The sequence below is a fragment of the Tetrao urogallus genome, assembly GCF_951394365.1.
Source record: "Tetrao urogallus genome assembly, chromosome: 1".
NCBI classification, from domain to species: Eukaryota; Metazoa; Chordata; class Aves; order Galliformes; family Phasianidae; genus Tetrao; species Tetrao urogallus.
Genome location: NC_136813.1, coordinates 30,358,389 through 30,502,567, shown reverse-complemented (window position 1 = coordinate 30,502,567; position 144,179 = coordinate 30,358,389). Strand labels below are relative to the sequence as shown.

The window sequence follows — 144,179 nt, the reverse complement described above, 5'->3', positions numbered from 1 at the left end:
CAACTTCCTCTATTTTAAAACCAGCCCGAGGCAGCTGCAGCCGAATTCGGCCGTTTTGGCAGCAAGCAGAGCAGCGGGGCGAGGTGTGAGGTGAGCCCTCGGCAGCCCGGCCCTGCCATTTTAGGGTTGGCACAGCAAAGGTGCTCAGTGGGAGCAGCGCCTGGCTCCAGCTGTGCCGGGCCGTGCGGAGTTCTGAAAGCTACTCGCACAATAGATGAAATATACTGTGCGCTGTGCAGGCGGCTGAGCTGCCACCCAGGCAGTACGAGCAGCAGCAGCGTGCCGCAGATACTGACACGTCTCAAAATCGACATCGTGCCCGAAGCGCAGCCGAACTGCGAGCGCTTTTTAAAGCGCGCTGCTGTCAACAAGCGGCCGCAGAGCTTCGCCCCAAGCGACGCGCACTGCGCTCACAGCTCTCGTGTGCCGAGCGGCGCTTTAACTCGCGGCTCAGTTCTCCCCGCAACATCTCGGCATAGGTCCTGCCTCACCCCACACCCTCGGAGGAGCTGCTCGGTCCCTCCGCCCGCCCTCCCGCCGCCCCAGGACAGCACGTACCGCCCCGCACGCCGCTCCCGGGCCGCCTCGCAGCGGGGCCTGCGGCGCCGCGCCCCCGGCCGCCCCGCAGCTTCATGCAGTTAAAATGGCTCCTGACGAGGGGGAAGTGGTGCCCGGGCTCCGGCCGGTGACTCACCGCGGGGCCGGGCGGCGCGGCGGAGCTCAGCTCGGCACGCCCCGGGCGGCGGCTGCGCTCGGGCCGGCTCGGGCTGCAGGTGGTGCTGGCACGGCCCCGCTGCGAGCCTCGGCTGCCACCTGAGCCTTTTTATTCTCCTCTTTCCCTTCTGGGGGGCTTTTTATTTATTTTATTCTTTTTTTCCCCTGCTGTTGGTACGGTGCAGGTGCAGCCTTCGCACCCCGCTTCCTCCAAACCACTGCGAAAGGCCCTTCTCTTCCATCCCCAGCAGCAGAGGACCCGCCTGGTGTACTCTTCCCTTCCCTGGCTCCCTTCAGTGCCCGGCCCGGCCCTCGGTAGAGGGTGAGGGCCCGGCTGTGTCAGTGCCCAGCCACGTTTATGGCTAATAAATACACTTCTGCAGAACATCTGCTATTTCCTACCTGCTGTATTGCTCACGCTAAACTGGTTAACTCCAAAAAAAGAAAGCCGGAGGGCCCAAGTTGCCAAGGGAAACTTAACCCCTTAGTCAGGGAAAGGAGTGGCATGCATGTCACACAAGGCTTCCGAGAATCCCCCACTAAACTCCCAATATGCTCCTCACATTCTGAATTGAAACACGGAGCCAATTACGCACCCAACCAACGCATCCGTGCTCCCAGCCACCCAACCCACAGAGGAACCCCATCCACACGACTTGGACTGATGGACAACATTAAAAGGCCTGGCAGAAATTCAGTCCCAAAAGCACCACACGTGGAGGATGGGCACAGACTTCCTTCCATTGTGTCTTGGTGGGAAGGATGCATGCATGCCATTTTCTACCGAAGCTCATTTCCAGAAGGACAGAGTCCAACGTTCTGCTCTGGAAACCATGCTGGCCATAGTGATGGCATGGAACAAGGACCTAAATCCTGCACACAGGAGTGTAACCAAAGAGCAAGAGGCAAGGTTGGGAGGCAGAACGCAGTACATCTTTATCAGATGTACTTTATCATGCTATTTTGTAGCCTACTGTAGAGGAAGGCCTGAGAAAAATAACAGCAAGAGAGCAGCATCAGTTTTTCATTATTTGCTGAGCAGTTCTCAGTTAAGTCACTACTTAGATAGCTTCACTACAGCTCTTTATCAAAATATATCCCCGTTTGTATTTCTCAGTTGAGAGAAGAGACCATGTGGAAGAAACGCCTCATTATTTTAACGCTGTGTATTTTCCACCTCTTATGACAGATGTACTTTTGCACCTCTCCAGCAACTTCATTCTAATACAATCTTACATCTGAAAACATTTGTTTCTTGCATTGCAAAACCCTTTGGAGCACTTTGGGGAGAAATCTAACCCTGTAGCACAGCAGTTTCAAGGAAACTGTAACATGGACACAGGGAAAGCACCATTTTAATTATTAAAGACAGACTAATAGTTACACTTTACAGGAAAAAACAACGCAACAGTCTTAGCCAAGCAATCAGCCAAATTGAAAAATCATTCCATAGCAAAATATGGCCACAAGCTATGCAAACATTTTGCCATTTCTAGGCTGAATCTGGAAGGACTGTATTTTCTTAAGCATACATAAAATGCAAAAATATTTTGTGAGAGATAACGCAAGTGAGCATTCAACCTCGGAACTGGTCAGTTTTTTTTCTAAGCAGAATCCTGGCTTAGAGAAGCGACTTTGCCCATTGCTGGGATGAGTATCTCTATGAAATTCAGATCACCATTTGCCCAGAAGACATAGCTAGACACTGACCAACAGCATGGCTGAAGCCAATTCAAACAGCCTTCACTCTCCACTCTGTCCAGGCTGCATATTCCTCGCACCAAGCGACTCCCCCCGCTGTTTCCCAGTGCAAATATTTGTGCAGCCACACAGCGAAGCGGGCAGTGGAAGCGACCAGCAGAAAAAGTTAACGCTGCACAAATAAATAAATAACGTGCAATCAAATTTTCAAGCTTTCGTTGGCCCTGGCTCCCACAGCCATGCACACTGAAGGGAAGCAGCATGGCTGAGCGGGCCTGGACATCTTTTGCCAGCTGGGCCTCCAGGGAAGCTTCTACTCTCCTCATATCCCAGGTGGGTGATTGCTCCCCTCCTCATCCAGCTTTGAAAGCTACAGGTCTGCACGAGGGAGACGGTGCTGTAAAACCTCTTGGGCCGGGGCAGGCCCAAGACAGTGCTCTGGAGGTCCGCTGACCCACCTGAAATGAAAGACATCTTAGTCTCATAAGGAGGAGCCTAATGAGAGGTTTGTTCCTGTTCCCAGCCTTCATTTTCAGACGGAGACCGGGTGAGGTGAAAATATTACTTAGATGAAAAAAGGGACTGAGACTTGAGATTTAACGATTTCTGTTTTGCTGCTGTTTCATATACAGCAGTGACACACGATCCTGCCTTGAGATGCTGCAACTCTGCACCAGCAACTGAGGGGACAGACCTCTTCCCCATCCTCAGCACTGGCCCAGGGCTTCTTGAGGCTGAAGGGAAAACTCCTGCTCAATGCCGGATAAAAACAGGATTTAACAAACTTCCATTTGTTCAGTTTTGTAGGACCTGAGTATCTCAAGTGCCCCTGGAGGAAGGAAGCACCAATAATCCCATTTACACACCTGGCACGAAAACCTGAGCCATATGCCCGAGATCAACTATGTGTGTGTGTTTGAACCAGCCTTCACCCAAATGTGAAGCTCACACCCTATCTCCTGCACTCTCCTTTCTCCTTGTATACAGCACCAAGAATCTGTACTGTTAATCCTGCAATGTTTTAACACTACAGCATCTCTGTCCTTAGCTGGAACTTGTAGATAGGCACTTCACTCTGTGGTAGGTGCCACACACAACATAGAAACCCCCAATGCTTTCACTGCCAAATGCATAATGACCTAAATATTTACACATGGAGAAACTGCATTGCTTGTGATGTAATTTGCTCCAATCCACAGAAGAAGCCTCTGCTACAGGACCTCAGATACACAGTTCTCATCACTGCCTACAAACCTCTTGCATTTTTCAAAGATTTCATTAAAATAAAATAATCTCGAAGGAGAAATTCAGAACTCAGAGTTTTGGATACTCAGTGTGCTGCACACACAGCCATCAGTTCTTAATTTGCAATTTGAAGGTATGGTTCCAGTGCACGTTGAATACAGGACACAATAAATTTGAAGGAAAATACTTATTCACTGTAGTGGTCTTCTAAACTTTGGCTGCGCTGTACGAAAGGAAAAGTGAGAGTAAACAAAACACACATGAACAGGCCATTACTTCTCTCAAAGGCTGGGAGGGAAGGCGTTGTGGTCATCCTAAGTTTGATCAGAATCCTTCAGATAATAAATGTTGTCATCTTTCAAAATACACAAGAGAGCCTTTTGCAACTCTGGTCAGGAAACTCCAAATCTCCAGAAATTACGCCTAAGTGGCAGAAGGGGTGAGAGAAGCACTTGGACTGCAACAGATTCACAACCAAGCACCAGAGAGCTTTAACCTCACCCATTTTGCTCTTCCAAGTTTGCCTCCAGTGTCTCCCAATGAACACAGACTTGGCAAAGTACCTCTGCCAGCAGCTCAGCAGCACCCCACACAGCTAGAAACCCCTGACCTTGCACAGCCTTGCACAAAGTCTTCTTGGATTACCTCTAAGGTATTCCAAGGTCACATCCCAGAGATGACAAGCCTTTAGGAAAATCTTCTTGTATAGTCATTTTTCTTTGCTCTCTTAAGTCCCTTCCTTCCTCCTTTTGTTATGGGCTTGCCTCTGCTGAGAAGCATTACTTATCAGTATTTCTGAGAATGGCTCAAAATGTGGTTGTGCCCTCCTTTCAACTGATAAACACTTAGGAGGGAAAGAATTGCAAAAATCCAAGCAGTAAATACAGCTCTGACAGAAGATAATGTCTGATTCAATCTCAATCAGAAGTTACATGCTACAGCCTCTCTGCACCAGCCCCCAGCCACACTTTTCTCTCCCCATCCTCTCCCTGCTCTGGTTCTGCTCCAATCGGTACCCATTAAACCTTCCACCAACCCAATTTAACCCATTAATGTGGCAGGAAGCTGACGGGTGGGTGGGGAGCAGCAGCAGCTCTCTGTGGTTGGCAAGCTGAAACAGCTCAGAAAAGGCTATGATGAGCAGAGCCAGCAAAAGACAGAGGACCTCCCTTCTGTGGGTGGTAGTGAAGCACCCAAAAGGTTATTTTTCACCTTAAGAATCACACTGAAAAAAAAAAAAAAATAAAATAAAGTGGAGGCATTTTATCCAGAGGACGATGCAGGCAGAGAGAAAGAACTGTGGCACTTAACCTATAGCTCTCTGACCCGATCCAACTCTCTCCCATCACTCCTCTTCATGCTGTCTGTACACTTGTTTTGCAAAGTGCAGATAGACACTTACCATCACACATACACAGGTGTCAGTTACACTTCAAAATCCACGGAGAAGTAATCACACAAGCAAATCAGAACGTCAGAACAAAGCAAATCAGAATGTCAGAACAAATTTACAGCCCCCACTACTTCTCTCAGCAGAATTCAGATCCGTCAAAAATGTTGAAACAGAAAAAATTAAACCACAATCTGAAATGTTTTTAAATTGCAAGTGACATTACTTGGCTTTCTTCAATGGCAGACAGGAGAAATCACTGTGCCTCATCTACTGTTCTCACTAATCCCAGTCAGACAAATAAGAGTGCTACATTTTTAAATACAGCTCACTTCTAGTTCGTTACTTCCCAGTCCTTCATCCTGGGATGCTAAAAAATATCCCTTTTATCTTTAAACACCATCTCTAGTCCCTGTCTCATTGTGAGCCATACAGTAAATAAGCCATCTAACGGAAAGACTGAGAAATAAAGAAATAAGCGGACAGGGAAATTATTTTATGAAAAGAAATGGGTAATTCTGAGTCTTTTTTTTTTAATTATTATTTTTATTCAGAAGAGCTTACTCCTTGAAAAAAAACAGAGGAACCACAGTTTCAGTCTCAAGTAGAAACAAGGTGGAAGGCACTGCATTTCCACACAACACTCAAATGTAATTACAGATTGTGACAGTAATGCCATTTTGTACACAGAACACCTCTCTACAACTCCTCATTACTTAATATTTGCAATAAGCAAAGCCAAAATGACCTCATTTTTGCATGGTAACAATCACTGACAATCCCAAGAGGACCACAGGAGCACAGAAGTACTGTGCTTTTATGCTGAATTCTCAGGAGGTATGTGTAACAGCCCTGGAAAACCTTTAAAAATTTCCTTTATTATTATACAAAGCCACACAATCCTGACTGCAGTAAGATCATACTAAATCTGTGGTTTTCCAAAGGAAACTATCACTTGTGTATACAGCCAGTTTGAAAGACAAGTATGAGGTCATCTACCTATGGGTTCGTACTCAGCTTGCTTGTAAGCAAATGTAAGTTCTCTGCTATTGTGCAAGACACAGAGGTGAGGGGATACCAAACTGAAATGAAACTGATACCATTCAAAACCATGCAAGTGAAAGAAAATGTTCAAGTTGCCAAGAATACGAATCAATCTTTCCAAAAGAAGTCAATACTGATTCCTGAATGGATCAGTAGGCATCCCACAAGGTGAGCTTCCCATCCCTCATGATTATACTCCCCCTGAGCTCTTGCTTTAACACGACAGTTACATTTGCTCAGGAGTCTTTGCAACGATAATCTGTATGAATACAAACATGATCTACAACTGTCAGAGATGCAACTATGCCAGCTAAAGTAAGCTTAGCCTATGTTCTTTTCTTTTTCAGACAAAACTAAAACTAAAAGAAAAAAAGAACAACAACAAAAAAAAAAGAAAACCAACCAAACCTCACAAGCAAATAACCATTTCTAATCATCATCTTTTGTTTCTTGCTGATTTCAATGTTGGAATCTTCTCACTCTTAACATGAGACAAAAAAAAGATAATAATAATCAGACAAGTGAAGGAAGGTGAACATACACCAAACTGCATTACAAATGCACACAGAAAGAACACAAAAACAAGGACTGGATGAGTTTGGTATCATCAAACAGCAGCCTCTTAACTGGAACACTCTGTAGTCCACTGAGGAATCCCCATTAAAAAGCCATAACTCTATTTTTCCTTTTTTCATACTGTGAGTCACTTATTACATTTTCGGATGTTGCAACACAGTCATGAATAATAAACACATACTAGGAAAAAAAAAAGCAACCCAGTGTTGAACACTGGATTTTTTTCATGTCTATATTTATCAGCATAAAAATCAAATCAAGAATGAGGTCTAGAGTCGAAAAAAGTTTCTATGCAAGGAATGTTGTTATTCACAGACAAAGTATTTGGTGCAGCCCAAGACAAGCATACAGGCACAGAGGTTAGAGCATGACAATGTTAGTACTACTGTTATTGTTTGGCCTTTATACAGACAGAGAGGACAGGGGGAGGGTTCGTAATGTTCCCCATCCAACTCACTCATAAGGGAGAGCGGCCAGGCACCGCCCTTAGCCAGGCAGTTCTGAACCCAACGCTGTGCTTTTGCAGCTGCCTTTTTCATTATTTTTTTTGAAGGCAAGGGAGTTAGGCTGTGGAGACTGCATAGCCTCAGAAAGTCAGCCGTGCTACAGGAAATTATTGTTGATATCTCAAATAAGTACCATGGAACTATTTATCCACATTTGTGTTTCAGACAGTAACAAATAGCATCCAGCATATGCACACACAGGAGTGGTTGGTACATTTTCCACAGCTCTAGTCTAATGAAGAACTGTTAGCATCTCTTCCAACTGCTGTTGTCCTTTGTTCTGCAACTGTAGGCAAGGCATCGTTGCTGACACCCTGCGCAGAAGCAAGCTTCATTTATAGAATTAAAAGGGAACCTTATAGCAGACTTCCAGTACCTGAAGGTGGCCTACAGGAAAGCTAGGGGAAGACATTTTGTAAGGATATGTAGCAACAGGACGACTGGAAATGATTTTAAACCGGTAGAGAGTAGATTTAGGCTACAGAGTGGGAAGAAGTTCTTTATTGTGATGGTGGTGATGCACTGGAACAGGTTGCCCAGAGAGGCTGTGGATGCCCCCTCCCTGGAAGCATTCAAGGCCAGACTGGATGGGGCTGTGAACAACCTGGTCTGGTGGGAGGTGTCCCTGCCTATAGCAGGGGGTTGGAACTTGATGATCTCAAAGGTCCCTTCCAACCCAAACCATCCTATGTTTCTATGATTTAAGGCAAATATACATAAGCACTACCTTTTAGAAAAGGTCAAGCTTCACAAATACGTTCAGATAGCTACGAGGATAATACAGAATATTGTGGCAACACTGAGGATGTGAACACAAAGGAAAAGTGTGTTTATTACTACTCTTCCAGCTGCTGTAATTAGTGGAAAAAGACTGCTATCTTGAAGAGGCTGGAGAAAAAAGCATGAGCTGTGCAAAAAAGTAAGCTCACTGAAATAAATACATTTTCCATTGCAAACCATTCACATAGAGAACTGGCTATTAAAGAGCATTCAGTTAGAAACATGAGCTGATTACTTACTTGTTCAGGAAATAATCAATACTTTCAGTATGAGGCTTACCTATCCAAATAGATGCTACATTAGTCAATCGACGAATACATAAATCATGGAGAAGAGAGAAGAGGTAAATACATAAATATATATATAGAGAGAGAGAGAGAGAGATTACAGGAAAGCAAAAGGAAAGATGCCAGGGAGCTTGGTGCTCCAGATAAGGGGAACTGACAGCTGGAAGGCCAACACTGTGATCTCCCAGCTACATTTTGAGCTGCTCGCACAAACAGAAGCCTTGCATCGATGCTGATCTTTGTCCCGGTGAGCAGTCCTAAAGGAAATCACAGGTCACACCAAACCTTCACCTCTGTTATTGTTATCTGCCCATAAAAATGAAGTACGGGGTGCAGACATCTCCTGGAAGATAGTGTTGCATACATGCATACGGGCTCCATTTCAGAGAAAATTGCTGCTACCACAAAAACTTTTCCAAAAGCCTCACAGGAATCCTCTGTCTTCAGTCTGTGGTTTCAGCCACGAAAGCAACATCAAAAACCAGAGCCCAAGAGAATGAGAGGATCTTACACCAGGCATGATTTCATGTATGTGATTTGTCTCCCGCTTTCCACTAACAGAGGTCATTTACTTAATGGTGGGAGCTCAGAAGTTTCCTTGAGTAACCCAGCATCTCCCCAAGACTTATAAAACACTAAGTATTCCCAGACCTCCACCCAGAGCACTGTACAATCACTACTATACATTAGTGGTTATTACTTTAGCTCAGCACTATGAATTTAGCTTCTCAGTACATAACGTTTAACCTTAGAATCCATTCATTTACTGAGGATTCATCAACTTTAAAGCAGTAAAACCATCCCACCAGGCATACTGGAATGACAGGCGAGACCTATATTAGCTGGCAGAGCACTCAGATTCTCAGATGTCAAGAGTTTTACCCACTCCTTTGCAGCCAACTTTATTTCTTAAACTCTCACCTTTGATGTTCCCTCTTGTTAGCAAGACACATTAGAAATGTTTTCCAGCTTTGCCTATCAGACAAAAACACACTACTTGTGGCTGTGTCACAGAAATCTATATTTCTACCTCTAGTGAAGAGTAGCATCAGACTAAACAAATAGCTTTTCTTAAGGCAGCTGTCAATGAACTCATTGAGGAAAGATAAAGGGAAAAGAAAATGACTTTTGGTTGTTGTTTTTTTAGTTAATTGCACGTCCTCAGGCCTGCTGAGCATCTGCTGCTTTGCACAAGTTTTCTCTCCGCTAGTCTCTATTCTGTGAGAAAACCAACTGCCCCAAACAAGCATCCTTTAATTCCTTTATTACTAATCTTGAATTGCTTGCAGCAGAGTGATGCTATCCTAGCAGATCCCAAATAACCTGAGTTTGATCCCAGGGTTTGACTCTGCTTTCTGAAAATATGATTTCCATCCATCCCATTCAAGCAAGAGTCATTACCCAGTGAGTGTTTTTAAAGCTACATGTGTATGTCATATGTGCACATTTTGGCAGAAGTCACATCTGGAGGAACAGGAGTTATGAAACAATTTATATAACACATTGGAAAACTCACTTGTACCATTTAATGTCAGCTAGCAGCCCAGGCTGCAAACAGGAAATAAGCACCAGCCTCTGCACATCCAACAGCAATGCCACCAGCACCATCAAGAGACACGTGAGTGTATGCAGCCAGGGTGAGCAGGGAATAACGTGTGTTAATGCATTGCTTTCTCCTTGTTAGTTCCACCTAACTAAAGAAAATTATAACCAGGCTCTCAGTGTTTCACATATCAGCCTTCCACCTTGTCCAACATCATACGACACTGGCTTATTAACCAGACAAGCCTTAAATAAGGCAATGACATTTACTAATCCGAGGCCATTCCCCTTACCCTTATATTCAAAACAGCACGGTGTGAAAATGCTGCCGTCAGTTGTCACCATGGGTTTTCGGGTGCCCGAAAGTATTTTCCCAAAATTATTGCACAAGTTGTACCTGTATACGTAGTGTATATGTACATACAGTATATGGCTGTGTATATATATATATTTGTAATGTACACCAAATTTAACATACACGCTACCAAACCTGAAAATGAGGGGGCTATAATAAGAGCCCACTCTATGATTTGACCTTCCAGCTCTTAGTCACACACTACTGACAAAAGCAATAGACTACAAACTTCCACTTGCAAGGGACAAAACACAACACGTACAAAAGTTAATGCTTTCTCACAGAAAGAAATAGGTTGACCTCTCAAGCAAACGACTCCCTGAAAACACGCTGTGACAATTCTCTGGTTTTGGTTTTAGAATGCCCAAAAACCTCTTTCAAGGCTTTTGGCAGCACATTTGCAAATACTCACCTAGGATGCGGTACATAACGATGCAATCACATCCTCTCTGAAAAACTATGATAACGATAAAGGTAAATCTGATCACAAGGAAATGAAAAACGTTTAACATCAATAGATGTCTGCTGGATCAATCTCACAAATGGGCATTTGCCAAGAAAAGAATACTAGATTTCTGGCTCTCGCTATCTTGACTACAGTACTTTTATGGTGAGAAGCCAGCTCATCCATTCACTTATTCAAGCACTACACTTGTAACAGTAGGGAAGTACCTGTTACCCTGTAACATTAACATTTGAAAACTAAATTTGATAAAGCCTTAGTCCAATTTTTATAAACCCTAAAGACTAAATCTGTTCACACATTTAATTTCCATGACTACAAAACCGTCTCCTAAAGGTTTTGGACGGATGCTTAAGGCCTCCAGAGAAAGCAAGTTGCATGTAGGTAAGCAGGTGCTGGGGACCCCTATTTTTTGAAGGAAACATGGAAGTAAAAAACAATACTAATAATAAAAATGGCACAAATCTGTGAGTTTAAAACTGGAGGAAGGCCTATGGGTGAGTAGGCTGGTGAACACATCTGATCTCCACTACTTACACTAACACACCACTAATTTCCTCCCTCAACCCGTCACCAGCTTTTCAGTAGATTTACCAGAACCCACCTCAGCTTTGCCACCTAAGCTGCACAGCTCACTGGAGGAGAAGAGCAAGCAAAAGAACTGGCTGAAGGCCGATTTGCAACGAGGGTATTTTTCTGACACACTGTGTCTGTTTGAAGAAGTCAGGGCTGGAAGTATCCAGGCTCTGCACCTGCTTCTGGAACACGGAGCCACAGAGCAAAACAGGAGAGAAGGCACAGGCTCATTATCCAGGTTGAGAAGATGCTGGAGCTCTGCCTCTCACTGCCATTTCACTCAGTGCAAATCATAAGGAACAATCTTCCTTAGTCTTGAAGGAGAAAGATAATCTACAGATGCTTGAATGCATTCAGCTGTCTGTATTCAGTTACTCAGTTTGCGCATGTTTAATGTTTAAATTAGTTGATTCCCCCTAAAAAATTGGGAGTTTTAAACCTCGCTGGGCTATGTTCTTTTTAGGAAAGAAACAGAAACCCTGCTCCTTATATCACACATTATTATCACACTACGTCACATCAGTGCTCCTGCACTGGTATATAAATGCTGAGCACTGTCTCCATCCATTTTGTGACTACTTTTGTGTCCTTTTACAGACAGTAACCACTTCCTCTGCCATATATTTTAAGAACGGCAAATCCTATGCCACAGGGCAGCATGACCTTTTCTCACCTCTTTGATAATTCAGACTGGTGGCAGTGGGCTCTGTCAGTTTCCTGCAAAACTGATGTATCTGTTGCCATTCTCTCCATCAACATTGAGAGACCGGGTCACTTCCCATCGAGTTTCCCCATTTACGCAGCATCTTTTAACAAAAATTGAAAAATAAAACAAAAAGAAAGCAAGAAAGATGCCAGGATGCTATTCAACCCTGTTTTAACAACCTCAGAAGGCCTGCAGCAAGCTGTGTGAATCCTACCACTTTCCCACCAGCAGTTCCAATTCTCAAGGCAGTAAACCAACCTCACGTCCATCTATGAAGATCCCAAGCATGCCCCACAAGCACCTGATACAAGCTTAATGCATGAGCTCCTTAAAATGATAGAGTGGCAGCTGCTCTTCAGGCAGCAACAGATGTCAAAAGAGAAGCTGCAGCAGCAGCTACCATGTGAACAACCTTCTACCAGGACTCAGTACATTCAGTTTTCCTATTTGAATGCATTAGGCATAAACAAGTTACACAACAAGGTCAAGCAGATTGAAACACCTCATTAAATTTCATCAATGCCAGTATGACCAGGTATATGAGACACCAACTGCTTAACATCACTATTATATTAATGGAGAAAAGAGACAGGGATGTCACGCTGCCCAGAGTACGCAGTGAATCTGAAGCAGTGAAACAAGAAGAACGAAAAGTGCTGAAGATGTGCATAAATAAGAAAAGGAAATTATTTCAAGGGAGCAGGCAGAATTATGTCTTCACTGCCACAGCTGTGCCAGACGACAGGCTGAGAAGGAAGTCTTCACATATGTGACACAGAATAATATGTTCAATAGAAACACCCAACCCTTCACTATCCTGATTATGGTCACGTTGAGGGCTGGCAAAGGGAAAAAACCTTGCAAAGAACTCAGTTCTACTACTACTACACTCATTTTTTAATTTGGTTACCAAGGTGTACCAACAGTTTGCTCTATTAGGTACCAACTAGCCAGTTAGGCAGCTCGTCTATTTAAATGCTTTACGTTCAGTTTTGATATGTCCTTCAGACAGACATCAGTCACTTAACTATTCAGCCTCTGACTAAAATACTGTTTTATTTTACAACTAGCAAGGGAATAAAACTCACTAAACATTACAGGACACAATAAGACATCAAGAGACAGCGAGCCAGCGAGCTACAGTCCATGACTGCAATTGAGAACAGACACCATGTGATGAGATTCCATTATTATTGCCATAATGATACAATTTATAACAAACTGCCGGCCCACTGCAGTGGGATTCAAAATTTACTTTTGATTCTTTGCTTTTCTTTTTTATTTCATAAAGAAATCTATCAAGTGACTGAAGTAGAACTCCTAAACACTGGACTCTTCCCACCTGGTTGTTACTTAGTGAGTGAGACTCTGTGCCAACTGGAGGCCAATAGAGCATCATCATTACCTTCAGTGAACGTTAACAATAAGCACAAGGGCCAAAGCACAGATGAATTTATTTGAATTCTTTTCACAAAAACGCATCTCGATACAGCAGCCAAGGATGGTGTTTTTAGAAATCACATCTGAGATCACTACCTTAGTACTTAAGTATTTCCAAGTAAGTGGAAATACTTGCATGCATGTCTTTCAGTAGAGATACTGATTTACAAGAACTTAGGCTTCTCAAGTTTCAGTTCTTGTCAATAGGAAACTGTCCAGTAATGACATTCTGTACAGAAAGTTCTATTTGTTACATACAGCATTCAGAGAACACTTAAAAGCGTGAATGAAAAAGCCCAAATTAAGACCACTGTGTGAAACACTGAATATCAGAACCCGGCGTGCTTTTATGTACCGTTCACCCCATAGCAGACACAACAATATTTCTAAGGAAAGAAATACTTTCATACTTAAAGTACATTTATTCTGCTTCAGATAGATGCCAGAGGGAAAAAAAAAAAAGAAAAAAAAGTGTCTGTTCATTAAAAAGAATGACGGGATCGTAAAACATCATCTCATAACTATCTAGGCTCAAGTGCAATTCCTAGGCCAAATTCAGCTTTCAGTTTTATCACAGAATGATTTTTTTATTATTATTTTTTTGTTGTGAAAGCCATCAGAAAAGAAACTCAGTGGCTAACACTTCACTTGACTCGAGCCGTTTGTCGTGCATTTCAGGTTACAAACTGAATTCACTGCCATAACTGCTGTTGTTTTAGCAACTGCTGCTCCTAAGCACTGCCAAGCCATACACACACGTGCATCCACATCCTCATCTCCATTGTGCCCATCTGCTTGCAGCTGCAGATCTAGCAGCAGGAGAGGCTTGGCCAAGGGCAGCGAGGTGCTTCAGGGGAGGGTGGCCATTAAGGTAGTTGTAAAAAGTGCCTGTTCCATGGCAGAGGGATTTTCCCCACCCCTAAATATAGCTATCAGTACTGACTCCTGAGCAAATAAAAGAGGCACACCGACCTGTGAATACAAAGGATTCTCTGTGCTGACAGAAAGCGGTGAGAGAGGAAGGAGGTACCCCTATCTCCAGCTGCAGCCAGATGTTAATGCTGGGGAGGAAAGTGACAGTGAAGAACGCAGGTGAACAAAGCACAGGCTGCACACACCAAAGAACCTCTCCACAAAACCAGCAGAAGCACATCTTGGAGAAGGAAATACTACCTCATTCTGAACACTCCAGCGTTCACTGTTTAATTGCCCTCATCACTAATTGTTTCATAGTATGACATACCTAACCTCAGCTCCCAGACATCGGATGTCTCAGTAGGGTCAAGCAAACATCGTGTATTTTCCTTTCACATACATAAGACACATGCAGGCATCATTTCACCTCCCAGTTTCCTTTGATCTGATGAACCACGTTATGAAGCTTCTTTTCTAAACCCTGGATCACTTTTTGTCACCACGCTCTTACTAATATTTCACATCCTTCCTCATGTGAACAGCAACACCGGACACAGACTCAGCATTCCAGCCACCTTACTAATGCCATGTATGTTCCTAATTCTGTGCACTATTTGTATTGCTTTATAGCCAAAGATCACACTTTGCTCACAGCATTACAACGAAAACTCCTGTTGAGATGATTCTCCAAACAAACCCTTAAACACTCCTCCAAATTGCCAGTTTGAAGACAGCCTTCTATTCCTGCTGGTGTAACTGCATTCCTAGTCCCTTTGTATCCAGCTACATGAAGAATGGATTCAGCTGGATGAGAACCATTTAAAAATGTGATCACAGAATCATAGAAACATAGGTTGGCCTGTGTAGAAAAGGACCACAATGATCACCTGGTTTCAACCCCCTGCTATGTGCAGGGTCACCAACCACCAGACCAGGCTGCCCATAGCCATATCCAGCCTGGCCTTGAATGCATCCCAGGATGGGGCATCCACAACCTCCTTGGGCAACCTGTTCCAGTGCATCACCACCCTCTGTGTGAAAAACCTCCCCCTAATATCTAACCTGAACCTCCCCTGTCTCAGTTTAAAACCATTCCCCCTTGTGATTTGAAGTATATGGCACTAGCAACTTGTTCCATACATGCACACACAAAAACCTGCACATAATAATTAGTAATGATGAGATATCATTGCAAAACAGTGAATATAATGATATTAAACAGCATTTCACCAAGATCCAGCCCCTGGGGGAGCCCACAAGGAACAGCTGCACTCAGAAAGAAAGACACGCCTAAGTCCCTCTCTAAGGAAGATTTATGAAGAAGCTTTGCCAATGTTTGTAGTATTTAATCCACAGTGACTCCATGGCACAATTGTTTTAAACTCACACTTCACTGCAGAGTTAATAGATATATCAGGGACACAATATAGGGTAAGTCCGCTACAATACAACGCTGATGAATAGCTCAGGAATTTGGGAGATGTGGGTTTTTTTTTTTTTTTACAATTCAGAAGTCTGGGATGCAATTTGCTCTGGTTCTGCTGTAAATTGGTCTCTAACAATGTTAAGATTCAGAACGAGTAAGCCACAACTTATTTATTTCAGAGGCTCCATTTTAAAGCTTGCAATTTTTCATCCAGGAAAACAATAATTAATAATGTTATTCAGTAAAAGCATTGATAAAATTAACTGTAAAAATTCTAGGCTTGTTCCCGATTAAAAAACACTTCAGGACCAGTTGGGTGCCAATTAGCCAGCTGGGGAAGCTACTGATATTGTATTTCAGCAGTGTGTTTCAATGTACATAAACACACACCAGTATCGATGAGGTTTGATGCTGAACACTCCCAGTGTGAGATGCTGTGTTCAGCCACTTGTAGCTTGGCCAGACTTTATTTGGGTTGAAATTTTCCGAGCTGAACGTCTGCCTCGGGCTAAATTTTATTCCATGTGCGTAGAGATTGCTTCTGAGGGAGGGGTGAAGAAAGAGGTAGACTGAGACTAGAATATCTCAGCCAAAATAGCTCAGCTGTTTTCAGACAAGACCAGGGAAAATTCTATCTTTCAGTGCTAACAGAAAACACTGGCAAACTTGTTGGAAGGTTATAATGGCCTTTCAGCTTTGGACAACAGATGTGAAATCTGACACAAGAGTTGGAGCTGTTAGGGTTAGGGTAGCACTTGCACCTTTTGCTGTTCCAATGAAAAATCCACCTCGATTTGGTCCAACTAATTAAGATTAATTGCATATGGCACATGTTCAGTGGATATTCACTAGGCCACATTCTTCACAACTTCTCACGTCGATCACACTGCATAGGTCATCCCCACTACAAGAGACAACTTCTCTCCTGTTTCCTGTCCAGAACAGGACTGCAGCTTGGAAAATCTTCTCTAAAGCAGATAACGGGCTCCAGGTTTTTTGTGTAGCAGCCAGCTGAGGCCAATGTGGCACCAAGCACTTGGGACAGAGCTGGCATCCTGCTTCTCGTGCCCGCTCACTGCCCCATCCCACGGGTCTTCACAGCAACACACGGCTGCAGAGCACCATGTGGGCAGACCAAGGAAGAAGTTTCATTCAGGAAAGATGCTTCGTGTGAGAAAAAGGGAGATGGGAAGTACAGAAGCAAAGGGAAAGAGAATGAAAGCAGATGCAAGCAGACAGGGAGAGAATGAAACAGCACCAAGATGAGGAATGGCACAGAAGGACACAGCCAGACCAGAGAAATCCAAGATCTCTATGGCAGACTTCAGAACACAGACCAGGGTTTCTGAGCCATTCCCTCCCTGCCCGTAAACAACTGTGGGCCAAACTGAGAGAGTACAACAGACCATCTCCTACCAGCCTATTTGCAGCCAAGATCTGTCTGGATAGCTGTTGCCCAGTGGAGACCTCAGACAACCATCCCATGTGTTGCATCAGCTGAGAAGGGACAGCAACACACACACACATTGCCTCAGGATGCCTGTCTGCTTATCTTATCTTTTCCTAACTGAAAGAAAACCTAGGAAATGACACTCAAAAAAGCAGCGTGAAAAAACGTGACTAACACGGCAGAATTTAGGATTTATTAGTACTAAGTGGCCTATGGTAATTAAAGCCATCTCCTAATGCTCATATGCATGGAGGTCAGTCTCCAATTGTGACTGACCTGGTCATATTTTTTTCTCTGTTACAATTAGCACACACATTTTCTTTCTGCCCTTGCTCTTTAGAGCACTACTGTTCTATCCAACCAGAGGATGATTTACTTTCCTCTCAGGTTGTTGCTTTGTTTGTTTGTTTGTTTTTTCTCCACTGTTCTCATCACTGTGTTAAACCATAAGGTAAAGGACACTTATGCATGATCTCTTGAAGATGGGAAACTAAGATGTGAAAAAATTAAAGTAAAAAGCTGTGAGTGATTCTGATGAACAAGACTTTTATTTCTAACACGCTTAGGCCTGCAAAGGATCTTCTGCATGTCAAGAACAAACAGCTATTGACTTCTGTTCCAGATGAGCGAGTTCAGCCCAACTGCAAGTCCGACTCCAGACTCAGGTTAAGCACCAGAAAAACAACTGTGTGTGAAAACACGAAAACATGGAAATCCTACGGGAAGACAGGGGCTGCAGAATTCAGTTCTCCAACTATCTTAGGCATGAAAACGCCCCTCCCTCTTTGCAAGGCCTGGTTCATATCACATCTCCTCACTTCTGCCCAGCTGTGAGGCCCTACCCATTGCCTCCATTACCCCTGGTTCCACTGAACAGGGCAGGAGGAGCAGGGCTGGTACCTCGTGGCTGATGGTCACCTCCTGGCACACAGACTCAACGCAGCCTCGCACCTCGTGGTTCCAACACCTCAGCTGGCAAACGTTCAATGGGAGAGTGGTGGTGATGTATAGAGCACAGAGCATACACAGATCAGCTGCATCCACTGGGTGGCAGGCACGTTTCACACAATCGAGGTATATACATGCAGAGGTATACAAACGAAAACATCTTCAATACCACAGTTTGCGCTCCAGCTCAGAAGCGGCAACCAAATAAATAGACAATCAAAAAAACAAAACAAAACAAAACAAAACAAAAAAGACCCAAAGCACAGTAATAACATATAGACAGCAGCCACAGAGGGCAAGCCTTTAAATCTTCCTCTCATTTAAGGAACTTAGCAAGAAAAAAAGCAATAAAGGCTGGGGACTAACAGCTGTAAATCAGTGTGCGTGAGAAGTGAAGCTGTGAAGTCCAGCGAACACACAAAGCCATGGACGTTCGCTCAGAACCATTTCAAAGTTTGCCTCAGAGACGTTTCTGGAGAAGAGGACGTTGACCAAGCTTCAACCCAGCGCATATTTGTATAACCGAGCTGTAAACTACATGAAAACTACACTCAGAATGGAAATGCTGACAAACGCATAACTCCCGCAGGGCGCTATGACAGCCCGACCGCAGGCCCTCCCCTTGGGGAACCAGCCAGGCTGCTTCCCCCTCCTTGTCACACAGCTCAGCAGCCTGGGCCGGGGGCTCAGTACCTCCGGGTTATCTCTTCTTGTCACCAATGCAGGCGCTTTTTCTCCTATTCCCACATGGAGAATCACCTCCCCCCCCCCCCCCCCCGCTCTCGCAGCAACCAGGCACAGGGCCTCTTCAGTCCGTGACTCACCCCACAGGCTTCTCCCCACCCTCGGTGTGATGTTAGCAAAGGGGCTGCCAGCTGCAGCCCGTGAATTAAGACATGTATATATGTATATATTTATTTTTTTTTTCCCCAGCTTGTAGTAGCGTTGGGAAACAAGTTACGCGGTCAGAACACAACACCAGCACGACTTTTATTGAAGTCCAACAACCGAGAGGGAACTCGGCGCCCAACAAGTAGGCAGCGAGACGACACGAGCGGGACTCGAACCCCGCTCCCTCTCTCCGGAGCGTCGTTGAGCGACCGCTGCCCGTCACGGAGCGGCCCCGGCCGCCTCCCTTTCCCTCACGGACACGCACGCGCCGCGGCCTCCAACCGTCCCGCGCGCGCCTCCGCCCCGGCGGCAGCACGGAGCCGGCGCTGCCCGACACCGGCGGGGCGGCGGCGGGAAGGGAGGGCGAAACGCAGCCCGCCCGCTCTCCGTGCGCGCGTCCTCGCCCGCCCTCACCCCTCAACTCCGCGGAAAGTTGGCAGGAGCAGCCAGCGGGCTCCCCGCCGCTTCCCCAGCCCCGTTCTCCCTTCGCACCTCCCGCCTCCAGTGAATTGCCGGCGGCGGCGCGGTTCGAACCCGCGTCCCCGGCGGCTCCCGTCTCCCCTCGTGCTCGGAGCGCGGCGGCACTTACCGGCGGCGGCTCCCTCGGCGCGCGGCTCCCCGCTGAGCGCTCGCCGCTCCCGGGGCGGGGAAGGAGGACCGGGCGGAGGGAGGAGGTGGGAACGGGGCGGGGGAGGAGAACGCGGACTGAGCCCCGCCGGCCGCCGTCGCCGCGCTCTCCCCACGCCCCGCTCGCGTCTCGCCCCGCCCCGCTCCAGCGGCGGCGAGCGGAGGACGGCGGTGGTTTGAGGCGGCGGATATGTGAGTGCTGGGGGTAGCGGGCCGGCGGCTGGGCAGGGGGCTCTGAAGGCAGGGCCGGGGCGGAAGGGAGCACGGGCGGGTGGCGGCGGGCCGGTCCCGAGCCTTATCTCGGCCAGACAGGCCGGGCAGGTCGGCGTCTTGCTGCTGGCGGGGGGGTACGGCCTCCCCCGGTGCCTCTGCTTCTGCGAGGGGCGCACCGAGAAAGCCTCTGTGTCTTCGCTTTGCTGCTGTCGCCGTTGTTTTTCGAGTCTTTGAAAGAACTGTGTGGGAAACCTGCGTTGGGCCCATCCCTGCGGGCGCTCGAGGCTGGATGGGACGCGGGCAGACCGAGCTGGAACTGCGCGGGCTTTAAGGTCCCTTCCAACCCAAACCGTTCTGTGATTAATGCCCGCCTGCTTCTGGGAGCAAAATGGCTTTCGTCTTAATCGAGTCAAGTCCAAGCAAGAATATCATATGGATTACATTTGCTCCCCTCTGCTATTTGTCACATTAGCCTGGCTTTCCTGCTTAAAAACTGTCCGAAGCAGAGTTTCAACTCATGGAGTTGAAATCTTTTGGTGGGTAGGCTGTGTGAGCCTGTCTTGCAGACTCATTGCAGTGCTCTTAATTTTAGTTGTTGCTAAAATTATACCTCAGCTGCTTCTTGACCCAGTTTATGTTGATTTTTTTTCCTCTTATCATATTCTCCCTGACGCAGCCCTTGTCTGTGTTCATCCACAGCAGCAGACTTCTGCTCTCAGCAGATATCTCTGACCTCACGTATTTACCTTCTGAAGGTTCGCTTAGGTTGTTTGCTTTAGGCTTTCTGTACATTCAGGATGGATACGAGGAAACATTTCTTCTCAGAAAAAGTGGTGAGGCACTGGCACAGGCTGCACAGAGAGGTGGTGGAGTCACCACCTGTGACTGCAGGTCACTGCAGGTGTTCAAGAACCGTGTGGATGTGGCACTGAGGGACGTGGTCAGTAGGCACGGTGGGATGGGCTGATGGTTGGACTATATTAATCTTGATGGGCTTTTCCAATTTAATGATTCTGTGACAAGGAAGAAACACACACCCGTGCCATTCAGTTTCCATCTCAGGTGCCAATTTTGGAATGGCAGTGATGGCCCTTTGGATGGTGCTGATCTCCTTCCATTGGATAGGAGAACTTATGAGGAAAGGTTGAGGGAACTGGGCTTGTTTAGTTTGGAGAAGAGAAGACTTTGGGGAGACCTCATTGCAACCTTCCAGTACTTGAAGGCAGCATATAAACAGGAGGGGAACAGGTTGCCCAAGGAGGCTGTGGATGCCCCATCCCTGGAGGCATTCAAGGCCAGGCTGGATGTGGCTCTGGGCAGCCTGCTCTGGTGGTTGGCGACCCTGCACATAGCAGGGGGTTGAAACTAGATGATCACTGTGGTCCTTTTCAACCCAGGCCATTCTATGACCATCTATGTCTATCCCCAGCTTAGGTACCTCATTACCTCACTTTTCAGACAACTGCTGTTAGACAAGGTGATTTCCATGGATGCTCTGAGCATGCAGAGGTCTCGCTGCTCTGATATTCCTGTGCATCCTTGTATACTGTTACAGCTCTTCATGGTGTTGCCTTTCAAGTAAGCATAGGAAACAACCTGGCAAAGCAGATACATGCAAATGAGCTTCAGCACCAGTACAGAGTTGAGTCGAGCAGCTCATACAGATTCTGCTTAGGTTGCCTTGCAGGCACATGACCTGTGTGTTTAGTGGGGGTGATTACAGTAGTAAAATGAGGTTAGGTTGTAAATTGGAATTTACTGAGGGGTTGCCAGAAGGCAGTTGACTTGAAGGCCGGAAGGGCTGTAGCCTTCACAGAACCAGCCTGTGTCATGCAGATTAAATTCCCACCCATTACCATGTATATGAGTGTATTCTGTGGCATAGCAGAAGGCCACCAAGAAAAATGCGTCAGGGATGGCATTTTCTGAAATCCTTATTTTTAAACAGCTTTTTAAAAGCGTGTGTTTTTGATAAAAGTTAAGGAGATGTATCAAAGAAGAGCTTTAGGGAGTAGGATTAGTGCCCCAGGAATGAATGGAATTGCTGTGAGAGTTCTTGAGAGTACAGGTTGTGAGGGCTACTGCACTGGGCCTTAATTCACATTATAAGAAGGCACTTTACTGTTTTGGTGTGGTTCTGTGATCATTTTAATGTTGCATTTTTAGAGCTAGCCAATATACAGAAAGATTGGCTGGGGTATTTGAATTAGACCTAGCTCTTCTGGGATGGCTTCCCGTGTGGAATGCCTGCTGTGAAATATGTAGTCATTTTTTCTTTGTCTTCTACTTTGTTCCATTACACAACTATTACTTTGCCTTAGAAGTATTCCCCAATATTTAGAAGTGTTCCTCAGCAGAATGTATTGGTATTTCTGAATACCGTGTTCTGTCGAATGATTGCTTACAGCTGCAATAGCCAGTTTGAATTTATTTCTTTGCATAGTCAAGAGCTGGGATCTGCATCTTGCTCCCTTCACACTCCTGTATTTAAGATGATGCGTTTATAGGGTGTTCTGTGCTCAGCCTGTACAAAGCTAGAATATATTATCAGCGTGCAAAATCTTCAGTATTTGTAGACATGAAAACCAAAGATGACTGCTGAGTGAGTGTGTGTGTGGTGTTTTTCCTCCCAAAGGCTTAGAATTTGGGCAGATACAGCCCTGATAAGAACTCCTTGCACCCCGCCAGATTTCAAGCCTGGTTTTCTACAGCAAAGCCATTTATAGCAAATACTGCCAGATTTTGTTTGTATTGCCAAATTTTCTCGTGTTCAGAACCACCTGAAATATTTCTTATGTCTCCCCACTCTCTTGCTTGTTGTAGGAACCAAAACCTCCAGCACAGCCTCAAAACAAAGTTTGGCAAAATTTCTGAACTGAACCTAGCTTATTTGTTAAGGTTTCTTAAAGTTTCCTAAAGAAAACCAATTGCTGTTTTTGTGAAAACATTGCTGGGAGAAGAACCATGTATTGATGTGGAGCTTCGACTTGAGAGCTCAGGGCTTTGCACTCCAACACTGCTGGAGTTCCTCCTCAGGTTGCTGCCTGTACTTTGTCAGCAGAGCCTGTTCCCATGGGTTCTCCCAAACACAGCACCTGGTACCTGGGGTCCCAGCAGCACCTGTCAAACCTCTCTGGGAAGTGAGATTCCCAGTTATACTTGCTCGTGTCCTGTGATCAACATAACCTAAGTGTTTGCATTCCCCTTTGTCTGCTAACGTCTCAGCCCTGAAAACATGACTTTTCATGCATTCAACTGAATGCATTCTCAACAGTCCTTTCACTTGAGTGAAATGAAGAGAGGTGGCTGCAATTGTGACTGTGAGTCCGGTACCTCTCCGGCTCTCAGCAGGCTGTACCTGTTCTAAAGCTGAAGACTAGAATCAACCTTAGAAACATAGAATATCCCAAGGTGGAAGGAACCCGTGAGACGTGGATCATTGGTTCAACTCCTGGCTCCACACAGGACCACCCAAAAATCAGACCCCATGTCTGAGAGCACTGTCCAAAAACTGCTTGAACTCTGGCAACTTGGAGCCGTGCCCACAGCCCTGGGCAGGCTGCTCCATGCCCACTGCCAGGTGCAGACCCTGTCCCAAACCCCCACCCACCCTTCCCCTGACGCAGCTCCATGCCGTTCCATGGCGCTGTCACACAGAGCAGAGCTCAGCGCTGCCCTTCCACTCCCTGTGAGGAGCTGCAGCCGCCATCAGGCCTCCCCTCAGCTCCTCTGCTCTGGGCTGTGCAAACCCAGAGATTCCAGCTGCTTCTTATGCATCACCCCCTCCTGACCCTTCCCCATCTTTGGACATTCTCAAATAGTTTTATGTCCTTTGATGCTGTGGTTCACGCAGTACCGGAGGTGAGGCCACGCAGCACAGAGCTCAAGTATAGAAGACTTTTGTACCACTTTAACTGCATCTATTCACATGTCTGCATTTGATTAAAGAAAAGTAATCACATACTTAAACATTCTCATCATGCTTTATTAACTTTCAGGCTTGTGACCAGAGCCTGTGAAGCGCTGCAGGTTCCCACTGAAATGCAGTTGCAGCTCTTGACTCCCCACTCTGGTTTCCTCAGTGCAGCGCTGTTGGTGCCTCGCAGGCTCCATTACTGAATAACACCAGCTCTTTTTTTGAGTGGTACAAACTGAAGTTGCAAATGTCAGCATTGTAAAACTCATAGCGCTCCTAAATTGTAGAACCAAAACTGTAAGTTACACAGTTAACTCTGTTAGCAGGATTTTAGGTTCCCAGGATATCAGGTCTACTGCACAGTCTTGTATTTACCATTAGTGAGCTAGCTCCAATCTTTAGCAAAAACAGCCAGAGATGGAAGACAAAAACCTGGCATTGCCAAGGCCTCCATTTTCGTGCTTAAGCCCCAGGTGTGCCCTCAGATTTTCCAGTGTGATTACTGTATGTGCAGCTGCAGTGTTTTGTGACAGGTGTGATGACTAACGGTGCTCAGGAAAGAAAGCAGTGGAAAAATGAGCTATGAAAATGCATCTTGGCAAACTCTCACATCTTGACTTTCAGTGAGTGCAGCTGCACAGTCTTAGTATTACTCACACTGGGTTCTTCTGAAGACAAAACACGAGTCCCATTAGTTTAAAGATGGAAATCCACAGATGTTCTTGCACCTCTGAAGTGTGTACTGAGGCTTTCTGCTAGAATTGGATGTAAGCCTTAGAAAGGTTGATGTGGCTTTTAGCTGGAAATTCATCTTAGATGATGTCAAAGTGTTTGGGGGCAGTTCAGGAGCTACAGGTCAAATGAGGAAAAGGGACACGAGGTATATTTCTGAGCTCTGAGCTCTTCCCCACCCAGCTGGATATCAACCAGTGTTAGACTTCCCAGGCTTCGGCCTCAGTGTGTTTTGGAACATGAATCTCAAAAGCCTTCTAATTAAATGTGCAACTGAGTAATCTCCCAGGTTTAAGGTTTACCATGCAGGGATGAGCAGATTTCTGTTTATACTGGAGGAAGCCCAGCTGCTTTCAAGCTTTTCAGAAAATTGCTTGAAAAGCTGCATCTTGCAAACGCACCATTGCTTAAAGGCTGATAAGTATTTGTAGAGTGCATCCATCATGCTTATAATTTTAAATAATGAAGAAGCAGCCTTTATCTAATCATTGGTGTTGTTTGTTTTGCTGTTAAATACTTTTACATAGTGGATCTGAAGAGTTTTCTGCATGTTTTCTCACACTTGGGCAACTTCTTATCCAAATTACACCTTCAGAAATACTCACACTGTTGTACTGAAACACCCAAAGCACTGTGCTGTTTTGTCTGGGACAGCACAGTTCAGGATCTGTTCTTGGATTCCTCCACATCGTCCAGCATTTATTTTACTGAGCTCACTGCTGGCTGTATCCAAAACAGACGTTAATCCAAACCCAGAGACAATGCCTAAGTTGAGCTTCTGAGGTTACACTCATGATGACCCGTGCCTTTGGTTATTGTTTCAGATTGCATGTCATTTATTTCTTTTTCTCCTCCTCCCCAGGGCCGATTACTGGAAGTCTCAGCCAAAAAAGTTCTGCGATTATTGCAAGTGCTGGATAGCAGACAACAGACCCGTATGATCACCTGCTGTGCTATAACACTGATTCTGAAATACCAGGGATTTCTACTACAGGCTATTAAAATCACTTTTTTTAACTGATTTATTGATGCATGAAAAGGGTTGTCTAAAACTGCCTTTCTGATACTTACTTGTGATCATCAAATCATGATTCGTGAGAGGCAGATACATGAACACGAGATGGTGTGCTGTGCTATTTGACTTGGCAGTGCAGGACAAGAACTGGCATATCTGACCCTTCTTTTTCTTCAGGTTTTGTAACTTAACATCCAGTCTGACTTGAAGCTTTGTCCATGCCCATTCTTTAGTATGCAAGTAAGAGGCAAAGCCAGGCGTACGTGCTGTTTTATATGTCAGGCCTGGTACATGCAGTGCTCAGAGCACTTCAAGGAAGTTTCTCTCATTTCACACAGCCCACAGAAATGTTACTGGGTTACAGAAAGGTGTTGCTGACTTGCAGACACCTTCTGCAGGCTATGAGACCCATTGGTTTCTCACTTCAAAAATGAGTTTTGCACTCCTGATTCAATGCCAAAGGTACTTCTGGTGCTGAACTTCATCTGGTTTACAGTTACACACCTATAATTCAGAAGCACAGATCTGAGCTGATTGGTTTAGGTTTCCATCATACTTTCAGCCAAGAGTCATGCATGATTGGGGGTCAGGTTGGGTAACCTACAAACCTGTCTTTAAATGAGATTAATCATCATCTGGATGTGCATCCTCTGCACATCTGTTTGTGCAGAGAGCTCCTGAGGTTACTAGGTCAGATTTAGGCACCTGACTTTTCTACACCTCAGTGTTCAAACCACGTGAGAGCCTCAGCTGTCACACCTGCAGAGCTTCTCAACTCCTTCCAGTTTCTGATGGCTTTTTTTCCTGGCAGCTTTGTGGCTTGCAGACTCTCTTGTTGTCCTTAATTACTCAGCTCTCCCTTCTTAGCTTTTCTGTCAGCTCTCAAATTTTTGGACCAGGAGGCCATGGGAAATTTGTTCAATTGGGAATATTGTCATTAAGGACCAGAGCTAATATTTGTAACACTAAATAAGCCACATAGTTTTGGAAGGTTTGCAGGAAAGCCAGCAAAGTGAGTAGAAAAAACCACGGGATGCTACTCAGAAGGACAGCACAGGGAGGGAATCCAGATTGTCTCTAATACCTGTGCTGAATAGTATTACTTTAAGTTATAAATCTCATAAATATTGGATATGGAAGTTTATAATTGGATCATAAATATCATTTTGGACCTTCACTGGCTTCTCAAAACTTCTGTGTTAAATGTCTCAAAATGTTCCTGAACTGATTATGAGCAAATGCTTTCTAGCTATAGACTTTGCTGTAAATGTTTTCAAAGCACGTTGCATTTAAACATGTCTGACAAAGTTTAGTCTATCTGCAATGTAAGCAACTTTTATAAATGTATTTACTAATTTTTCCTGTTTTCCTTGGGTTTTTTTTCTTGCTTTCTTAAGAGCATAGACTTTCATGAGAGAGGAAAGAATCATAAGGAAAATGTGGCCAAAAGAATTAGCGAGGTAATTCAAACACCTTCTTTTCACAGATACATGTATTTCATCACTTTCATTACCAGCTGTGTTGAAATTTGTTCTTATTGTGTTTTCTTTTAGATTAGGAAGAAAAGCATGGAAAAAGCAAAAGAAGAAGAAAACATGTCAAAGGAATTTGCAGCAATGGAGGAGGCTGCAATGAAAGCATATCAAGAGGATTTGAAAAGGCTTGGAATTAAGCCAGGTAGCTCATATAGTTGCCAAAGGATTAAAGGCAGAATTGAAAGAATATTGAATAGAAACGCTTTTTTTCTTAAATTAGGATTTAGCAATATGAGAGTAGGCCTCCAGAACTGTGTTTGCTTATTAAAAAAAAGAAAAAGCCTGCATATTGCCAGTAGCAGAAGTTGCTGTACAGAATGTTTTTAGCTAAGGTGTCCTTGAGTGCGTGGAACAATCTGATTTGGGGTAGAACACTTAGAGCAACAGCAAAGAATGTAGATACTGTAGTTGGTACTCTGAGTGAGAGGTGCAGCTTCCCTTAGTTGATTTCATGTTTCACTTGTGCCAGTTGGAGGCAGGTTTGTATCAAATAGGAAAGCTTGGACTCCCAGTGGTACCAGGTAAGGATTAGAATCACTTTCTCATCTTGCAGTTCAGTGAGTACCTTTGTTCAGCCCATGTGAGAACGTAATCACTTTTCAAAAGTTGCACTGTAAAGCTTCTGTAGAGGCTGTCTGTTTTGAACTCCTGCAGTTTATTTTGCTTCAGTCAGAGCTCTTTGGTCCTTCTGGCCCTTCTCTTCTGTTGCTACTCGTCTTTGGATACTTGGGCCTTGTAACAGTGTAGTGTTGCTAAAATGAAAGGTTCTTTGAATGTAGTCTTTTCAGTTTGGCTACAATGAGTGTAATACTGATGGGTAGCACAAAGTTTCTTATTTGTACTTGCTGTTAGTAAATGTCAAATGTTTAAACTCAGATTACGGCTCTTTCTTTTAAAACTAAGTATCATCTCCTTTAAGATGATGTAGGTCCCAGTTCCACACAGAATAAAACACAGAGTAACGCAGCGGAAGGCAAAGGGAAGAAAGAAAAGAAAGAGAAAAAGGAAAAGAAGGAGAAGAAAAAAAAGGCACGTGAGGGCAACTCAGAGTCACCAAAAACTGAACCAAAGGAATGGGTGCAAGGACTTTCTCCTGAAGGCTACACTTACTACTACAATACAAAAACAGGAGGTAAAAAACAGCGAGGAGCAAAAGCAGATAAACTTGTTGCATACAAATGAGTGAAGACCACCTGCATTTGCCCTACTGCCACCTCAATACTAAGCTGATTATTAAAATCTGAACGATTAGATGCAGTTTTGATATTTTATATTCAAGACTTAGGCATCAGAGCATCAGACTGTGTTTGCATTTTGTTAATAAGATAGTAATGAGATAATGCAGTAGTCTCACTGTTTCTGGAAATTTTTAGACTCTCAAAGACTAAAGGATGCAAAACATAATTATTCCTTTTCTAAATATCTTACCAGGAAATTAATTGGGCAATTACCTCAGCATCAGTTTTGCCCAAATAAATAAAGGCAGTTATATATTGTTGCCTGATTATTTCTTTGCCTGACAACATCAGTTGAGGAGCAATGTGTTGTGGTCTACTTTAGAGTATAAAAGCAATCCCTTTTGTGTGTGTGCGTGTGATTAATGAGAACACCTCAAACTGTTTCCTATCAATTTAGAAATGACTTTGATGTTTACCTCAGTCTTTCTTTCTATAAGGTAACTTCCAGAAGGTAAAAAATTTCTTGTGGCCTATACTGGCTTTTTTTGTTTGTTTTTTTAACCAAATTGCCCACATCTGTGTATCAACCAGTATTTCACAGGGTCTGATTAATCCTGGTAAAGTCAACTGTAATTAAGACGCTTTGCTTTATTGTTCATACTGTAGTTTGATAAAGGATAATGTATAAAATCTATTCTGCACTTTGTGTGTGTGCACATACCAGTGTCATATAACTCTTAGATCTGTTTCCTTTCTGAACATCGTGGATCGTGAGCAGAACTGAATGATGGATGAAATGTGTTTTTGTTTTTTTAAGAATCGCAGTGGGAGAAACCAAAAGGATTCCAAGACAGCTCTAAAAATTCACACACGGTAATGGAACGCCGTTATTCATGTTTTCCTTTGTCTTTGCAGGCACTTACCAGAAATGAGCTGAACAATTGCTCACTTTTCATAAACGTGGCAAAACGTAACATCGTTTGAATGCATAGGATCATTTCTGACATATGTGATGAAACTTTCTTCTACAAACATATGATTTGGCTGATTATCAGGGGAAGAGAAGTGATAGTGGTTTTTACAGAATATGCTGCTTTAAGTCCTTAGCCCATAAAACTGAAAGCTTTCTGTAAACGGAATGGATTCTCTTCAGCTTCTTGTACCTCTCTTTTTACAGTAGGATAGATAGAATAGAAGCATTGAAGAGACTTCAGGTCTGAACTGCAGCTCATGAGTTTCTTTTGCACTGCAGTGATGTAGAAATCTTAACACTTTTTGACTACTGCTCAGTGAGAAATTGCTGCTCTTTATGTGTATGAAGGAGCACATTTGTCTTCTTGTGTTCTAGTTCTTAATGACCCCAAAGCACGGCTTAGAAAACATTGAGATTGTGGTGTTTAGTAGTTACAGAAATATGAATTCCTTTTTTTGTGCTTGCTTTAGGATACAGTTATGTGATAATTGGTCTTTTTTCGTAAGTTTCTTAGAGCCATGGAACCTATGTAGAAGCAACTTTTTATCATTCTACTGTCTTCCTTATTTAAAAGACAAGCAGACTTGCTAAATAGTCCAAAACCAGAAAGTTGATTATCAGTGGACTCTCTCCTGATATTGGAAGAGAGGTTTTCACCCAGAGGGTGGTGATGCACTAGAACGGGTTGCCCAAGGAGGCTGTGGATGCCCCATTCCTGGAGGCATTCAAGGCCAGGCTGGATGTGGCTCTGGGCAGCCTGGTCTGCTGGTTGGTTACCCTGCACATAGCAGGGGGTTGAAACCAGATGATCATTGTGGTCCTTTTCAACCCAGGCCATTCTGTGATTCTGTGGTTTATCACTGCAGGAGCCTAGTGCTTCCCAACATTAAAAACACTATTTTTACAACACTCCTATGGAGCTGTGTGAAGTTTTCCATGTTTCTAATATAGGTGTCACAGGTACAGTGTGATTTAAAGGCAGTATTGTTTGCTAATAATATTGGATATTCTGTTGGAGAGCAAAAAAATCTGGCCTTGTCAGAGTGCTTAACTTTCTGTAACCATGTGTTATATCTCAGAAAGTAGCCTTTGCTGGGCACTGGAGTACTTACAAAGAAGAAAATATTTATAGTTGTTTATATTTTTAGGCAACTGCATCAATTTATGTCCATGAATTCCCTTGTCTTTATTCCATCTCTTGTTAAAAGAGAATTTACTTCAGAAATGCAGACTTTTTTCAGGCAGTGTTTATTCCCAGGAGGCTGCACGCTTCCTGTTCCCAACTCATGCTGCTCTGGCTTTCTGATTCCTTTCCCCCACAATTTTGCGCAACTTGCGAAGCAGTGCTTTATCTTTTCTGTCAAGTCATGGCTTTGCCATGTTTTTAAGCCAGCCTTACTGTAGCCTTCCACTGAGAGAGGTCCTGTGAGTGATCTTGTGCGGTCCCTGCTGTGTATTTGTCCTGACAGTGAACTCATTCGGGGAGTGAGGACATCAGAGTTCCAGTCAGTGCTTCACAGGCTTGTTTCTGTGAGTCAGCCTTCGGGGCAGACAGAGAAATGCTACTTCAGAAAGCCCAAATGGAGGAGAGAAGGAGCTTCTTGGCAACGATTTGAAGTTAGCTCGTTTCAGCTCTATCATGGATACACACCCTCGCCCTCCGATATCTCTCCTAAGCCACATGGCTGTGTTTTGCCATTCCTCCCTCACCCTGACCTGTGACTTTGTGGTATCTTTAGTTGGCTCAGCTACTGCTAAAAGCAAGCATTTAATTGCTCCTTTATTTAGTCTGAGCTAAAGAAATTGGGAACGTTCCAGATCTCTAGCAAGGGCTCACATTTCCCACAAATTGAAGGGCATGCTTGCAGTATGCTGTGCAAGTGAGATTCACAAATTCTTCCTTCTTTTACAGCAGGTTAGCTCTCCCCTCAGGCTTCACAAGAGGTGCTCAGAACTGAGCAGTATTTAGGTGCATCAAGGGCTACCAGTTAGAGTGGTGTCATGCTTGACAGCATGTATGCAGAAGGATGCTTAGTGTGCCCAATGTCAAATACGTGCTGGAAACCTCAAAGAGACAAGCTCTAAGATGCTCAGAATCTAAATAACAAAAATAATGTATGATGAAGCTGCGTAGAAATCCTACCCAGTAAAAGGAAACAAGTCATATTGGTGTTCAAGGAGCAATGAAAGTTGTATGTCTTACTGCCATTCGTGAAATCAAGTTCTTATGGAAGATGTTAAGCCACACGAAATGTGTGTTCCTCTGTTCTGCAAAGCATCTTTATTTTCATTACTTAGCCACAAAGTCATACCAGCAGCAACTTTTGTCACATTTCACGTGCATTTAGTAATCAGTGGGAAAAATCAGTGCTTTGTTGAAATTGCTGCTTTTCCAAATCACACAGATCCGTTGGGATGCATTCCTGCAAAGTTTAATTATTCAGTTATTTTTGTGAAGGTGTATTTCTTCAACAACAAAAAAAAAAGGAGTAAAGTTTTCTAAGCGATGCTTTTGTCGATCCTTAGAAGTCTTTTTTTTTTCTTTTTCTGTTTTGATTGACTCCTTTATCTTTTTCTCAGGGAGCAGTGTGGGTAGAAGGTGTCAGTGAAGATGGTCATACCTATTATTACAACACACAGACGGGAGGTAAGGCGAGCTGGGTTTCCAGTTAATCTCTGTTTCAGAAGTGAGAGTTTTCAGGGCAACGTTTTACTTTGCAAATAGCTGTTTTAAGGCCATTATTATGTTTCACATTTTTAAAGCTGTTACTCAGTCGAAATATACTTGCTGCTTAACTTTGTGTTGGCTTTGTACCTTGTCCTGTCACATTGTGTGCATTTGTGCTTCGTAGTTCACTGTTGTTTTTTTTTACCTTCAACTTACAGCTTTAAAATATGGCTGCCTCATTTCTACACACATGTATTGAAGTTTTAGCTTGGAAAACTAGAAGGGATAGGATTTTATTTTGACAGGTATGTAGGACAGAATTAGAACCTCGTGATCCTTCTCTTTCCTTAGGAGGAAGTTTTTCACACAGAGCGTGGTGACGCACTGGAACAGGTTGCCCAAGGAGGCTGTGGATGCCCCGTCCCTGGAGGCATTCAAGGCCAGGCTGGATGTGGCTCTGGGCAGCCTGGTCTGCTGGTTGGTGACCCTGCACACAGCAGGGGGGTTGAAACTGGATGATCATTGTGGTCCTTTTCAACCCAGGCCATTCTGTGATTCTATGATCCTTTCCTGTCATTGACAAAGGACTGATATGAGAGACCAGAATCAGAGCCTCCACTTCTCCCCATTTTTCCCTGCATAGGGAACTTTGTGGTAACCCCCAGAACAGGCACCTACTTTCTAAATCTGTTTGAATCATATAAGGTCAGTAGTGCCTCCCTGGAGGGCAAGAGGCCACCTATGAGTTTTCCTTCTGATGTTGGGTATGAAGCAGAATTCCTAATGATGCCAAGAATAGGGAAAAAAAACCACAGTTTTTCAGCATGCCAACCTCTTTTTTCAAATGGTTTGTGGTTTGCTTTTCTGAAAGGAAGGTGAGTTGCTGGTTATTTCTAAACATTGCCTTCTGAGTTCAGGTGTACTTTCATGCTCTTGGATGTAAGCCCTTCAGGCACACATCACATTTCTGAAGAATGTCATCGTATTAGGTAAAATTTTGACTTGAAAACTGCTTGTCTGTTCTGTCAGCACTAATCCTATCCTCTAAGGAAAGACTGATTTTTAACCAAGGAGAATATCTGTAATGTCTCATCTCAGGCATGTAACTCAGCAGCCCAGCACCTCTAGGCTGAGCTCCTGTGATATGCTCCAGGAGGCTGCATCTTGATCCGTTGGCTTGAAGGGACATCTAAGAAAGTGAACTTTCTCAGTTATTGGTGTAAAACAAGATGACAGAAATACCCTTAGGAGACTTTTTTGTTAGTCAGAAGCTACTCATCGTCAGTTTCTTACACCTTTCCTTCTCAGGATATGCCCAGGAACATGCCTGTTAAGTGCTGTTTTCAGCTGGTGATTTCTTTGGAAACAGATAAAATAATTGGAAAGCTAGCAGTTCTGTTGCATTTGGGAGCTTATATAAGATTATATATAGCAAATTATTATTACTTTTACCTTATTGTTACTAAAAACAGCTTTATGACCACTGAGTCCACTTTTATTTGATTATTTGCTGGAATTCTTCTGATCAAGGAATGCTAAAATGAGGTCATGTTCTACAGATTCTTTTGTGTCTTTTCAGAGTCACGTTTTCATTTGCTTGCTTGACAGCAGTTTTATTAAAGGCATAATCTTACTGAGACAAGATGCAGAGGGGAAGGATTTGTCCATCCCGAAAGCTAGGAGACTCACAGTTAGCGTTCCATCCCTCATCTTTTCTTTGTCATCAGTGGGTAACCCAAATGAAATAGGCACCTCTCAAGGTGGTCTGTCCTCTCTTAGGGCCAGAGTCTTGCAGGCCACGATTTGCTACATGTGATATTTTTCTCAAGCACTGATTGCAGTGATCTTTATCGTCAATGAAGTCAGCTGTTAGGACAGTATCTTTGCTGGGAGCAATGAACTGAGGAAAGGCAGAAGCCTTGTGCCAAATTATTTGCTGTATATCTTGCATAAAGTAACATTGCTTCTGAAAGCTGATGCCATCAAAGCAAAAATAGACAGAATTAGATACGTACATAATGTGATTATTCAAATATCTTGGACAGTGTCCACATGGGAGAAACCTGATGGTTTTGTTTCATCTTCAAATGAGAAAAGTCAGCGTGGCAAGCATTCTGAAGAAGCAGATTCCAGAGCTTCTGAATCAGACTCCGAACAGGAAGACAGTGAAAGTGAAGGACAAAGTCCGGGAACAAATTTAAAGGTAAATTCTCTCTTTAGATTTGTTTGATGTGTAATATTCATTTTCCAGCATAAGATGACTTTATATGCTATACTCGCTGTGATGAAGTTAAACATCGTGGCTGAAAACAGAAGCTCATGCTTTTCTGAATAATGAAATGAGCATTTAATTGTTTGGAATGTCAGTGGCACCGTTCCAGAATGCAGAGCAGGAGGTTGGTATCCTCCAGCCAATCTCAAGAAGAATTCTACAAGAAGTGTGATGTGCTCAGAGAGAGAAAGCTGTCATCTCTCTGAAACAATCCAAGAAACGATGTGGATTTCAGTGTTGGGCTGACTTCCAACCTCCATCGGTAAAGATGACTATAAAGAGGCTTTGAGGGAAAAGAAAGCTGGTTGTAATATCTGTTTTAATTCAGAAAAAAACATTATTTTGACAGGTATATATTTTTAATCAGTCATATTTTTCTCATCAGATTGAAAACTGCAGATAAAGAGCATGATTATGGCTTTGGTTGGGTCAGATGGTTTTCTGAAACTGGTAGTTCAAAACAAATGAAGATGATTTAATTGTAAAATGTATTAATAGGTGTTAATTCCAAAATACATGTTTACATATCACCATGCATCACTATAAAGCAGTACCACGCGTTAGCTATGATGTGTGTATGTGCACACGCTGAAAGTTGCGTGCGATTTTCTTGCCACTTGATTTTAACACACCAGATTTAGTTTTAAAGTAAGTTGGTGTTGCCTACTCCTTGTTAATTTCAGCCACGACAGACAGGATTTTGCAGCTTTTTTGTGATATCTAAGGTTTTTTTCAACAGTGTATGGGATGAAAACTCAAGCAGAAAAATGCAAAGAAATCAAGTTCATTACAGAGAGAGTGGAGAGGTGCTGGCACAGGCTGCCCACAGAGGTTGTGGATGCCCCATCCCTGGAGGTATTCAAGGCCAGGTTGGATGGGGCTCTGGGCAGCCTGGTCTGGTATGAAATGGGGAGGTTGGTGGCCCTGCATGTGGCAGGGGGGTTGGAGATTCATGATCCTTGAGGTCCCTTCCAACCCTGGCCATTCTGTGAAATCGTTAGAAATTACTCTTGGTTGAAAATGATGAATGGCGGATAATAAATAAAAGATAAAATAAAGCTACATTATGTTTTTATTGAGGCTCTTTTGTTTACGGTGGTTTTTTTCCTCTTTAGAAGAAAGGAGAAAATGATGAAGAATCAGAGAAAGAGAAATCTCCCAAAGCTAAGAAGTTAAGCTCTCACGGGAAATGGCGGGAAGTTAAATGGCAGGAAGTTCAATGGCAGGAAGAAGCCGTCGATAAAGAGAAGATTGCATTGGCTTCCAAACAAGCCTCCAGTGATGAGTCTAAGACTGACTCCTATGGAAAATGGAAAGCAATTAAAAATGAAGAAGAAGAAGAACCTGAGTAAGTATCTTTTTACCATAGTAATTTTCATAAGGTTTTGTTTCCGGAATCTTTTCAAGAGCTGAAGCTTTTCCTTCTGACTTCTGGCAGAATGAGCACAGCAGCGATTTGGAACGTAACCCAGGTACAATTCTTTTCCTAGAACCATAGAATCACAGAGTTGGAAAGGACCTACAGGATCTTCTAATACCACCATCCTTCCATTACCATTACTACCACTTAGTACTAAACCACGTCTCACAGCTCCTCATCAGACACCTCTTGAACACTGCCAGGGACGGTGGCTCCACCACCTCTCTGGGCAGCCATTCCAGTGTCAATCCAATGCTTGGTGATTTCTTTAAGTAATAGATCTCCATAGAGGACAGCAGTGGCATTTCGTTTTCAGTGTAGAAGTCCTCCACAAGCGCAAAGTAAAGTGAAGTGATGTAGAGGATAATTGTCATCCATCATTTTTCTCAGAGGATAAGTAGCAACAATTTAAATGCAGTTACACTGAGTTTATGTTTCTTATCATCGTCTCCTTCCAACAGTCTGGTTCAGCTCTTGTGACTGTTTTTTTTTCCAGCTGCTTCCAGCCTTGGGACCACATAGGCAGTTTTCTCAGGAGCTTCTAGAGGCTTCTATGCTAGATTCTGTTTCTGTCTGGTGAACAATGAGTTGGTCAGGCTAAATCTGCCTGGAGTTCCAGAGCTGTCTCGATCTTCTAGGACCAGCAACAACCTGATCTTGATCATCCTTCGTTAGTATTGCTTTGAGTTCCTTCCCTGTGGAGTCACTACTTGCTGACATGATTGCCAGGATGTTGGCTGAGTTGCTTATACAGGCAGTGAATTACTGCTTAATTCCAGGTGCTCTGCTGGCTCTAATTGTTCACTTGAAGGACACAACCCTTTATAACAGCAGGTTTTTTGTTTTACTTTCACCCAGCACTGTATTAGAGTCACAGAATCATAGAATCACTCAGGTTGGAAAAGACTTTAAAGATCATCAAGTCCAACCATAACCTAACCATACTACCCTAACTAACAACTCTCTGCTAAATCACATCCCTGAGCAAAAGAAGATTTTAGAAAATGTCTATTAGAAGATTTCTGTTTGAGCTGTTATCTTTCTTGCTCCCTAATTTCCCAGTAAAGTTAAGCAAGCAAGCAAGAAAGGCAAAATCCACTGAAACTCTTTTCTGCTGTCATTATGGATAAGTGCTTGATACTCTCAAACACTTTCTGTAATAATTTAAGTCAGGAGATGAAGGACAAAACATGTAATCTGCTAAAGCCAATGCATTAAATCTGGATGGTGTCTCTCAGGCCCAGCTGATTCACAGCAGATGTTTTCATGACATGCATCTGACCAGGGATTTTTGCTTGTTTGTGGTTTTTTGCTCTGTTGTTGTATTGCATGGTGGCTGAGGTTGCTCAGTTTCTTTTTAAGAGTGCTGTCTTTTATGGTCAGTTTTGGGAGAAGGACACCAATCTTTCCCTTCATACTCACCCCATTCTGCAGCATTTTAGCTCTAAATTATTCAGCAGATGCAGTTTTGTCACTGTTTGATACTGCGGCAGTCACACTTTTCATGACTTGAAGTCATTCCCATGGCTCTGGTTCGTGTGCTTGAGCTGATCTCTGAAACACAGAACCCAAAACTGGGCAGTATAGGAGCTGACACCAGACAAACACACAGCAGTGCTGAAAGATCTGTGTCCTGTAAGAGTGCCTCTCTGCAGCAGTGCTGTGCTGCTGTCACTGTGGTAGACCTGCGAGCTGAGCCATTGTTTGCCAACCATTCAGCTGTTCCCCATTCTATGTTCGTGCCTCAGGTTATCCCTGCACAGCTCAGCTTTTGCCATTGACCCTCTAAAACTGATGGGTGGTTTTTAGACGACGTCTTTGATTTCCAGCTGTGATCCTGTCCTCTGAATCTGCTCCCAGCTTTAGCATTTTGGCATTGAACTGCTGTTAGTTACTCACTGGCCACTGTCGTTCAGTGCTGTTCACTTTACACACATGCAAGCCTGCTGTCTTTCACAGGAGCATTTGCGTGGTGAGTACTTGGGGCATGCTATAAGCACTGCAAAACAGAGGTCTTTTTTTGTGTGCCAGCTCACACAGAAGAAAGAGAGAACATTTTTCTTGATCCCTGTAATGATGATCATCTTGGCTAGAAGGCTTTGCCTCTGGCTCAAAGCTGCTTTGATCATTAAATATAGATGTAACTGTCTGTAGCACACCATGTTTCTTCTCCACGTAGATTAACCCTCTTGTGTTTCCCTCTCTCCTCACAGCGAAAAAGTGGACCTGGAGCTTCCCAGTACAGAGAGTGACAGCGTGCCGCCTCCGGTGCTGGATGTTCCAGAAGATGCCACAGTGATATTTAAGGAGAAGACAGTGACCTCCCTTGGAGACCTGACAGAAGGGGTGCCGACGTTTAAGAAGAGGAAATTTGAAAATGGAAAATCCAGAAACTTAAGGCAAAGACTGGACGATCAGTAACACTTCAACCTTTTAGATACTGCTGAAGCTGGAGAGAATCAGAAGTTTAATATTTTAAACAGGCTTTTATAAAGAAAATGTTGGGTAGAAATTAAGGATTTATAGGTATTGAAACAGACGTGAGTTGTAATATTTTTTTATTTTGATGTGACTGCTTTTGGAATGGAAGTTTGTGTTATATTGATTATGCAATATTGTAAATAGACGTATTTTTTTATTTTAACCACGCCATCTACTCTCAGTTTGCTCCACGTGTGCTGTTTTAGATACATTGTGTTGGGTTTTTTTACTCCTTTTCTAAGTACAGGACAATGTAGTAGTGCTTAATCTGGGGAAAATAATGCAGACCTTTTATTTTTACACAGGAACTGGCTCAATGGCGTGGTCTAGAGAGTAAAATCATCCCTCAGCATTATTTATCTGGAACCACCTCTGTTGCAGTAAATTTTTCTATGCTTTCATCCTGGTGTATTTTGCTTTGTTGTCTCTACTTGAATTTTCTTTTTACACATCAAATTTTCTTTCTTTTTAGCCTCGTTTCCTTTTTGTCTCTCTATTAAAAAATTGCTGGATATTGTCACGAAGAAATATTCAAAAGATTTATCCCTGCTGCAGCGTACAGCAACCTTTTTGAGGCTGATGGTTTTCCTCTTTTGCAAGAGCAATGAGCTGAGCAGTTACAGACAGTGTTAGCTACGATGAGAGGGGCTAAGCATATCGAAGCTTCATTAATCTGAGTGCTGTAAGAGAGGAAAACAAAAGATCGACACGTGGGGCTGATGGCTGAAATGTCCCAGCTGGCTGCTCAGGTTTGTAGCAGTTGATTACCTTAAGGAGACTGAGTTTGATTTCATAGGTCTTCACTAGCATCATCAAGATTCGTTGGCTGCGTGAGAAGACACCACTGCATCCTGCTTCTCTGGGTACCAAACTGTGACCACAAAGGTTCCAATCATGCAACCATTCAGATACGGGTCTCCATTTGTAAAGCTCACAGCTCTTTGCTCAGGGGAACCCCAGTCAGAAAGCAGAGTTAAGGCAGTTGGCACAGTCCAGCTACAGCAAAATACAGTTGGAAACTGCTGAACTTGATTTCCTTGAGAAAATGATTCCATCTGTCAGATCAGCTGATCTATCATATATTGCAAAGGAAGCTGAGATCCTTAATTTTTTTCTTCTTTGTGATGTTTTGTGTGTGTGTGTGTGTAAGAGAACTAAGTATTGAATTTAATCCTCTGGGTTTCTTCGGCTTCTTTGTCAAGGTTGTATTTTTTCTGATGCTTATTTAGAGAAATCCAACTATTTTCTCTCATGTCCAGCTCTGCATTTTCGCTCAGAGGTGCAGGATGACTGCTGGCTGCTCTCACTGCCGTAGATGCGAGGACATGTACTTCTTCTCCACATGAAAGGCTGGAACAGAAATCTCCCTTCTCCTTTTCTCCTGTCTCGGCTGCACACTGCTGGCAGGTCAAGGCCACACGTGATGCCACCAGTACTTCTGTAGAGTATTGTGAGTGATTCCTGATACATCCCCCAACCACATCTGCCTTCCACATGATCGCATCGTGCTGTGTGCTGCAGGTGCCCTGTGACTGACCACTACAAGCAGCTCTTTCTTGCTCCTCTGCTGCTGCCAACTGCTGAGGTAGCAGCTGATCAGGCTTTGCCTTTGAGAACATTTTTTTTTTCTTATGAGGTTTTTTCCTGCTGTACTCATTCTGTGCTCTTTCCTTTGCCCTGCAGTACTTGTGTTACTGCAAGCCTGACGTATATTAAATGATTTTCTTATCAGTGCTCTTCTGTAGGCATCAGTCCTCCGAAGAAGACTCCTTTCCTTTCTTTAGTGAGGCTCCCAAAATATTATCATCTGTTCTCAGCAACGTTTTGTCGTGTTGAAGTGGTCATAGGCAGTGATTTGTGGTACCTGTAATTCAACTCCTTAAGCAGATGTTGAAAAACATCTGAAAATGCAAGTGTTCAAAACTTGCCTCCTTGAGCCGCTGTTAGCAGTAATGCAACCAAAGGTCTTCATAAAGAGCTGCATTTCATCAATAAGCCAAAGCAAGAGTTTGCATTAAGAAAAAGGATTCCATGTCTTCTTTGGTTGTTGTTCATCAGGCTCAGACACGTATCCCAGCCTTTGCTGATGTGACTTCTGATGCTGGCATCTCACAAATGCAGCATTTCCCTCCCTGCTGCCTCTGAAATTCAGTTTGAAGAGAGGCTGTGGTTGGCCCCCAAATGTACTGACAACCTGCTGATACAGAGGTGGTGCTTAGAGTCCCTGCTTAGCTTTGCACTGTGCTCTTGACAGCCTCACCACGTCTCTAACCCAAATGCTTTCACTTGTATACAAAAACACTGTCTTGAGTAAGAATCACTGCAGACACTGGTGTTCCAAATCGTCTGTTCTGCAGAGATATCTCTCCCTTCTGTGCTATCTCCCTGCAAAATCCTCTGCCTTTGGAATTTGCCGTAGGAATCCTATAGGTATTATCTTAGTTACACTCCTCATCTGCTAATCCTCCCCTGGGCTGGACTGCCTTCTGACAAAGGAATGTTGTTTTTGCTGTTTCAGAAGAAGAGCATTTTGTTTTCTGACTAATTCCTTTCCAATCACTCAGCACTGTCAGTCTGCCTGCCTGCTTTTACTGCACGCCTCTTCAGCTAGGGCTGCACCTCAGCTCTGCATTGGGGGAAGGTAGGCAGAGAGAAAGAGATAAAGGGGATTCACTGCAGTCTGATGTCTGAATGTGGGCAAGTCACTGCACTGCGCTGTATTTTCTCTTTCTTGCATCATCTCTTGTACTGGAAGTGGAGTGGAAGTGGAGCTTCGCAGCCCGTTTCTGCTGTGTGTGTGTTACAGCAGGGCTTGCCTGGAGCTGACAGTGCTTTTAGAAGGAAGCACGGTGCATCTGCTAAAAAAAAGTGGTTGTGTTTGGCATGGAAATCAGCATGACAGGAGCTGTGCAGAGACCACCTGCTCTGGAATTATCCTCGTGCCTGGAAGCCACATTTTAACCCTCCACACAGGAAGGCGTAGATGGAAATCCAGATTTCCCCAATTTGGTAAATGTTTGTTGTTGTTGTTTGACCCTCGTAGACCAAATCTTTGCCACGGTACCACTTGAATGCAATGCTCAGATTGTGAACAGGGAGAGTTGGTCACAGTGTGGGTCTGAGTTTAAATTCACTGCCTGTGCATTTATAAATGGCTCGCTCCTTTTTCCCCCTGAAAATAATGTTATTCAGATGCATATTTTGGCATCTCAGAAAAGGAGTAAAAAACGATTTTATGCTGCTTGGCATCCTTGATTTGTTGTTTGTTTTTTTCCCAAGTTGTGCCACCCCTTTTCAGTACTTTTCTAAATTATTGGTGTCTTCCTCAAACTGTCTTCCTCCAGTATTGCGATATATGCAAATCTCTGTGTCATCGCTGTGCCGCAGTGCCAGTGAACGCCTCCTCCTGTCCCCAGCTCTTGGATTTTCTCAAGAATTTGTTTTCCTGAGACAGAATTCATTCCGCTCCTCATACAGGGCTTGCATACCTTCCATCCTTGAGCTTTTAGGTTCCAAGCTGTCTGTATCCCTTCCGTTGCTGCTGCAGCCCTTTGCTCATGGCCTGTCAGGTACCTCTGTGCCGTCTCTGTTGGAACCACCTGTCAAACTGTCTCACCTTCTACCTGCTGTTTGTCCTATGAACCACGAGAGTCACTGCTGTGACCAACCAGCCAAGCTTTGGGATTTTGTTTGGGGTTTTCATCATTTGTTTTACAGGAGTGGTGTGAAATATGGAGTCGTTCGAAGCCCTCATTTTCTTTTGTGTTATCTGTAAAGCTGAGCAGTTGTTCTCTGTAAGAATTCTCTGTCGGAATGACAAAATACTGCAAGCCTTTGAAGTGGAGTTTATACAGAAATACCAAATAAAGCTTTTACTGAAATGATCTGTATTGCTGTTGCTCACATATTCAAGGTGTTTTAGATAATCTAACATTTACTGGTCATTTGCAGTACTGGGGCCTGTCCTGTATCTCACTGATGACCTGGACGAAGGCATTGGGTGCACCCTCAGTAAGCTTGCAGATGACACCAGGCTGGGAGGAACTGTTGATCTGCCTGGGGGCAGGAAGGCTCTACAGAGGGATCTGGACAGGCTGGGTTGCTGGGCTGGGGCCAATGGGATGAGGTTCAACATGACCAAGTGCCAGGTCCTGCACTTTGGCCACAACAACCCCAGGCAACGCTATAGGCTTGGGGCAGTGGCTGGAAGACTGGAAGAAATGAACCTGGGGGTGTTGGTCAGTGCTTGGCTGAATGTGAGCCAGCAGTGTGCCCAGGTGGCCGAGAAGGCCAATGGCATCCTGGCTCATATCAGAAATAATGTTGCCAGCAGGAGCAGAGAAGTGATCATCCCTCTGTCCTCAGTTCTGATGAGGCCGCACCTTGAGTGCTGTGCTCAGTTTTGGGCCCCTCACTGCAAGAAAGACATTGAGGCTCTGGAGTGTGTCCAGAGAAAGGCAACAAAGCTGAGAAGGGTCTGGAGCACAAGGCTTATGAGGAGCAGCTCAGGGAACTGGGATTATTCAGTCTAGAGAAGAGGAGGCTCAGGAGAGACCTTATCACTCTCTACAGCTCCCTGAAAGCAGGTTGTAGCAAGGTGGGGGTCAGCCTCTCCTCCCACATAATTAGCACTAGGACAGGAGGGATGGCCTCAAGTTGCACCAGGGGAGATTCATGTTGGACGTTAGGAAAAATTTATTGCCTGAAAGAGAGGTCCCTGGAATAGGGAGGTGGTGGAGTCCCTGCCCCTAGATGTTGTACTAAGGGACGTAGCTTAGTGGGGAAACATTGGTGGTAGGTAGATGGTTGGACTCAACGGGTTTGGAGGTCTCTTCCAACTTTAGTGATTCTATGGCTGTATGATTTATGGGTGCATGTTCTGTTCAAAATGGGAATATAAACTGGAGGTGTAAACAGGGAGGTGCTCATTAAAAGAAATGCTGTTTAGTTTGTGGTCAGCACTGCAGTGCTTCCCAGCAGTGCACTGTGCAGTTGCTGGCAATGGATTTACTCATTCAGACTGTATCTAAGTATATAAAATTCTTGATGGTAACGCAGCTGTTGGTCTCAAGAATGAGAAGCAACAGAGAGTTAAAGATGTGCACTTCAGAGAGGTGGCAATGTGTGCAGATTATTCAACAATGCCTTTCCTGATAAAAAATCTTCCTGTCAACATGATCATTTGGCAGCTTATTATTATTTGTTTACAAAAAGTTAAAAATAACTATGCAGCACCACTAAGCAGCTAGCATGAAATTGGGTGACTTAGGGCAACCAGAATATGAAATATTCAGCTTTATAGCTAGCAACGTCTCTCCTTTTAAGTGAATTATAGAATCACAGAATGGTCTGGGTTGAAAAGGCCCACAGTGATCATCTAATTCCAACCCCCTGCTATGTGCAGGGTCGCCAACCAGCAGACCAGGCTGCCCAGAGCCACATCCAGCCTGGCCTTGAATGCCTCTGGGGATGGGGCATCTGGGAATGGGGCTCAATGACAGTGAGCAGCTCACTGCATCATGGGAATACACCCGTCTGCAGGGCCAGGATCTCTGCTACTTTCCCTTCTGCATTCTGCTGATGATTCACTGAAAGTCATCAGAACAAGGTAGCAGTGCTGGTCTATTTACGTATAGAAGATAAGAACCCGTCTTTCCTCCATCACAACACCTTACACTTTACTTTTTCTCCGTCCCTGGAGGCACTCAAAGCCAGGTTGGTTGGATGGGGCTCTGGGCAGCAGGATCTGATGGGTGGCACTGGCCACAGGGTTGAAGCTGGCTGGGCTTTGAGGTTCCTTTGAATCCAAGCCGTTTTGTGATTCTATGAGTATTTCATTATAGTTCTGTTTATTCAAAATAATACAGATAACACGTATGCATAACTCAGCAGAGCACTGTAAGTACACCTGTGCCTATGTAGACAGCGTCACGTTCCACTAGCCCTGCCTTTCAGCTGAATTAAGAGACAACTCTTGGCTACAAAAGGAATCCTCGTCATTCTAACACCGAGAGGAAAACCCCCGATAGGTAGCACAGGTACCAGGATCTGAGTGATGAAGTGGAGGTTGTACCAAGCCACAGCCCATGAGGACGACCTCACATCACAAGAAGCATTTCTGGTTGACCCATTGGGTATCCCGACCCTGGCAGCAGACGCACTCTGTATGTGAGTTCTGATCCATCCTCTGTCGTGTGAAACAAGCTGGGTTTTGTGGCCAGAGCAAGAAGATGATGCTATTTGTGTAGCCAGTGCTAGAGGTCTCAGGTATCTGCACACAACTGTAGCTAGGTCTTGGAAACAACAGCTGAGAGACATAGAATTCCAGGGGTCGGGTAGGCGGCAAATACAATCTTTTTCATTTGAAAACTTCTTTCTCCTTGATGTTTTGACAACCACTGCATTAAAGGTAAGGAAGTTTTATAGGTGTCCAAGTGAAACCTATATTAGAAAAGCCAAATTCTTTTACCTCGAGAAGTAAAAGAAAACAGTTCTCCAGCTTGTTTCACAGAATCACAGAATTGTAGGGGTTGGAAGGGACCTCCAGAGATCATCGAGTCCAACCCCACTGCCAAAGCAGGTTCCCTACAGCAGGTCACACAGGTAGGCATCCAGGCAGGACTTGAACATCTCCAGAGGAGACTCCACAACCTCCCTGGGCAGCCTGTTCCAGTGAAACAGGCTTATTTGTATGAATGGTGTTTATCTGTCTCCCAAGAAGTAATTTATTTACACTATGCTAGCATCCAAGATAAAAAAGGCACAAAACTTAACTCCTTGCCTTAAGAATCTTACCTTGAAAAAGAATAAAACTGCAGCAAAGCCACTGCCTTGGCTGCAGACAGGAGGATCATCTCTGGAGAGGAATTTTCCTGTGGGATGGAGCCTACTCAAACTTCCTTGGAAGTGAGGAGTGGACCGAGGCCAAAAAAAGGTGCAAGGCACGTACACAGAGTTTGCAGCCCCCAGCAGGCTCATTGCATGAGTTATCACTGGTTTGACAGTACTGCAGAACTGAGAGCTGAGGTGTGCATGTACCTGCAGGCAGTCAACGCAGTCAACAACTCTGAAGTCATACAATAATGAGCTCACTCTCGATTTATAGAGCTACAAATGAAAAAAACCAAAGATTTTGTAATTCAAAGCGTTGAAAGCATGTCAAGAATTTGCAAACAAAACTTGTGAAGACTGTGCAAAAACACACAAATTGAAAAATTAATTCTGATTCTATCTAAATTTAAAACTGTTACTATATATGCTATGTATACTATAAAATGCTGAAGATTCAGTATTGAAATACTGTTTTTTTTCTTGAAATAATTGATATTTTCTCAGGGCTTGTATCATTCTTGATTACAAAGTGGACGTGCAGATATTGTGGTTGGCTTAAGTGTAATTTAAGTCGTAACAATGAATGGACTCTTCACATCCAAAACACAGTGCAGAGCCATTGAAAAGCACACTTTGGGAAGAGCAGGATAAAGAAAGGGATGCATTGACTGAGCAGCCAGCCTGGTTCAGTGCCACACTTGTGTAATTTTGGGTGATGTGTAAGAAGTGAGCATGTCTGCTTCTGCCTGCTGCCTGCCTACGCACCAGTGCGTGTTGAGCACATTGCACGATGCGTGCTGAGGGGAAAACATGAATGCAGGCCCTGCTAAAGCTGAGCTCTCTACAGATGCCTGGTTTGCCCTCAGCGCCAGGCACACATTCCCAAAGACATCAGTGCAGAAGCTGAATTCCAGGTGCACCTTATTTACTAAAATACATCGACGGTGTGAACTCACTTTCTGTCAACAGGCAGAAAGCTGCCCGTTGTCATGGTCGAACTCCTTCCAAAGTGTTGTCACCTTCATGTGATTCTATAGCAAGCACTTTTGCACCCAGCACAGCACGTGCTCCACACCCACCTTCAGCTGACCCAAGAATGCCTGCAAGAGCACTGATGGGCACAGCTGCCCCTTGTCAAAGTAGCTTTGACTTTGTACGTGTCCTGTAACAAAATTAAGCATCCTAACATGGAGGATTTTTGAAAGGACTCCATTTAGGAAGTTCTACAGCAAAGCCACTGCCTTGGCTGCAGACAGGAGGATCATCTCTGGAGAGGAATTTTCCTGTGGGACAGAGCCTACTCACATTTCCTTGGAAGTGAGGAGTGGACCGAGGCCAAAAAAAGGTGCAAGGCACATACACAGAGTTTGCAGCCCCCAGCAGGCTCATTGCATGAGTTTATCCACCTCAATCGGTGGATAAAAATGATACAAATAAGTGCTATTGACAAAGTCAGATTCTAAGCTATGTAAGGGGAGGTTAGGTTCTTTCACCTGGATCACAGAAATCACAGAACCACCGAATCACAGAATGGCCTGGGTTGAAAAGGACCACAGTGATCATCTAGTTTCAACCCGCCTGCTATGTGCAGGGTCACCAACCACCAGACCAGGCTGCCCAGAGCCACATCCAGCCTGGGATGGACATCTCCTACCTCCAGAGCAAAATGTGCAGTATGTGGTACTTCTTCTTCTCCATCACCACAATTCTACATCTGTCCAGCCACAATATGGATGAGAGAAGAACTGGCTTCAAAAAGCCCTGCTGCCAAGACAGAAGGTATGTGCACACAGTAATCAGTGACTCTTCTTTTCTGCTAGGGGAGATGTAGTAAATTCAACCCATAAAATTCATTTGTGCCAAGGCATGAAAAGAGCAATAGCACATATTGAAAAACAGAGGCATAGATTTTAATCAATCTGTTATCCATTTTATATCCATTTTATTTAGTTACAAACCCAGTTCTGCTTTAATTCCACACAAGATCTTCAGCATCCTTCTCCTCCCATGGACTGCAGGTTTTCTAGATACTCTGTGAGAGCCTCCATCTCCGCAAACTCCAGCAGCCTGTTTATTAGCTTATCCAGTTCCTCTTTCCCACTCAGAATTTCCTATGGGAAAATAACAGCAGACCAAAGCATTACAGAGGATACTTCAGTACCATTCTGCAGTGGGGACTACTCCAGGAGTTCTCACAGAGCTCACTAAGGAGGACTACATATTGAGCATCATTCATTCATATAGCTGGAGAGAAATACACAGAGCCCTAGGTCAGCTCGTTATTTCCTGAAGAAAGGCAGAGAAGTGTAGGCTTCTTGAATTAGTCGTGTTCTATTAGATGTGAATAGCCATGTGATTTCCCCATATATTTTAAATTATTTTCACAAGGTTGCAGTTTGCTTTACGTGGCACAGTTAAGTATCCAAGTCTTAAAACCCTCCTAAGCAACCATTACCTTGATATTGCGTGCATCATACGAGATCCTGTGGTCAGTGACTCTGTCCTGGGTGAAGTTGTAAGTACGAATTCTCTCTGACTGGGCTCTTGTTCCCAACTGTAGCAGAGCACCACAGGAATAGAACAAGAATTACGTCAGTCTCAAAAGCCATGGAAGGCAGAAGGCATTCCCACAAAAGGCAGTGAGTGGGAGCCATTCGTAACAGTAGCAGCACAACCGATGTCTGCTTCACAGAGGATGGCAAAGGGGTTTGCTAACATCAGGCCGTCAGAAAAGAGCGGAGGGTAAATCGAGCGGACACAGAGGAGTCCTCTGGTGGTGAAGTAAAGCAGTGCAATCAGTTCGAAAAGACTTCATGCTCAACTCCAAGTGTAGCTTGGTTGCACGGTTAAGCATTGTATTAAAAACGACAACTACACGCTGAAAACTACTTAGAGAAATGAGTGTCTACTTGTACGAGCTGCTTTTTTCTTTTAAATTCCACCTGCACTCACATTTGTATTTCAAAAGAAGGGATTTTATATATTCTGAATCACTATAAAAGCTAATTCACTGTAGCCTGATTTTCTACAGCATTAACATAAATGTAAATCTCAAGTCCTTTAATGCAGCCTTGAGAACTCTCGAGCAAAAATGATTAACAGCAGATAAATGGCTCACCGATTACAGAGACAGAGTTAATAATCTGCAGGAACAACACACTGACACACAGCCTGAAGTGAGCAATTAAATGGCTAAGCTGGAAGCGGTGGAACGCTGAAGAATTCTGGTCTTGCCAAGTATTTTTATTCTTGTTGGTCGCTATTGAAGTTTGCACTGCAAACAGCAAAATACTCAAAGAATGGGAAAAGAATGTTGGCACACTTAAGAGGAAAGTACAGCCTGCAGCATAACTTGAGGCAACTCGGATTTGAAGTTTCTTCTTTCAGAGGTTACTTAACCCACAGCAAACACGCTGGTACAGAGCTGTGAAATGGCAGGCTCCTTTGTGTACTTGCTTCTCCCAGAAGCTACACCAGCTTGTCAAACACCGTGCTTTAGAAACGGCCTAAAATACAACCCCAAGAACTTCTGATCTGAATTTTGGCTGCTGCTCTAGCTGTGTAGCACAATGTTGGGTGCCGAGTACTGCTTTTTGGGTCATTGCAGCTACATTCTTATGTTTCTCTTCTTTCCACCCACAGTCTGTGGCTCTTTCATTACCTGAAAATTCTACGCTAGGGCTGAACTGGGATAAGCAAACAACGGATGTGCAGTTTCAAAGCAGAGTTAGCATCTTGACACCCAGGATTCTCCTTCTAAGCACAATTTATCAGACACAGACACTCGGAGAAACACCCCTACAACAAAGCACCCTTCCCAAGTTCATCAGTCATCCTTTCTCACCTGCAGTTTCCTGGCGCTCTGCTCTTGACTCAGTTGTTTTTCAATGATCTGCTGGTACAGCTTAGCTCTCAGCGTCCTCAGAGCTATTTCCTTGTTCATCTGCTGCGATCTCTCCTGCTGGCACTCAACCACCACCCCTTCACAGTAGAATATCAGATAGAGCAGAGCAAAAAGCCCATTCAAACACAGAACAAACAAGCTAAATTAATTCAATCACATTAGGCAAATGACACCTTCTAGGAGTGCTCATTTTTAGGGCCTTTCAGCTGCAGGATAAAAAGTCATTTTAACACAATGTCTCAAGACATTAGCATGTTTTTAAACTCCTCACAGCTGCACCAGGAGCTTTGTTTGCTGCTACAGAAAAGCTAGGGATACTGTGAGATTCCATAAAGCAAACAGTTCTCATTGGAATTATTCTCTGGACGCTGCCTCCAGAGGACAGGTTTACTCCAGGTAGTTGTCACACACTGCAAAAGTGAAGTTGCTGAATCTACAAGAGCATGCTTAAAAAAATGTAATGTGGGTTTTGAATGTCTTCATCTACACGAGCTCTTGGAAACTGGAAAGTTCCTTATTTTAGAAGAGGAGAGCATCAGAGCCATACTAGAGAGCCTTAAGCTGAATTATAAATAATGAAATAAGATAAAAAGGTCTGATTTTTTGTTTTTTTACTTCCTGTCTGATTTCCAAAATGAAAAGCCCAAAGCCCTTTTATCAGGTTGGACAGATACAGGCCCACTGAACTTCAGTACAAGTAAATCCTAAGAAAGACAGAATGGTTCAGTACCTATGCTAACTTCCCATCAGTATATTTTCTTTCCTACTTAACTTTGGATAGCATTATCTAGTACTAAATGGAAATCTTCAAGCTCCTCTTTCTGCCTACTGCAGCTAGGCAAAGTTCACCCTTAGCTGACAATGGCCGTTCCTCCTGAATCAGTCAGCACAAATTATTTACATTTTCCACCCCATCCCCGAGATCCTCCATTTATTCTTTCATCCTTCAAAGACAGTGTGTTCATTAAGCATAACAGCAGCATGTTGGTCATCGTACCACTCCTCAAGTTCCTCTTCCCACACGCCGCTTTGTTAGAAGACGACAGAACAAAAAGGGGCTACTGACTTCTTGGTAGATGGCACGACCCTGCAGACTTACAGAGTCACAAGCTTTCATTCCAGAATGCAGAGTGCTTAGAATTACCAACCGCAGCCAGACTCACCTGTGGGAAGATGTACAACCCTCACAGCACTGTCAGTTTTGTTGACGTGTTGCCCTCCTGCTCCTTTGGCCCGGAATGTGTCTATACGCAGATCTTTGGGATCCACTTTAACATCAACCTAAAATCAAAGAAAACTACTGTTTTCTGCTCTTCCTAAATTATTTTGACTGCCTTTTCAGTGATAGAGTAAAAGAAATCACTTATTAAAAACCCACTAATTTTCAACTGTACTTGAGTATCAGCTACAATCATTATCATAGAAACATACAATGGTTTGGGTTGGAAGGAACCTTTAAGATCCTCCAGCTCCAACCCCCTGCTGTAGGCAGGGACACCTCCCTCTACACCAGGTTGCTCAAAGCCCCATCCAGCCTGGCCTTGAATACTTACAGAGAGGGGAATCCACAGCCTCTCTGGGCAACCTGTTCCAGTGTCTCACCACCATCACAGTCAAGAATTTCTTCCTAATATCTACTCTAAATCTATTATTTTCCAATTTAAGACCATTTTCCCTCATCCTGTTGATCCATGCCCTTCTAACAAGTCCCTCCCCAGCTTTCCTGTAGGCCCCCTTCAGGTACTGGAAGCCCGCTATGAGATCTTCTTGGAGCCTTCTCCTCTCCAGGCTGAACAGCCCCAGCTCTCTCAGCCTGTCCTTATAGTGGAGGTGCTCCAGCCCTCTGATCATCTTTGTGGCCCTCATCTGGACCTGCCCTTGCTCCAGATCCCTCAGAAAACAAGGTACGCCTGCATGGGAAGCTAAAAGAATGAGTTCCATGAGTCAAGCCTGAGGGATTTTTGCAACACTGATTAAAAACATCTACCTGGGGAAACATTAGGTGTATCCAGATCCAGCTAAGGATAGGAGTCCATGATGATGTGGACCAAGTTTGAGCTCAGTGGATACGAAAGCAACATTCAGATCTGACCAGTGTTGCAAGGAAAGCACTACAAGGAAGCAGGAGAATTTGCAGGAAAAGTCTACAAGATCTGGTTTTGGTTATTCTTTGTATAACTTGCTAGTTTTAGACAGATCTGGTGGTATCAGAAAAATCTCAGGAAGACCACCCAACACGCTCATTCAAATGCAAAGCATACAGTCCTTGATTGAACACCGACAATTTAAATGAACAAAAACGTAGTAAAGGACTTGCTGAGTCACTTTCCTAGGCAACACTGAATATTTTCTCGGATATATCCCCCATCTTAATATGTGACTTAATTCAAAGCTGGCTCGCTCCAGTTTTGCAGGCACTGGGGCTGGAACACTCCTTGAAATGACCACCGATGCGCTCGCTTTTTCAGGCAGTAGCAAACATTTGTGAAGTCGCTTCTGACAACCCATTTAAAAATGTAAGGTACACAGCCAAGTCCTGCTGCCTTCCAGAACCACAGAGCCTGTGGTTTTACTCGCTGAGACTTGCTCAAAGCACTTGGGTTTCAATAAAATCCCCTAACAGTACCGTGGTTTTAAATAACACCCACTCCAGTGCCAGCAACACACTTCCTTGTTGCTGAGATGAACAGATAGTTACCTCCTCTGGCTGAGGGAGCACAATAACTGACATTGTCCCCGTATGAATACGCTGCATTCTCGATGACAGCCCGGTCTCAGGGATTCGCTGGACTCTGTGAGTCCCTCCTTCATATTTCAGATGCCTGTAGACATCATCTCCTGAAATATGAGCAGCCGCGTGATGCAACCCACCTATAGAGACAAATAACGCGTGGAAAGCACAGCCCACAAACACAGCCTTCAATGTCGTTGTCTGCATGGAACGTCTGGAGAACTACTGTACCTATCTCAGCTGGCACGTAGTTCAGAATGTCAAAGGTCCAGCATTTATAGCCCGCATAGTTCTGGTACATCTCAAACATTTCTTTAGTGAACTGTTGGCAGATGTCACCTATAAATATAAAGGCGCTACAACATAAATAGCAGTTTGCAAAACGGCAGCCATGGGTTTGAAGATTTCACTGCAACTGTATTCGCGCTCATAAAACAGATTAATGCTGATAATAAATAATACAGATTAAGGAAGTATGGCTTTATGCCACTGAAGTGTAAAAACGCATTAAGAATAACCCGTAAGAGACTTAAAAAGTTGGATGAAGGTTCGGAGTAATCTTTAGTGGAGAGTTTGCTGACCTCCAGTTGTTCTGCCAGCTGTCACTTCTAATATAACGTGACTTTTATCATACTTCTCCTTTGGCACTAGAAGCTGGAAAAGCTGAAAAGAGAAAAGAAGGGGAGAGAAAAAAAAAAAAAGAATGTCACTATCTCTTTCATGACTGTATCTCCTTTTAATGAAGTTTACAGCCAGCCTTCACAAATGCCACGGCTTGAGCACGCACAGCCACGGATTTCTATTGGCAAATGAATAAGTAGGACTAAAAACTGTCCAAGTCCAAAGGCTGTTGCAGCTCAGTGCAGTTGGTGTGGAAATGGGATACGTTGGTGCATCCACAGGAAAGCTAGCTGAAAATTCGATCCCACAGCGTCAGGTGCCTGGTCACCCACTGCAGCCCCAACTACCTTGGAGCACAAAGTTACCAGCTATTGCCCAGCCACTCTTCACACAAACATGAACCTTACGTTTCAGAAGGTTCTATTTCCCATTTTCTCAATCTCAGCATAGAAATGAGCCCAAACACAGAGCTTTCTACCGAACTTTTTCAGCTTCTCTGCTTATAATTTATGTTCCTGCTCATGGGGAGCTGCCAGCTGAAGAGAAAATGAAATACTGAAGGTTCCAATCAGAAACCTTTTCAAGAATGCACGCTCTGCTGCCACAAGAGTTACTTGGATGTCACGCAAGGTCTCAACAGCACAGACAGCTTCACATCCCCTTCAGCATCTCCAGATGGACAAGCAAGCAAGCAGAAATGCCTAAAATAATTAGCTTCCAAGATGCATTTGTCAGTAAGAAGCTTATCAGTAATTAATGTTGCCATGTCTTCTCAGGGAAAATAGAGAAGCTGGCCTTCTGTTTCATTAAATGCAAGTGTCAGAGTCTATTGGCAAGATCACAAAGGAACATTTTCCTGACATTTATTTATGAAGCTGTGTATTTTTACCTCAGGCTCACCTTTCTGCACAGTGTGTTGATTTTTTTATCGAGGGCTTCCTTCTCTTCTAAGGCAAGCTCTAGCAGTTGCTTCTCTTCTCTGCTGCCCAGCTCTAAATTCCAACAATAGGAATAAATGTTAGCCAGTCTTACTTAGCTTACAGCAGATCGTAATACAGCTGTCAAAAGACACACTTTACAGCATTTAAAAGCTTGCAGTGCATGCAGTTCCATTGTGCCAGCAGGAAATATCAAAGAAGAGCAGTTGAAGCCAGGATGTGTATTGCTAACTAAATGACTGCATTTTCCAGAGGCGCTGGAAGGAGCTGAGATATATTACTTCCCAGCCTCCTGGCTATGACTCCAAGTCAGCATCACACAAATGCCAGTCCCACCTGACAGTTACTTGCTGCCAATTATAGTATACTGACAGTTATGTGACAGAGACTGACAGTGCAGAGGCAAACCCACCAAGAGATTTAACAAAATATGTCAAAAACACGCTTGGAGAAAAGAGTGCCTGAGTTTTCTTTACCACTATTTCACATGCAACAAGACTTTCCATTTCTAGACTAGCATAGAAACTGCTATCTGTGCAGTACTTTGCAGCCAGCTCATTAGGATGAGCATTAAAAATGTAAGTATGATGACAATTACACAGGTTCTAACCTTCTGCCTCCTGCTAATCAAGCAATCAATGAGATATAAGAATTATGGCTTCAGCCATCAGGATGTGGAAGACCTCACTTTAACTCTTTGCTTGAAGAGATTCCCTTCCCATCTGCTCAGCCTAGGCGAGTATTTTGTCCAGTTTTGAGCTCCCCAGTACAGATGAGGCATGGAGATACTGGAATGAGTCTAGCTAAGAGCCACAGAGATAGTCCAGGATGGAAACAAAGAAAATATTAGGAGAGGTCAAGAAAACCGTCCCTGGATGCATTGAAGGCCAGGCTGGATGTGGCTCTGGACAGCCTGGTCTAGTAGTTGGTGACCCTGCCTGTGGGAGGGGAATTGAAACTAGATGATCTTTGAGGTCCTTTTCGACCCAGGCCCAAGCTATGATTTTATGAAACTGGGTTTGTTCAGCCTTAAGAAGAGCAGACTGAGGGGAGTTTTTATTGCTGTGTACAACTGACTCACAGAAAGATACTGAAAAGTTCAAGACAAAGTCTTTTCAAAGTATATTGTCATAAAACAAGACAGAAGCTGGAGCATGGGAAATTCTGATTAGGTATTAGGAAAATTATTTTGACTCTAAGGGTTGTCAGACACTGAAATGGGCCCGGGGAAGCTGTAGGATCTCTGTTCTTGGATCTATTCAACTGGACAAGACCGCAGTCGGGCTGCTCTAAGCAGTCCTGCTTTGAGTAGAACATCAGTCAAAATCACCTCCAAAAGTCTCCTTCAACCTAATCAGTCCTACAGTTCTGTGATTCAGTTGTGCTCTCCTACATTTTAGAGCTGCAAAACATTCTCAAACAGAGCTAACAGAAGCTCCAAATCTTTTCTACTACAGAGGCTCCAGTTTAGAGTAATGGAAGATGCCAATGCACGAGATCGTGCACTAAACAGACTGTTGAAAGATGGCTGGAGTCAAAACCAAAATGCCAGAATAGGGAGCACTCCTTCATTTTTTTCTCCTCAGCAGCAAGTCCCAAGAACGGAGCGGGCTGAGATGTTGAACCAGCCTTGCATACTGGACAAGGATAGTGGCAGCTCCTTCATATTCTGCTTTATAACTTACATTCCATTTTGGTTTGTTGGTTGGTTTTGTTTTTCTTTAAATAAGATATGGCAGATCCACACTTGAGCCTAGCATCCTCTGTACTTAATGCAGGAACTACATAGGTAACCCTACCTGTATGTCTCAGCTCCACCAAAAGATGGCACTGAACAGGATGGCAAGAAGCTTGAGGTACAAATGACTGCTGTCCCATTCCTACCTCCTCCCTGACCTTTATCAATTCACATAGAATTACAGAATCATGTAATGGCCAGGATTGGAAGAGACCTCAAGGATCATGAATCTCCAACCCCCCCTGCCTGAGGTACTGAAACCAGAGGGGTTGTGGATGCCCCGTCCCTGGAGGTGTTCAGGGCCAGGTTGGATGGGGCCCTGGGCAGCCTGGTCTAGTATGAAATGGGGAGGTTGGTGGCCCTGCATGTGTCAGGGGGGTTGGAGATTCATGATCCTTGAGGTCCCTTCCAACCCTGGCCATTCTTTGATTCTGTGATTCTGTAAAGTATCCACTATAGCCACTGTTTCTAAAGCACACACATACCCACTTATTTCCAAAACTGAGGAATACAGGTATTTCCTATCTTTCTTAAGCAGGCAGGAAATGTTACCAGCTATGTTTCTACAAGCTTTATTTCAACATGGCTTTTACTGATGTGTCAACATTCCATGGTTCTTTCTCCCAGAATTACCAGGAACTTCAATCCTCCTCCTCTTAAACTGCTACGTATCAATTTCTCCTTCTTTGCTTTTCCCTTCCTTAACTGTGTGAGTGCAAGTCCCATTTTTTCCAGGTCACTGTATCTTATCTTAATGTCTGTTTCGGTGTAGCAGAATGCCCCTCATTCTTCCTTCCTGCTGTACACAGTGCCTCACTCTTCTCACAGTGTGTTAGTGTATCTTTTCAAAATGTTGCACCACAAGTCCTTTTACTGCCCACCTACTTTCTTCTTCCTGAATAGTATCAAAAAGAGGGTCAAGCTCTTTTTTTTCCTTTTTTTTTTTTTTTACCCCAACTTTTACTGCAACATAGTATTGAAAAGCAGCAGCTTTTTGGATAACCATCAGCTTTCCCCATAGGACTTCTCAAATATCCTCCAAGACCTATTAAATGTTGCCATTTACATTGGAAGCTGCCAATTCAGGACCTAATTATGGCAGTTCACATAGCTTGCTTAATAAGCATCAAACTGGCTAGTTGGAATCCCATTTTAAGTGGCATGGCTGTAGTCAGTGTCTATTCAACAGGCAAGACTTGCTGATGTTTATCCTGCAGTTCATACTGCTCTTGGCTCTACCAAAAAAGAACCTAAAGCAAACATTTCCAAACTATTTCTGCAAGATGCATAGCCCTCAGAGTCCAAACAGCCCCTACTTTCCCAAGTTGGCTGCATTAAGACCTGTATTAAGAGAGATAGCATAGAAATAAAAGGAAATGTCTGGATCTAGAAAGCCTTAAAGGGACTCAAGCTCCCAGGAACAGACAATACCAGAGAGCGTTCCAGAGCTGACTTAATTCATTTAAAAGCTCTCCATGAAGGCTGAGCAATGAGGTTTATCACAAGCAAAGCCACTCTTTCAAAATGACTAAGCAGATGTGCACTCCTTACCTCTACACATGGTTTCTAATTCCCGGAGCTCGCTTTCAGCCTCTTTGATTTCTTGAAATGCAGTTGCAACTGGGGACAGATCAGCATGTCTTTTCCTCAGGGTCCTTTGCTCAAATTCATTTTTTGAATCAGCATTTAGCAGACTATTAACCTGCTGGTATTCCTTGCTCAGAGTTTCCAGATACTTCTGCACAGCCTCATGCTTCCACAATGCTCGAGAGTCCTGATGCTTCTTCCTAAGCTGACTGTGAAATGACAGAGTGAATCCAGCCGTGTCCAGCAAAGAGTCTGGCCTCCAAAATCCACGGCTGTGCAGCCTCATCACACAACTCATCTTCTTTGCAACAGAAGGAAGAGGGCAATTGTGAAGCTGACCATAACAGTAGAAACCAGAAAGCAGGTTCTTGAAAAAACAGACACTTCGTGGAGGTTTCATATCGTTTCTTATTCTTCCACTGCCTGAAATTAGCAGTATGAGACACAGAGCACTTTCACCATCTATAGAAAAGCATTTGGTTAAAGTAATAATAATAAAAATCCAACCTGTATCAAGCTCAAATTCTTTTCTTGACTACACCAACACAGATTGAACCGTTATGGACAGAACTATTCCTTTCAGTCTTAGTTTAAACTAGAAACTCTTATCAGCAACATTGTACCAGCAAAGGGATGGAAAAATCTTTTCCCTCACCTTCTCAGTGTTTATGCTGTAGAAGATCTACTCTAGATGCTGCTTTAGAGACAACAGCTTCATTTGCCATACTTCTCACTGGAGAAACTGAATCATTTCCTGCCTTACTGGCAAAACAAAAATGCTGCTGTGAGAAAACACATCTACAGTGCAGACATCAAATTCTATACGAAGAAGGTACAAAATGTGCAGTATATGCAATATCAGACCCACTACCATAAGAGAATACAACTTTGGCAGGTGGACATCAACAACATCAGGGTGATTTTGCAAAAGGTTTGTCACTGGGACTACAACATACTTGCATGAAATTACTTATCCATGTAAGTCTTACGTCAGATATGGGAACAGTGCTTTATTTCCTTCCCACGATACACTTGCAGGTAAGGAACAGACATATTTTCTATCAGAAGGGAGAGTACAAAGATGGTACTCTGAAATCCAGTCCCTTTATTTTTGCATGGTACTTGATGCACGGTTTTGCAGGACACAGGCTAACCTTAGTGTCACTGCTGCTTTGCTCATCCTACTTACTTTCATCCATGGGTCCTGTAACAAAGGACAGTCCTGTGACAGCAATGTATAGAAAAAAAGGTATTGCATCTTGCTTGCCCAGCCATCTATTTCACTGCCTATACAAACTGGAAAAGCTAGAAAGAGAGGGAAGGGCCTCTATTCTGCTTCTGCACATTCCCCAGAGCTGGCAGGCACTACCAAACTCACAGCTGCACTTTTAAGGACAATTGGATTTACAGAAAACCAACAGTAATCCTTATGGATTGTTCCAGTGACTGAGTAGTAGAGGGACACCACTTCCTTCACCAAGAATAAGTCAGAATACACAAGTCAGACTCAGCATCTGCACTCCTGGACTTAATTCCTCGGGGCACATGTTGGACTTAACTTCAAAACATTTAATTTTGCTGATGAAGTGGTGTTGCCTCTATTTATTGCAAGTCAGAATGGCCACTCATCGTCCAGTCAAGTGGTAACCACTGTTAAGAGAAATACTGCTGTAGTTAGAGCTAACAACGTGTGAAAATAAGAACTAATTCGTTGTAGAGTTTTGCCTGAGCTTTCAGAAGTAAAATACTCACTTTCAAATACCTAGAGAACTAAGCAACTGCATGACACCAATCCTCGAGAGAGTCAGAGATTTTGAAATAGATTTGTTTTATTATTATTTTGACAAAACAAAGTTGTTTCCTCCTTAGAGAGATGCTGTCACCTTGCATTTGTGCAGAAACAAGCCCACATAAAGCTTTTACAGAGCCACGTACAGCAGACTGCCTATTAACTGCTTCTCAAACTAGTTCTTAGCGACTTTCTGAACATGACAAAATTACCCAGTGGGCAACATAAACACATCACAAATCAAAACCGTCTGTAACGTAGCTGTGATTGTCTCATTACAAAAACAAATAGATCAGCTCATTTCTAGTTAAGGGACAACTATCAACGCTGTAACTCATTTAAAAGCTTTTAAAAATCACTTCTAATGATCAAGGATACTATTAACTCAGTGAAACCGATTCCGCTGAGATGCATAAGAATACATATGCATAAGGGAGGGGTTTCAGTGATGCAGCCTCAGAGAGCTGCCTTCAAGGCTTCATGGGCCCTCAGCCCCCTTTTCACAGCCCTCTGCATCCCACGTCAGCTACACCAAGCAGCCCTCCTGCAAAAGCCAGGCACAGAACCCCGTGCAGCCCTCCCCAGCGCAGGGCTCACTGGGAGAGCAGGAGGGCAGCCCTGTGAGCCAGAGGCCGGCTGGCAGCCGCCGGTAATCGCCTTGGCTTGGCTGGGCTCAGCCCCTGCAACCCAGAGTGGGCAGAGAGCGGGCTCCGTGTCGCACACAGAGCCTACAGACTCACCCTCCCCAAATGGAAGCGCCAGACAGGTCCTGCCTTACATCACGAGGCCATTGCAGACAGGAAGTAAAGTGGAAAAACTCGCACTCCCAGCATGCCTGCTCACAGACACGACTCCCGGCGTGCTGCAGCAGCCGCCTGTCTTCGGCCGTCCCTCTGTCCGTCCTTCCAGCGCATTGCTCTCCTCCAGCCCGCGGATGCAATCACCCTGGGAGCAGCGATCGCAGATTTGCAAGCACGGCTTTAACAGCTTTACAAGTAAATTGTGAAATGCTGGCTCCGAAATCATTTTTAAAAGATCTCACAAGTAAATCTCGATCCACATTCTCAATATTTTCTGCACAGCTGCATAGCTGCACACACTTCATCTAATGACAAGCGTACCAACAAGTGGGAATAGTCCTGTTTCCAAGTTCTGTGCTGTTACATAAGTGGACTTTCCTGTGTATGTTCCCAAAACATGGGCTGAAAATACCCCGAGTTTCAAATCTGGTTATGCAGAGATTGTTGTTTTACGTAAACTTTACTCAAATCAAAGTTCCACTTCATGTCAGGGCTGGCTATAATTATACTCCATATGAATTAGGACTACACTACACAAGGCAAACACCACTCATAAAATGCTACTCAACACAACCGTTCTCATCATTCAGCTAACAGGCAGTTGTATAATCTGATATTATCTATACCCCTCATTATATTCACGTTCTAAAAAGACTTTATGTAACAATGTTTTTTATACCTATAATCACCCTAAAGGCCAATTTACTCCTATGCATGTCATAGAAGGAAAATGTATTCAAATCTCAGATGAAAAACTCCCTGAAACTGTCTTATGTTCTCCCTAGGTGCACAGCTTGCACTAAGAAGTCCTTCTCTCTTCCAAAGTTTGCTTCTTTTACAGGAACTTTCCCTATCTTTTTTATGTTTCAGCAAATCCAACTCCACTGTAAATGCCTTAGAGAACACTGGGTTTTAGGTTTGTTTCTTCTTAGCTGCTGTCATTCAACAGGATTAAATATATATATATATAAAACACTGTATTTGGCACATATAACATCAACAAGTTTTGGCGAGGTAAATACACCTAAAAGGCTGAAAATGAGACGATGGGAATATTTGTACCAAACCTCACCAGCATACAAGGGATAACCAACCTCTTGTTTCACTCTCAGGGCTGCTCCCGGCTCTGCTCAGCCCCTCAGGAGGACAGGAGGCAAAGGGAAGAGACTATAAAACAGCCTCAGAAACCAGGAGCCATTCCAGAGCCCATCCAATTTACAAAGAGGCCACAGCAAACAGCTCCCTGCAGTCTTCCAGGAGCCTTCAATCTGACACTTAAAAATCTTGAAAAGGTGATCTATGGGCAATCAACCAAAAAGCTAATAAGAACATGAAAACTAAAGGCAGGCCATGCACTCAAAATTACAAAACAGAATGAAAAAGAAGAGGGTAGGCCAAGAAAAATCACATCAGCTCCTACTGCAGCCAGAAACAGCTATTACATTAAACCCTCTGATTAAAAGCAATCGTGATTCAGTTTTCACTATCTTTGCTGGCAGTTATTCATCTTAACTCTATGCATGACAGTACAGGCTAACAGATTCTCAGCACTCCCCAGCAGCCAGCAGACTGGACACGGGCTGGACTCAGGGGACATATTCCTCATATCTCATAATACCAGCGAATAGAAACACTCTTTCCTTCCGTTTCCAGGATGATGTTTGAAATGGAATAAGGGAATTGAGTATAAAAGATGGGAAATTCCATTTCTGTCTGTGCTTCCACCTCCCTTATGGTTCACTTTGGCCTACAGAGCTGGTGAGGCCTGTGGCTTGCAGGTGGTGCTCAGGGCAGGGTGCTGCTGCCCTCGGCCAGCAGGCAGAGTGGGGAAGTGACAGCAGCAGCTTCCCAGGCTCCAGGGAACGGGACATGGCACTTGGGATGTGCTTTTAAATTCAAATCTGGCAACTTTAAGCTGCCAACTTGATTTCAAAAGGATGGACAGCAGGACAAGGGGGAGGGGGATTGTCCACATCTACTCTGCCCTTGTGAGGCCCCATCTGGAGTACTGCATTCAGGCCTGGGGCCCCCAGCAGAAGAAGGATGAGGAACTGTTGGAGTAAGTCCAGAGGAGGGCCATGAAGATGATCAGAGGGCTGGAGCACCTCTCCTATGAAAACAGGCTGAGGGAGCCAGGCTTGTTTAGCTTGGAGAAGAGAAGGCTCTGGGGAGACCTCATTGAGGCCTTCCAGTACTTGAGGGGAGCTTATAAGAATAGGGGGACCAACTTTTCACACAGTCACATGGTCGGATAGTAAAAGGACAAGGGGGGTTGCGGGGGGCTGTACTAAAAGAGGGGAGATTTAGATTAGATGTCAGGGACGATGACTCAACCACCTCCCCGGGCAGCCCATTCGAGTACCTAACCATTCTTTCAGAGAAGAAATTTCCCTTAATATCCAATATGAATCTCCCCTGGCACGACTTGAGGCCATTCCCTCTAGTCCTACTGCTAGTTACACAGAACAGGCTGACCCCCCCCCCCCCCCCCCCCACACACACACACAACCTCCCTTCAGGTATTTATAGAGAGCGATAAGGTCTCTCCTGAGCCTCCTCTTCTCCAGACCAAACAATCTTAGTTCCCTCAATCGCTCCTCATAAGAGTTGTGCTTGGATGTTTCTTCCCGCTTTTGACCTAAATAATCTGTTGACAGACTTCTGAATTCTTTCTGTTTGTAGGGAAAACTGGTGACAGAATCACACATGCCTTGAATACAGCCCTGTTTATTAACAAAGCCTGTAGAAAGCGCTTTGTTTGGCCAAGCGCAGTGGGATTAAATGACAAGAAGTTTTCCTGACTGTACTTCCAAACCTCACTTTCAACCAGCCCTCTGCCCCCCCCAACGCTCATTTCTATCTTTAGTCTCTCTCAGCTAGTCTAAAACTGTTTCTTTACTGCCAGCTTGCTCTCCTTTTCTTGCTGCTTTCAACACGGATTTGTAATACAGACACATGTTGAAATGCAGATCAAATGCCTGCCTCTCATTTGCAGTTTTGCCTGTTTTCAGATGGCGTTTGTTCCAGTATTTGGACTAGCAGGGAACTGACACTTTGCTATAAAGAACAGCCTTACTGTCTCAGACCAAAAGTTCACTGAGCACAGTATTCACCTGACCATCTTGGAGGTGTTTACCACAGAAACCAACCAAAGGCATAAAGCCTACTGCAAGGACAGAAGATCTGAGTTCATGAAGCCGTGGCTCCAACTAGTTACAATCAGTGCTAATTCAGTGCTGTGGTGCAGATCTTGAAAATGATGCAGCAGATCTGTCCTTGTCAACAGTACACCTGCTCAGAAAAAAAATTCAGACTCTGAGACCCTGAATTAGGCTTAGTCTTACAGTTTACTATTCCAAAACCATGCCCACTTTCCGTCCCTCCAACACGAAAGGAAGGACCAATGTCCATGGAGCAAGGCTTCTGAGAAGTCAAAGGACACGCTGCTTGGGATTTGCTGCCTCAGCCATACCACTGCTTGCTTTGTGTAACCAAATACAGCCTGTTAAGTGTACAGCCTTCCTAACTGCTATCTTCACATGCTTGCTTTGCTATGTGCATCCACTAAGCTCATCACCTGAGCAGTAGAAATCTCAGAATGATTTGGAAGGAACTTTTAAGATCATCTGGTTCCAACTCCCTGCTGTAGGCAGGGACACCTCCCTCTACATCAAGTTGCTCAAAGCCCCATCCAGACTGGCCTTGAACGCTTCCAGGAAGAGAGCATCCACAGCCTCTCTGGGCAACCTGTTCCAGTGTCTCACCACCCTCACAGCAAAGAATTTCTTCCTAATATCTAGTCTAAATCTGCCCTCGGTCAATTTAAAACCATTTCCCCTCATCCTGTTGCTATATGCCCTTATAAAAGTAAGTAGGTGATAACCATGTTAATATAGGAATAATATTATTTTAAAACACAACTAATGTATTTAAAAAGTGGTTAACAGGGATTCTAATTGAAGCTGCTTAATTTCCGCCCCACCATTCCTTCCCCAGCACGATCTTTTTAATTGATTGCAACTCTGACGGCTTAACCAGTTTCCCTCACAAGGCAGCACCCCATGCTGTGTGGTTTCAGTGCTGCTGGCTTGTTCTTTAGCTTTGCAAAGATCCATTTAAAAGCTATTTCTGCAAATGACAAGGAAAAAATCATTTTTCAAAAGACCTTAAGCCTCCCTTGTCGGAGGAGCCAAGCCACGACAAAACACTGCTCTAAGCACGCGCGGTAATGCTGGGAAGCTTTGTGTAAGCAACTGAACAAAGAGCTGATGCCATAGATGACATCCCAAAGGCCGGGCTGGCGGCTCACCCAGAGCCCAGCTTGACAGCGGGCACCAACAGCGGGCAATGAGGGCCGGAGGAGAGGGGGAGGCTGCGAGGAGACAAAGAGATTTTTCGCCTTATCTCAGCACGGCCGGGCGAGGCCGAGCGCTGAAAGGGGAAAAAAAAAAAAAAAAAAAAAAAGCATCCAGTTTCGAAGGCTTTGAAATAGCCATGACTCAGGGCTTCAGCGAGCCGGAGTTATTTTTACACCTTCTGAGGGCGGCAGTCCCCTTCCTCCCCTTCCTCCCCGTCCTCCCCATCCTCCTCCTCCCTCACTCGGGGCGCTTTCGAGGACCCCTCGCCTCAGAGTGCGGCCGAAGCTAGCAAAAAACAAGCAAGCGCTACTCTCAAAACGAAAAAAAGCAAACCCCGACCCAACCAACCCCTCCACACAACAGGGAGCGGGCGGGAAGCAAACAGCCCGGCGCCACCCGCCCCCCCCCCCCCCACCCCGCGCCAGGCTGCGGTGCGCATGCGCGGCGGGGGACCCCGGCCGCCATTTTGCAGCGTCAGTCGGGCGGCGAGGCCTCCCCGGCAGCTGCGCAGAGGAGCCGCGCTCGCGCGCTGCGCCCGAGGGGAGCCGGCGGGGCGGGCGGTGCAGGCCAATGAGTTGAAGAGTCGCCGCCGCTCGCCCGTGAGCCGAGTTGGGGATCGCCTTTTCCTTTCCCCCGCCTCCTTTCCCTTTCTTGCAGCGACAGCCGCTCCTCGCAACATCGAGCCGCGTTGCCCCGCGGCCGCCCGCCCGCATCATGCCGTCCGTGCCGCTGCCGCCCAAGGAGAGCAACCTTTTCAAGCGGATCCTGGTGAGCCCCCGGCCCGTCCTCCTCCCGCCGCGCGCCGCCGGCTCCTGCTCAGCGGGGAAGGATGCGGCTGTCGGGGCCGCCGCCGCCTCCTTGTCCCGGCTCGTCCCCGCTTCCTCCCTTTGTCTGCGGCCGCCGAACAGGCCGTGCGGCGGCCGGGAGGGGAGGGCGGGCGAGAGGCGGGGAGGGACCCGCAGTCGTCGCCGCCGCTCCCCGGCTTCGCGGCTCTCCGCCCGCGGCGGTAACTCCGGGCCGCTCTCGGGCCGCCGCTCCGTCTCTCCCCTCTCCTCCCGCCGCAAGCGGGCGGCAGCGGCCCTGGAGCGGGGGGCGGCGGAGGCGGAGAGCTGTCAGCCCCGGGTCGGTGCCGCCGGGAGACGGCGAGGAAAAGCATCCTGGCTCCGAAATGCCGTAGGTTTCCACGTGCCGAGCTGCAGAGCTCTGTCTGAATTGCCATCCGCGTCCCTTTGAGACTTCGTGGTGGTTTTAAAGAAACAAGTCGTTTAACTTCCGTTCGAACAGCTTCGTTTTCTACGCTGTTAAAGCTTCTGGAGGATCGCTCCTCTCCCTGGGTCAAACCCGTTCCTCAGGAGCTCTTCGGTGTGACAGTAGGGGAGCTGCGGCCTCAGAGAAGTTAAGGCTCCCGGTGCCGTTCGGCCTTCTGCAGGCAGAGCACAGCTGGCAGTGCGAGTTTCTTTGGTTTTAACCGAGCTTGTTGGGTTAAATGCAGTGATTTTGTGTGGTTCAGCCTCAGGAAGCTGATCTCAGAGCAAACAGAGTGTGTAAGCCTCCATGCTCTGTGACTGGTGTGTTTCAGCAAGAGTTTCTGAGTGTTTTCTTTTGCTTGTTTTAGGTAGTTCGTAGGTTTTTGTTTTTTTTTTTTTTAAGACTTAATGGTGCTTAAGGGTGATTTGTTGCTTACTGCATGCCTATGGTATGCATCTTAGTAAGTCATTCTAGCACTCCTCTCTGCTAAAAATAAGTCACTAATATTAGAACAGTTAAGTGATTATTCTTACTAGTAGCAAACAAGCTCACAGTAGCGATCGCTTCTGAATTTCTTAAAAATTGGACTTCAGAAAAGCTCTCAATCTACTAAATAATGAACTAAACAAGTTCTTAGGCAGGGAAACCACTGAGCTTTATGATGTTAGTTTGTCGGTTTACATATTAATACTTCTTGAAGTTCAGTTTCTCACTGTTCTTAATAGGTAGCTTTAACTTTTTCAAGGGTTTCTTTTCCTGGAAGAGTAAAACCTTGATAGTCTAAGCTGACCCTTTTGTTGGCACTGAAGAGTATTTCAGTATAGTGACGCTACAGATTGCTCTTCAATAATGGAGGGAGCTTTCAGCACTGCTAGAAATCTTGAAATTGCTGGTGCTGCCGTGGGCATTTTAGAAATGAAAATGAATGAAATCATTTGTATGGAAGGCTGTGTAATAAGGTCACACAAGCATACACAGATTGATTTAACCACTTGGAACAGAGGAAAAGGTAACTACTTGTGTATTAAGTGACTTTATAATTGACAGAGAATTAACAGTTGTGAAATGAGAAACTTATCTGGAGAACCTGATAATTAGTTTAGGAGTCTATGCTGCATGCTTAGCAGTGCTTGAGCAAGCTCGCTCAAAACTAGGTGTGATGTGATTGCATAACCAACAGCAATTGCAACATAGGTAAAATGTTAGCATGTAGGTAACAGACCTAGTTTCTCCATAACTGCTGTAAGATGTAGTGCCATAGCTCATTTCTGTACTGACTTCCAGGGCTGTTTGGTCACTTAAGCCTTGCTTTCACTCTTGGACAGTGCTCTTCCTCCACTTAGAGGTGAGACATTGCCTGGGAGGGAGGGGCTGGGCGACTTGAGGCTCCTCTATGCTGTGCTTCTCAGTCTCTCAGAAGGCGTGGAGGAAGTGTTCGAAGGCTTCCTGGCTCTCCCTTTTATGGGAAGGGAGGGAGGCATCCATAAGGAAGAATTAACGCAGGAACTCTGGTGTGTCTCTTACAGCATAAAATCAGTCTTCAGCTCCTGTGACACTTTAAGTGGGGCAGATGCAATCTAAAATAAACATGCAAGTGTGGTAACTTAAAAACGCTTTCTGTTAACATTGGAGTTCAGTAATGTGCATTTGAAGCTTGCTTACAGTAAACGTAGGCGGTTTTTATTTCACATATTTAAAACGAAGTGTCATTTACCTTCAAAGTGTGTTTTAGTTTAAGCAAGTTTGATCCTCTCAGATTGAGAGCCCAGATGATAAACTGTGCTTCTTAAAATGAGGTTTGGGTTTTGGCTTTATGGGATCAAATCAGCTCTACCTGGGTGTGGCCATGGTCCTTATAGGTGTTTTAGAGGAAGGCTGTGGGATTGTTGTCGTTATCTTCAGGGCTTACTTGCTGAACTGGTCCTGTTTCTAAGAACTGGGAAGTGTCGTGTAATAGCTATTGGTGTCTGCCTTGTTATCAGCTAGTATGAAGCATGAGGTATGAGAGAAACAGCAGGCAGTATCTGTGGATACTGCCATGCATTTGAATGTGTGAATTGACCATAATGTTGCATGAAATAAGGATTGTTGCTTTAATTGCAACAAGCAAAATTTAATTGAAGTGCTAGCTTGTTAATGTTTCCCTTAGAAAGGCCTACGTACTAGTCCCCCTTCTGACAAGGCGTTACTCTTTCTAAGAACTGTTTAGCCACCTACTTGTTTGATCTGGAGCAAGGGAACACAAAAGCAGGTGTATCACTTTGTAGCAGTGCCTTGTTACTGCTCAATTCGTGCAGGCATGCCTCTTTTTGGGGGGAAGAAAACTCGGATTCTATCTGAAGTGCCTTTGCCTGAGGAATTGCTCAACTCTGTATTATCTTTTGCTCTCTGGATTTTATGGCTGTCTTAGGATACTTCTCCTAAGATAAATATGATAAAAGATAAGTATGCACGTATTTGTTAGGAGTTAGATTAGTTATTATTCATTAAATGCTAGAACTATAGTATGTGAGATAATAATGGATTATGGGCATGCAACTGGTTCATTTCCTAGTAATGATGGGGATTTACCATGAGCCATTAAACTTGGTAATTAGGAAGCTATGATAGTATGCTAATTAATGCCTCCTAAACCGGATGAATAACATAAGATAGCCATTGTAATCCACCACTGGAGCAGGGGATGATGAAAGTGTCTCTTAAAGATCCTCTCGTTCAAAGAGAGGAGAACAGAGCTGCCAGCAAAGTTCATAGAATCGTAGAAAGGCCTGGGTTGAAAAGGACCACGATGATCATCTAGTTTCAACCCCCCCTGCCATGTGCAGGGTCACCAACCACCAGACCAGGCTCCTGGTGTAGCTCATTGGACTGAGTTGCAATGCAGCTGTTGCTTGTGCTGTTGTGGAGGGCAGCATAGGAAAAATGCAGGCTGTTTCCTTGATATTAACTTTCACAAGAGGTGACAAGGGTTCCTGGTCAAACTGCAGGCTTCTGAGATGATAGAACTGCCAAGGGTATATCATAGACTACTGATAAGAGTCAGTAAAGCTTTTGTAAGGTAAGGCCATGCTTCTCACTTGTTAGCGACTTGAGCAAGTTGGGTCTGGAGAAGTCTGTATCCCAAATGCAAATTCCTGGTTTAATTTTCAAAAGGAATTGAATGCCATCCTGAAAGGCTCATAAGCTGGGTTTACTTGGAGTGATGCTGGTTGTTTATTCACACGGGATTTCTTAGTGTTCCTGTATGGATAAATATATGTTCTGAGTAACTTTTTCTTGTGTTTTGTGCTGGAACTTTTTCTTAATTGCTTACAGTTTCATTGAATAGAAAAAAAGAGTAGCAAGGTGAGTTCAGTTGTAAGCTATTCAAGGCAGAAATAAGAAGGCCTGCAGGAGGAATTCTGGATTCAGTTGGCTCATAGTGGGTAAAATTGATTGTGTGAATGAATGTATTACGCTAAGGAACTCTACTGCGTTATTGGCTGTAAGCTGGGTTACTCAGAAGAGATGAGATTTTTTAGGTATCTGAGGGAGTTCTGTTAAAACCAATTTCCTTGTGCAGCAGTTGAAAGCCAGCAAATCATAGGAGCTGCTGTGGCACCACTCAAGTCCACATTTCCAGTGCAGCGTACAACAAAGTGCAACACCTGCTGGAAGTTACAGTCATGCATGGGTTCATGGGGTGCAAGTCCTTATAAATGCTTGTGTAAAGGTTTACCCTTTGGCTCCAGGAACGGGTGAGCCACAAGTAAGTGGAGGCTGAGGACACTCTGGAGGGATGTACCACTTGTATCTTGTCTCCAGTGACATGGGCCAGGTGGGTCTGATTGCTCTGGCATGTGATCTGTTATGATTCATGCTATTTTTTTTGTCTGAATCACTGTGAAATCTTACAGAGAATGTTGAGATGGGTTTAAGGTTTTAGGCTTATATCACTATTTGCCTTAAGCTTGTTTTAGGATTTCTGATTAAAAACATAACTTTCATTAAAGCCTGAGAGCTTTATTTATTTTTTTTTTTAAAGCACCGCTGATGTTGGTGGTTTCATTTGCTTTATTGCTCACAGATGCAGTCCCACAGGCTTGTGCAGCACCTGCTCAGCCTCAGTTCTTGCTGGTCACGCTGCAGTTCTGTCCCAGAAGCGGCAGATTGCTCTCTCCAATCCTACATAAAGTGCAGATTAAAAACCATTATAAAATGTGTGATAGGGCTGTGACTTGTCTAATTTTTAGTGTGCTATTATGGCTTGTTTTGGAGAGGCATTCACATGTTCATAAAATGCAGAGTAGCTCTAACAACCCAACTGAACAGCCGTAGCTTCCACACAGCACTTTTAAGAGCTTTTTACCAAATGTTCTCTTGTTTCTTCTCCTTTGTTTGAAGCCAGGGATATCCCAACAACTCCAGTTGTGTTGAATGTTGGTGTATCTCACTGAGTGAGACCTCATTATAAGTTAATTATTTTTAAGTAGTTTCATACTTGAATGGGGGTGGTTTATAGGGCCGTTGAAAGATGATTCTTAGAAAACACTGGAACATTTTTCTCTTATTACATGTATTCATCCTGATAGTAAATGCAGTATCAACTTTGTTCTGCCAACAGCATAGAATACGAATAAGAATGATCACAGTGGTTGTTGCACAGAATGCAGGTGAAAGTATGATGTTCTGTAGCAACTTCAAGTGGAAAAAGCTGGTTAAAGGGGGGGAAAAAAAATCTGTTGTTTATGAAGAATCATGATAGTGAAAGCTTAAAATACAACTATGACATTAGTTCCTTGGTGACCAAATATTTCCACTCTGCCTGATGCTGGCCACTTGTTCTATTGCACACTGCCATCTGTGGCCTGACTCAGCTTCTGTGTTGCCAAGCCCATGGCTATGGGCAGGAATGAACCAGTGTGGCCTGACCAAGCTGAGGTGAGGAGGGCTGGGGGTAGGTTGTCTTCATCTTCTTTTCAATACCTGAGGTAAACTGCTCTTTTGTGTGGAAAGCAGAATTGATCCTGCATGGTCCAGAGAAGGGCCATGAAGATGATCAGAGGGCTGGACCATCTGCCCTCTGATGGCAGGCTGAGAGAGCTGGGGCTCTTCAGCCTGGAGAAGAGAAGGCTCTGAAGAGACCTTATAGCAACCCTCCAATACCTGATGGGGGGGCATACAGGAAAGCTGGAGAGGGACTTCTTATAAGAGTGTGTAGCAACAGGACAACTGGAAATGGTTTTAAACTGGAAGAGGGTAGATTTAGACTCGGTATTAGGAAGAAATTCTTGACTGTGAGAGTGGTGAGAAGCTGGAACAGGTAGCCCAGAGAGGCTGTAGATGCCTGTAAGCATTCAGGGCTAGGCTGGATGGGGCTTTGAGCAACCTGGTCTGGAGGGAGGTGTTCCTGCTTATAGCATGGGGTTGGAGCTGGATGATCGTAAAGGTCCCTTCTAGCCCAAACCATTCTATGATTCTATATGCAGCTTGCTGGTAGGGCTTGGAGGAAAGGACTGAAGAACATGCTGATACTGCAAAAAGGTTGTCCTGGGACTAGGAGTGTGGAACGCTGTGAGAATGGACAAGTAGTAATGAATCTTTTTCTTGGCCTCTATGAGCTGAAGCCTCTTCTTCACAGTCTCCCTTTCCCCAGTTTGTTTCTTTTGTTCTCTCAAAACAGTGAACTGAAATCATAGAATCAACACAGAATGGCCAGGGTTGGAAGGGACCTCAAGGATCATGAATTTCCAGCCCCCCTGCCACATGCAGGGCCACCAACCTCCACATTTAACACTAGACCAGGCTGCCCAGGGCCCCATTCAACCTGGCCTTGAACACCATTAGGGATGGGGCACCCATAGCCTCTCTGGGCAGCCTGTTCCAGCACCTCTCCACTCTCTTTGTAAAGAACTTAAAAGTCGGTGTGGAGAGGACTGCTGTATGGAAAATCTTATGCAGAGATCCCTAGAACATCCCTCAAACTGGAGAGTGTTGTGATGATCTTTTTTGCTATATCAATCTTACCAAGTGTCCACATTTTCATGATGCAAGGAGCACTTGCAGTACAAGTAGTGAACTCTCATAATTTAACTGTTTGTTACTCAAAGAAGATGGTGTTAGACCTTGCTATCGAACTGATGAATATTCTAGTAATTATTTGTCATCATAGGAACAGTGTATTTTAAGTTCTGCCCCAAATCTAAGTGAGGTATTTAGTTGACTGAGCTCATCAGCTGCATTGAGGAGCACTAGTTTCCCTGTTAGAAGCATAAGATGACGTTCTGTAGAAGTGCAGTGAAACAGAATGGACCATAAGAGGTCCAACTGTTAAGTCAGTCTAGAAGAGTACTGATGTCCTTATATTGATTGTTCTTGGTTCTGGTCAGAAATGTCCTTTAATAATTTGAACAGCAACTAAATACCTGTCAGCTCCCAGGAAAAGACACCGCTCAAAATCTCTATTGCTGATTAATTACCATTGGTCTTAACCACCACTATGGCTTGGACATGCTTCCAGCACTACTTTTAGCAATCTTTCCATAGGCTTTGATACATGGCGTCTTTACCTTTAGATATTGTCAAGAAACAGCAGAATCAAGTTTTGAATTGCATGATTGTTATTAAATAAGATGTCAAATGCTCACCGTAAGCCTGGTCAGCCTGTTTCATTTGGGTTGAACTACTTTTAGCTAAGAATCTTGTTGCTATTCTTAACACAAGCTGTTTGGGTTGATGTGACAGTTGTCCTGATTCTTTGAATGCAATCTTCTGGTTTATTTGGCCTTCACTTGAAAATGGTTTATGAAGTGGTATGGTATCACTTCAATATGTTCATGAGCCCTCGGGACGGGGAGTAAGGAAGGACAAGGAATTGGTTATGACAACTGCAGCTTCTTGTTTAGACAGTTCTCAGAAGTGCTAATGCCTGAGGAACAGAATGAGGTGTTCTTCAGCTGTACAATTGCTGATCTGGGTGTTTAACTTCATCTTCAGTATGTTCAAAATGTAGCTGTTCCATCAATACAAGACCATTTTGACTAGAAGTGGCGAATGCGTTGTCTGGTGTGGCGTAGTGTGTTGCAAGGAGTTTGATTTACCCATATATATATATAATATATATGCAATTGATTAGTTCTACATGAAGTTGCTGCTTTATAAGTAGCTTTAGTGAGCTGTTCAGATCTGTGATTCTGTTAATAATGAGCAGTATTAATAAATTAATAATAATAAATTAATAATAATAATAAATTAATATAAATATAAATTAATAATATTTTATTTTAATAAAATATTAATAATAATAAAAATAAAAATAATAAAATATTAATAAATTAATAATATTTTAATAAAAATAAATTAATAATAATAATTAATAATAAATTAATGAGCAGTATATAAAAGGGATTTTGGCTGTTGATAGAGTAGGAAGGTTTTGTCTTTAAAAAAAGATGGTATAATACAATAATTGAAACATAATTTGCAAATGCTGATTCCTTGAGTAAAAGAAGCAAAGCACTCTAGTATAGTATTAGTCTTCTCTTGCCATACGTGTTGTATACTTGTTACTGGTTTCTTTTAATCTTTAAATGTCCAGTTATTTCCTGGGTGCTGTGCAGTTCAACCTCTAGATAGTGGCACTTGGTATTTAGCTGGAAGCACACAGTGATGTCTGGTCTGGCTGCATAGCAAATTCTGCAAGTTGGTTACATCTGAGTTAGTGCTGACAAAGGGAATAAACCAGGATGAGAGAGCTGCCAGAGGAGGTAACGTCCTTAAAGGAACATCTGGTAGCAGAAGTTCTGGGTATCACTTTGGCCTTGCCAGAATCTCCCTTTGAGGTTTCCAGGCGTGTAAACATTTGTGACTTGGCTTTAGTTTTTAGCAGGAAATCATTGCCATGAACGGGTGATGGAGGCCTCACATGAAGCACAGCACATCAGGCTGTTTTTCTTTTTTTTTCTTTTTTAGAGCCAGCATATTAGCTTGAGCTTTTGATGTATCAAAAGGCTTAATTCAATGGGAGGCATCCTAATGAACATGCTGCAGTTATATTGGTCCTGGGAAGTACCGAACTCGAAAGTGCGTGGAGACATCAGGTTTCTCATCTATGAAATTCCCATCTGTAGTAGGAAATAAGACTGGAGTTTGATGCCATCTGATACTGTGTCCTGTAAACAAGTTCCAGGTGGAGCATGGTGTGCTCATTCACAGTTCTGAGAAGTGGAAGTCTAAAAGCATTTCATTCACAAAGAAAGGTTGGATACTTCAAAGCCTCAGGCTTGTCAATGTAACTAAATCTGCAAGGCTTTTGGGATATCTGTGTATGTCGAAAAGATTTAAATAACTTGGATTGCTGAATAAGGTCTCTTTTCTCTTATATTTTACATACGTGTTTGTAAATAAGTTATATTTATCTGGGAGTTGTTGGCACTGAGTGGTGCAGTTGACACACTAGAAGGGAATTACACCATCCAGAGGGACCTAGACAGGCCTGCAAAGCGGGCATGCAAGAATCTAGTGATGTTTAACAAAGCCAAGTGTGAAGTGTTGCACCTGGGTCAAAGCAATCGCAGATACATGTACAAACTAGGAGGAGAACTTGAAAGCAGCCCTGCGTAGAAGGATTTAGGAGTCCTGATGGATGAAAGGCTGGACATGAGCCAGCAGTATGTACTTGTAGCCTGGAAGGTCGGCTGCATCAAAAGAGGGGTGGCCAGCAGGGAGAAGGAGGAGATTGTCCCCCTCTGCTCTGCTCTTGTGAGGCCCTGTGTGGAGTACTGCATCCAGACCTGGGACCTCCAGTATAAGAAGGTTGTGGAGGTCCTGAGGAGGGACCGCTCCAACAAGATGATCAAACTGCTGGAGCACCTCTCTTATGAAGCAAGTTTGAGGCAGTTGGTCTCGTTTAGCTTGGAGAAGAGAAGGTTCCAGAGGTACTTCCATGTGGCCTTCGAGTACTGGAAGAAAGCTTACAGGCAGGAGAGGACTGACTTTTTACGGGGTGTCATAGTGATAGGGCAAGAGATAATGACTTTAAACTAAAAGAGGAGAGGTTTAGTTGTTAGGAAAAAAATTGTTACAGGGTGGTGAGAGGCTTGACTGCATTGACCAGAGAAGTTGTGGGTGCCCCATCCTGGGGGGCATTCAAGGCCAGGTTGGATGGGGCCCTGGGCAGCCTGAGCACCTGAGTAGCAGCACTGCCCATGGCAGGGATTTGGAACTGGGTGATCTTTAAGGTCTTTTCCAACTTAATTTATTCTATTATCTGTAAGCCTATGGGAATGATGAGCTTGTGCTTCCCTGCTGGTTGGAAAGCATTGACTTCCATCCATCCATTAGTCTTTGGAAAACATGATCTTGTTTGTCTTCTAGAAATGTGAAATTTGGCACTGATTATCTGGCTTCAGGTCTTGTTCTATGCCTGAGCTCTGTAGGAGGAAAAAAATGCAAACGTTAGAATGAGAATAATAGATATGTATTTCAAGTAGTTAATCTGTTGTAAGGGCACTCTTGGCTCAAATAGCTCCTGTTTGGTATTTAAGCATTACTGTATATTTGACATTTTATTAAATGTTGTGAGAGTTGTTGTAGTATCATGGATGAATGTTCACTATTATGTTTTTTAGGTATACCTGAATAACTTCAGAAAGCACACTTAAAGCATTGCTGATATTTTCTTACGAGTCTTTGTAAAAGAGACTAAACGTTTTATGTTGAGAAAAGAGGAACAAAAGTCCCGTGAGGGGACTTGAAAGTTTGCTGCAGCCTGGGTTATTTCAAATAATGGTTTGGAAACTGGTTTCTTAGCTTAAAAGATCTCAGAGTGATTTTGATGTTGTTTAAATGCTAATTGCCATCGTATAATCATTTGCCTCTGATGGGAACTCCATGGCCATCCTGCCAGAAGTCAGCCAGGCAGAAAAACCTCATCAAATGCCAAGTGAGCCCACCTTTGCCTTGAGAGGCGATTTAGGTGACCTCTGAAGGTTTCTGCTTGTCGAAGTTATTGCATGATTTAGTTTCCACTTAATTATGGTAAATTACAACTGTCTTGAATTTCAGACAGCTAAGTCTAAAAACTGATTGCAGTGAAGTGATTCACGCAGACTTGGGGAGGACTTGTGTTTAGCATCTCAGCTCATTACCAAAGTGAGCTTAGACATGCTTTTTTTTATTGCTTGTACCTTGAGAAGTAGTATGGTGGATTCTGACTCCAAAGGAGTTACTGCACAGTGCATTTACTTTACGTATATCTTTTTTCTTTCTCTCTGTGCTGGAAGGCTGGTGGAACGGGAGAGGTCTTTTACAGACAAAGATCTAAAGTATGTAACTGATCTTACGTAACTTCTCCTGTCTAAATTGGAGCAGGACAATACACCTTATTAACAGAATGGTGCCAAGTTCAGCCTGTTGAGGTTTTTTTTCTTCCAACTTAAGAAATCATGAGTATAACTTAGCTGACCTTAATTCACTTTCATGCTTACTGATATAAGCATGCTTTTAACCGGCTTACACAGTGATCAGCTGTAGTGATCTGAATGACTAAAATCTCATTGACTCATTATTGTGAGGCAGTGTCCTTGCTTAGAATAAGAGGAACTGAAGTAGTGTATTTTTTCTCATTTCCACTGTGGAATTATTTGTCAGTTTATGTAATTGCAGGTTACGAAGTACCCTACAGCAAAGGTAAAATTAGCCTTTAGTTGTGCTATTCCAACTACTGGTTAAATATTTTAATCCCCAGGTGAGTTCTCTGTATGCCTCTCTTTAGAGGTGACAGCAGGTCTGTCCTGCTGCATGGTTTTCTCTCTTCTTCCCCGAAGTCTAGATTAGTGACAACCAAAGGTTTCTTTCTGAGATCTCACTCAGAGAGGTTGCTAAGCTGGGGAAATAAGATATTGAAAGAAGTGTTTGGATTCTTTTCGTGTGACTCTTCTCAAAAGTTCTGTGGAGTCAAGATCTGTAACTTGGCTCTCCATTTTAAGAATTTCTTCATCAAAGTGCAAGCACTCCTCCTTGCCTTTCCTGTTTCTGTTGAAAAGGAATAGCTAACTTGGTACCAGCAGTTCAGTTTCAGTGGAGACCATGAGGCAGAGCACTGGCTGCATGTAAATGAAGGCAGATATTGTTCTGAATCCTGGAAAAAAGGTATCGCGTTGTGGATAGTCATATTCAACTAGAGCTTGTTTGTGACCTCATTACCTCACTTACTACTTACTACTTACTACTGCATTTGTAGTAGTATGTTAAGATATTATTTAAATGCCTTTCAGTGTGTAATTCACCTCTTTTTTTCTTTCCTCCAGAAATGCTATGAACAAAAGCAGTACAAAAATGGACTCAAGTTCTGCAAGATGATCCTTTCTAACCCCAAATTTGCTGAACATGGAGGTAACTGCTCAACTCACAAGTTTTTGTTTTTCTTTTCTTGTCCTGAGTTTTAGTCATTCTATTCTGTACTGTGGAGAGAGAATGCAGCCTGTCACTGAGTTTTGTTCTGTCCTTGCAAGTGAATAATACTCTTGATTTATTTATTTTATTTATTTATTTATTTATTTTCAAATGTAGCACATTCATACCAAATTTCCACACTAGCTTATAGTCAGGAGCATTCTGTGGCATGAGGATCAAATGATTCAGTGAAGCACACTTGAGTGAAGCTTCCACTTAATTTGCTTTTCTAGATTTTCAGGTTAGAATGTGAGTGTGTACTGTTTTATTTTTTTTCTTACATCTCTATTTAACTGCAAGCCCTACCTTCTTTTGAGCACTACACTAAGGTATTTTGCCAAGGAGTTAAATCTTTCTTTTTTTTTGTCAACTAGATATTTTGAATTTCTTGTACTGCAGATCAAATTGCTACTTAAGACAAACAGAGTGAAGTGTAAGAGTCTTGGTGTTAAGGCTGGCCTGTTCCGATAAATACCGCAGGAAATTGGACAGGAAAGTGTTGGTTCTATTTACATCTCTCAGAACTTAATCCTCACTAAGATACTCAAGTGCTGCTGCATTACAGGATTTCTGTTGCATGGTTCAAGGAATACTTTGGATACAGGCATTTTTTGTTTGTCTGCTGTCGGAGCAATTTAACACAGACTGTGCATGTAGTGAGTCAAAATTATTTTGCTGTTTGACCTCATCAAATCTTGGCAAAATGTTTGACTAGTCATTCTTTCGTCTGTGCCTGGTGTTTCTTGGTTGTCTTTGTTACTTTCCTAGAGATAGAAGAATAGATTTTTGTGTTGCCTCAAAATTAGGGAGTGGTCTCTGCCTCTGAGACCTAATCACTTGTCTCTGCTAGCACTTGTGTTTTTATAACCTCCTAGTATGTGTTTCTGTATCTTTTCTGCTCTTGCTGTCTTAAACTTCTTCAGAACAGCTAGCTGCCTTGGCAGTCCACATACTGCATGGGCTCTAAGCCATGAGTGGCTTTGGAGCTTGGGAGCAAAGCCTGAAATGAACAGCTGAAGCAGAACTAAGCCAGCGAAATGATCTGATGGGAAGCTGTGCTGTTGTCGCACTTAGCCTCAGAGATGAGGGATTATAAAGAATTGAGCGAGGTGATAAACATGGATTGCTGTGACTGCACAGCTATCTCCCTGGTGCGGGCAGGTAGCAGTAGCTTGTCCTCATGAGACCCCACCTGCAGTATAGTGTCCAGTTGTGGAGCCCCCAACACAAGAATGACATGGAATTGTTGGTGCAGGTCCAGAAGAGGGCCACAAAGATGATCAGAGGGCTGGAGCACCTCCACTATGAGAACATGCTGAGACAGCTGGGGCTGTTCAGCCTGGAGAGGAGAAGGCTCCAAGTAGATCTCATAGCGGGCTTCCAGTACCTGAAGGGGGCCTACAGGAAAGCTGGGGAGGGACTTGTTAGAAGGGCATGTATCAACAGGATGAGGGAAAATGGTCTTAAATTGGAAAATAATAGATTTAGAGTAGATATTAGGAAGAAATTCTTGACTGTGATGGTGGTGAGACACTGGAACAGGTTGCCCAGAGAGACTGAGGATGCTCCCACCTGGAAGCATTCAAGGCTAGACTGGATGGGGCTTTGAGCAACCTGGTCCAGAGGGAGGTGTCCCTGCCTGTTGCAGGGGGTTGGAGCTGGAGGATCTTAAAGGTTTCTTCCAACCCAAACCATTCTATAATTCTGTGATTCACACAGTAGAGATGTGCTTTTTCAGCCTTCCTTATATTACTGAAAGGTATCATTCTGTCTTTCAGTGGTTCACTTAGAGTATGGGTATAGGGCAATCTATTTAAAAAAAAAAAAAAAAAGTTGTCTTTGAATAATTGTTCACTTCTTTTCTTTAAAAGTACACCTGGAGACAGGTCTACTAATAAAGTTAAAGTGAGTTAAACTTGATCACAAGCCCTTTCCATTAACACACTTTGTAGTTTGAGGGAAAATGGAATACTTGGATGAAAATGAGACCGTCGTCTGGCAGTGGGCAAAAATAAGCAGTCTCCTATTTAGTAGGGAAGATGATCTAAAAGAAACCACCCACAAATCTGCAACAGCTTTCTGGCACAGCCCATGCTTACATACAGCTTGTTTTTTAGTGTTACTTGAAGGACGGAGGAAGAAGAGCGATAGTCATATCAACTTATTTGGAATCTTTTGCTTCTCAGAGTACTGATTAAAATCCTACTTAGAGAGACTTTCTTCCCCCAAGTGCTCTAGCAGGAAAAATGGTCCTCTTAACTTATGATTTTGAGGCAATCTGCAGTAAATAAACAGACTGTGACAAAGATTTTTGCTTCTTATGGTGTGACACAACCTGAATAATTTGTTGTTCTGCCTATGTGAAACCTTAACATATAAGGAAAAGCACTTTAAAACTGCTGTAGCTAATTGTTAACTCACTTAGATAAATGCATTTTTTGCGAATAAAATTTGTGTTGTCTGCATTCGTCACATCTGTATTAAGCTCTGCAAAAGACTTCAAGCTCAGTTTCAAGAAAGGAAATGCCTCCATATAACAGTCTTCAGCTGTGCTAGGCAGCTATCCTGATCTAAATTTATCATTTAATGGGGAACTTCACTGTGTAGCAACTTCAAAGGATATCTGTATTGTGAAACTGGCATATGGGAAATCAAGAGCATAAGTATATGATATTTCTTACAGAGACGCTGGCTATGAAAGGATTGACTTTGAACTGTTTAGGGAAGAAGGAAGAAGCCTATGAATTTGTTCGTAAAGGACTCCGTAATGATGTAAAGAGTCACGTCTGTATCCTTTGTAATACAAAACCTGATCTCTTTTGCTTTCTTCTCACTTGTGTGCATGATTTTGGTGCTGCATCAGCCTTTACTTTTGAAGTATACAATGTGGTCTACATATAAAAGGAAGTTGGAAATGAGGTGTGTGTGATGATTATTAATTTGCAATCAAGTACTTCAAGTAGAACCTCTATTTCGTTTATACAATCATACAGAATCTTTAAGAAAAACAAAATGCCTTTTATGTTTAAGTTTCTTACACAAAGATGGGTGCTTGCTTTCTGCAGGAAACTGTGTGTAAAATGTGGCTCATTTCTGGAGTTTATCTTTCTTAATGAGAGTGTAAGAAATCTTGTCTAGAGGTACTGTGAAAACATATATTTGTTATTTGGAAATCTGAATTTTGAGTAGTGATTTTGGGGCTACTGGCTTGATGGCTGCCATTCTCTTCTCAGCTTATCTTCCAAAAATCTGCAACGTAGAGACATGCCAAATACTGGGGAGTTTTGGGGGTAGCTGTCTTTTGTCATGCCACAGGCAGGTGACTACTTCAGCTTTGCTGTATACATTTGCATACATATCAAGCTTACTCAGGGATGAGTTTCCAATTGTCTTTTTTTAACCATAAAAAAGATAAAATTGTCCTTAGGTATCATACTTGAAGTGCTGTGTGGTTATCACAGTGCAGTTGCTGTTTACTCTTGTTTTAAACTCCCAGGAAGCTGGAGGTTATGGGAAAGCATAACAAGCTAAGAAACATTTCTAAGCACAGAGAAGTCTTCAGTTGGTAGAGAGAGGACAGCGCATAGAACGAGCAAATACAACTTGTACCTTCCCAATCTAAAGGGTTGAACATCTCAGAAATACCAAAGCAACTTTCTTCTGTGGAAGACTTCTCACAGATTAAGTCGGGGAGCAAAATAATGTGGTTGAGTTAAGGAAGTGTTTTTGTTCTTCCAGTAAAAATTCCAGTGTGGGATTTATCAGCAACCTCCATTCTTACCTGCAAGACTATCTTTAAACCATGTAGAACCCTTGTTTTCAAATGCTGGGAGGGCTCACTGCAAGAATTGGGTTTTATTTCAAGGGTTGGAGCCAGAGAGATGCTTCCTGGCAAAGTGCTTGTACAAAAACCAAACAACTCCATAAGGGAGTTCTTGTGAGTTTTTCACTGTTTTACTGACTTCAGGTATTTCTCTTACCACAAGATGACCACAAGTTATTCTTTCTTATTCTGACTTCAAGTAGTGTAGACCCATCTGAATCCACTTAGGTATGCATTCCCTTGTTTACCTCTTTTCCTTTTGCTGTTTTTTTTTTTTTAAAGCTGTATCCATAGCATTATCACTAAGCGTACCATCACCTCTTGCACTCAGCTGTAATGTAGCTCTCCAGAGAGTCCCTTCATGTCTTGAGCAATTTGCCTGTAGAATTACATTTCTACTGAGCAGAAGCTTACCAATAACAAATTAATTTCCAACAGATATGGAAAGTTTGACACGGTATTTCAGTTGTCATCTTATGATGTTATTAAGAAATGGCAAGTGTCTTTTAGTACCATGCTGAGCATGCCAGTCACCGTGTCACTGCCCAAATATGTTTCCTCTGATGGTGAGGCTTCAGTGTGTACAAAGTCAAGAGAAGAGACTGTATTCTGTCCCATGAGAAACTCAGTTTGAGGCTCAGCTTTCTAATAATAAAGATTTGTTCTGCATAATTTGTAAGGGCTTTTGACCAGCCCTGATGTTCTGATGGAAGCTTGATAATAAATTGACACTCCATACCACCTAAGCAGAGCTTGGGAAGATCTCTAAAATAGTATTTACATTCCCTCTGAAATGAAGCACTGACATCTTAATGCCTGTCAGTTTGATTAGACAGAGAAGCTGGGACTAGCCACTAAAATCATGTCTTTTGAGAAGCTGGTTTCAAGGAGGAGCAATCTATCTATGTTTTATTTTCTAGCAGTAATGTTTGAAAACGTTTTTGATGTATTTTGTCCTCTGTACTTTTTAAAAACATATGGCAGATGATGATTAAAGTATGACTGGTCACCTTGGAGTTCTGATTTGTTTATGGAATAATGGAAGAAAGTTTTAATTCCTCTGCCATTTCACATAGTTTCCCACTTTGAGGTTCTGGAGGAAAATAAAACTGTAAACTGTTCAGAAATGTGGAAACATTACAGGCTGCCCAAAGAGGCTGTAGATGCCTCATCCCTGGAGGCCAGGTTGGATGGGGCCCTGGGCAGCCTGGCCTAGCATTAAATGTGGAGGTTGGTGGCCCTGCATGTGGCGGGGGGGGTGGAGATTCATGATCCTTGAGGTCCCTTCTAACCCTGGCCATTCTGTGATTCTGTGAAATTTTGTTGTCGAGCTACAGATGAGCTTTGACCCATTTTGAATATAATTTGAATGATGGTTTGGTCAGAGCTATATGCTTACTTTGGTGTTTAGTGCATCAGGAAGTGATGTGTTATTGTTTCAGTGCACTACAGGAACACATGCAAGGCTGGCCCAAGCTGTCTACTATGATTTCTTAGTAGTGTTGTGTTTTATTGGCCTATATTGGCTGTTGTATTTTCTTGTGCTTGATTTCTGCAATTGTGCAGACCTATTTCCAAAGGAGTTTTTGCCTTTCTTTACTTGATTGTTTTGTAAGGAATGTGGTTAATGGAGATTTGAAACGGAATACCACTTGGATCTGGGAATAATAGCAGTACCCCATAAGTTACTTGAAGCCTTATCTTCGTTAGGCTACAAATTCTGTTGCACTGATTGGTCTTGCTCTGGGCAAGAATCTAAATTATCAGTAGTTTGTTCTTGAGGCTGATATGCAGGCTTGAGGCTGCATTTAAGTCTGATCCATGTCCTTAATACTTGTCTCTAAGAGACAAGGAGCATCAATAGACAGTAGCTGCAGCATTAGGCCAGCTGCTCTCACTGTATCCAAAATTGTTTGTTCCCGTTAGTCTTATGGCAGCAACAGCAGCTCTGCTAGCAGTCTCAAGGATGAATACTGAGTTTGTCAATGGTTTGTGTTCCAGTAGGGACAGAAGCCAGGGTCTTTTGCTTGTGCATTATCTGCTTCCTTCAGACTGTTGATTATTAAAACACTTTTGGAGACTTGTCCTTTGTGATTCATAATTACAAACTGCCTTTCTTAATGTCTAGAACTTAAGGCCTTTCTAAGTAAGGAGGAACTTACCTTTCTACTTATTTGTCCATGTTAGTGCTTTGAATTTTCTTGCTATGCTTTCTCAGTAGTTTCCAAACAATAGCATCTTTAGGGGGAACAGTTGCTTCATTTTCACCTCAGTATAATGAGACATCTTAAATGTTTTTTTTTCTCTGTTAGCTCTGTGAGCTATTTTTATGTCTTTTAAACTGAAAATGGGTTAAGGATGCCTATAGCTCTTCCCAACTGGATTCAGCTGGTTCTGAAGCACATTGGAGAGCCTCGTGAGAGAACTTAAGAGCCACTTTTGATTTGAATGTGTTGAGTTACTAGTGCAGACTTACTAGTGCTGCCCCAATGAGCTACTAATATCCTGAAGTAGCAAGTAGTATATCAAGCAATATCTTTGTTAATATAACTCTAGGAAACTGTTGTAAGCACACAGGATAGATAATGTGTTGCTATGGTACCACTTGGTTTCATGTTTTTAATTCAAAACCTTTCCAATTTTTCAGTTGTTTGTTGTTTTTTTTTTTTTTTATTATTTCTAAGAAAAAGTTATTTAAACAGATGCTTGGGGAGAGAAGTCTATTGAAATGTGAAATGATACACTGATGGAAGTCTGAGATCCTGTGAATCTGGTAAATACTTCAATGCCCAGAAATGTTGAAATATCCTCTTCTCAATTAATAAAGGGTAGATCTGTTTTTATCCCTTACTGTAAAATCTGGACACTAAGGTTGCAGATTGGCAGGGATGGAAGGGTAAAACTTGTGCACCAGTTGTATTTGTAGGCAGAGATAATTCTTGGGGTGAAAAGTCCCATTTTGGTTACAGTAGTGTGCTTTTAAACAATACTTCTCTAGGGTGCCTTTAAGACTTTGAATTGTTTAGTCTGTATAGCAAAGTTTGCTGGGGAGGTATGTTATGAATGTGATTTAATGGAAGATTTTATGATGTGTTTTACATATTTGGAAGCCGTTTAATTTAACTTCTGACAGTAAAGTCTGATTGCAGTAATCAAACTTAATTTATGAGGGTACTGATCTTCAAGGAAGCTGCAGAGTTATTTGTTCTGTAACACAAGTGCACTGTAGTTACTCTGTGTAAATTGTGGACGTGTGTTCCTTAACATGTATTAGGTTGGCACGTCTATGGTCTTTTGCAGCGTTCTGATAAGAAATACGATGAAGCCATCAAGTGCTACCGGAATGCACTCAAGTTAGATAAGGATAATCTGCAGATCCTGAGAGATCTCTCACTGTTGCAGATTCAAATGAGGGATTTGGAAGGATATAGAGTAAGTATTCTATTTAAACTCCTATTTATTGCTGTTTGTATTCTCTTATGTTCCATTTTTTAATTCTTTTATTGGTAGTCATTCTGTTACTACTTGTTTTTGATATTTCAAAGTAGGAAGTGTTTTAAGTTCTTGTTTGTGTATGAAAATGAATTGCAGTAGAGCTCTGTTATTCTCTATTGAGAACACACCCCCAGAAGTACATTTACTCTTTAAAACTTGACTAGTGAATCACCTTTTAAAATTCAGGCTATCCACCATTTTTTACTAAAATAAAAAGTATAAGACCTAAAGCTTAACATGTATTTATTGTGTTACTGGAAGGTACTGCAAGCAATGTTTTGGTTGTAAGTACTGAGGGTGTTTTTTTGTGAGAAATGCATTCTCACTCCAGTGAACTTTTAAAAATGTTGTAAATGAGCAAGGAAATAAAATATCTCTAAGTCAAAGGAATTATGATAGAGGTGATCCCTAACCTACAAGAAGGGCTTTTGCAAAAAACAAATCACAGAATCACACAGAAATAATTCCAGGTTACTCTGAAAGTCTGTAGAAACTTGTGTCAGTCATGATATTTCAAAGCAGAGTAGGAAAAAAAAGGATGTTAAAATATTTTGGGTACTGGTATGACTTATGGAATCGTGAAACTGCTTTTATTCTGTTTTGAGAGCATTATTATATAGCGATTCCTTCTCCCTTCAGAAAAATGCACTCTGTTTTATTGAATATGTGGGAAACTTGCCCTGTGCTAATTGGTTTCTTGAATTCAAATACAGATTTTATCATGAATAACAGCTTTAAATTTCTGTAAGAACTGAGTCAGTGATTTCAAAGTGGCTGAATGCAGTTGGCTGCCAAAGTGTTAGAGGACTGGACTGTGGGTTTTAGCATTAGGTGGTCTCCTTCACTGCTCGTGTTGAATTCTCAAATAGAGGAAGAGTGGATAGCTGACTTAAAGCTGTGGCGTGCCTCAGTAAGGGAGATTAGAGAAGCAATGCTTAATATAAGTAGCAGGACTTTGTGCCTGGGCATGAGAAGGGTGGGACAGCTTTTCCAGTGGCAGTGAGCTAGTGTTTATTAATGACACACCTCTGAGGTTTCAGTGTTCTAGCTTTGGGAATAAGGCCGGCCCTAAGAGAGGCTTCTTAAAATGACACTTCTTATGTACCAAAAAAGTGTTGTTTTTTCTTTTTGTGCCATGACTACTATGTTTAAAATGTAGATTTATATGATAGTTTGCGGTAATAATGTAGTAATTTAACCTCTCTTTTTTTTTTTAATGTCTTCCTTTTTACTCAAGGAGACGAGATACCAGTTACTTCAGCTGCGCCCCACACAACGAGCTTCCTGGATCGGATATGCAATTGCATACCACTTACTTAAAGATTATGATATGGCCTTAAAACTACTTGAAGAGTTTAGAAAAACCCAACAGGTAAGACTTGCTATTCTATTCAGGAAATTCTTTACAGATAAGAGAGAATCTGAAGAACTGGCAGCTGGAACTAGGTGATCTTTAAGATCTCTTCTAACCCAAGCCACTTTGTGAATTAGTTTTTCATAATTAGGGAAACCAAATTATGAACCATTTAAGAATTAGGAAGACATTTCTATTATTTCTGGAACTTTTTGCTTTGAACGTTTAGATATTTCAAAGAGCTAGCAGCTGATGCAAATTATACAGGATCACTTGTTCCCTGGCAGTAAGCTGTCAGGTAGATTGATGTGAAATAACTTAATGTCTCTGAGGCCTGTAGCCAAAGAAAACCACTGTTGATCTTGTCTCATTATAGTAGGTAAAACTTCAGAAAGCACCATTTAACATTGGATGTGTGCACACACATTCTGTCTCTTCTACCATAACCTGGATTTCATTGCACCTCTACAAATATCAGGAAAAGAAACTGCTGTTGTTTTATGTACATCTGTATACTATTCACTTGCAATCAGTCCTTGGTATCAGGGTTGCAAGAAAACAGAGTTAGAAAGCCTTATGTTTGAGAAGATCATAGAATCCTTAGTTGGAAGGGTCCTTTGAAGGCATCTAGTGTAGCTCCCCTGCAGTGATCAGGGACACCACAAATAGATCAGGTTGCCCAGGGCCTGATCCAACCTTATCTTGAAAGTCTTCAGGGCTGGGACATTAACTGCATCACTAGGTAACCTGTTCCAGTGCCTCACCACCCTCACTGTAAAAGATTTTTTTCCTTATATCTAACCTAAATCTATCCTCTTTGAGCTTGAAGCCATTTCTCCTTGTTCTATCACTGCAGACCCTGCTAAAGAGTCTGTACCTTTCTTTCCCGTAGCTCCTCTTCTGGTGCAGCCCAGAAGATCTGGTGTTACTGAAACTTGTTTGAATAAATCAATGCCAAGATTCCCGAGTAAAACTTTTTTTTTTTTTTTTTTTTTTAAAGGAGGGTCGATTTATTTCTATTATTATTGACTTGGAATTGTAAAGTTTGAACTAACAGAGTGTTGGATGAATGAGAACAGTGGATTAATCTGTAATGTAGAAATTAAAACCATGTTTTTTGAGAACTTCTTGCACGGGTGCTAAGATATTACCTGATCTATAGATTGTGATTGTTGTTTTGTGTTAACAAAGATGTGGCATCCGGTCTGAGATAAATGCATTTGAGATCCTATCGTGCTGCCAGAAGTAGACTAACTTAGGAAAAGAAAATCAGCAGTTGCTAGGAGAGAGTCCGGTGTTTGTGTGTTGATCGTATATCATGGTCAAGTAGAAGGCTTTGTATGCCAGGGATACATAGCTTGATATTACTGGAGAGCTGTCATTCCAGTGTTGAATAAAAGCTGAAAATAATCTATTTAAATAAAAATTGGGTCATTTATTGGGTGTTTGACAGCCAGGAAGTTATGGCTCACTAATGAATCAGCAGAGCCCTATCTGAGCTCAGTGTTGAAATGAATTTTGTAATTGAAAAAAATGTATAATAGATGTAAAAACTGCAAATGACAAATTGTAAGAAGTTGAGGCTTTCTTAATATCAAAGAGCACTTAAAATTAATCTTGACTCTCTGGAGAGAGTGGAAGTGATGCTGCTAATGCTGTTGCCTTTTCTTAAAGACTGTGTGTAAATATGTTTATCTGAGGGCAGTCGTGGTGATATACTCTTCAGTGTAGTAACCAAGCCATATTTGAATACCATCTACTGTAGATAACAATATTAAATCAGTTGAGTCTGTGGAATTTATCAGAATCCTTAAAAGAAAAAGAAAAAATGAATAAATCTTGAGATGTGTAATTCTGCTGCCATTTTTTTTTTTGGAAGACTGGAAATATTTGGGAAATGTCAGTGAATAAGACAAGGCTTCATACTTCAATAATACAAGCAACGTGAACTATTTTTACTGTTGCTTAGCATAATACTTGCCAGACCAACAACAGATGTTCAGGCATTAGAGGACAGAAATATACCATAAGTGCTGGACAGTGTGAGTTTGTAGAAAATCAGTTATGTCGAGTGTTTTATGATTGATAGATATGGTTATGTGATGAATTCTGTTTTCTCCTCTACGTCATTACAGTTGACCAGATTAGTTTCCATGTGTCTTGCAAACAGAAAAAGTTTTGTGCCTTGTGCTTTTGTGCTTTGCTGTAGAAGCTTTCTGAGAAGTGCAAACCCACATACAGTCCAGCTGCTAGAAGAGAGGAGAGTTTCAGTTCTCTGCACTCAAGAGAGCCTTAGCAAAATCACAGCTCAGTTTTGCTACACATTGGCTCTTCTGTAGTTCCCAAGTGTGCTGCTGGTGCAGTCTCTGGATATTTAAGTTGTGTGCTTAAAATGATTTAGCTCAGTATACTTGTGAGTTTGAGGAATTGTGTTTCTTGTTAGCTTTAATTGATAAATCTCTCCCCTTGCCCCACGCTTTGTATTTACTTGAGCCTAACGGATGTGTTTTTGTGACTGACTTGGAGTGTTGTGTATCACTTTCAAATGGTGCTGGTATTCAGTGTTTGAAACTGAAGGGTTTCTAAGTCACTAGTGAATGGGAGTCATGGGCAGACTGATGTTTTAGAGGAGTGTTATGGCTATTTGTGTTAGGTTTGATACTGTTTACCAGTTCTGTTAATGAATAAAAAAGGAATAAATGTGAAATACTGCTGTCACAATAATTGATAAATAATAGCAATGTTGGTGATCATAGCCATTTCCTTGGATTACTCAGGCGACTTTGTCCATTGAAATGTGAGTTAATGCAGCCAAAATCAAGCACTAAAACTAAGAAAATGAAGGAACAGACATTTTACTGATTGTAGATGGATAGTGAATATGTTAAGATGCAGTATTATGGAATAACAGAGCTGATTAACTGCAAGCCATTGCCAAAACCAGCAGTCTGATGTCCAGTGTGCTCCCACTGCTTCTTTGTGCAGCACTGTTTGGCTCGTGTGGTTCAGGAAGCAAAAAGACAGAGATGTAATCACTTTTTAGAAGGAGTCATTGGCTGAACTGTGAGGTGAGAGGGGAAAAGGAAGGGAAATAATGGAGGGAAGTGGACTGCTTCTGTTGATCCAGGCTATGGTTGGGTTGGCTTAGTTGACTGTAAAATTGTCCCTCAGTGCTTGCTTCTGGGTGAAAAGCAGGAAAGACCTTCATTTCTGAGAAGAAACAGGGGTTTGCTCTATAGAGGTCTGATTACTGGGAGATCATGGCTTTCTGATGATATTAGAAAATGAAAAGCTATATGGAAAGATGAGAGCACTAGAGAAAATGCTGTTTGATGAAAGGTGGAGACCCCATTGGTTTCCTGCAAGCAGGAGAAAAAAAAAAGGTGATTCTGGTCTGTGCTGATCTGGGGGGATTTTGGGGAAGAATGATAACCAGAAGGTTACTGAGAAAGGAGAAAACCAAGGACAAATAGTGGCTGGAGGCTGAACAAATCTGAATGATAAATTACTTTTTATCAGTGACTTATCAGTGACAGTTTAATTCTAGTGGTTAAGTTAACATTAAGAATGGTGAATTTTCTGTCTTAGTCTTTCAAGATCTAGATCAACGCTGCTTGCCATCTGGAAGTTGTAAATTAGCCAGATGCACAAGATTTCAGCCAAAAACAGGTGATGAGGCGGAGTGCAGAGATCACTACAGGAAATACAAGAGCCTGTGCTGTACAAATTAAATGAGTGATTTAAGAGTTGCTTTGAAATCTGAACTTCAGGAACCAAAGTTTAAAGCAATTATGCAATTTGTTTTACTGTTGTATATCCCATTTTTCCTTTCCAGAGCAGAATTTATACTCTTCACTTTTATTTTATTCCTAATTTCTGCATCAGGCCCACAATTACAGATATGGACAGAAAACCTCTGGAGTTCTGGGGGTTTGTTCTTAGGTATGTTTTGGCTGCATCTTGTCACATTCTTTCAGTGGCAGTTGTGGTAGGGTGGCTGCAATTGTAAAACAGATTTTTTTTTTGTTGCTCTTAAGGAGAGGAAGAATTTTCTCTTGAAAGAGCAGAATTGAGCTCCAGAGAAAGTTGAGCATCTCATATACAGCAAGGCTCATAATTTTTCTGGGTGGAGGGAGGAATAAAGATGTGTTGTTTGGCAATAGCAATGTAGTGTGTATGAGGAGGAACTTTTTATAGAATCAGTTGGGACAGTCTATTGTTCAGATTAAGCACTGAGGTCTTAAGCTGTTTGTCTTCTGATGAATTGCATGTTTAAGCAATCTTTAACCTGATAGATTTTCAGAAAGGTTTCTTTTTAGAGAGAATTTTGAAATCTTATCTGTAATCACTCTGGGTGACAGAAAGCACAGTAAGTTTCCAGTGGATTTGTCCTATATTTGAGAAGGAAGGAAGTTAGTGATTCTTCGTCGTTTCAGTTTCTTTTCTATTAGTCCTGCCAAGCCAGGACAGTGAAAGTTTAATTGATATCTACTTCTCATCTTTGATATCACAGCACATTAGAATGGTTTGGGTTGGAAGGGACCTTTAAGATCATCCAGCTCCAACCCCCTGCAACAGGCAGGGACACCTCCCTCTGGACCAGGTTGCTCAAAGCCCCATCCAGCCTGGCCTTGAATGCTTTCAGGTGGGAGCATCCTCAGTCTCTCTGGGCAGCCTGTTCCAGTGTCTCACCACCCTTGCAGTCAAGAATTTCTTCCTAATATCTAGTCTAAATCTACCCTATATTTTTTTAAGGTTGTTGGGGTTATCTCTCTTTATTTTAAAGGCTATTTAAAGATGATTGATAATGTGCCAGAAAACTGTGCTACCTGAGTAACTTAAACATAAGTGTATTGAATTGGAGGGACAGTATTTTTATAAAGGAAGTGAAGGAAAAAGAACGGATGCTCTGCAGTTCTTCAGTTCTGTGGTATTGCAGTGCTGATAACCAGAAAAGCTCGTGTGAATGCTTATTGTGTGTGGCTGTTTTGGGAAGTAGATAATGCTCTCCAGGTAACTCTGTTTTTGTTGATGTTTAATAGGGGTAAAAAATGAGCGAAAGTAGAAGCAGAAATGGAAATGCGGATGGAGGAAATATAAGAAAAGAATAGGATTCTTGCTAGCTGCTGACTCTAGTGGGTGCAAGGCCTAATCACCTTCGTTCCATTAGCCATCTTTTGCTATATGTCAACAGTTATAAATAAATAAAAGAATGCTGCTACTTTCAGCCCCAAACCTGATGTTCATGGTCAGATACGTGCTTCTTTACAACACTGTATTTACTTATGCTGTCCTTCCTTCTTATAAATATACCATACTATAAATTTTCCTCTGGGCTGCTTTTTCAAGGAATATGTAAGCAGCAATGTTAAATCTCAAATCTGGATTGTACTCAGAAGAGCTGGAAGGAAGAGTTGAGGACAATATTCTTTTAATATGAACGCTAATTTCAACCAGCTAAATGTCTTTTGTTTATTGTTGTTTAGTAAATTCTTTGTTTTTTCAATGAAGCTGGTAGAACAGTCCTACTCAGGGAACAGTAATTGTAAAGCATTTGGTGACCAATGTGACTGAGAAGTCTTGTTTGCTGAAGAATAAACAGAATATATGGTGTCACAGGAAAGAAAATTGGTAACAGTTTTTTCAAGCTGAGCTGCTGTTTATTTTTATTACAGTGGAACAAAAAGTAACAAAATCTCCTACATATAGACTGTGATTGCCTTTTCTTCTTCGATTTCATAATAATAATGAACTGCTGTGAAGGTGTGCTGGGCCTTGTCCATTGCTTCTATGTTTGCTCTCTGAAATCCTTGCAATTTACAACTTCTGTGCATATTAGCAAAGACCATTTGTAATGAAATTATCACGACTCTAGGAAGACTTATGACTGCCTGAATGTATTTAAGGAAGAAGGAAATACTTTTGAATGTGTCATCCTTTTTCAGTGGCTGAAGCATTACTGGAAAGTGGGTGGCACACTAGTTTTACTATATGTATGCAGACCTCAAAAGAATTAGCTGTTGTTTGAAGACACTGCATTGCTTGTAAACTGTACTTTCAATGGAATTCAAGTGTAGTACAGAGTGTTTAGCTAAAAAAAAATAGTTCAGGTTTCTTACATGAAAAAACTGCAAGTTTTTCAATCTGAGGCCAATGTTTGAGTGGTTCCTTGTTCTTTGGAAATAATTCATTCCAGAATTTGCATTATATTGAAATGCAGTATTGTGAAATCTAAGGAACCTGCTGCAGAGCTTAGGTCAAAATTACTGTGCTGTACCTGAGTCCTTCAAAAGGAGCGAGATTGCTGAGACCTTCCTCTGAGGGAATGCAAGAATTCTGTTTTTATTGACCTGGCCACAGTGGTAGAGAAAAGTGAAGTAGAGAAATAACAACAGCGGGTATCCTGAATGTGCTTAATTTGTTTGTGAATATAGAGATTTTGACATTTTCGAATGCCTGGGAGGGTGTATAGAGACTTGTGTTGTCTGAATCGTGTGTTCTGTAACATTGCATATAGTTGAGACACAGGCAGATGGCATGTGGTAACTAATTGATTGCTTTTTTTCCCTAGATTCCTCCAAATAAAATAGATTATGAATATAGTGAACTGATTTTATATCAAAATCAAGTGATGAGAGAGGCAGATCTGTTTCAGGAGTCTCTGGAACATATAGAGACATACGAAAAGCAAATATGTGATAAACTAGTAGTAGAAGAAATCAAAGGTAAGTTGTTCTTGTCTCAGTCAGTTTTGTTCTAAACTTTTGCTACCAGCTTTCAGATATGGTAATGTGTTCAAAGAATAAATGTGAAATCTTTAATTTTGAGCAATTAATATTGGGAAACTGTTAAAACAGGATCTACAGTGCTGTGCTTGGTAGTTTTCCCTATGGAAAACCAAGTGGATACAGGTAGCTTAATTTGTGTTGACAGTGGAACAAAGATCTTGAAGGTGGTGGTATTAGTGTTTGCGTAAGTGGCTTTGTTAATCAAAGCTATTATAATCCAGTTTTACTCCAATGCAGAATATTGTTTGTAGTACAAACACTTATTTTCTTTTTTTCTGGAACTGAAATAACAAAATGTTTCCTTTGTGAGCCTTCCAATGCATTTATTTTGTATTCCCTGCCTTCAGTGAATACTGAAGTTGACTTTTTTAATTAAAACCACCCATAGTTGTTCTCTGGGTTTGAAGTACTGGGTTCTGAATGTGCACAATTATGTAGTGTAATAGCATGTATTCTTTGGCTGCTTGCACATTCCCATGCCTTGCAGTCCCCTTCATCAGGCAGGAGAGAGAAGTGGAGAAAACTTATGGGTTAGATCAAGTTGACTTAAATGAAGGGAAAAAGAAGAAAAACTAACAAAATGGAAGTGCATAGGCAATTACACAGCACTTCCAGAAGCAGGCTGATTGCCAGCTAGTCTTCAAGCAATGACCATCTGCCCAAACAAACTTTCTCCATATTTTTTTTATTACTAAGCATGATATTATGCAGTTCTGAAAGGAAGTTTCTTTGTTTCTTTGCAATAAACCGAATAACTAGTTTAAATATGTAGTTAAAGACATGCAAATCTTGTTTTTCACCAGTGCTTAATGCTCCAAATTGTGTTGAGCTGTAGGTATGATGACTTCAAGTAGCACTTGTCATTTCTGTAAATGCCTCTGTGCAATATTTTTTTCAGTATCTATGATAAATCCTGATTTGTTTTCACTTAGTTTTGTAGATTTCACTGCCACGCTGTGTTTTCTCACATAATTCATAGCTCTTTACTCCTTTGTTTTTAGGAGAAATGCTATTGAAGTTGGGAAGACTAAAAGAAGCTGGTGAAGTATACAAAGAGTTAATTGAGCGCAATGCAGAAAACTGGTATTATTATGAAGGCCTGGAAAAGTCCCTGCAACCTAGTAAGTTAAAATGTACTGGTACAATGAAAATACCTACAATCCAGGACATACTCAAAACCTTCTGCGTGATGTATTGCAAATAGAGTTCAAAAAGCTTTACTCAGCAGAAGAACATTTACTGTCTAATTTCAAATTTGATATAGTTGCTTTCCATTGAACGTTTAAAAAGTGAATAAACACTTGTATGCATGACGTCAGCAGCAGCAAGTCTTTTTCTTCTTGGAGCTGAAGCTGCCATTGGTTTAATGTGCTCATTTGAAGGACCTTTTCTGAGCGTGAGCTTGGAAACCAAATTGCAATTTGTTCTTATCAACCTGATTGTCAGAGTATTATTTATACTCCAGGAAGTAAAATTATCATTGTGAAACTTGAGTGGCACCACTTTGACATATAGGGAAATAATGAGTAAACCTCTAATCCAGATATCCTCTTAAAAATAAGAAAGTTTTGTTAGAAGCTGACTGTTCTTTGGAAAAAGAAGTGATAAATGTGACAAAGCCTTTTGGTTTTGTTTGTTGTTTGGTTTTTTTTCTGCTCCCAGGGCTATTTCATGTTACTGCTGGTCTGTCTTTTCAAGAATTGACCTAAATTGGATTTAAAAAAAAATAATCCCACAATATTGCAATCATGTATACTATAATAAATACTTTGCAATAATAACTTTGCCAAGTGTCTACTTTTACACTAGAATGCATTCCTTGTATTTCACTGTTGACTAATTAATGGAAGTTTTATTGGAATAATTCTGATGACATCATAAATCATAAGCCCACAAGCATGTTGTTTGTAGATATGAGATCTGCGTTGTATTTCTCAACCAGCTTCCAGAAAGTTTTATGTTTTGGGTTTTATAATGTCTGGAATTGCAGCTTGTGATTGGGAATTGAAGATGATTATATTTGTTGCATTTATGTAGAGACTACCATTGCCCTTTGAATGTTTTTCTTAGTGTATCTCTAGAGGTGAAAAGATGGTAATTGTTAATATTTCAAAATTAATCATCCAAAATTGATTATTCTGCTTGATAGAATATGTTGATATGAATGGTTTTTAACAAGTAACCAATACAGTAGATTATTTGACATATTAAAATTGGTTATAGCATAAAACTTCACTAATTTATAAAACTAATAATGCTACTTTATTTTTTAGGTGGTCTTAGGACTATTTCCTCCCCCATGGTAAGTTCTGGAGCTCCAACTTGTGACTTCAATTAGGCTTTTTATATGCTTTAGTTCCAATTCAAACATTACTTCAGTGTTGCTATTAGAACTGCGCATCTCTTGGAGCCGCTGGGTAATATATTTTTTTCCCCCCCTTCCCCAATATCAGAGCTCAGAGACCACAGAAATCGTTTTTCTTAGAAAAGAAACTGGAAATATTCATTAAACATCTGCTGTGCCATAGTCTTGATGTGAAAAACATTCATTTTTATTGAAGTTGCTTGATGAATTTGAAAAACATTGAAGCAAAATTGATCGTAGTTATATGAAAATGGCATCTCAAAAACCAGATTAATTTAAAGTTCTAACCACATTGGAGCTCCAAAGCATATTATGGGGGAAAGGGGAGGAGTGGGAAGAAAATCTTTAAGAAAAATAAAGTTATTTTAAATGTTAAGGTATTGACACTTGTTGTGCCCAGTGTCTGTGCTGGCAGTGTTGTGCTCTAATTTTGCTGCCACCAAAGGACTTTATGATAAGGACATGCTTGTATAGTTTCTAAATTGGAGGTATACAAATAACATACACAGTGTATTTTCCTGAATGCATAGTGAAAAACATGTTTTGAAGCTATCAATAACAAAATACTCTATGAATAGGTCTGCACAGTGTACAACTGAAAGAAAACAAATATTAATGTTTGATTGAACATGAGTGGTAATTGGATTGTTTGGGTTTTTTTTTTTGCAGTTTACCCCTACTGTGATTATGCTGGTACTTCTGACTTAGTGATTTCAGTGCACTGTTTCACAGTGTTTTTGATTAATTGGGGAAAAAAAGAGCTTGAAATGTTTAAAATGGTTCAAAGTCCAAAATATATACTGAATCTTAACAATTCTCAACGTTTTAAACCTTTAGAAGAATAGATTTTGATCTGTTACTTATATCTATTGTATTTACTGATAATAGGCACTTTAGAAGAGAGGCTTCAGATTTATGAAGAAGTTAGTAAAAGGCATCCCAGAGCAGTTTCACCTAGAAGATTACCTTTAAACTTTGTTTCAGGTAACACGTTGCATATCTGTTCCATAATAATTTTTTTTTTTTGCTTTTTTCTCTTAATTTTTGGTAGGCTGTTAGGTGTGCATTTAATAACTACTTTTGCATGTACACAAATTAGACAAATGCTTTTTTTTTCTGGATTAGACAAAAGTATTTATGTTTTAGGATTTGATAGAAAAAGTTCACACACTCTAATATGGTGGTACCAACTATGTAATGCTGTTTTCATTGATGAAATTACAGGACAGAATAGTGTCCAGGCTTTTTGTGAATGATTGCATGTTGCTTTTCTCCATCATCAACTTAAAGAGCATCAATTAAAAGGCAAGGAGTTTGCTGCACTTGGAGGCAGGGCTCTGTGTCTGTGTACACATGCACAGACATGTGGGCTAACCTACATTCTGATTTATAACCACAGAAAGCAGTTCTAAAAGATGCATATTATAATCAAGAAGCATGAATTTCATGACCTTTTTAATACTGTTAATGTACCAGAAAACACCAAGTCACTTTTGTGAATCTGACAGTGTTTTTGCAGCATTTTTGTCTAGAGCCATTTTTATCTAAAATCTATCAACTTGTTGCTGGTAATTTAAGAACAGGAACAAAAAGCAGATGTGCAGTGTTTCATAATGGGTTGTTGTATTTTTAGTTTTATAACAAAGTTCTTTTCAATGATTATATCCTTTTACAAGTTGTATTGAAATAAAGCTCCAACTACCATCAGCTCTGCAAGGAATATAGTTGAAAGAAAAAACAAAAACAACACAAAACTGTATTGTTCCAAGAGAGGAGGAAGGAAACTAAGGTTTACTTTTGGTTTCATTCATTTACTGAGCATTGCATACACTGTACCTTTAAATACTGCCAAACGTTACTAGTACACTTGTCTGCTTAGGAGTCTAAATGTGCATACTCCATTCTTGTATAAAAGCACAAGACACTTCATAAGAGGTTAGCCCTGAAATTAACACCTCGTGCCTTAGTTAATCCCAGATATCTTACATTTCTTGAAGCTACAAAGGCAAAATGTCATGACAGTTTAGCTAGATTTTATTAAAAAGCCACATGACAGAATTTTTTCTTTTGTTACCCAGTTGTTTACACCAATACATAGCAAATGATTAGTATCTTTCAAAATGATTTTCCATATCTTTATTAGTAGTGTGCTTTGTGTTGACTTCTTCACTGTATGTTTTGTTCTGGGTTACTCTTTCATTGTACAGTGTGGTTTTACAGCTGGTGTTCATTCAAGTGGAAATGAGTTTTGTTATAGGCATCAGTTGTTCCTGCTGTTTCAAAAGCCAAATAATTAACAATTAAATCTAATTTTACAATTAAACTAAATTTGAGAGAAATCTCTCAGTGAATTTGATTCTGTGGTTTTCATAATAAATTAGAATTTCTCTGATTTAAAACTTCTCTGTTGATCCTTTAGGTCTGCTTTGGTCAGATTGAATAAGGCTGTTTTTGAGCCTGCAGAAAATCACCTGATAGGTCTGCATTTCTGTTCCAAATGCCTCGTGTTGTAAATTGAGCAGATAAGAAATGTTGTTGGCTGAAGTTAATAATGAAAATGTTAAGATGTAGAGACAAACTTCTGTGGAAATGTGCTTTCAAATTTCAAAGAGAGGAAAATATTTGGCTGAAGTTGCTGTCCCTGTGTGTTCAGTGACCAGATGCTTACCTTGCATCCCATCACAACAACCTTGTAATTGGTGCAAATCAGATCCTTGATTCTGCTGGAAACCACCTTCTGGGAGCTTGGGGCAGTCAAATATGGGGAAATGGAGTCTGGCAATCCAGTTTTAGATCTGTTTAATTGCTATAGATTCACTGTTCTGTCTCTGTCTGTCTGTCAAGTCTCTTTTGTGTATCAGTTGAAGAGTGAATGCTGAACTTTATGTTGTAGGTAGGGTGCATCTTTTTTTTTTTTTAATGTTTCTTATTCTTTTTCAAAGCTGTTCTGTTTTCTATACAAAAAAAAAAACAAACACCCACCCACATTCTTAATGGAAACTTGAACCTCGCTTTGTTAGATTCTAAGTTACAATTCCATCAAGAATATTGCAACAGAAGAAATTAAGAATGAAGTGTTTTGTCTGTTTGGTTGGTTGCCAATGAGCAGTTCCTTGTAGAGTGAGAAAACTTTTCAATTAAACCACCTGTCATAAAGCCTGGGCTTATGGTCAAGTTATGGATCCCTCATCCACAGGTAGAAGCTCCTTTATTTAGCAGTTTGTTTTACTAAAGAGCTTCTATTATAGCTTCATGTCAGTAACATTGCCAGTAACAAGTTGAGGACAGCTTAGAATTGGTAGAAGTACATTAGAAATGTTACGTGCAGAGCAGTAGGGCCTTTTTTTCCTGGATATTTAAAGCCATGTGTTAATCAAATTTTGTTGTGTTCTTAATGAATTGAGGCTTATTTCAACAGTCTTATGAGCATATGTTAGCATTATGTTTAAAGATTGAGAAGTCCACAACAGTAATCAGTGAAGTGTAACAGCCTCATCTCTATTCAAAGCAAAGTGAAGCAAAAAACAATAAATTGAAACAATTGGAAACAATCATTGTTTTCCATAGGGATACAAACATGAAGAGCAGCTGTATTTTTATTTTTAGTTGGATGCCTTCTCTTTGAAGTCTAGCTTTGTTTCACAAACAGCATTTCTCAGGAACATGAAACTGCAAGTACTACGACTTTGATTAACCCGAAAATGTAATGAAAAGTTCATTAAGTTTACTAAGTGTTGTGGATACGGTGCTGCTGAATACATCTCCTGTTTCTGATTCCAGAAACAATCATTATATTTGAAGTTGTGTCCTACTCATTTAAAAAAAAAAAAAAAAAGACTGGAAGAGAGGTGCAGAACTCATTTTATCCATCCTTCTTCCTCAGTGCAGGGTAATTTTTGTGCTATTGCTAACTCACATTCATGTAATTGAATCATAAAAAGTTAGTGATGAAGCTTTTACAAGATCTCCAAGGTAATTTATTCCAGTGCTTAGTTACTCTTACCACTATGTTTTTCCAGTGTTTATTTGAATGCCCTTGTTATGTGCAGTATTAAAACTTTTAATACCTTCCCTTTTTAACAGCTGTTACAGATTTGAAGACTGTTACCATGTCTTCTAGTCATCGGTCTCCTAAATGCTAGCAAGTTAAGCATTTTCCTTTCTGTTTTTTTTTTATTTTAATTAATCCAGAGCATATTTGCACCTCATTCTTAATTAAAAGATAAAAACCCTTAACTACAGTTTTTCAGTTGCTCTATTATCCAGAACTGTACACGGAGTAGTGCTAATATTTATATAACACTTGCAATCACTGACATATAACCAAATACACTTTTGTTTCTAGGTGAAAAATTTAGAGAACTATTGGATAAGTTCCTGAGGGTTAACTTCAGTAAAGGCTGCCCACCCTTGTTTACCACTTTGAAATCTTTATATTACAATCCAGAAAAGGTAAAGTTTAGTACTTACTTTGCTTTAATGAAGTCTTCCGTATTGAATTTCTAAAAGTTAATCTAAATGTTTGTTTTTAGATTTTACTATTTCTTACAAACAACCTCTGCTGAACCCTTTTCTCCCTAATGTTGCTGTTTTGTCGTATGTGAATCAACATTGGGTGATACTTCATCTGTGACAAGATTTTTACTTCTGTTGATAATTGATTTGAAAATACTTGAAGCCTGGTTGCAGGTTGCACTGATCTTTATTCATTTTTTATTTTTGAAGCTCAAAGGTAACCCGTAAATATGTGTACTCTGCAAGTGTGTCATGATTCATTCAGCTTATGGTTTATGATGTCACCAGAAGTAATGATTTTAAAATATCGTACAGATGGCTAATATTCTACATATATTTCTGAGTTGCATCAATACATAATTGTTACTATTTACCACAAAGGCTTGTTTCCCGTTTCAGTCTCTGGATAATCTTAGTGTTCAATTTCTACACTTTTAAATTCTCCTAGATTTGGAAAAATTGTATCACACTGGAACTGTTATTTCAGACTGAGTTATTTCTTCCAAGCTTTCAAAAGGTGCAGTAAGTGCTTCAAATTAAGGTTAATAAAATGTGCAGCAAATAAAAAAAATTGATTCAGATGTCCAGTTTTTGCTACAGGCAATAAGAACACTTGGTATTCCAGTTGGGAACAGCTTTTATAGCTGGAAGAAAAACTTCAATATATGATGCTTATCAACCAGCTTTGGCTGTTCTTGACTCTGAGAATCTCCTATCATTTTCAAAATGCTTCTGTTTTGAGAATATTCATAGAATTATTCATAGAACTATAGAACAGCTTGGGTTGGAAGGAACTCCAAGGATCATCAAGTTCCAGCCCCTCTGCTACATGCAGGGCCACTGACCTCCAGATTTGGTACTAGACCAGGCTGCCCAGGGCCCCATGCAACCTGGCCTTGAGCACCTCCAGGGACAGAGCATCCACAACCTCTCTGGGCAGCCTGTTCCAGCACCTCACCATTTTCTCTGTGAAGAACTTTCCCCAGTATCCAACCTAAATCTTCCCTCCTTCAACTTAAAACCATTTCCCCTTGTCCTATCACTATCTATCTGAGATAGTATTTTCTCCTCCTTTTTATAATCCCCTTTTAAATACTAGAAGGCTGCAATGAGGTTTCCTCACAGTCTTCTCCAGGCTGAACAAGTCCAGCTCCCTCAGCCTGTCTTGTAGGAGAGGTGCTCCAGCCCTCTGATCATCTTCCTGGCCTCCTCTGGACCTGCTCTAACAGCTCGGTATTATCTGTACCTTTTTCCTGTAAGTTGACATAATTCTTAAGGAATTCTGGCATGCTGTGCTGTACAAGCTTTTTCCACAATGCATACTGGTAATGCATGCTTTCAATGTAAACTTTAGAAACTGGATTGAATTTTTTAAAATGTCAACACATTGAGTACCTAGACAGAGGAAAATAAGTACTGCGAAAGTTTTACCTCTGATAATGATGTATGTAAAAGATACAGTCTCATTGTGCTTGGAAAAATATTTTGACACCTGTTTTGTGAGTAAAAAGATTACTAGCATGGTTGGGGACAGATTCACTCAGAGTAGTTGCTTTCTTGCTAGTTATCTTCAGTATGATCACTGGTCTGACCACATAAGATCACTGCCTATTAGGACTTGAGGAGCTTGATTCTAAATACTAATTTTAGCCTCACATTTGACAGATATTTTCAGATTTGTGTGCAGTGCTGTCTTCTGCAAAAACATCCTCCTTTTCCTTCTATTGCTTCTCTTCCTCAAAATGAGTCTGTTTTGCATTTCACGTGGTTGAGTATTCATGTAACACAACAGAAATCTGTTTGAAACAGAAATTTTCATGTTTGACAGTTTTAGCAGTTATAAAGTTCAGGGGTTATGGGAAGGAAAAGTGTGACAGCTAATGTGTGCTTTTTAGGAAAATGCACCTTGGTATCTAACTTAGCTAAGGTGATGCTTAATGCTAGTTTCTAACTTAAGTTATTGGTATATTTTTCGCTGAAAACTGAAAGAATTGTACTCAAGATCATGTTGTGCCTTATAGATAATTAGGAAATAAGTTCTCTAAAAGTGTTGGAAATGTACATTTTGTCTTCTGATTTTCAGAAGCAGTTCTAATCTGCAATTGCAGTCTGAGACCATATAGATAAGATGATTTTATTGAAGAGTTTCTATGTAAGCCTAGAAGGTTCTTTCATGAACTCCAGGGATGTCCAGAGTCTTTCACATAGCATGGTTTCAGGAAAAAGGGTAAATACTAATAGACTAAAGACTAATAGAAGCTTTCAGATTGTATCAGACAAAATTGTGCCAGTGTCACAGGTGGGAAAGGAGTTTAAATGCCTGCAATAATATAGATGAATAGGGGGGAAGAAATGTAAATTGATTTGCTCAGCTGGGAGGAGGATTAGATTTCTGTATCTTTGAACATTGTGACGTTAACACCTCTTAAACCTGAGTGAGGAATCTAAAATGTAGAGAGTGGCTGGTTCTAGATATCCAATGTCTATCTCTCTCTGCCTGTTTGTAGGGGATAGAGGAAAAGTGGTTATGTGAAAAGTAAATGTTTGCTGAATTGTTGAGGAAAATGTTGTTTGGTATTTAATTGACTGAAGGTGGTTCTTCACACTAAGTGATTTACATAAACATTACTGGTATATTTCAATTTCAAACCAGATTATATTCTGCTAGCACTTAGTAGTAATTTAGGTACTCCAGCTACACTGTGCTGCAGATCTCCAGGATGCACCAGGATCAAAGTGAAGCTTACTCAAGGAAATTCTAGAAACTCTTCTGTACTTTCTCTGCTTAGACCACAAATACCAAGGTTGGAAATTATGCTTTAGTTTCCAACAGACACGTTGTTATAAAGATCTAAAACAGATTTGCTGTATTTGTGGCAGTTGTGGAAATAATATCAGAAAACAGTAGAAATTCCCACTTTCTGGGGGGGGCTGCTTACAGAGTTAAAGTTCAAATGTTCTTTTATAACGTTTGACTGATGATCAATTAGTGGTGTTTTAGTATTTTAGTTTTTATTGATCAAAGATTCTTTGAGTAACTGAAGGCTTAAAGGTAAGTTCTGAACAATTGAGTAACCAAATCCAAGAATACTCGAGTAATTTTTAATTTACAAGTTCCCCAAACACTACGTTCATGTTCTGAGAATTGATTGACAAAATCATAGAATGGCCTGGGTTGAAAAGGACCTCAAAGATCATCTAATTTCAATCCCCCTGCTATAGACAGAGTTGCCAACCACTGGACCAGGCTGCCCAGAGCCACATCCAGCCTGGCCTTGAATGCCACCCTCTGAGTGAAAAAACTTCCTCCTAGTATCTAACCTAAACCTCCCCTTTCTTTCTTAATTTAAAAACCTTCTCCCTTGTCCTATTGCTATCCACCCTTGTAAACAGTTGTTCCCCCTCTTGTTTATGTGCTCCCTTCAAATATTGGAAGGCCACAATGAGGTCTTCCTTGAGCCTTCTCTTCTCTAAGCTAAACAAGCCTTCCCCCAACCTTTCTTCATAGCAGAGATAAATCCTTCCTGGTACTTTCTGTTGTACTCTTTGAGTTGTTCTATAGAGACCAGAAGTGTGATTCAAGGATGCTTATTCTGTTAGAAGGGCAGTAAGTATGAATTCCTAAACTAAGTCATGAGTTAGCACTCAGCAGGCTGCTCAAAGCACAGTACTAAATGCTGCAGTCTTTTCAGGCTGTAACAGTTTTAAGGAACAGCCTGGAGTATGCAGGTTAAAACATAGGAAGCCAGACTTCATCCACTCGGTTGTTTACAAAGCTTTTTTTTTTTTCTTTAAAGGAAGGAAAAAAATGTGTTTTTTGTGGGTTTGTTTATTTTGTTATCATTGTTTTACTTTTTAAGGGATCAAGGTGGGGGAGGGCTGTGATGACACTGTTGTAGTGTAGGAACTTGCATCAATTTTGGCACACCTCAGATAAGTTCATATGCTTCAGAAGTGTAAAATCTTGATGTCTCAGTGTGCAGTAGATGGTTTTTGTTTTTATCTACTAGTCGCCTTATTTACAGTAATAGTACTGTAAGTTATTGAAGATGGAAGAAATTCAGTCAAGCTGTGTTTTCTTTAAGTCAATAACTATACCTTGTATACCTTCGTAATTGTTACCCACCTTGTCTAAGTAACAGAACATCATTTTACAGATGCTTGCTCAACTGCCCCTTTGGTCATGCAATTTTCTTTCTCTTCACATCAGTACACGGCTCACTGAGCTGCTTCAGGGTCAATCCATCTGCAAACAAATCCTTTGCATTAGTGTGATCACTTTTCTGTGTGTTCTCGCTAGGTTTGTGAAGGACAGTAAATATTACAGGTGAATACACAAACAGCGTGCCAGAGTTGTTGAATCAAGACAGGGATCACAGCAGCACAGACTTCAAATTGCACAAAGGCATGGTGGCTTTGTCATCTAAACCCAGCTAAGACATCCACGTTACCACTTAGAACTCATCTGACCAGGAAGCATAGGAGGCAGTTCATGTTGCTGTCAATTGCGTGCCTGTATCCGTAGCCATTGTACCATTGTTTCTCAAATTTAGTATAGAAATATGCAAAACCTGTGTTAGGCTGAGATTTATTTTTTTTTTATATCTCAGGAGATGGTAAGTTGTTGCCTTGGATTTTTCACATCCAACTCTGGCGCTTTGAAACCTGTTTGTTATGACACTGGAATCTTTACTACATGACTCAGTACGCAAAGGAATAAGTCACTAGGTTAAGTATGTACATTAAGTGCATCTTAGGATCATGCTTCAGGTATTGCAAGTCAAGAAGATGCTTTAATTTGCATGCTGAGATTTAGAAACAGCGTTTTTCTTACCTAGATTGTAACAGGTCCAAAGGTGTTTTTGCATTTAGTTTCTGGCTTCTCACTGAACATCTGTTGACAATCTCTGTGGAGATTAATGAAATATTTTTTTAATGCGTTGGAGTCAGTGCAAACATTTCTAAAGCATGTAATCATGATGAGGCAATAAGAAAGGATATAGTTAAGGATATAGTGCTTACATCTTATGTACACCTTGGGCAGAATAATGCCTTGTTCAAATCCTTAATTGAATTTTTTTGTTTGAACTGTTGTTTCGAATCCTTTTGCCTGATGCATCACTAGATGCGATGTCTAAACAAAGGATGTTAAAGGCAGAGAGTGTTTTTGCTACTCTGATATTTTCAGGAATACTAAAACTATACACAGAATTCTTTACATAGTTTATAGTAAAGGATATAACACATTTCTTTACATTATTTCATTCAGTTAATCTTTTCACAAGTATTTGGTTTAATCAAAATAGCGTAGTTCACCTATACATGTGTTTCAGTAGAGGTTACTGAAGTGGTTATTCACCCTGGAAAGCAGCTTTGCAGAAAAGGACATGGAGGTTCAGATAGCAAACTGAACGTAACCCAGTGGCATGCCCCTGTGACAAAGAAGGCCAACAGCACCTTGAGCTGCCTGGGGAAAAGCACCACAATGTTGAGGGAGGCCAATCCTGCTCAGTCCCTTCATGAGGTGCATCTGGAGTGCTGGGTGTAGCTCTAAGCTCACTGGTTCATGACAACTGTCAATGACAAGAACAGTGAGAGAGTCCCTTGTCCATGGTGACAGTCAGAATGTGACTGGACCTAGCCCTGAGTAACTGACTTCAGCTGGCCCTGTTCTGTAAAGGGAGGAGATGGACTGGGTGGTCTGCAGAGGTCCTCTCTAGCCTTAATGGTTCTGTGTAAGTACTTCCGTACAGAGTCTTACCTTCAAGTTTAAGATCAGCTTGTAGCTTTTGACTTGCTGGAGTGCAAGCTACTCCATAAACTGTACTTCAGTACTGGGGTTAATGCTTTTTATACAAGCCTGGCAACATTAAGATCTTAAACAGTGCAAAAGTGTAAAAGAAAGGTGGGCATGCCTTGAATGCATGTAGGCAGGAGCATTGAGGTAACCAATTGGCATGTTGTGATTTGGAATCTTGGTGGTTTTATATCTGTTTGTCAGCAAAGCTCCCAGTCAGTTCCTAATGTTTCTTGCTTCTCCTTTCTCAGATCATTCATGAAGAGTTAAATAAGCACTTTCCACAGAACCTGCTTTTTTAGAAATGGGTTCACTTCAAATACAGGTGAATAGCTGCAGATTTGCATTAGTGTTAGGTTAAATGTGAGAACATGCATGGTTTGCCACATGGCAAGTGAAGCATCTGTAACTACTGCTGCAGAGTAGGCACTTTACAGAAGAGTAGGTTGCTTATTCAAGTGTGTGATCTGGTTAGGCTGAGGGTGCTATTGATAGGAAGGAATCTCCTTGTTTCAGTACAGTCCTCCATTCATCATTCTGGATTTTGGAATCCTCAAAATGCCATATATGGCATCCCATTTTATTTCTGTGATTTTCCACAGTGCACGTTCTAACAGATAGTGTAATAATTGTGCATTTGATGTTTTATCAGTGATTATCTTCCTGTTCTTTTAGGTAAAGAGCTGTATAAAGATGTCCTGCCCTTGTTAGAAATCAGTCGATTAGCCGCTTTGTTGATGGAGTTGTTCACCGATGCTGAATTTGCTCTCATTGTATTGAAGGAAAAGTGGAGGAGAGATGCCAGTAAAATTCCAGTGAAGTGATTAAAATCATATCATATAATGGTTTAGACCTTAAAGATATCTAGCTCCAACCCCTCTGCCATGGGTAGGATTGACCCCCCCCTAGATCAGCCAGCTCAGGGTCCCATCCAACCTGGCTTTGTACACTTCCATAGCTTCTCCGGGTAACCTGATCCTTTCTTCCTCACATCTCACCAAAATCTCACCTGTTTCAGTTTAAACCCATCCCCTCCTTGTTGTGTCACTATGAGAATGTGTAAAAAAATTGGTCTCTTCCTGCTTGTGCCTTTCAAGTACTGGAAGACCACAGTGAGGTCTCCTTGTAGCTTTCTTTTCTCCAAGCTAAACAGGCCTTAGTGCCTCAACCTTTCTTCATAGGAGAGGTACTCCAGCTCTTTGATCATCTTTTTGGCCCTGAGTCATAATTACCCAGGAATTGTTTCCCAGGTCAAATAGCTCATGCTTACTGTGAGTTGCCTGCAGATGAAGACAATTTGTTTGGGCAAACCTGCTGGTGTCTGTAATGTATACAGCAGAAATGATTGGTACAGTATTGCAATGGATCATTGTGTGGTGTGTTAATTGTGTTAATACCCAACAGCTGTTGGGATGCTCAGTGGAGTTCTCTGCCAGGCTTGACAAATACCACATCCTAAGCTTTCAGCAGTTCAATTAGATTCTGTGTTATGGAGATGAGTGGACTTGGGTGTCCAGTGCTTTTGACTTTTATCTCTAACTCATACTCACTGTGCTAAGTAACTTTTGCCTTCTACAGTCTACAGTGGCAATGGCATTTACTTACAGAAGTTATGCAGTACTTTGTAGTACAGTATGCAATGACATGCAGTTAAAGAGAAAACTGTCTTTTACCCTAAACCAACCTGTTCTTTGAGAAGGTGGTAACACAACTCCCAAACTTTATCGTCTTCATCTTGGTTTTTTAATTAATGTGAGCTCTATCCTAGAAAATACTGTGATCACTGCATGCTCTGTATGCTGACAGAGAGAGTAACAAGCACGGAGCTTTTGTGACTTCAGCAGATACTGCTGCTGAGGGATTTGATTCATGTAAGGACCCAGACTTATGGACAGAGTGGTTCCTATTCCCACTTGTTCATTCTGCCCAGGTCCTTTAATTGTGTTTTGTTTGGTTGGTTGTTTTTTTTTTTTTTGTTGAAGGAACTGCTCAGGTGTTTGTGGAAGCAGCAGTTTATTTCAATTTGTTCTCATGTTTGTTTTTCTTTGTTTTTACTATTTAGCTTTATGTTTCTAAGCAATCGAACCATTTCTGCAGTGTCAATCTCTCTAGGATGGTTGGATCAAAGATGTGAAAATAAACTAACTATTCCCATTTGAAAGATCCTATTGCATGGTTAAAATAAATGAAGTTCACGTGCTTTGAGGGAGATGTTTCTGTATAGCAGGGCTGTTGTTGATAGCAAGCTTTGAGGAACTGTACTTATTTCTAGAAAAGATAGTTCATTTTACTTCAGAAGAATATCATTTAAAACATACTTGTGCTGCTTCTGGAAATTATTTATTCATTTGATTTTCTTGATCTTGCCACAAAATACTGAATTTCTGTATCACTGATTGATAAGTACACCATAGAGGTAACTTGCATATCAAAGTGAATTTGTTGTCTCTATTACTTAGTCAATGGTTAAAAATGACGGGAACTGTAGATAACTGAATAAAAAGAGTCAGTTATAGGCATGGCAGACAGAAGACTATAATGAAAGGGCAGCACCATTCTACATAAAGAAACTTGTGCCTTTGTGGGTTTTTTCCCCCCCTCTAACCAGGGTACTCTGTTTTCCACTAGAACTTTGGAATATACAAATAAAGCACGTCTTTAAATGTGAATAAGATGGGGTTTTTGTGGATGGCTGATATTTTTGGAGTAGTATTGAGTTGTGTTTTCAGGATTTGTAAGGTTTTTTGCAATAACCTTTTAAAGAACTGATATGCGAGTGAGAAGTTTGAAGGAACCATGGAACATTTACACGAAGAACATTTCAATATGATACAGCATGTATGTTAAGTATTTTGATATGGATGTCTTATTCTTTTTGCTGGTGTAGCAGACCTGCTGTTCAGTTGCAAGGCTGTTTTATACTGTAAGCACTTTTACAGTTTTTTACTCTGTCTGGTGCTTCAGTTTCTGAAGTTTTAAAAGAAAAGTTTAAGCTAAGTGGTCAATTATCAAGTTCTCTATTACCCTAGACTTTTATTTTCAAAAGCCTGCTATATACTATGGAGTCTTATTAAACTTTTATCTGTCAGGCTTTTAGTTTTTAAATAATTTAAACTACATATGCTGATTTGAGTGCCTGTCAGCTTACACAGTTGACACAGTGTGCGCTGTATTGAGATGAAGCTGTAGTCTCTTGCATAGTCAAGAAACAAAAATTTGTGTTTAGGAGTGCCCACAACAGATTGAGTTCTGTTTTTCATGCTAAGCTACTATTCATGGCTATTGTAGCTGTGGCCCTTGACAGAATTGTTTTGCTGGAAGCTAATTACCTTAAGTGTGTGAGAAGACATGAGATGTAGCTGCTTTCATACTCTGTAAACTACTGTCTGTATCACGAATAACTACAAACAGCCTTATTCCTTACTGTTCCTCACAGGAGATTTCGAAGTACTAACACCCCCCTTCCCCACAACAGTCATTCTCTTTGTACTTGAGCTTTATTCACAAGCGCTCCTTAGTTCTCCACACACATTGATTTCTATATCCACGAGATAAAAATCCCAAGAGTAAAGGTCTTCAATTAGTCAACATCAAGGTTTGCATCGACTGTGTTGCAGGTGCATTGATTCCACTGAAGCTCGACATTAGAGCACATGTGCCCTTTTTTCAGGGTAGCTTGAAACATGGAGACTGAGGAAATACTGGATGAGAGAATGTGTGGCTGGAAGAAACAGGACAGTCAGAAATCAGAAACAACAGTCTTTAGAAAAATCTAAAGATTTTTCTTTACCTCTTACAAGAAAGACAGCACCTTCCCTCCTTGATATAGCGAGCTAAAGGAGTTAAACGAGTTGCAACCATTTTTGTAGTTGCCCTCTGAAGTATTGGTGGTTTGTGTAAGAAAAATGTTAGTTTTGCTCTGAATCTCTCTACATTTTAAGATGAAGTAACTCTGAGATGATGGTCCAGTCAACCAAGGAATACTTCCATGTTTTTGCTGACTGCCAGTTTAACTGTAGATAGAAAAGTAAGATGGCTGAGTTAAAATGATAGGAGTTGAAATCTGGTATGTGGACTCGCTCAGAATCTGGTTAATATCTGATATGTTCATAGTGGAAGACATTACTTCTGCAGTATCAGTATATGCTAAATAAGGGAAATTTTAAAATAAATGGAGAGGAGAGGAGATAAACTGTTTCAGGTAGTGCCAGAATAGGATGCTCCCATTTTAGTGAGCATGAGTATTCTTAAACCTGTTCATGTTGGATAATTTTCTTTGAAGTTAGTACGAGGTTTTTGAGGCAAGTTAAACTATAAATAATAATAGCTAGATGTGCAGTTGAATATGAAACAATGTAAATAACCTAGTCATCACAGAATCACAGAATGGCCAGGGTTGGAAGGGACCTCAAGGATCATGAGTCTCCAACCTCCCTGCCACATGCAGGGCCACCAAACTCCACATTTAATACCAGACCAGGCTGCCCAGGGCCCCATGCAACCTGGCCTTGAGCACCTCCAGGGACAGAGCATCCACAACCTCTCTGGGCAGCCTGTTCCAGCACCTCTCCATTCTCTCTGTAAAGAACTTCCCCCTGACATCCAACCTAAATCTTCCCTCCTTCAACTTAAAACCATTTCCCCTTGTCCTGCTATTATCTACCCTTTCAAAGAGTTGATTCCCCTCTTGTTTGTAGGCTCCATTTAGGTACTGAAAGGCTGCAATGAGGTCACTCTGCAGCCTTCTTTTCTCTAGGCTGAACAAGCCCAGCTCCCTCAGCCTGTCTTTGTAGGGGAGGTGCTCCAGTCCCCTGCTCATCTTTGTGGCTCTCCTCTGGACCCTCTCCAACAGCTCTCTGTCTTTCTTGTACTGGGGGTTCCAGACCTGGACGCAGTATTCCAGATGGGGCCTCACAAGAGCAAAGTAGAGGGGCACAATCACCTCCCTGTCCCTGCTGGCCACCCCACCTCATGTTTGATTTTGTTAACAAATAGAAGTTTTAATGAAAAAGACTCAGTTGTTACAGAATTTTCCCAGCAATATGGAATTTATGAGTTCATTTTCAAGTGCTGCTGAGTCCTGCATTTTTCCATTCCAAATGGTACCTTAACAGCAGCATTGTTATTCAGATGCTGTGACAGTGTAAGAAAGGTATTCAAAGAGTGTTGCTTTGAAACAAATCCTTACATTTAGTTTTAATTTTTATTCTCGTTGATTTGAGGCACTTTAAATTCATGGCTCGCCCTGGTATAGTCATCTTCAAGTTTTTGTTTAATGTGAAACTGATCTTATACCAGTTACTGTTCCTCAGCTTCAAAGGAGCTTGTCAATTTTATATGTAACAAGGTATGGAACAGAAACTTTTCAAGAGAGTCAAAGCAAGTTGGTTGCAAGTAGTGCAGTCAGTGTGAAGCTGCCTTGGATATAACTGGAGATGCTCATTTATGTGCATACCCCATACCTTTCCTTTTTGCACTGGTAAATGTGGATTCTTTACTGCTTTTATAAAAGGTATTTTTAAAAAAATCAAGCGCTGTGGCTCTTGCTGAAATCATTTTTTTGTTTCTCTGTGGACTTATACATGCTCTCATCTTGGATATTCCTTTAGATGAATTTATAGTAGTAAGCCACAGGAAATGGAATTTCTTATTCAAGTAGCTGCCTATGTACATCTTTCTGTATGCATACACCATAAGAGCCTGAACTCAGACCTTTTGTACAGTGCCTGTGTGCCAGCTGGCTCATATTTGGCATGCTCTGTTCTTTGCTGCCTCAATGAAAAGCGCATCTCAGTTCATGCCAACCACTTCTTGGCTATAGATGAAGATGCTTCTTGTCTTTGTTAGCTTTACCAAAACCTTTGTTTTTTTGTCTGCGGACCTGTTCTGTTTTGTTAATTGAGTTCTTTGTTGTTTTCTGAGTTGATAAGTAGCTTCTTTATTTGAAGCTTCTTTAATCTCTGTGTATCTCTCCAGTATCACAGAATCACAGTACTCACTCTCCAGTATATCTCTCCAGTAAGGTATGTTCAGAATCCCTTGGACTGAAATACTATTACTCACATGATGTGTCTGTGCTGGGTATCATCTGCTGCTTTGAAATATTTTCATTCTTAAATATTTTGGAGGCCTGAATGTTCAGATCTATGACTATGTATCTGTAGAGGTGAGACTCTGGGTTGGAAATTTACCTTTTGGGTACAGTCTGGCTGGCTTTAAACCCAGGATTCTCCTTTCAGTTATCTTTAGGAACTTACAGGAGAGGATGCATGTTCCTTCCAATCTGTATGTCTCTTCTGTCCATCACAAATCAAGTAACAATTTTCATTGAGGCCGTGAATATGCTGCTGTGAGCAAATGGAGTTTAGAAATGAATTTTCAAGAAGCGTCACTTTAGAAGATGTTCTTCTTTGTATCAGAGCTTTTTTTTAGTGCAAGTTGTATCTAAAGAAAGCTGTTCAGAATGGTTCATAGCATCAAAATAAAAGCTACAAACCACACTTCACTGTATTCCCTTTCATTATTTTGTGGTTAAACTCCTCAGTTTTCAGTTCCATAGTTTTGACTGGTTTTTGTTTACATGTGTAAATAATCACCACCATCTCAAAGATGGACTGATAAAGGAGACCACTCAAGAACGAGGTGGTTTAGCTCAGCTTTTATTTGTACACCACAGACCAGCCACAAGGCCTGTTCAAAAAGCAGTCATCCAAAGCCTTTGTTAGCAGCTGCTTTCTGTTTTTGCCTAAACTTCATAGGTACTAATTTCTGAAATATTTTTCAAGGCACACTGATACTGTTTCTGCATGCTATAAACACTTTATCTCATTGTAGAAAGACTTGGAAGTTTTGATGTAGTTTCTCTGTATTTTTCCTCCATTTCCCATGAGAATTGAGAGTATTGCTTCAGGCTACACAGCGGATACTTTCTGTCTTGTGGAAAATTAAAGTATGTATGAAATTACTCCCATAAATTTGGCTGCAGGTATTTATCTGTTAATGCCAACATAACTTTCTTTTGGCCCAAGGAAAATGCCAGTGCTACTGTTGCAAAGCTAGCTTGCCATTTGGTCTTTAGTTATCCCAGCTTTTGTAGATGATGAGGTCTGTTTTGAAGTTTTGCACTACAGTGGTTTCAACCTTTGTGTACTCTGTAGCTGAACAACTTGCAAATGGTTTTACATACTTTGAAAGATGCAACTTTTTTGGTTTTTCACATAGACGTCAGTATATTTAGCAAGTTGAGTGGATATCTCTTCTGCTGTGTTGGAAAAGTAGCATCAAACCCAGTTATGCTCTGACAGATTTTACTCACAACCTGAACACTTTTTTTCAAGTGCTACCATATGCAGTGTTGGTAATGGGAAATACCTTGAAAATTCAGCTTCATTTGGAGGTGACAACAAGGAGTTTACTTTATTCAGCTTTGGGGTATACTTCTGCTAGTAAGACGGAGTTTCCACATTTCTTGGAGCTGGTTTTAAGTAGCCCTATGATTGAAGAGAAGTTTTCTTTTTAGATGGCAAGGTCCCGTTGCTGTTCAGGATCTGTTTCTATTGCTGACTAAAAAAACCCAAACAACAACAACAAAAAAAGCAACAAGGGTTGCTTGGGTTTTTTTGTTTGTTTGTTTTAGGAAGTAGAAACTGCTATGAAGACCTTTGTAAGAGGAAAAGTTGATCAATTCCAAGTTTACAGGACAGATTTCCAGAACTCCAAGTTGACAGATAACATAGTCTTTGGATATGAGGCACATTTCTTTCTTATATGTATCTTTCACATTAAAAGAAAATGCAAGATACAAGAATGTGGTTCTTGTTAGTTGATTATGCAGTCCTCCCTCTGCGGGTCTTCAGAATGAGCTGTGAAAAACAACCTTTCTGGTGATGAAAACCACTCATGTTGACATCGTAAGTCATAAGGAGTTGTCACAGTTTAACATACGAGCCAAATTGTGAGGTTCTGTCTTGGGAAACATCCTAGTTCATTTCAAGCAAAGAATACTGTCTTCATCCTATGATGATGATGAACGATTCCACAATTCGTTTCTCTGTCCGTTTCTACCTCCCCTTTTCCCTCTTTCGCAGGTCCTTCTGCAGTGGAAATCTTCTTGCTAAAGCAGAGTGCTTTGTCAGTATTGGGGAAGATTATTCTTTGAAATTACTCCCTCATTTTGATAGGCAGCAGTCTATCCCCTTCCTCGTGAGGGCTTACAGTTGACTTAAATTGTCTCTGCACCAGTGTTCAGAAACTCTAATCTGTGTAACACCTGCCTCTGACGTGAAAGGAATTTCTGCTTGGAAATACAATACTTGTGCCAGAATACAGTGTTTGACCTTTCAGGCTGCTAACTATTTGAAAAATGCTTGGTAATGCTAAGACAATTCTGATTCCTGGATATTCCTACTGTTTTTCTTGCTACCTAAGGTTTTGTGCAATTCATCTGAGTTGAGTGCCTTGAAGGCAGTGGGCGCATGTTTGTTCTTGTAGATAAGGAATGAGAAGTGCCCACACTTCTGGCTCTTCTTCCATTTGAAGTACTGCTACAGAATTCTATTTGAATAGAGAAACTCATCTTTTTCTTACAGCATAATTTGAGTTTCTTGAGGCAGGTGAGTCCAAGAGTAGAAGAGATTCTCGTGAAGCTTTTTTAAGCAAGCCTTTCTGCTGTAACTGCTGATGTGGAAAAATAGAGCAAATTCTTAAGCCGTGCTGGATCAGTGACTGGAAGCTGAAGAATTGTTGGTTAATTTTTCCTTCTTTAGCACTTCATGACAATATTTGAATGGTCTAGCCAGAGCCTTCCCATATGTAGAAGTTTCTGGCCCTGTTGTGGGGTCTCAGAATTGTAGCATCCATCACATTCTGTTTGAAACACTGAAATTTCAGATGCTTGTGCATTTGACACAGAGGCAAGATTGGACTTGTCTCTAGGAAGGCAGCATCTTCTTAAAGCTGCTACTTGCTACTTGATTGCAGTGGAGTGTGCAGCTGCTTGAAGGAGAAGACAAAGTTAACCTCATTAAAATCACTGGATAATTCAGTCTTTGACATAAGGATGCAGAAGGCGTTTCCCAGTTCTCTCTCTTGTAATATACCTGAGAGTGTGTGCTTGAGGAATCTCCTACATAAGCACACTAACTCACAGCTAAGTAACATTTATCAAGTAACAAAACTTTTGCAGAAGCAAAAAAGATGTATAATTCTAGAAATACAAAAGGAGAAAATCTCTTGAGAACAGTAGAGTAAAACATGTTCTAAGGAATTCAAATGACAGGGATGCAAGCCAGTGCCAAATGTTAAATGTCTGGGTTGCTTCTGAAACTGCCTGAAGCAGCTTCTAATCTGTGCACTAGAAGTGCTGATAAGTTTATACTGACTTACAGTGGCAGTAACTGAAACTGTGTTATTGGTATTGGTAATTATATTCAGTTCCTTTTCTTACAGTTACTTCATTGAAGAATGAAATAGAGTTAATCTTTTGAAGATTTTTGTTGAAACAGAAGTCTATTAAGATATCTTACCTGGCTGCTGCAATAAGAGGATATGCAATTAATTTAGTAATCTGACTTTTTTAGTAATGAACCGTAGAAAACGGTTTAGTTTTATTTGAAAAACTAATGTTTTGCATTAGTAATGTAAGTATTTGCTATTTGTAGCGGGTTGTTTTATTGTCTCCCATTGCATTCATCACCTCACCTTTGTTCTATATGTTTGCCTCTTAAAAATCTTTCCTTAACATGTTCCTCTTTACTTCTATTTGTCATTTCATTCAACTTAATGTGAAGAAAAAATAATTAGAAAATAAAATTTAAGCTACTGTAGCCCTAACATTGCATTTTTCATCCCCGTATCATTGTTCCTGTGTGTGATAGTCCTCTCTTGCTCTGCCTAAAGGAAAATTATATAATGCATGGCACAGATTTCCACTTAATGGCTGGCCAAAGGTACCACCGTAATAGTTGCAAGTGACAGTAGAAGAATTCTAGCCATCAGCCATTTATTTGGAAAAGGATTTTCCCTTAGGCCTTGTAGTCTGTTACAAAAGAGGGGACAAAATAGAAAAAATACAAAAGCTAGTGCTCACAGGAAGGTAATTCAGAATTGGTGTTAGAGCGAGTTGTGTTCTGGTTGCTCACATTTTAACATTTAAATTAAATTATTGATAAGTAGGTATTTATTGCAGTCTCACTCTTCCTTAAGTACTTAATTGAAGAAATTGACTCCAGTTTTGCTAGTGGAAAAAATCCTCGCAATGGAAATAAATTGCATGGAACTGAACTGAGAGGCCACTCTGACCTTCGTGGAATCTTTGCTTCTAGTCGGTGTGTGGAACTTTCAGGATTCTTGCAAAATCTGTACTGCCTTGGGAGCACATGCAGATTTAATACAGACATAAGCTGCAGAAAGGCAAACGAGTTTTTCTAATTTTTGGATTCATGCTTCTTAGTTCATTGTTCTGTGATGATACTAAAGTAGCAGGTAGCAGCCAATGGAAAAGTGTGAGGTTTGAATTTTGATTGTATCCGGAGGCTTCTTTGGTGAGTAAAGATGCATTTCCATCAGTAATAAATAGGTGTAGTCTCTCCAGTATTTGGGCCCAGCTGTAGAACTAGATCCATTCTTGTCATAGCAGAACAGGAGATTTGTTGATGACTTAAGATAGTTATCGTAGTAACTCATACTTTCTCAGAAGCATGGGAAGGATAAATGTGAATTTTTTTTCTGTGAGAGTGCTGTTTGAAATTAATCAGGATGAGTACTGTGTTATTTCCAAGTATTTCAGTTTGACTTCTGTTCTTCAGGAATTCTAACATGATTTTTATGAAGAATGATGCATTGCTTCGAAATGATGGAATACTTTACGATGGAAGTGATGATTTTAGCATACAGATTAGTTCTATGAAGCAGCCTATGGACCAGAAAGCATCTTCCTAAGTTGCTAGGAAGCGACTGAGGCAAAACAGCATCAAAATAAAAAAGAAAATAAAAAGTTTTGTGAATCATGAGAAACATGATACTGTTTTCATCAAGAATACCTATAATACTTTAATCACCGGTCTCACAGTTTTATAGTTGTTGCTTTTACTGAATCCTTGCAGTGTTTTTCAGATCCTTGCAGTGTTTTCTCAAACCAGCTTTCCTCATAAAAAAAAAACCTCCAGCACCGGAGCGTAGAACCCAAAACCGCAAGAGATTTCTGAATGTGGAAGATCTTGGCATTTGTTAAGACTTGGTGTCACTTGGTATTGTCAGTCACCTCAAGATTAGAGGTTTTCCTTTCACTTCTGCTGTACACTGACTTGTGACCCTTCTGTATGGTACTGCCTGTCCTTTGCCCACTGCTGGCAGTGGGTCATCACTACATGGGGACAAAACAGGGAGTAAAATCATTTGTAAGCCTGGAAACAGCCACCAGCTCTGACCCAAGGCAGAGTCTGGCTACATGTGTACCTAGGAGTCAGGGAAATATTCTTTTTAGGGGTAGCATGGTCTCTATCCAGTTGTACACTCAATCTGCTTGCAGTAGAAGAAAAACTGGTACTTAAAACTTGGCAATCTGGCTTCTAAAGGTGAAGGGGTCTGTTTCTCCCTTCACACAGCTCACTTGAGATCTAGCGAAACGGAGAGATACTTAAGTTTGTTAACAGTCAGATGAAGATAAGTGGGGGAATACTCTGAAGTTGTGGTGAAAAGCAGCAAGGAAACAGCACTCTGTGTCTGTACTAGAGCCCTGCTGCAGTAGCTGCTTACTTCAGCGTGTAAGTTCATTTCAGGGAAGACAGTCTTCAAAGATATTCCGAGAGTGCTGGAGGTTTCTTTTAGAAAACACATCTGAGGCCAGGGAACAGCTTAATGCAGTTATTTGCCTCTGTCTGTGTACTTGTGATTTCTTACTGTTTCTTTATAATCTGGCAATGATTTGAAGTCTAGTAATGTTTTATTGTATTTGATGAGATTTTTGTTACCAGAAAACTCTGAGGTTTGCCCAGAGTTTTCTAGAACGTGTATATCTGCTTATACATTTTATTATGTTTTTTGAGACATTTACATTGGCTGCATGTGACTTGAGCCTGGCACCTCTGCTCTTTCAAACACCATTTCTTGCCTATGGTGCTGCTTTGGTCTTCTGGAACAAAGTTGATTTCTCTCCCCTTCCTGCTCCTCCCCAAGTGCATCATGAAGTGGTGCTTTGACAAATCCTACTCCTGTAATTCTGCTCTCTCCACATTTTACTCTTGTAACTACATATTTTTAATGTAGGGTCGTCTTATTTTTCACCTTTATTACCTCTTGATTTAGGTTTTTACAACCTATAAGTTTGACTTGATTGGTTAATGTAGCTGTTAACCTATTACGTTTACAGCCAGATCTCATTTTTCAAGATCTCATTTTCCCTTCAGCGTTTTGGGTAGATGAACATGGGTCACAGTTCTTCCTTTGTTAGTACTGTTCTTGTTTCATTAAGAGGCTTTATCTGCTTGCGAAGTATGGCAGGCACATCTCAGATGTTGCAGCAAAACAGGCTGAATGATAAAATGCTTAAAAATCCAAAGTGACACTTGTAAGCCATGGATTTGCTTCTGGAATAGTTGTTTGTCATGAAAAGATAATAAGATAGATACTGACACTTGTAAATTTCAATCTTTAGTAGTGTGAGACTAAAACTAAGAATGAACTTTGAGTCTTTAGCTTTGGAATGAGTAATGAAACTGTGGACAAGGTATGGTTTCAGAAGGTGTTTGCCTTAATCAATCTTTAGAGGGTACGTAAAAGGGATGCACTCAGTATTCCAAGCAGCAATGCCTTCTTAATAATAAAATAATAGTTCTTTAGTAGTACCTATCATTTGCTAGAAAACTAAAACAGCCTGGCCCGTATCTTCATTATTGTGCCCATCCTTTTCCAAAGCACCTTGTTTCAGTTGGCTCTTAATAAATACAATTTTTAAAGTGTAACTTGTGAAGGATACTGATCAAATACACTTCCCCCTGTAAATATGCTGCCAAAGATTACACCTGCTTTCTGCAATATCCCCAGTTAAAATGTGATCAAAGATACTTTCTGAAAGTGAAATTAGGTTATGTGATGATATCTACAGTATTTTTTTTTTTTTAGTTGAGAAATTATTTTAGAATAGCTTCTCAAATTTTGCCCAGGTATTTTTTCAGTGTGTTAATGTACATATAAACAGCAGTAAAGCTGAAGTTAAGTTGCTATTTTTATATGCAGGTCTCTACAATCCAAGAACTTGTTACTGGTTACGAAGCCTCTTTGAGAACATGTGACCTTTTTGGTCCATGTGGTAAGTTTCTATGTATTGATTCTTGTCTTAATGATGATGTAATTACTGTTTATGGCAGCTAAGAAGAATTGTTGTAACGCTGAAACTTATTTTGCAAGAGAAGGATGTAATAAATTAATGTTTAGTAAATGAAAGCATTATAGGAAATACTTGATGAATTTGCTACGATTTTTTTTTTGTATGTTTTTCAAGTGCTGTGTTCAGTCTTAATTTGTTTCTTTTGTTTTGTTCCAGAAAATGGAGAGAGAGAGCCCCCAACGACGCTGCTCTGGGTTCGGTATTTCCTGGCACAGCACTTTGACAAACTTGGCCAGTGTTCTTTGGCCTTGGATTACATTAATGCTGCAATTGCAAGCACTCCAACATTAATAGAACTATTCTACTTAAAAGCAAAAATTTACAAGGTAAAAAGTGAATTTGGACATGTGGAGTATACAGCTTTTAAATTAAAAAAAAAAAAGAAAAAAAGAAAAACAAAGAAGTCCCATGAAACTGGTGTGAATGTGTGGATAGCACAGTGAGTATTGACTTTCATGTAGGTTTCTCCTTGTGCACTGTGCAGTCAGTCAGAAAATGAAAACCCCTCTTCTCTGCTTAGATTTGCGAAAGTGAGTCGCAGCTTAAAGCAAATCGTTGATGTTCTTAAAAAATATTTATAAATGTGGTTGAGAATGAAGGGGGACAAGCAGAGGAATATTGTCTCTCTTACTTCTGAAAGAGAGATGCCAGTAATTATAGATTTCAAGAGTTGGTCAATATAAAGTTTATCTTGAAATTTAGTTATTTAATTTCTCCATAACTACTTTCTTCCAACAGCATGTAGGTAACCTGAAGGAAGCTGCCAAATGGATGGATGAAGCACAATCTTTGGATACTGCTGACAGATTTATCAATTCTAAATGTGCTAAATACATGCTGCGAGCCAATATGGTGAAGGATGCAGAAGAGATGTGTTCTAAATTCACTAGGGTAAGTTACCTGTTATAATGAAGGGAGGTTTTGTTTGCTTTTGGCAGTTCTTGTTTAACTTTGCTAATGTAAGTCTTAATTTTTTACTAAGATCAGGAAGCTATCTTTTTTCAAGTGTCCATTTTTAAAATAATGCGTGTCATAGCTTGCACTTAGTGATAAATAACTGTCAAGAGCCAGTAAATTTTGAGAAAACAGTTATTCAGAGGTACTTGTCCAGAAGTACTTCTGTAGTGACATACTTCTAAAGTACCTCTCTGAAAATGCCCCCGGTGAATACCTTGTTTGCAAAATCTGCCATTTGCCAATAATATAATTTGAGCTAACTGCACAGGAATGTGCAAGCTACTACATTCATTATGACTCAATTATATTACATAGATGTAATTTGGACTTGAACATTTCATTGAAACTAGTGCTACAGACTACAGTTTTATAAGGCAGTTCTGTTTATAAAAAGCAGGGCAAACAGTTTAAATGTGGTAATAGTTTTTTATATTTATATAAAATTCAGGTTCATCAAGTATGGGTTTCCATATTATTTGTTTAACTGACTGTGAAAGACAGCTACTTGGTGGGGTTTCCTAAAACACATATGTAAGTTAGGCTCTTTAATTCTTCTTAAGTGTGAAAAAACTTGAACGTGAATCCAAGCTTCCTCAGTATTTTTGGGAGCCATTTGAAACTTGACTGCTAAAGCTCAGTGGGATTGAGTACGCTCTCTGCAAGCTTGACAACACTAAGCTGAGTGATGCTCTTGATACAAGGGATGAGATCCAAGCTTGAAAAGTGGGCCCACGTGAACCTAATGAGGTTCAACAAGGCCATGAGCAAGGTGTTGCACATGAGTCGCAGTAATCCCAGTTGTGTACAGACTGAGAGAATTCCTTCCCTGCAAGGGTGCTCTCAAGGACTTGGGAGTTCTTATGGTGATAAACTTGATACAAACATTGTGCACTTGCAGCCCAAAAAGCCAACTGTATCCTGGACTGCATCAAAAGAGGGGTGGCCAGCAGGATGATGGGACGGGTTGTGTCCCTCCAGACTGCCCTTGTGAGGATCCCCCTGGAGTACTGCATTCAGGCCTGGGGTCCCCAGCATAAGAAAGATATGGGGATGTTGGAGCAGGTCCAGAGGAGAGCCACAGAGGTAATTGAGAGGGTTGGAGCACCTCTCCTGTGAAGACAGGCTCAGGGAGCTGGACTTGTTTAGAGAAGGATAGGCTCAGGGAAGAGCTCATTGCAGCCTCCTAGAATTTAAAGGGAGCTTATGAACAGGGAGGAGACTGACTTCTTACATGGTCTGATACCAGTAGGACAATGGGGAGTAGTTCTAAAATTTAAAAAAAAAAGAAAAAAAGGGAGATTTAGATTGAATGTTATATTAGGATGAAATTTTTCACTGAGAATGCGATGAAGAACTGGGACGAGTTGCCTATAGAAGTTGTGGATGCCCCATCCTTGGATGCATTCAAAACTAGGTTGGATGAGGCCCTGGTTAGCTAGATATAATGGGATGCAACCCTGTCCACAGCAAGAGGATTAAAACTAGGTCTTACAGGACCCTTCCAACCCAAGCCATTCTGGCATTCTGTGAAGTCACTGTATATGATTATGTGAAGGCAAGGGCAAGAAGTGAGTAGATACCAGTAGTAAGATAGGATAGATCTGTTCCTAAATATTTAAACATAATGAATTGAATGGGATTTTCTTTGTGTTGTCGTAAAATGTTCTGATTTCAGTGACTGGAATTCTTGATATTTGGATTGTGCTTCCAGTTTGTTCTCGATCTTGAATATTCAATATATAAAGAATGCTTCCCATTAAAAAGCATGAAGTATGAATCCAAACAGGTTTTGTCAGGCTAACAAACAAGTTCTAGTCATGTTTGAAAAAAGATGGTAAACTCTAATGGCAAAAAGTGATAATAGCACTTATTTCAGGAAGGGACTTCTGCTATGGAAAACCTAAATGAGATGCAGTGTATGTGGTTCCAGACTGAATGTGCTGCAGCTTATCAAAGGCTAGGGAAATACGGTGAAGCCTTGAAAAAGTGTCACGAAGTAGAAAGGGTAAGTAGGTAAAAACACTTTATTTTATTCCTGTTAATAAAGATATTTGCAGCTGTAAACAGCACAATTTTCTTTGCATACAAGTTTTCTAAAAGTTTCTAAAGCAGGTTAATTCTTGGTGCTTTATTGTAATAGCTAAGGATGGCATCTGTTATCTGTTATGTGTAAAACTATTGTGGAATAGTGAAAAGGATTCAGTATAAAATGTTGTCTCTTACCTACTACTTCTGCACTAACTTCACGCTGTCTTTTTGCTAATTGTTTTTTAATAAGAGCAATCATATTTCAATTGGCTTTTAAAGAGTGCCTAAGCCTTTGAACATTATCATTATAGTTTTTGCAAACAAAATGAGATTTTCCTGGGTTTATTCTTCCTACTGACAGATTCTCTTGGATGGTCAGTATTATAAGAATAGTTCTATGCTTGTTAAATAATGCCTGTAGTATCAGTTATAATTTTATCTCCATTTATATTAAAAATAGAGTAAGCCAGGGAAATGCCTTAGACTTGGTTTCCTTTTTTTCCCCTCCTTGAAGCATTTTTTTGAGATAACGGATGATCAATTTGACTTCCACACATACTGCATGAGAAAGATGACTCTTCGTGCCTATGTAGACCTTTTGAGATTAGAAGATGTGCTCAGGAAACATGCCTTCTACTTCAAAGCTGCTCGATCAGCAATTGAAATCTACTTGAAGCTTCATGATAATCCTCTTACCAATGAAAGCAAAGAACAAGAAGTGAATTCAGGTATCTAGACCATAACGGAGGCTCATATGTGTATGAAAAGTAAAAGCTTTTTAAGCTATATAAGTTATGTGCTATAGAATCAGTGAGTTGTAACATAAATGCCTTGTTCCATTTCTGTTGCTTATTATTTGATCAGTAACTGGAAAGAAATCATAGATAACATAGTACAGCTTTTTTTTTCCCCTCTATTCTCCCCACATCATATTGTAAAACCAGTGTGTGAATGAACCTAGCTGCAGCTAGAGTATTTGAGAGAGGAGTAGTATTTCAGAACCATAAGAGGAAAATCAAATTGAATTCAGCCATTTATACATTTAAACAGAAGATAAGTGTCAATAACTGGTGAATTATGAAACATAATGGGTAGATATGGTGGGAAAGCAGTCTGACTTGCTGTAAGAATTATATTTTAACATGTATTTAATCTTTATAGATTTGGTAGTATTACATTATAGTGATACTAGTTAGCATTGTGTTACATGTATCATTTTTCATGTAATTTTGGGGCCAAAAAATACATGGACAAGTGTGCATTAGCACAAGCGATACACTTGTGAATTCATTTGAAACTAGTCTGTAAAGAGAATGCAGATTCCCTTTGGAAATCAGTTGTGCATGGCATGAATGTCAGAATATTCAATGACAAGTGATTTATGAGGATTTTTTTTTTATCTTAAGAAAATAGTTGCTTGTTCTTTTGTGGAGTCTTTGTGAGTGTCAACTCTGCAGTAGTAGACAAAAGAGATTAAATTAACACTTAGCTTTTTGCAAAGGGAAGGATATTTGACATGGAAATTAAAGAACAACAACAACAACAATGTTGAGTTTAACCCAAAAGCCTTTTATGTTGCCTTTTATTGTCTTACCTTTTATTGAGGTGAATGAGTTCTTTCCCTCTTTATTTATGTGTATGAAGCACACACAAAAAGAGTCACACCTCACAGCACAGTTCAACTTGCATCATTTTCCACTCTGCCTTTAATTTTGATTCTGTATATAATGTAGCAGTATTTAATAAAAATTAAAGTGAGGAAGATTGTTAAGTCATGTAGCTAATATTCATGTTGCAATTTAGTAGACTTATCCACAGGGGAAGAAAAAAAAGGGATAAAACATTTTTCTCCTTGCTCCACCATCTTAATGGTGGCTGGCCCCAGGATGGGCCCAGTAGATGTGATGCCATTGCCACAAAAAACATGCATGTCCCTCAGTAGCTCGTTTTTCTGTTCCTTGCCACATTATTTGTGCAAATCCTGTTGTCTGTGAAATATGACAGAAGGCCAAGTGGAAATGAGTGTAATTCCAGCTGAAGTGGGAGTGGGGAAGAGTGAAGGCTTCTCACTTCTGTATGAGCCTGTAGGAAATCATGTTTTTTGTGTATTCTTCATTTATAAATCTGAACCCATCAAACAGCATGAAGTCTCCTATAATGGCAGTATTTAACACATACCAGAAATTCTACCTCGGAACTACACTGGTTGCTTGCATCCATTTAGCTATAATGATGATATGTAGAAAATGAAGGCTGTTATCAGGGCTGTATATGGATCAGGCACATTAATGAAAGGTAGCAGGCTTGTTTGAAGTTGAAATGCAAATCAGTCAGGATGCTTTAGTCAGAAAGTTGGAAAGAAGCTGAGCCAGAGTCAACACGTGAGCTCAGTATTACCTTTCAAGGTCATTATTCATTTTCTATGACAAAATCTGTCACGTGGATTTAACAGCTTCCTGTAGTTAATCTTTCAAGTAGCTGAGGCTTTTTTTAAACAATTTTCATAGGGTAAATAAACAAGATCAAGTGTTGTGTTGTAACCCAGTAGTAAAGTTGGATGCTGCAGTGATATGATACCCTGGCAAATAAAAGTACATCGAAATGGATGGAAGAGCATAGTGGCATTCCTGAGGGCTGATTGAGACACACATCTTAATGAAACAATTACTGTGTTTGTTACTTAATCTGTAGAAAATCTCTCAGCCAAAGAACTGAAGAAGATGCTTAGCAAGCAAAGAAGAGCACAGAAGAAAGCAAAACTTGAAGAGGAAAGAAAGCATGCAGAAAGAGAGAGACAGCAAAAGAATCAAAAGAAAAAGCGAGATGAAGAGGAAGAGGAAACTAGTGGACCTAGGGAAGAACTAGTTCCTGAAAAACTGGAAAGGGTTAGCATGGAGTCTTTGTTACCTTTGGGTCATTATCTTAACAAACCTATAATACAGATTGATTGATACAGATTGATACAGTTTTTCTAAAATAGTCCATCAATTTCTGTGTGCAAAGATACCTTTTATTTATAGGCTACTTATACTGAAGAATGATAATTTTTTTCTGATAAATTGAAATTCTATGTTTATATTATGGCTTTAAATCTTGATTCTTCCAAAAGTAAGCCATCTTCCATAAGATTCTGAACAAAAAGATGATTCTTGCCCAAAGCACTGTTAGTTTTCATACAGCGAAAAGAAAGAAGTTAACAGAAATGATTGCAGTCCACAGAGTATGAAAACAAAGCCAGTATTTCCTTAAGCACAAAGAATTTCCCTTTATCAAAGTAACTTCAGAAGCTTAAACTTTTTGCCTGAGGTGGTCATATTTTCTTTTTAACTGCTAACTTAGACCATAACCTATTGCACTACATGAGCGGTGCCAGAGTTAGCACTGCCGTTGCCTTTGTCAGTATGAAGTCATGAGTACACACTTTGAAATCTTAGCTTTCTGAATTTTGTTTGAATAGTGCTTGAACACTTCACCTTTGGCCTCTGATTGTTTAAATGCTCTGAAGAACAAGCTATTATTGGTAGATTGTGTCAGACCTTTATTTGTATTCTTTACTCTCGTTGTGTGTTTGTTAACAGGCAGAAAATCCATTAGAAGAAGCCATTAAATTCCTTATTCCACTTAAGAATCTTATTGGAGATAACATAGACACCCATTTATTAGCATTTGAAATATACTTTAGAAAAGGTAAAGTATCACTTATTTTTGCTCTACAGATTTTTAATTCTTCACTGTGACCTGTGTTATTTGACTGTTACAGAATCACAGAATCCTTAGAGTTGGAAGGAACCTCTGAGGGCCATCTGGTCCAATTCCCCTGTTGACTGTTGTCTAAAATATCCTGAGACAGATAATTCCTTAACTGACTGAAGCAGGGATATGTGATATCCAGAAATCATGGGGCATATACAATACAAAATGCTAAGAGGAAAATAAGTGTTAGCATACCCTGATGAATGCTATAGGAATATATCTGTAGTGTAATCTTTAGGGGAACACAAAACCAAACAGAAGCATTATCAGTTTTGTCAGTTTGATCTTTAGGAATTTTTGTATATCCTTGAGAAGGTTAAGTGCAAAAAGTAAATCTTTCTGATTTCTCTGTAGACCTTGATATTTCTAATGTTTTTACCAGATTTACTAAATAAAACAGTAGCTAACACAGAGAACTAGAAGAAGTTGCATGTTTTCAATCTCAACGTGGTTTTGTTTTTTTTCCCTTCCCACAGGAAAGTTTCTGTTAATGTTACAGTCTGTCAAAAGAGCTTTTGCTATCAACAGTAATAATCCATGGCTTCATGAGTGCTTGATTAAATTCTCTAAAGCTGGTATGTGTATAGGAAGTACGTACATATGTATGTATAAGGATATAGGAGGTAATGTGAATGAATACATAAATACATGTTTTTGTCATGTGTAAATATACTCTTGAAACACAAACTGAAGTCAAGACAAAAATAAATGCTTTGTTTTTCTAGGCAATACCTAAGAAGGCACAGGTTGTGCTATGCAGGGTAAAATATACATGAATTTTATGTACTTTTTCCTGCATTAATCCAGCAGGTGGACCCAGTAAGTCACTGGTTAGATTTCACAGAGAAGTAGGTGTTCCAGACTCCCTTGAAATTCCTAAACGTTTTAACAAAGCAAGTATCAAATATGAGAGAGAGATTCTGACTGAAGTGAAGTATGTGCTGTGAGCTTGGTGTGTTAGTTGCAGAAAATACACATAGCAGAGAGCATGTATGAGTAATTCATATATAAATGCATCTGTAGTGCATTTATAGAGCTAAAATGAAATTGTGCAAATGCATGTTTTTCTTTTTACGTGCAACTACTTTGATTTTTAGAAGCCTATTAATAAATAATGTAAAAAAAAAAAAAATTATGAAGAATAGAAACTGAATAAGCACTATAGAGGTTTATAAATTTCTTAAATCACAGAATCATAGAATGGCCTGGGTTGAAAAGGACCACAATGATCATCTTGTTTCAACCTCCTGCTATGTGCAGGGTTGCCAACCACCAGACCAGGCTGCCCAGAGCCACATCCAGCCTGGCCTTGAATGCCTGCAGGGATGGGGCATCCACAGCCTCCTTGGGCAGTCTATCCCAGTGCATCACCACCCCCTGGGTGAAAAAATTCCTCCTAATATCCAACCTAAACTTCCCCTGTCTCTGTTTAAAGCCATTCCCCCTTGTCCCATCACTATCCACCCTTGTAAACAGTCTTTCATCCTCCTGTTCATACACTCCCTTCAAATATTGGAAGGCCACAATGAGATCTCCCCAGAAGAAGCACTAACAAACCAAGTGTTTCCTTTTGTCATATATATCAGCTTATCAGACTTAAATGTGAAGTCTTAAATGTTCTAGGATGATAAACTATATGTAAGACTGTAAAGACAAACTGGTTGAATATTTCTTGCTGACTTCATTCACAGATAGGTGATTGAAAGTCACTCTGACTAGTAGCATATGTTTTCATCAGAACATGTATGTGTTTGCAACAAACATGTTTCAAAATGTAATCATTCTGACAGATTTGTTTTCTGTATACTGAAGTGCTGACTTACAATACTGTTGATCTGAGATTTGTTTCTGGGCACAGATTTGTGAATTAGAAAAGAAAGTTTTGCAGTGATGTTTGTTGTTTCACATTGTTTTCTACAGTTGTCTAATAGTATTTTTTTTTTTCCCACCTCTCCCTCTTACCCTGCCCCTTTCCAGTATCTGACCACAGTAACCTCCCAGAAATTGTGAGCAAGGTCCTAACTCAAGAAATGCAGAAAATCTTTGTCAATAAAAATTTGGAAAGTTTTAATGAGGAGTTTCTCAAACACAATGCTACCTCCATTCAGCACCAACTTTCAGGTTTGTTTAACTTTCCAATGCTTTTGCAAACGTGTTGATTTCAGTGATTCATGTTACCAATCAATTTCTTCATTATACATCGGTTGGAAAGAGACAGAAACTTGCCTGTTTACTTTTTTTCTCTGTCTGCTTGTACCACTTAAAGCAAACAAAACAAAACAAAAAAAAAACCCCACACAACTTACTCACTTTGTGCATTAGATGCATAAGGAACCTGCTGCTTACCTCTCTGAAGTCTAATAGCAGAACACCTGTAGTGGATTTCATAGAATCACCAAGGTTGGAAAAGACCTAAAAGATCATCCAGTCCAACCGTTCACCTATTCCCAATAGCTCCCACTAAACCATGTCCCTCAACACAACATCTAGCCTTTCCTTGAACACCCCCAGGCTCGGTGACTCCACCACCTCCCTGGGCAGTCCATTCCAGTGCCTGACCACCCTTTCTGAAAAGTAATGCTTCCTAATGTTGCTAAATCCTAATGGATTTGATAGCTTAAGCATGGAAGCAACGTCATCTCTTCTGTTTCGGCTTTTAATGTTGAAATAATTAGAAAATATAAAGCAAAACAATAACGTCTAGCAAATGTAATTATAAAAATCTTACATGGCAAAAGCAGTGTTTTTCCTCCTCTTTTCTATTCAACTGGAATGTCTCAGGGATATTGTCACAACTTTGTCAAGTAGCAATAGCGTGAATAAAAATAGAAGGACACACTTCTTTTCTGCTCACTAGGCAACAGTGAAAGCATGCAAATATGACAAATTCGTATTACTTCTGTGGAAAAGTTATGAACAGCTGCTGGATTTGAGAAAACTTGATTATTATTTTTTTTTCTTCAATTTCCAGTACTAATCTCGTTTAGTTTGCAAAAGTTATCCAAGTTCTGCCAGGGTTCACTGGAGAAAGTTAGCTCCAGAGAGCCGATGGCCTGGCTTAGAGGAGGAGTTTGGGGTAAGTCACCCCAAACTTAGAAGAGCTCTGTTTCAGAACAGCATCTTGAGAGAAATACTAGCACCCTTTTCCCTTTGAGCAGGTTCAGGTGTTGGGAAGTCAAGTACAGGTGTCTCAGCAGATGTTTGCTCCTGATTCTTTCAGATGTGGTGTTCTACTCTTTTCATCTTGTTAGGCATCTTGCTGGATGTTTTCCAGGTTCTACTTTCTCTTTGCATGTTATTATGGAAATATGTTTATTTTGTCCTAGTAATTCTACAGGATTGAGTGTGTCTGTATATGCAGCATTGCATTTGGTAATGCTATTATCTCAATGTTGTGCTTTCTTTTTTTTTTTTTTTGTGATAAGGTGCAAAAATGATGTATTTTCTGGACAAATCGAGGCAAGAAAAAGCAATTGCTGTGGCTACTAGATTGGATAAAAACATGAGAGACAAAAATGTGAAGGTAAAAAATGCAGTATTGAGAGAAGTGTGTAAAAATAATGTGTACTTAACTGAATGATAATATACATGCTTTATTTGTCATGATAAATTAATATTCAGAAGAGTGAGGTTTTTGAACTTTGGAAAAAGGTAATTATATCTAAATGCCAACACAATACCTGTGTTTGTTCAGATTAGTAAAATTTAAAGGCATTAACAGTTATTAACTTTTCCTTTTCTTTCTGTAGACATTAACCAAGGTTTTTGAGGCACTGCTTGACGGCAGTTTTGGAAGTTGCCACACTCAATGTGAAGAATATCAAGCAGCTTGTCATAAACTGTTTCCTTTTACATCTGCCTTTATGCCTGCCACAAACGAAGATGATAGCAGCATTGCATCTGTGAATCACACAGCCATTAACCACGACTTACTGTCTAATGAAATATGAAGTAGCATATGCAAGCCCGTGTGTGTGTGGCTGCATACCCACACACACATACAAAACTCTGACTGTCATTACATGCTGGCTGGATACGGATCAGGGTTACTTTTCCAGGTTGCATTTTAATATCTTTAACAGGTCTAAAATGAAATATTTGGTTAGCTTAATGAAATGGAGTATCCTGTTAGTTACTTTTTTTCCTCCCAACAAAAACTGCCAATATTTATGTAAACATGATCTTTAATCAGCATTTTTCATGTTTATACTTGTACAGTTTTAAGTCTTTTAATAATCCATCAGCCCTCCCTCACAAAAAGGAAAATGATGGATGTTAGACTGCTTTCACAAGTGTCATTGCATATACATATGAATGTGATCATATCCTGTTAAGAAATGATCTTTTGAGCATCTTTAGCAGATTAAGACAGAAGTGCTGCTTGAATGACCCTCTCCATCTTCTACTCTTGTTCTTGGGATTTTATTTTTTTTTACGTTTTATTTTTTAACCTTTGCTCAGTTTGGTTTCTTTTGAAGCACAGTGGATGTTGGCGGTTTGCATGTTTTTGTAAGGTGTGTGTCTCATGGAACCGGTGTTGATGGATATGAAGATTAGGTTTGTATGAAAACTAAGGGTTTTTGAAAAACTGTATTCTATCTGCCTTGTGTTCCATAACTATTATTTCTTAAGTTTATGATCAGTTTAACATCTTCTGTTTGAGTATTCTCAAGCAACTCCCTGAAAATGCAATGAATTTAATACTGTTGTCTGTTTTGGTTTTTTATTGTTGTTGTTCCATCTTCCCCTTCTTTCTCTCGCTTCTGATTTCTCCCCATCTGTTCACTTACTGACACTTAAGTTAAAAAAGCTGCTCCAATATTGGGTAAATGCATAAGGTACAGTAAAGGGGGATGCAGTTCCCCTCTACATCCTACAAATTCACTGCTAAGTTTACTGTATTACCTCCATTAAAAGTCTTAGTTGTGAATTTATGGCCAATATATCAGCACTTCTCCTGCCTAAACACTATTGCTGTAGGTGCTGCAAAGCAAGCAGTGTGTGAGGAGTGTGTTTCATAGTTAAAAACTGTTCAAGGGAGCACGAAGAGGATGACTACAAATCACAATGAATCTTTTTCTTTATTCTGGTGCATTAACTATTAAATACACGACATGAAAATGGAAGTTTGAATCTAATATACCTATTTAAAGCATAATGCTGGACAAAATGGCTACATATGACAGCTTTACATTCTATAAAGAACTGCTATCAAAATATAACTATACTGTGGCTTGTACAGAAAATCCATTTTCTGGAAACTGTAATGGAATCATTCAGTCAGTTTTGTTTTTATTCCACTGCAGTGTAAATAATTTCAGTAATATTAACTAGCCCCTCTAAGGCAAATATGAATTCACAAAGAGGGGATTTTATTAAGACAAATAAACTGTTCTAATTAAAATTCTCTTTTGTGTGTCATCTATTTAGATTCAAAACTGTTGAATGGAAGACTCACTGTAAAATATTGCCAACATATGTTATGCTGTAATAAATTATTTTGTACACACTTGCCTTTGCTTTGGAATTCTTGTGTATTTATGGACATCAAACATCAGCCCATCACACATTTGTTAATTTGTTTTCAGTTGCATATTCACTGGTTTAACCCAAACTCTCGAAATAGTTGAAAAGTAATGGCTGTATTTATCATATTGATGTATAATTCATATATAGCAATATGCTACCCTTAGAAATGCAGCAGGACATCTTTATGTTATGTATTCCCCATGCCGTTTGCTGTTGAACAGCTTGTGTCTCAGGCCGGGAATGGTAACTGACCATGATGGAGTTGTTTTGGCCCAGCTGACCCCTGGCACCACCTATCAGCCTGCATACAGTGGAGACGTTGGTGCAGTCCTTCCTGTCTTAGCATGATGACACGGTGCTAGAAATGTAATTCAGATCTTCAAAAGAAAGCTGCAGCAGTATGGATGGGAAGGTAAGGCTGCTATTCCAGTCCTCCAGCATCTGTTAAGCTTGCATTTTTTCAGATCAAACTCAAACAAAAATACTTGGCTTCTCTTTTTAGCAGTTTATTGCATGAGAAAACTGAGTCTTGACTTCTGGACTTACAGAATTGTAGGTCCTGTTCTGAGAATCCTGAAAATAGGGATTCGTTCTTCTATGACCCAGTGTGTGGTTGTTTTTCCTTGGAAGTTCTGGAGGCGTAAGCTGCTGAGTTTTGGGGCTGTCTTTACAGGTAGAAATCGTTGCAGAGGAAGTGTAAGGTAGTATGGCATGAATAACAAAAGTAAGGAAGAACAGCAAATGATAAGCAAATGCGTTTTTCTTTAAAATACTATGGAATGATTTGGTGTCCTCAGTAAATCTGAATTTAGAAAAGGCACCAAGCTGAGCAGCCCTGATAAGCCTTCCAAGAGGAAGCATGCCATAATATATAAATGCTAACAGTGTATATATGTCTAATCAGTATTTCACATTCCAACACACTGAGCTCTTGTAGCAGATGTGATATGCCAGGAGGTTGCTGATCTTTTCTTATCAGTCTGCTGGCATTGAAATAATTGCTTGAATGCATCAAGGATCTGTGGACAACCCAGATCCAGTCAGTTTGTGGAGGTAACCTGCAAGTCGAACAGCCTTAGATCTCCTTCATCCCAGAGGACTCTTCCTGTTGTCTGATCTTAGATCTGAGTCTGGTTATCAGTTCCGAAAGGAGGCAAGCCAGAAGGAATAGGTAAGAGCTGAGACTCAGGGTGTTTCTTATTTTCACCACCACCTATTCCTCTGAAAATACTCAATTATTATCATTTTTTAAAGGCTTTGACTAATCAAATAAATAATACCGTTTGCTCTGGCAAATTGACATTTCTATATAGGCAAGGTTTGATAGAATAACAAGAAACATTTTTAATTATATCAATAGCATTATATATAGCACTCAAAACTAAGCATACTAGTAATAGTACATGCAAACACTTTAAGATCTTGAGGTGCATTCTTACATCCTTCAAATCTAATCTGTGGTCCAGGTGGGCATGATGTGATGACTGCTTTAGCAGCCTAGAACTACCTGGAGATGAGATTTTCTGTCCAGGCAGGATGAGAACATGCAAATGCAGTGAGAGGCTGCCTGCAGAATACAGGACCTGCTTGTCTGGGCAGGTCTTGTGGTAATTTGTGATAAACGAAAATGTCTGCGTGGTAAATGAAAATGAATGCACGTGGAAGCTCGAACCCTAGGGTTCTTTTCAGCCTGAAACCATGCAACTTTGCATTTACTGTTTCACCATCATGATTTTAAGTATTGTTGGCACTGCTTTTTCCTGTCCATACGCAGGTTTCAATGCAAAGCTGTCAGCTCGTAGCATTTCCACTAGAGGGAAGTCTTGCATCTAGAATGATTTTATAGTAATGAAAGCCTGCAGCCATCTGTCTGTTTTCAGGTGTTTTCTGATATTGTTGGACAAACACAAGGAAATGTTTAATGTCTTTATTTCCTTCAGGCAGCAGAGAGAGGTTGTTTGCTTAAATGGCTGAATCAGATTCGCATTCACGTAGCCCAGGCATCCATAGGCCTTGACTTGGAGTTTTGAAGCTGGGAGCCTGGCCAAATGTGCCAACTGATGGAGAACAGAGGGCACTGTAGAGGATATCTGAGCCCCCGTCCGGTCAGAATAACCTGGGAGACCTCACTTCATATGCAGAAAGCATTGGGCAGCCTAGCTCCTGCCTTAACCCCTGCGCCTTGGAAGAGAGGCAGAACAGCCTTGAGGATTAGCATTTAGTCACGGACTAAATATATTGCCTGTTCACTGCTCACAGTTTTTTTTTCTATTAAACATACTTCAAGCCTAGACAAAGTTTTTGAGAGCATGCTGGTAAGGTTCAGGAGGAGGTTCAGGTTTTGAGAGGTTGCAGAGGTATTTCAGGTATGCGGAGTAGGAAACGTGGTGTTTCCGGAACGGTTTGTGTATGATAAGTGGTCCAACCTAAAGTAACCAGGAGGTGATGCTCAGAGCAGGAGCTGCCTGCCTGTTCTCTGCACAAAGGCATGAGGCAGACCTGGCTCACCAGTATGCCTTAAAACCTGCCCATGAACAGCAGACTAACTGCGTGAGTCCTGGCTTTGTGAATTGCAGTGTGGGAGATATCAAAGGAATCTGTTGACACTGGAGATGTCTAATCAAGTTTTACCTAATCCACACATGACTGTATTTCATACAAGCACAGAGTGCCTCGTCATAGAGTCTTGGGATGGCTCGGGTTGGAAGAGACCTCTGAGATGATCTAGTTAGTCAGCTTGGGCAGTGCGCCTGCACGTGAACTGGCTTGGACTGTAGGCAGCCTACTTCTAACCCTTATTATTTTGATACCAGGATGTGTAAGGCTGAAATCCTGTTTGCTTGTGATGTGCAGGCTCCTCTGTAACATACTGTGCTGAAAGATGCACAACCACACGATACTTCAGCCTCCCTGAGGATTTCTTCATTTCGAAAAGCTGAGCAGCAGGTTGTCTTCTCCCTGCGGCATCCCTCCTCCAGCCTCTCCCCCTGCTACAGGGGCCTTGGCACTTGCTGTTCACTTCTGTGAGTGGGATCAAATCAACAGCTTGTCAGGTACCTAACCCAGCAAACGTGGGTTGGTTGTCTGTCAGTAACTGGCAGTAATAGTGCAGGCAGTGATGTCTGATCAAGTACTTGAGGAGATGCCCACACACAGGTGAATCAGGATGTGAATGCTTTGTTTACAGCCTTCCATTCAGGGAAGGTAAAAATTCCTCTCCCTTGCCTCCAAACATAGAAAGCATGTTTTTTGGGAGGAAGCCATGCTCCTGGTAGAATTATTGAGGCAGAGCCCTGGCTGTGGCCATGCATGTTTCTTTCTAATGGAAAGATCACGGCTCTCCCATCTCTGAGGGGTGAAAAGTACCGGGGAAATGGCAGCAACAAATAACTCATTGAAGGAAAGCTACCTCTGTGTAAATCTGTTTTCAGCCAACTTCTCCTCAGTGTTGTCTATCTTGAGAGCAACCCTGGTCTTTCTTAGGACAGAGGGCTGTGGTGCAAGCCTGACTATTGGATACATGACCCACTGCTGTACAGGTTGGCTGAGGAGATGTGGCTTTTTTCCCTTCTCTTGTCTGATCCTTCATGCTGAGAGCTCATAACCCTGCTCTTCATAACAAGAGATTTATCTTCAGATCAAGTGCTAGGCCAAATACAACCCTATCTAAGTGGTAGTACGTGCTCTAATTTCGCATGTGAGCTTTGGAGTTTGCTTGTGGCTTCAGTAATCCTGGATACAATACACGTTTTCCAGTACCATAGCAGGATAGATCTGGATGTACAGAGCTGCTGTTTTCGGGTCTCTGCAGTAGCAAAGCCAGGCTGGACATGGCTGTGGGCAGCCTGGTCTGGTGGTTGGCAACCCTGCCCATGGCAGGGGGGTTGAAACTAGATGATCATTGTGGTTCCTTTTCAATCCAGGCCATTCTGTGATTTTTCCAGCAGTATTTTATTTCTATTATTTCTTAATACTTCTTTATGAATACTCTGACTAGTTTAATATGCAAATCCCCTACCATAGGAAAAAAAAAAAACACTAATAAATGGGTACTGGGCAGTAGGCAATTTTGAAATCCTGTTATTTATGGAATAATAGTGAAAAATAGAAAATGAGCATATGGAAGTAGTTGCTGTCACAGATCATCCCCCTGGCTGGGAGAATTAGAGCATGGTTTGTTTAACTTTCATTTGTGAGGAAGACAGGATGCTGCCATAGCTTGTCACAAAAATTATTCAAGGCTGAGGAAAAGGGAAAGAACCCAAGACCTTTAAGAATGATTCTTAAACTGAAAAGCAATTGTTTCAGAGGAAAGAGCTGGATGTGGTACGTGGTTTCTGCCTGTAACACTGATCCTTTTCTTCCTAACTACACAACCCCCTGTGCGCTCCTAACAGGAGAGGCTCCAACCTCCTAAAGCATGGTTATTTCCCAACCATAAATATGCAAATCCCCGTCCCTTAAAGGAGGGTGATTTACTGGCTAACTGAAGCGCAAGGCTTACGGCTTTTGTTCCACTTTTGTATGGTGACAGGCTCAATGGGGTCCCGGCCCTTGATTGGCACTCCAGCAACACAAATACATAAAGAGCTGCACTTCTGTTCTGACATACGCAGCCACATGCCTTCAGCAAACAAGTGCTCTTGCTTATTCTCTGCCTCCTACTGCCCCAGTGCCAACAGAGCAGAGAAGGGGAAGTTAAACTCAATTTTTCTGAGCTTGCTGTAGTAGGATGGATGGGAATGGCATCCAGCACCCCCCGTAATTCCTGAATACCTCTATTGTGACCATACTGCTCTGAGTTAACTTGAGATTGGTTCAATACAAGAGAACGATGCTTTTGGACCATAGGAAAGACAAAGCATTGGTCTAGTCACACAGGAGCAAGATGAACAAAATAGAGCCCCAAGTAAATTTTAGAAAGAAAAAAATAAATAAACTCAAGGCTCAGAAGGAATTCAGTGTCTCTAGGGAAATCTGAGAAATATTTTGCTTGTGTATAGTTAATATCTTTTCATACAGGTATTTTGGCCACAAGTATACTTTTTACCACAGTATTTATTAATCAATTCAATTTATGATCCTTATTTCTTTTACTTTGCTTAGAAAAGAGATGAATTAGGGGAGATGTCTTATTATTTTAATACAAAGAGCTGCCTTACATGTTTCAGTTCACAAGACTTACAATTTGTTTCCAGAGCGGTTTGTGTTTTAGATACTTTTCATATAATACAGGCCTCTTGTGGCATAAATTCCCATTTGTTTCCTGCATGTAATTATCTGCTGTTGAGTCAACATTCCTTCTCGACAAAACTGCTGTTTTGTTGGTTGTTTTTAAGTAACACAGCATTCAGCAATCTTGGCTCCTCAGTTTCTCAACAATTCAGAGAAAAAAATACGTGGAAAACAGTTTCTCATTCATATTTGAATCATCGTGGAGTGATATTCATGAACGGTTTAGAAGCAAAACTGGCAGAAAGGTATTGAGTGCTCTTCTCCAGCTCGTGGCACAGCACAAACCTTATCAGCATCCTATTGCTTACATTCTCTTGCTGACTTCTTGTCTTTTTGACCTTTCTTCTCCGCTTGGTCACTGGTTATTTCTTTGTACTGATAGAGGAAAGTCTACGAGACAGCATCCTTCCCCCTGTATTGAGATTCAGAAACACTGGGGCAGCTTTCAAGCAGTGTTTTGCTTCGTTGGTTTCCGCTATACTGAAGCCATCTCACTCATAAAGCAGCAGAGCTTTCATTAAGTGACGTTATTCCTTTCATCTTTCAAGAAGGCACCAAACTGAGTCTGGTCACATTGTTATAAACTTTTCTTATCTTGTTTACTCTCCACCACCCCTCTCCTCACTTGAACTCTTCTCCCATTCCATGCAATACTCAAAGTCCCTCGACCCAGAAATTCCAAATTCTTCAGCAATTTTGCATATCTTTTGGCTGTGGACAGAAGCTTACACTGAACTGTCCCTTCTAGTGATTTTGATACGGATGACTATTACACCATTCTGTTTCAGTGACTTTTAACCCAATTGGAACAATTGTGGTTACATTTAAACCACCAGAGGCACATTTCAGAGTAAATAACTTATTTAAATACATCCGTTCAAAATTCCTAGAGCTGCTGTCTTAAGTTACTAAAAGGCAGAGGAAAACGATGATATTATATTCCCATTTAAGAGGTAAACAAGCAGGAAGTTTGTAAGAGTAATGGGCTGCAGAAGGAAAGTTCTGGTTTTGGCAGAAGTTAGCAATAAGGTGTTTGCTTTGGTTGTGGCTGTGGGTGTCAGTAAGCTGGTCCATGAGTTTGCAGCACTGTTAATCAGAGCAAGAGAGAAAAACGTAAGGAACTGTGCTGGTTTGTGGTCCAGGTTCAGGTTTAAGGAAAGCCAGGAAAGGCTGGGAGGAGAGGAAGGAGAGGAAATTTCTGGCAGAAGATTTTCTTTGTGGTTTCTCAGATTATTTATACTGCTGTGAGTCATGCATGCTCCCCACTGTTGTCATGGATGGAGCTGCAGGTCATTGGCATGTATTTAGCCCAACCATTAGCTATGGTTGTGCCTCTGTTGGCAGCTAGGTAGCCTGTGTAAAATGCATGGGTGATCTCCACCAAGTTTTAATTAGGCAGCTGCCTTCATTAAAGAACAAGTTTAGCAATTTCCCCAAACAGTCAATTGCAGTTGCAGCGTGAAGGATAAAATAGATTGGTGTATTAATAAAGACTGTTGGTTAATGACTGGCTCTGGCTCGCTCTCCAGAGCAGCACCCCGAGGGCAGGGCCGTGATGCTCAGAGCTGGGGGGCAAGTTGTACCTATGATGCTTGGGCTATTCCTGCTTTGTGGCTCAAGGACTTAGGTTTCCCCAGCTGTCAGTCTGGCTGTGCCTTTTCATTCTGTGATAGTTTTCATTTTTTTCTCCTTCATGACTGTCTAAATTTTGGGTTCCCTGACTTTCCTTCGGCTATAATTTTGACAACATTGGGTTTCTCTTGGTCTTTCCTGGGTTTTAAATGCAGTATCTACTTCAACTATCTAGCAATGCTACTTTTTAAAATAACTATTATTTTAACAGGCTGAAATGTATTAGAAGATTCTCGGATGTTATATGTGAAGAGCTGTAGACTGCTTCTACAGGCAGGGATCTGACACATTAGTTTTTGTCTGAGATGAATACCAGTGAGAACACAGGATGAAATTTCACCAAACATCTGCTTTTAATTGTGAGCACATGGTACTTACTCAACAGGATCAATACCTTGGGGTACTCCTGATCTTTGAGGTAGGGAAAGGAAGTGATGGATTAGACCAGAAGTTTTCAACCGCCTCTGACATGCAACCCATCCCCCCTTCTACAGCTCCAGTTTCCAATGGAGCTGCACATGCCCTGCTTGCAGTAAATTTATTTTTTCTTTCCTTTTTTTACACCAATGCTTCATAAGTTATCTATGAACCTGCAGGTATCCCTGGGTTTGAAAACCACCATATCACTCCAGCAGAAGCATCCATGTCTGTGTAAATGAGTCCTAGATTTCCCTTCTTGCACATCAAGACAAGGTTTTGTGTCCAGCATTGGTGTTTCACTGAGAAGACTAGCACCTTATAAGCGTGGCAGCCCAGCAGTGCCAGAGTATCTGTTGGTGCTGTAAAAGTATTTCTGTGAAGAATATTTACAGAACGGATTTATTGGTTTAAATAGCTCTGTGGCTCGCAAGTTTGTCGGGTCAAAAATGCAATAGGAAACCACTGTCAACATTGCAGCACCAGCTGAGGAAGGTCTGGAGACACTGTGTCGAATGGTCAAGAAGACGCTCACTTTAAATACACCTTGGACTGCTGCCTAGAAGAAGGGAGGGATTCAGTAGCCGAAGTTTACATTACAGGCTGTGTTGGAGGCTTCCACCAACAAACAAGAGCAGACGGACGTGTCTGTCTGCAGCATTTCAGGGCACTGTGCTTAGAAGGGACTTTTCCCTTTTGCCAGGTGTTGGCTGCTCCTCTTGGCATTGATGGCAAAAATGCATCAGGCTCAGCTGGAGCATCCTTCAATGATACTTACGGTGACCTGTGGATACACGTGCGCTGTAACATAGAACAAAAAAGGCATAAAAGACAGTCTTTAATTCCACACGCATAAGCTAAGTGCTTATGCAGAAAATCAAAATTCACCAGCTGTATATCTGCTGCAATCAGTGGAATCCACAGTTGCTTAGGAGACAGAAAGAGCTGCAGTAGGTGATATGAATATCTAGTGGAAGAAATGCTTTGACACTTGCCTATGGAGCATAGCCAAGGATTTCTTAGGAAAAGAAAATCCCCAAGCACAAAACAGAAAAGAAAGGAAGTTCAGGGAGCTATTTCTTCAGAATGCCTAGAAATGATTACAAAAATAGCAAATCTGTGTGTAAAGCAGCAATTAAGGAGAAGGCCAGGGAAAAGCTCTTGTGTTGTTACTGGGAAGCAGTTCCCTGCCTGCAACCCTCTGCTCTCTGCTTTTATCAGCTCTGGAGCTCACCTGGCTCAGCTGAGACAGTTCAACCCAATCCAATAGAAAGCTGCTCAATTTCTTTCTTGATTAGCCTTCTGTTCTTCCAGTGTGTTGAACTGGCTCAGCGTAAGGTGAGACAAACCCATTACACATGGCATGCAGAGAATTTAGGATATGGGAAGGAAGGAGGAGAAGCTGTTCTCTGTTCTGTGGCAGAGGTTCTGTTGAGCAATTCCAGCCTTGCTGTATTGCCTCAGCCTTCACTCTTTGTGATGATGTGGCCTAAGTAGGTTCTTGGGCAAGAGAGAACTGAGGCCAGCTATGGGATCAAGCCCTTGTATTCTGAGGCTATGAGTTCTTCCTAGCCACATGCCCTATAGTTCTCCATTGTTCCTGTTGTCTTTCATCCTTCTCATGCTCTTGACGTCATATTCTTATCTCTTCTTCTCCGCTTTTTAACCTCATTTGCTCACTATGGTCTTCAAAAAAGATTGTTTGTAACCACTTCTATTAGCAGAAAGGAAAACAGAGGAAGACCACAAGAAAGGAGGAAACCACAGAATAAATAAGAATTGAACATTACCATGAGAACTTCTTTTGATCCACAGAAAAAATAAATAAGTTCTTCCATGTCAGCTGGTAAGGAAAGGTGAACTTTCTGCTAAATACAGATTATTTGTTGTCTGGAACATTGTTTTTCTCATTGTACGTCTTTGAGGAGCACTGACAATATGTCTCAAAATGTTGTTACAACTTCAAATTCGAGAAGTCTCAGAGATAATTTTCCTTCCCTCTCCCTGTTCCCAACACCTCTATTTTAGTTCCAGATATCCTCATCAACACACGAACATAATCATAGCTCCTGATGCATATGCATGGAATAGCACCTGATGTCTGTTTTCAGTACCACTGGTTGTAACAAAATGTGACAGCATCTTGCCCAACAGGCATTTTACAGAACAGATATTTTAGCTGCTCAGCCAGCTTTTATTTTAAAAGACTGAGAGGCAGCACAAGATCAGTGGCAGCTGTGGCACGTATAAACATCATGTTAACCTGACTTCAGGACAAACCAATATTGTTCAGCTCTGATTAAAGAAACCCCTCCACTGCAGAGTACCCTGGCTCTATGTGTTTAGCAGCTCCCTGTGTCTCGCTCTCCACCTGCTCCTGTGCTCACGTCACCACAGTGATGCTCTAATCCAGCTGCCCCTTGGCTGTATTCACAGCTCAGTGATGGATCGAGCCAAGAAACAACCACAGGACAGCATGGGCAGATTCAGGTAAGTGTGGACAGAGAGCTGAAGTGTAGTGATGTGCCACAGCAACACGTGAAGCTCACAGTGCATCACACAGCAATAAAACACAGGATGTTGCCTCTTTCAGAGGCAGAATGTCTTGGGTTGGAAGAGATGTGTTAAAGCCCATCCAATTGCAATCCCTTGCAATTATCAGGGTTGCCACCCAGGAGCTCAGGATTCCCAGGATCCCATCCAACCTGGCCTTGAGTGCTTCCAGGGATGGGGCACCCATAACTGTTCTGGACAGCTTGTGTCAGGGCCACACCACCCTCTGAGGGAAAATCTTCCTCCTATTATGTAATCTAAACCTCCCTTCTTTTAGTTTAAAGCCATTCCTGCTTGTCTTATCACTGTAAGTCTGTGTAAAAAGTCAGTCCTCCTTCCCATTTATACTGGATTAACTTTGATTACTGGAAGGCTGCGGTGAGGTATCCCCAGCGCTTTCCCTTCGTGCAGGCTGAACAAGCCCAGCTCTCACCTTGTTTTCATAGGAGAGGTGCTCCAGCCCTCTGCTCATCCTCATGGCCTCCTCTGGACCCTCTCCAACAGTGTGGAGAGGGTCTTCTTGTGCTGGCAGCCCTGGATGGAACCTCACAAGAGCAGAGCAGAAAGGCACAACCACCTCCCTGGCCCTGCTGCCACCCCTTTTTTTTTGATGCAGTAGGCTTTCTGGGCTGCAAATGCACACCGTTGGCTTGCATCGAGCTTTTCATCCACCAGAACACCCATGTCCTTCTCTGCACGGTTGTTCTCAATGAGTTTTTCTTCCAGTCTGTACACATATCTAGAATTGCCCTGACCCGAGGACAGCACCCTGTGCTTGGCCTTGTTAAAACTCACTGGCTTCACACGGGCCCACCTCTCCAGCCTGCCCAGGTCCCTCTGGATGGCGGCCATCAGGGGAAAAGAGGTGGTCTTTTTATTTGGGATAGCAGCGAACTCGGGGACGTACCCAAGTGCTCTCCAAACCCCGGCCTCAGAGCAAGCACCCAGTATTTGTAGAGTGATTAAAGGATGTGCCGGGCTCATCCTTGAAGCTCCAGCAACACAAAACACCTTTATCGCCGAGCAAGGAGGAATCGCTGCTCCTTCCCACGCAGCTCTTCCAGCTCCTGGCTGCGAAACCCACTCAGGCTGAGGCGCAATACCCCAGAAAGGCGCACCTGCACCGCCCGCCTTCCCCGCAGCAGCGGGCAGCACCGCCTCCCGCTCCCTCCCCTCAGCCCCCGACCCGGGCGGGCTATAAGAGGCGGCGGCGGCGGCGGCGGCGGCGGGGCCGGCAGTGGCGGGGTGGCCGCCATGAAGCCGCCTCAAGCGCAGCGTGCGGCGGGCCAAGGTAGGACTGAGGGATGGCGGCGGGATCCAGTGGGAGGAGGAAGGGTTCTGGTCTCACCGCGCAGCGGTTCGCTCAGCCGCCGCTTTCTTTTCCCCCCTCAGCCGGCGGCCGGCGTCCCGCGGCGTTGCAGGAGGAGGCGGGCGGCTTGGCGGAGGCTCTGGGAGAGTTCGAAGCGGTGCTGGAGGACTTCGCCTGCCCCGCCGGCCGGAGCCGCTTCCACTACGGGGAGCACCTGGAGCGCATGAAGCGGCGGAGCAGCGCCAGCGTCAGCGACGGCAGCGGCCTCAGCGACTCCGAGAGTGAGTGCGGGTCGGTCGGTCGGTCGGTCTGTCTGTCTGTCTGTCTGTGCTTGCGGGCAGACCGCGCAGAAAACTTTCTTAGAGTTGCTTTGGATTTTGCCTTCGTTCAAGCGAAGATGCGATGGATGATCACGTAATGTGTCTGGCGTTGCTGTTCCTTGCGCGGTCTCCAGTGTTGGAAGGCGCTGTCTGCTCTTGCGCTCTGGTGCAAAACAAGAGGCGCTTAAATTGATCGCTTTGAGAGTCTCCGACTAGGGAAATGCTCTCCTGTTGGGAAAGGGAGGGGGTGAAATGCAAACAAACAGCAGAAAACTCCAAGAAAACAGCATCAAGAACTTAAGTTGTGTCTATGGAAGAAGATAGACTGCTGTCTGTGGTTACTTGGCATGTCTGCTCTGACTCACAGTCACAGAATGGCCAGGGTTGGAAGGGACCTCATGGATCATGAATCTCCAACCCCCTGCTGCAGGCAGGGCCACCAACCTCCCCATTTAATACCAGACCAGGCTGCCCAGGGCCCCATCCAACCTGGCCTTGAACACCTCCAGGGACGGGGCATCCACAACCTCTCTGGGCAGCCTGTGCCAGCACCTCACCACTCTCTCTGTAAAGAATTTCCCCCTGATATCCAACCTAAATCTTCTCTCCCTCAACTTAAAACCATTTCCCCTTGTCCTGGGGAGACTCATGGGACGTGTGTCTTGAACAAGTGCTTTTAATTGCTCTGTTAGGGCTGAAATGAAAGGCATTTTGGGGAAGACAAAGATGTTCTTCTGATTGGGGCAGAAGATCTAGCGAGAGACTGCATGCTCTCGTAAATCAGCAGGTGGGATCTTCAGGAAGATCTGGAAAATAACTTATCAGAAGGGTGAGCTGATTTAGACTGAATACATCAGTGGAATAGCACAGTAGAAAAGAGTTGGCTCTGTGCAAAGTCCTAAAGGATCTTCACTTAGGAACTTGTCTAATGCCAGTCCTGGTATGTAATTGAGTTTCTCCCTTACTCATGTCTAAAGGGGATGGCTATGGAAGAATTGGAAGTTTTCAGGGTGCTCATGTGTGCACTAAGAGTCCTATTAGGATCCAGCTGTCTCAACCATATGAGGGTATATTTACAGGAAAAGGAAAAGAACATCAGTCTGCTTTCCTCCTTTCTTAGAAAAGTCCCAGTAAAACACTTGCGAAAGGCTTCATTCAGGGCAGGCAACTTTTTCTTTTGAAGCGAGAGTAGGGTTGGAGAGGGACTGTGGATTTATGAAGAGCTCCTTGTACAAAACAGGCTCTGGTGTCTGATGTAATCCAGCAATGCTCCCTGTAGCTATTTCAAGAATAGGTGTAGGGAGTTTTCTACTTACCCAGGCTCTTTCCATTCAGACTGAAGTTTTCTCCCTAGGGCTGCCTTTCACTTGGTCTCTGTCCTGCAGCACAAGTGCAGTGCTAAATTCATGACCTCGCTATTCTCTTGGTAACATGTGGGTTAAACATCACTTCAGGATCAAGGAGAAGCTGGGCTGAAAGAGCAAGTAATTGCAGTGTAACAAGGCGAAAGAAATGCCAGCAAGGTTATCTGCAGATGGTTTGGTTTATGGTCTTGCTCATGAAGGCTCTGTCTCTGCAAAGTCTTATTATGCATTGCTGCAGACTATTCTAAGAATATCTTGTCATGTATTTACAGAGCAGTTCCGACTGTTACGTTTTAGTTTCCCATCAAGAAGATAAAGTACTGATCTCATCTCTGCTGATGTGAAGTAGCTGAAGGTTAGGATTTCTGCCACTCCCGTGGTGGTATCTTTGACTGGAGGATGTGGGGGGGGGAGGAGAGGAGGGGGGATGTTTTAAGCTGTAACTCAATTTCAGGGCACTTCAATTGGTCTACAATTTACTTTTCTAGAAGCTAGTAACTGATAGCAAATGGTCATAAAAATACTGTTTTACAGTGTGGTAAGGAAAGGACTCTCCCGGGGCTTCTGCCGTGAGGGTGATTCCATTTAATTTAAACAGAAGGATTTACAAAAGATTGTTTTCAGTGCAGTTCAACCAGCAAATAGTGCTTTGTGGGGGTTTTGTTGCTTTTCTTTTTTTCCTCAGTTTAAAAATCTCTTCTTGGGGAAGATGGCACCAACAGCACTAATGGAAAAATTTCTATGACGTATTCTGACCTCTTAAGGAGAAGAAAAAAAGAAAAAAAGAAAAAAAAAAAAGATTGAAGATGCTACTTTGGAAAGTGGATGTGATAGTGCTTGGCTCTCCCACTTCTCACCCTGACATTTGATTAGATGATCTTTGGACCAGGTCTGTCTTGGCTGTGGTTAAGCATTACATCTAACACACCAGACTCTAGAGCTTACGGTAATGAAAATGCTAGCATGTGCAGATGTTCATGATGATGTTAGTGCTTGGCACACAAGTGTTACATTAACCACAACAGCTGATTGAGTCACTGCTGGAAACCATGATGCAGTTGGGGGTTCAGTCCAACAGGCATTCTTGGATGAATACCAATTCTGTTTTGACTTTGATGAATTCAACTGAAAGAATAGCAGCTTCATGCTCCAGGTTATTGATTGTGCAGAAGCCTCTGAGTTGAGGGATATCTTTGTTTTTCACTGTGTATGTTCATTGTGATAAAATAGGATTTGGATTAGAGAGTGCAGTCTGGTTAGATTCTGCTAGCATAAATGCAGCAGAATTTATAGACTTTACAGCTATCATTTGCTGCTGGTGTGTTGGAATAAGCTTAAGACTTGAGGGAAAGGACCTGGAGCTGTTATAGGGAGTGTTAGGTTCGGCCTTAAGGAAAGGTTCTTCATTAGAGGGTGGTTGGCATGAAAGAGGCTGCTCTGGGCAGTGGGCACAATCCCAAGCTGCTGGTGTTCAAGGAGTGTTTGGATGCTGCTCTCAGACACAGGGTTTGATGTCTGGGTGGCCTCGTGTGGAGCCTGGAGTTGGAGTTAATGGTCCTTGGGAGTTCCTTCCAACTAATTTGATCCTGTGGAAGAGT

General features: G+C 41.6%; 4 protein-coding genes across 5 annotated transcripts in view; 3 read left to right on the top strand and 1 right to left on the bottom strand.

The window, feature by feature from the left end:
- Positions 1–23,630: 23,630 nt before the first annotated feature.
- WBP4 (WW domain binding protein 4) lies at positions 23,631–37,925 on the top strand (the record flags this gene model as incomplete). The annotated part of the gene is made up of 10 exons (XM_079536088.1): positions 23,631–23,656; positions 25,306–25,378; positions 26,856–26,918; positions 27,012–27,135; positions 27,913–28,125; positions 28,989–29,044; positions 31,725–31,791; positions 33,858–34,015; positions 35,200–35,432; positions 37,718–37,925. 10 exons carry the CDS (start codon positions 23,631–23,633, stop codon positions 37,923–37,925), a joined length of 1,221 nt encoding a protein of 406 aa, XP_079392214.1.
- Positions 37,926–46,784: 8,859 nt separating this feature from the next.
- On the bottom strand, positions 46,785–56,765 carry MTRF1 (mitochondrial translation release factor 1). Its single transcript, XM_079542747.1, has 9 exons — positions 56,300–56,765; positions 52,973–53,064; positions 52,033–52,114; positions 51,683–51,790; positions 51,419–51,591; positions 49,884–50,001; positions 48,661–48,797; positions 47,272–47,370; positions 46,785–46,927 (listed from the first exon to the last, which is right to left on the bottom strand). The coding sequence occupies exons 1-9, from the start codon at positions 56,733–56,735 to the stop codon at positions 46,805–46,807; spliced, it is 1,368 nt and encodes a 455-aa protein (XP_079398873.1). The 5' UTR covers positions 56,736–56,765; the 3' UTR covers positions 46,785–46,804.
- Positions 56,766–63,996: 7,231 nt separating this feature from the next.
- Positions 63,997–128,172, top strand: NAA16 (N-alpha-acetyltransferase 16, NatA auxiliary subunit; the record flags this gene model as incomplete). Of its 2 annotated transcripts, none has more annotated exons than XM_079549310.1 (20): positions 63,997–64,050; positions 75,819–75,903; positions 78,647–78,751; positions 83,061–83,218; positions 84,519–84,653; positions 91,207–91,360; positions 92,425–92,544; positions 94,677–94,772; positions 98,134–98,240; positions 117,334–117,406; positions 117,641–117,810; positions 118,223–118,375; positions 120,318–120,446; positions 120,984–121,197; positions 123,161–123,354; positions 124,048–124,156; positions 124,699–124,797; positions 126,200–126,343; positions 127,648–127,745; positions 127,972–128,172. In XM_079549310.1, 20 exons carry the CDS (start codon positions 63,997–63,999, stop codon positions 128,170–128,172), a joined length of 2,598 nt encoding a protein of 865 aa, XP_079405436.1. The 2 variants fall into 2 exon arrangements, with proteins under 2 accessions (XP_079405436.1, XP_079405435.1); XM_079549309.1 differs by having other exon boundaries at positions 124,699–124,812.
- A 12,670-nt stretch (positions 128,173–140,842) lies between these two features.
- RGCC (regulator of cell cycle) overlaps positions 140,843–144,179 on the top strand; it is a gene marked incomplete at both ends in the record, with an annotated part of 12,217 nt that continues 8,880 nt past the window's right edge. Inside the window, 2 exons of the mRNA XM_079535964.1 lie at positions 140,843–140,879; positions 140,981–141,178. Of these exons, the coding sequence (XP_079392090.1) occupies positions 140,843–140,879; positions 140,981–141,178 (235 nt within the window). The remainder of the gene's footprint in view (positions 140,880–140,980; positions 141,179–144,179) is intronic.

Excerpts from the sequence above, each read along its gene's own strand:
- MTRF1 (XM_079542747.1), bottom strand. The coding sequence starts at position 56,735 with ATGAAACCTCCACGAAGTGTCTGTTTTTTCAAGAACCTGCTTTCTGGT. Across the intron at positions 51,791-52,032 it reads AGCTGGCAGAACAACTGGAG|GTGACATCTGCCAACAGTTC; the intron begins GTCAGCAAACTC and ends TTATATTTATAG. Across the intron at positions 48,798-49,883 it reads GGTTGTACATCTTCCCACAG|GGGTGGTGGTTGAGTGCCAG; the intron begins GTGAGTCTGGCT and ends TCTACTGTGAAG.